The sequence below is a fragment of the Puma concolor genome, chromosome B1 (assembly GCF_028749965.1).
Source record: "Puma concolor isolate L17-30 chromosome B1, mPumCon1.1.hap2, whole genome shotgun sequence".
Lineage (NCBI taxonomy): Eukaryota > Metazoa > Chordata > Mammalia > Carnivora > Felidae > Puma > Puma concolor.
Genome location: NC_141670.1, coordinates 198,051,008 through 198,195,186, shown reverse-complemented (window position 1 = coordinate 198,195,186; position 144,179 = coordinate 198,051,008). Strand labels below are relative to the sequence as shown.

Sequence of the window (144,179 nt, the reverse complement as noted above, 5' to 3'; positions counted from 1 at the left end):
ACAAAGCTCTTTCCCAAATTTGCAGCAAAAGTGAAAGAGAGCTGAAAATATGGACTCACAGCTGCAGAGAGCAGGTGAAATGTTATTTTCTCAGATTAAAGCCACTTCAAGGGGTTTCACTCCTGGTCCCTCCCATCCTCACAGAGAGGTCTCAGGCATCTTCCCTGCCTCTCTAAAAATCACTTCTCCTCACTTTTCTTTTCCCTCTGGTTTGACTATCAGTGCGGCACAGTACGTGGACCAGATTTATTTGTGCCATTAAGTGACGCACACATGAGAAAGACTGTGACTACCTCCTAACTGGCAAAGCCAAATGGCTTTACCTGTTTGCCTTTTGAGCTAAGCTTATTTAACCTGAAAAGTTCTGCGAGTGGCCGAGTGGTCTTTCAATATAATTTCAATTCAGAGGGGCAGGATTTCATAGGGTTTTTATTTCATAGCGATTTCAAGAGTATGTCCTACTTTCACAATCAAGAAAAAAATAAGTGAAAGATATGATGTGTCTCTCAGGAGGGGCAGTGGGAGAGATGAATTGGTAGGGCAGAGCCCAGCAGATTTGTAGGGTGGTGAAAATATTCTCTACAATTCCATAATGGTAGATACGTATCATTACACACTCATGCAAACCCATAGAATGTCCACCACCAAAAATGAACCATAATGTGAATGATGGACTTTGGGTGATGATAATGAGTCAGTGTAGGGTCATCAGTTACAACAAACGTGCAATTCTGGTGGGGGGTATTGATACGTGGGGGGACGGAGGCTTGGCAGGTCCAGGGCAGAGGGAATACAGGAAATCTACCTCCCCTTCAGTTTTGCTGTGAACCTTAAACTGTCTTCATTTTTAAAAATCTAATGCCTTGATGGGGTGCTCGGGTGGTTCAGTCAGTTAAACATCTGACTTTTGATTTCAGCTCAGGTCACGATCTCACGGTTTGTTAGTTGAGCCCCACATCAGGCTCTGTCCTGATGGCATGGAGCCTGCTTGAGGCTCTCTCTCTCTTTCTCTCCCTGCCCCTACCCTGCTTGTGCGCTCTCTCTTTCTCTCACTCTCTCTTTCTCTCAATAAATAAATAAACCTAAAAAGAAAGAAAGAGAGAGAGAGAGAGAAAGAAAGAAAGAAAGAAAGAAAGAAAGAAGAAAGAAAGAAAGAAAGAAAGAAAGAAAGAAAGAAAGAAAGAAAGAAAGATTCAATGCCTTGATCAAAGTAAAATAAAATGCCCAATTGTAATCCCTCTTCCTGCACATAGCACATACATAGTTTTGCACTCACAACTGTGACCTAGCATTAACAGTGCTCTTTGTGAGATCACAGAATATTTGGGCCCCAAAATACCCAAGAAATCAAGGAGCCAAGTGACCTCAAACCACATGCTGAGGACCCTAGGAATCCCCAGAGAAGCCTCAAGGGCTCCCCTAGCATAGGAGATGTAGTGACCTGGTTCGCACAGTGCTCCTGTGTAAGCCCCAAGGGCTTGGATTTCATCTATTTGATATTTTGGATTTGCCTGCAGGATTCTATTTTAGAAAGAAATCTCGCTGCAACACACACACACACAAGTATGAACACCAGGGAATGAGCTCAGAGCTACCTCGCTTGTGCCATTGTTCAGATGGGAAAGCGGAGGCAAAGAGAACCCAAAAGCCCACCTATAGTCCCACAGAAGCAGGAAAGCAGCGTCTGGATCTGGAAATCAGAGGCCTAATCTGTTTTCCCTCTGCACCACTGCAAGGATCCCAGGCTGAGTGGCCCAGACAGATGTGGCTGTGATCCAAGGGTCACATCATTGTTGGTGCTGTTTGTTTGCACAACGTGGAACGTTGTTTGAGGCCTGAAGCTCAGAGACATCCCCTGGTGAGACTCTCTGAACTGGAGCCCAGAGGGGCACGTTTCAAGAGCCTGCGGTCTGGACGGAGAGCCCGCTGGTGAAGACAGGGAGGCTCTTCTCGGGTGGTGGGTTTTTCTGTTCCATGCCACGCCCCTTCACAGTATTGTAAACACAAGTCCGGTGTGTGTTTTTAAAACGTGAGAAGAAGCAGGATCCTGCTGGAGTGTTTTGACATAGCCTGCAGGGAGGGAGAATGGGACCAGCGGATCTTGCCTGTGCAGAATGTAATTGCTTCCCGCACCTGATGGTTAATCTCAGGCCGGCCAGGCTGTCGGACAGTCCCTCCTCCGAACAGCCCACACCGGCCACACAGAGCAGACACCGGGGACCCATGCTGGGCTTCACCACTCATGGGCTCTGGGACTTTGGTCCTCAGTTTCCTCACCTAAAAATAAAGAGTCTTGGCCTAAATCATGGTTTTCCATCTATCAGAGACTCCGGATCCGTTTTACAAAGTGGGTGTCCTGGTAAGATTTAGGCTGAAGTTTCTGCTACTAAAAGGAAGTTGGAAATCCACTGGACTAGATGTTTCTGATAACTCTTTCAGCTCCAAGATATTGCAAGTCTGGATTTTACTTCTCTTTGAGGCGCCGGAAGAAGTTTCACTTGCACTCAAGAGAGATCAAGAAAGGCAGTCTTAGTCCTTGGAAAGGTAGCGGATGATCTCGGGGTCTGGAGAGCCCAATCTTGCCACCCCCCCTCCCCTGCCCCTTTCATTCCTTCAGGGTTAGCTGCCCCTTACTTTGCCCCATGTGGCACCTCATGTCCATACCAATGACACTGCCATGACTGCATTGCTTCTGTCCCACCACCTACTGCTGCTTCTGCTTCCTACCTTCCATCCCCGCCAAGCTGCCTGAAGCCTGTAGCTGTGTCTTATTCCTGGCTGAGACCCCAGTGCCCGGCACAATGCCTAGTATACTGCAGATGCTTAATAAATGGATGTTGAATTTAGTTGCATTTGTAACAACTGAACTGACTTTCAAACTTAGCAGTCTACAGCTAATCTTTAAATGCAATTTCCAGAAAGAATATTCTGGCCTCGTGTAGAGACGGTATGTATCCAATCAGTCAGCAGATGTTGAGCATCGACCATAAGCCAAGTACTACTTTAGGACCCAGAGATACAATGGAGAATAAAGCCAACCCCATCTCTGGTGGAAAGGTACCAGAATCACATAATAGAACTAATTATACAATGAGGGCTGGGAGAACCTCTGTTCCCAGAGCATGAATCTTTCCAGTGTCATGAGTCCCATGTAAAAGCTGAGGCTTAAGGTGTGGTGGCCTTAGGGAAGAAGTCCACAGAGCTAGGTTCTTTACTGAGACAAGAGCCCTCCAGAAGGGAACACCAAGCCACCAGTGGAGATGGTAGAAGAGGGCACCATGGAGAAAAGACAACACAAGAGAGAAAGACTGTACATTCCTTCTCAAATTTCCTGTCCCGAAGACTGTAGCTGGTGGCAGAACCAGAATGGACTTTGACAGTGTTGGCCTTGATTCTGGTCACCGTTACTTGCTGTGGGATGAGAGGTCAGTTGCCCTAACCTTTCTGAGAATGGCCTGGGAGAAGGACTGTGAATTAGGGTGGTGTTATGTTGAGTTGGAAGTGACTTTGGGATTGCCAATGGAAGAGCCCAGGAGACACATGGACAACAAGGGCTAGAGCTCAGGGTGGTGGGGGGGGAGGGTGTGCTAAGGAGAGGGATTCTGGAGTTAATTTACACGTATGCGTTTCTTGCAGCCATTGGTATGCCCGGCCACACCCATGGAGAAGATATAGACAGAAGAGTGGGGGGAAGAGGTGAGGAAGGAACCACAGGTTAGAATGACCCAGAACCTAACACCTCTGACATTCATGTTTGCCCCTCTGTGCTTCTCTAGGACCTTCTCTTATAGCTCCCAACAAGCTGCCCCCCTCAGTACTGTGAACTGTCCAAGGATAAGGCCAGGGTTGAAGCCATCTTTGTATCCCCCACATCTCACCCAGTGTTTACGGAAGGAGTACGTGAACAAATGAACTCTGAGAAACAATGGAAGAATCTGTAAATGCTATCTTGGAGAAGACATGGCTCAGGGCACCCAAAGAGGGCTGACCTATGGAAACAGGGAGAACACCATTGTGTCAATGTGAGAGGAAAACTATTTCAGTTCAACACTAATGGAATGGGCCATCTGGTGCAGCAGCGAGTACACGTACACGTAGATGGGTGGCGTTCTCCCAGGACCAGGGAACTGGGTGGCAGCCTAACCACACCTTCCAGGCATGCAGCTCTGAGAGTCTGTGGTCCCAGCTCGGCACCCAGGCAAACCCATTACTTATAGCAATTGACTTCAGAAGAGAGGAACAGGGCCCATCCCTACCGAATAAAGATGAATCTCTGCAGGTGTGGGCTTCATTCTATGGAACTTCTAGAAAGCCACCTGGTCCAACGTTTCCCTCGTCATTCTGTGCCCTCAGTGTCTGGTCATTGCCTGACGTATCTACTACTCATCAGTTCCACTTCCCGCCCTAACCTCCCTTTAGTGGGAACCCTTTGAGAGTAGGGACGAGGCATCATTTGCTCATGAGGCAGCTATGTGGCAATGGTTAAGAGTACCAGGACCATGTTAGCCCGCCTTCATTCCACCGTCTGTAAACCTGAGACACTCCTAGGACTAGTGTAAGGATCAAAGGGCTAATGCACACAATGTGCTTAAAACAGTTCTAGCATGGCATAGGTTCCTAAAAGAAGTTAGCTGCTCTTACTGTATCAGTTTCTCCTGTACCTGGCAATAAAAGTTTGATGAATAAAAAATTAGTTAATCCATCAATTAGTAACTAAACGTTGATGTTGCAATCACCGACTGGTCAACAAACACTTATTAATTCCAAATAAGCACCCGATACTATTCTGGGAACTGAAAAAGGTAGAAGTGGAAAAAATACATAGTTCTTACTTCCAAGGTATTTTGCGATCAGGTGATAAAGAGAAATGTTGCTAATTTTTTTTTAATTAATCAGTTTATGACAACATCCAACACAGCTTAAGGAGTGCACTTGTGATGCGCACCAGATGTATGGAAGTGTTGTTAGCATACGCATGAAATTAATATGACACCATGTGTTGACTAACTGGAATTTAAATGAAAACTTAAAAAAGAAACTAATACAGCTTTTATGAAGTAACACCTAGACCGGGCCCTGCTAGCTTTTCCAGGTTATCTTATTTGATCAAGTTCTAAATTGTGAGAGCCCTCCAGTGAATGCTTTAGGAGAGAAAGAGGAAATCATGTGGGCTTTCTCCAGGAAAAGATTACGACTTTCTTAAAAAGTTCTGTTAGTTTTCTCACTATTGTACAAGTTTCTCTGAAATATTCAAGCCAGGTAAGATGGAGAGGTGAGGGAACAGGGAATAAGCTGTGGCAATATAAAGCACATTGGATTTATACCCTTTATCAATTTGAGTTTATTTAATCCCAACCTTAAAGCTACTAAGCAGGTGTGGGTTTTTTCCCCGGGAAAATCCTGGAGTTAATCATCTCTCTGTTCTCCAGTGTCAGGATGCATAGAAAGATGCTTCTCTGGCACAGGAAGGAGTTCTGCCCTCTGCCCTTCCAAGGGCCAAGGAGCAAAATGGACTTTGGCCAGTCACACAGAATGATCCCTTGCAGTTGGTCATGGGATTATGTGCAAGTTCACCATCAATGTCTTCCCCAAAGAAAACATAAGCACCATTGATTACCTCCTAATAACTATTTTATTATACATTTTATATTTACAAAAGGGCACTGAGAGAGGACTGTTATTATTTCTCTAATCCAAAGCAGATGGGCCTGACAGAGGTAAATGGGACTTTCTGGGTGTGGCCCTGAAAGTTTGTGTTTTCCCGGAAGGTTTTGAGCCAGGGCCAAACCAGACCCAGAAGTTCCCATCCACCCCGTCTCAACACATGACTTTCATTAACAAAATTGCATTGCTCTTTTCTGCAGAAAGTGGTACCATTACTCTAATAAAAACATGTCCATTATGGATCGATTGCCACCTACTTGGTGGTGAGGAGGACTCAGAAGCGAGAGGGCAGGGATTGGTGAGAACAAAGAAAGGCTGGTCTTGCAGAGAGAGGCCCCAACCACTGGGCCTCCTTCCCAGGCTGGGGCTGGAGAGGAAAGAGTGAATCAAACTTGTACCTTCAGCACAGATCACCCCGGGTTAATCCCTTAAAGGTGGAACTAGGCCCTTGGAAGGCTTCTGTTCCAGTCCTTACACTAGCCACGCCCACTACGTGAGCTGTGTCCATGGAGACCAACACAAGCACCACCAGCTGCCTTCTCTCCAGGCCCACTCTCTGGGCTCTTCTAGACCCTCTCACTTTGCTCCTGACTTGGCTTTCTTTCTCCATCCCAACAGCTGCCCCTGTAGTCTCCAACCTCATGCTCACTTTGTAAATTTAATTTGGATTCCACCCACTCCTGGTATGCTCAGGATACCCTGCCTGGCCAATAGTGGAGGTGTTTTGTTTTTTTTTTTTTTTTCCTCTCTACCTATGATTCTCAAGCTTCTAGCTGCAGGAGATTCAGCTGGGGAGAGCTGGAAAATAAATTCCTGAGTCCTATCTTCAGAAATCCTGATTCTATACATTGACAGTGGGCTAAGAGTCTGCATTTCATATGGTGGATGGTTCCAGTGGAGGAAGGAGCTGGGATGCTCTTTGAACAGCAGGGCCTTAAATAGTCCCCACATGCCATCACCAGTACATGACCCATTGGGGAAATATCCATTTTTTTGTATCTGCTCAATCCCCTGCAAGCACTTGCACATCCATTTGTCCATGCCACCCTCTCTGATTCTCTCTCTCATTAAAGGTACTACTATGTCCATTTGACAAAAGAGGAACGGAAGGCTCAGGGTAGTGACATGAGGCCTCAGATGCCCAGCCTGTAGACATCTCTGCTGGGCACAGCTCATGTGTGTCCAAACCTAGCATGCCCACAGAGCAGCTCCTGTTCTACCTCCAGATAGATTCTTCCCAAAGACTTCTCCATGCCATTAATGGTGACTTCACCCTTCGTGTCATTGGCCCAAATCTTTGAAGCCATCCTTAATCTACTCATGTATAATCCACATCAAGTCCTTCCAAATATATCCAGTATCAAACTTCCCCCACATCACCTGCTTTACTCTGTTCCACCATTATTTTTCTCCTCACTCCTGTCCAAGTGTCTTAGTCAGCTCTGGCTGCTATAACAGAATACCATAGGCTGGGTGGCTTAAACAACACACATTTCTTTCTCACAGCTCTGGAGGCTGGAGGTCCAAGGTCAAGGTGTTGGCCAGTTTGGTCCCTCACTTCTGGGAGCTCACTTCTGGCTTGCAGACAGCTACCTTCTCACTGTGTGCTCACTCGGCCGGAAAAGGGAGAGAGAGAAAGAGGGAAGGAGGGAGGGAGCAGTGCTCTGATCTTGCTTCCTTTTCTCATAAGGACACAAATCCATTCATGAGGGCCTCATGACCTCACCTAAACGTGGTCACCTCTCAAAGGCCCCACCTCCAAATGCCATCACATTGGGGGCTGGGGCTTCAATATATGAACTTGATGGGGGACACAATTTAGTCTATGGCCCCCACTTAGGTCCATTCTCAATGCAGTGGCCACGATGAGTCTATTGGCATGTAAGTCACATCATGTCCTGCCTCCACCCAAGCCCTCCAGTGACTCTCAGCCACTCTGGCTAAAACCAAACTCCAAACAGGGGCTACCAGGCCACGCCGGCTGCCCTCACTCCCCACTGCTCTTTTCCTCCCTCCAGTCCAGGCACATGCCCTTCCTGCCGCTGCTCCATCTCTCCCAGCATCCTCTTGCCTCAGGCCCTTTGCACGGTCTCTCCCCTCTGCCTGGAATGCTCTTCCTCTAGAGATCCCTGTGGCCACTTTGTCACCTTCCTCAGATCTTTACTCAAACGCTGTCCTCATGAGGCCTTCCTAAACTCTATTTAAACTTGCCACCCCATCACTACTCATAGCCCTTCCCCACTTTATTTTGACCTCCTAATCTTTCTCTCCATTATGATATAGTTTATCTAATTATCACCTCCCAACATGCTATATGGTCCATCTAATTGTTCCGTGAACAACTTCTCTAGACCATCAATTCCATAAGGGCAGGTGTGAGGGTGTGCACTTTGGCCATCAGCTCCCCAGCGCCGGGAACAATGTCAGTGACAGTGGGCACTTAGTAAATCTCTTTTGAATGAATAAAGAAAAGCCAAAGCCTTGAACAACACCTTCTCTCCCTCCTCCTGTCTCTCTGCCACTTGAACAAGGGTGAGGCACTGTCCCCGACCAAAAAGCGAGGCCCGGGAAGGAATCTGTTCTGAGCTTTTGACTGTGGACTCTTTGGGGACAGAAACCCTGGGCCAGGCACTTCTATATCCTCCCGGGCATCTGAGATGGTGCCCATTCCATGCCTGATAACTCCATGCTGAAGTGCTGAATATGATTTGAGGAGAGTTATTTGCATTAAAATCTAGTTTCTTGTCCTAAATGGCAACCTACTCTCTATGGGACGAATTTGGGTCCACAGACAGCAGGTGGGAGATGGCCCTATGGTGGTGTGAGAGGCTGCTCTTATCAGGGGCCCAGTGTGCTCAGAAACATAAGGAATAGTTGGCCCCAATGAACAGGCTCTGGAGCCAGACAGGAGACGAATCCTGGCTCTACCCACTTGCCCTCAAGCCTCATTCACAGTCAAATGTCTAAGCCTCAGTTTTGTCTGTAAAATGGAAATGATCCCTCCCTCATAGGTAGTTGTGAGCTTTAGGAGGCAAATTTTTGTAAAGACCGGGCACCCAATGGGCACTCAGTCAATGGTAGTTTTATTAAATTCTTGTCCCTGAAGTCAAAAATGTAATCTAATTAAAGAGCGAAGACTAGGGGCGCCTGGGTGGCTCAGTCTCTTAAGTGTCCGACTTGGACTCAAGGGCACGATCTCACAGTGTGTGAGTTCGAACCCTGTGTCACGCTCTGCGCTGACAGCTCGGAACCCGGAGCCTGCTTCGGATTCTGGGTCTCCCTCTCACTCTGCCCCTGCCCCGCTTGCTCTCTCTCTCTCTCTCTCTCTCTCAAAAATAAATAAATAAACATTTTTAAAAAAAAAATAAATAAAGAGAGAAGACAAACATGCAAGAAAAATGTGAGTCAGGGCTTGAGAAGAAACAGTATGATACCCTCTGGAAGGGCTGCAGAAGTCTGAAGAAGAGTCACAGTGGGGAAGAGCTTTTGAAGGAGGTGGGACTTTTCTGGGCCCCAGAGGAGACCCAGGAAAACCAGAGAATGGGTGGGCCACTGGCCTGGACCACAGCAGGGCAGCATATTGATCAAGAGGGCCATTTGGGCCTCGTTGTTGTTGTCGTTGTTGTTGTTGTTGTTGCTGTTGTTGTCGTTTTAATTCACACCTACTTTGGTATAGATGGAAAGGATTTGAAAAAAAAAAAAAGTCAGGACCAGGAAAACTATATTTTTTTCAAGCGGACATCAAGACCAAGAATGGAAAATAGGATCAGAGTGTTCAGGTCATGAGGCTACACCCACCTATTTGAGGTCCAGAGATTTTACCCTGCGTGTGCCGGCAACCAAAAGGGAAAGGAAACCAGAGGCAGTTCCATAAATCTTTCTGTTGGAGAGAAGGAAGAAACACATGCTGTTCTGCAGAAGGTAGATTACCTATTCCTAATATTGCATTGTAAAGAAAATGTCTCATTGGAGTTATTTCAAACAAAGTTTTATATGTTGGCCCATATTTGTTGTATATCATGAGGTCTACAAGGCTGTTACTTCGAGAGTCCCTCTAGAAAACATGGACGTATTAATCACAATCCAGCAGGACAGAGAGGACAGGATGACACGTGGGGCAGTCACCCCTGTATCCTCCCTGGTGGATCTGGCTGATGCTCAGGCTTGAGTCAGCCCACGGTGGGGCTGCCTTGACTGCCACCTCATCCGTGACACTGGCCACTGGTGCTGAGCTTTTCAGAGCTCCCCACTGCTCTCCCAAGCAAGTCCAAACTCCTCACCATGACCTGTAGAGGCCAGCATGATTTGGTTCTTGCCCACTCATCAGGCTTCTCCTCCCATCCACTCAGCACCACCACACTCAGCCACACTGGCCTTCCAGAAGGGGGCCAATCTCTGTCCACCCACCCCCCCAATCCTGTGTGCTTGCTCACTCTGTGGACAGGGCTCCTCCCTCAGCTTTTCCCATGGTGCCTGCCTCCTGATTCTTCAGGCCTCAATGTACTGTCACTTCTTTCTGTGGCGCTGCTCTGCCCAACCCTTGAAATGAGGCCTCACCCATCATTCTCTAGCAGTCTCCAGTGTCTCTCCTCCATAGTGCTCATCACAATCTGCCTTTACGCGTGTGTTGGTGTCTCCCCACTAGAATGTAAGAGGGTGGGGGTCTTGCTTGCCTTGCCTCCACCGTGTCTCGAGGGTCCAAAGCAGCATCTGACACACAGTAGGGGCCCAATATAAATATATATTCATTATATATATTATGAATATATAATATATATTATGAATATATAATAAATATATTATGAATATATATATATTATGAATATATAATAAATATATATATATTCAGCAGATATATATATATATCTGAATACACACACACACATATGTGTGTGTGTGTGTGTGTGTGTGTGTGTGTGTATGTGTGTATACATCTGCTGAATAAGGAGGGAAAATTAATGCTCTGTGGGGGAGCCTGGGGGCAGTCTTCTCTGCATTGAATCCTGGCATAAAAAACCCAACCATTCAAGAAGATATCCTTCCAAGGAAATCAAGGAACCCTAAACAACATTCATTCCAAGGACAGCCAGCCAACTCCAGCACACTGATAGCTCCCAGTCCTCTGGGCAGACAAGGTCGAATTTCTCTGAAGAACTAATTTCTTGGTAGACTCAAGTTTGTTCTTTGCTGCAGTATTTGTCAGGGCAGGCTGGGGAGCAGAACATGGAAGGATAGCGGGATTCCTTTCTTCTGTCCCTTCCAATCCAATCCCCGAAGAAAGTTCCCCCAGTGGGATGAAAACATACCTCCAATCCAAAGGCACCAAAGAGCACTACATGGTATAACAAAATAAAAAAGAGACACTGTCTGGACATAAATGGAAAAAAAATTCCTTACTTGGCCCTTTTCTGGTACCAGGGTCCACTGGCATTAATATGCAGCTAAGGGCAGGAGCTTCTCTTGAAGTGAAGCTTCCACCCTGCCCCCCGCAGAGAGAAGCTGGAACCAGAGCGAGGCCACCCACTGCTGTCGGCAGCCCAGGCTCAACTGAGGGCTTATTATCACACTCCAGCCCTCTCTGTTCCCTTTGGTTTCCTCCTCCTTTCCCACACTCTTCTATGGCTCCAAACAGGCCACCTGGTGCCCACACCCAAATTCCTACTCTCCAGTCTGTCCTTCTCTACAACCACCTGGAGCGAGGAACGCAACCTAGAAATTTCTCCAGCTGGACACCAAAGTGGTCAGAGGCTTCATTCCTGCTTAGCCACTCTCGAGCTGTAGGACCTTGAGCAAAACTCTTCCTTGCCTTGGCTGTAGTCATCTGTAAAATAAGCAAACTGTTCTCATTCCTGTACCCACCTTCATGATTTTTACCATTTCTTCATATTACCTATTCTCTTACTTAACACATGATTATCTAACGTTTGCCTTTAAACGTATTCACTTGTTAAATACTATCATGTGTATGCTATGTGTATTTTTCTAAAATATTTTCAAGATATAAAACTATTAAAAAAATGAATCAATCTATACCCTAAGTCATCTTGTATTCCATCGGTCCAACATATGCCTGCTTGTGGAAACCTTGGATTAATTAGTTGGTCTCTATGATAAGTTCCTACAGTGTGTGATGCCACAACATAGAGGAACTACTTTTAATTCCTGAGGATACAAATGTTGTGGCTGGGATTTTGGCACATCCCCGGTGATGAATCCCTTGCTTGGTGTCCGTGGAATCCCAACCCCACTGCTGATGGTAACAAGCCCCAAGAGTGAAGGTCCTGCTCTTAGTATGACTTGATTTTTCAGGCATTGAAGTTCCTGTTACATGTCATGTCTGATGCTAGATGGTTGCAGAACAGAAGCGGTCGAAGACATAGGTTTGTCCTCGTTGGGTCTAGCAGGAGACAGCCTGTCGGGGTTGGAAACTAGGAGCTCCGTTATGACGTGGTGAGAAGGCCAGGCTCAAACTCTTTGAGAGAGGAGACCAAGCAGTATTCACCAGTGAGTCCTGGCCCCTGGCACAGTGCCCAGCACATGGTGGAGACTTTCTTGGCCTCCCTGTTGAGGTTCAATAACGGAGATATTTACACAGCACTGCAGGGGAAGAGCAAAGACAGAAATTCCTCCTTCATAGTGGGCATCATGGAAGGCTCTACTAAGCAGACTTTTGAAAGATGAGGTGTTCTCTGGTGAGGAAGTCCCTCCAAGGCAGACAAAATAATCTAAGTCATAACTAGGAGATGAGAGACATGGATTGTAGAGATCTAGGAGTCATTAACAACCACAAGAGTGGTTCTGCACAGGAAAGTGGTGAGGGCCGAAGAGATCCAGGTAAGATGGCCGAATGGGAAGCATGTACGTGAGTTATGGGGACTGAAGTTCAACTCTGAGCAGGCGATGAGGCGTGTGAAGATGGAGAGAAGGCAGACTGGCTGGAGAGCTCAGGCCCCAAGGAACAATGCAACAATGAGGTCCCTGGGTTTTCTATTTGCCTTGGATATTCTGGACTGGTTAGAGAAGCCAACAATCCCAAACCCCAAGAGGCACAAACAAGAGAAAGAAGAAAGAAAGAAAGAAAGAAAGAAAGAAAGAAAGAAAGAAAGAAAGAAAGAAAGAGAGAAAGAGAGAGAGAGAGAGAGAGAGAGAGAGAAAGAAAGAAAGAAAGAAAGAAAGAAAGAAAGAAAGAAAGAAAGAAAGAAGCACATGTACACACACATACACACACACACACACACACACACACACACACAGAACTAGGTAAAGTGCAGTCTAACCAGATAGGGAACTTTCAGACACTAACTGCTCTCCTCCAGCTAAAAAGAAAAGCCCACAGCCCCACTCCTACCACAGCCAGCAGAGGCCAAGGAGGAGCTAAGACCCCTACCTTCATCAGTCTGTCACAAAACAGCCACCCCCACCACCAGGATGGTGTCAGAGAAGGCAAACTGGAGAACGGAACGGTCATCTCTGCTAGGCAGTGATGGGCTCCAGGAGGTTGAACTTCTACCCCTACCTGGAGGTAAAGGGACATGTGGTGGGGGGCTGCCAGAACACCCGGATCTCCTCCACTGCTCAGGGTAACAGGCCACTTCTCTGCAATGCCCGGGGGGTGGGGGGCGGCTGGGGAACAGCGAACCTTAAGTACCTCTCCTCTCTCAGCCAGGATGGCATCAGCAGAGGTCAAGCAGAGAGCCCGGACTCCTCCCTCCACCCAGGAGCCATCGGGCGGTGCCACCCTCTCCCACCAGAGCAGAGTCAGAGGAGGCCAATGCCGACACAAGTTTGCAATAACCTAATTCCCATGATGTCGGGGTTTCGATTAAAAAAAATTCACTCATTATTCCAAAAACCAGGAACATCTCAACTGGAATAAGAAAAGACAATCACACCAAGATGACCAAGATAAGACAAAAAAAATCTCCCCAAGATTTTAATGCAGCCATGATAAAAAAATGCCTCGGTGAGCAATCAGGGTCTTGAAACAAATGAAAATAAAAACAAAACAGAGTCTACGCAAAGAAATAAAGAAAGAGGAATGAAAATCTTAGAACTGAACAACACAATAGCAAAAATAAAAAAAAGAAGGAAGCTTCAAAATCAGTCATGACATCCAGGAGCTGGCAAACTATGGCCCAGGGGCCAAATCCAGTCTGCTGCCTCTTGCTGTTAACGGTCTTATTGGAAGACATCCGCACTTGGCTAGATTACAGACCGCCAAGACAGCTTTGTGCAACAAGGGCAGGATTGGGTAAATGCAACAAAGAGTGTATGGCCTCCAAAATCTGAAACATTTACTGCCTAGCCCTTTACAGAAAATGTTTGCTGGCCCCTGATCTAAGCCACCACCTCTGCAAAGTAGAAAAAAGAGAAAATGAGAGCCAAATAAATAAAATAGAAGGAAATAATAAATGTAATCAGTATGAAAGGGTCATGACAGAAGTTTCAAGACTGAGGAGAATGTTCTAAATCTTGACCTGGGAGATGGTTTCGTTGTTTTCCAAAACTTATCAAATGACACTCTTCAGGGGCACCTGGGTGGCTCAAGTCGGTTGAGCGTCCAACTCTTGATTTCAGCTCAGGTCATGATCTCACGGTTTGTAGGATCGAACCCTGCATTGGGCTTTTCACTCTCAGCACGGAGCTTGCTTGGGATTCTTTCTCTCACCTCTCTCTGCCCCTCCCCCTTGCTCATTCTCTCTCTCTCAAAATAAATAAACTTAAAAAAAAATTTTAAGACTCTTCAGAGCTTGTGTGCATTTTACTGCATGTAAAATATGCCTCCAAAACTTACACGGTCAGAGCACACCACTCTCTCGCTCACAGGTTCTCAGTGACTCTCCATGTCACTTAGATGAAAACTGACCTTTCAGTGCCCCCCAAATCCCTGCACGACCCCCTACACATGCTGCCCATCCTGACACCATCTTCACCCCTTCCGCTTTCACCCCTTTCCAACTACACTGGCCTCCTTGATGTTGCTGGAAGATTCTAGTGACTCTCCTACATCAGAGCCCCTGCACTGGCTGTTGCATCTCCCTGAATAGTGCAGGCTTCACTCTCGACTCTTTCCAGTTTTTGCTCAATAAGTCCTAGCCTCTGAACCTGCCCTGCCTTTTTCTTTTTCTACGGCATCACCTTTAATACACTATATAACTTATGTTTTTTTTCTTTTCTTTTCTTTTAAGCCTACAGCACCTGGTATTCCCAGGCAGTCTCCCATCAAAGTACTGGCCAGGCCTGTTAGCTTCTGAGACCAGTTATGTAATTTGCTTATTATACCTATCATCTGTCTTCTCCCACTGTGCCAACACACTAGAATGGAAGCAGAAAGGAGGTGGGTGTCTTTTTGTCTTACTCACTGATCCCTCACAACTACTTAGAACAGTGCCTGACACATAGTGGATGTTCAGGACATGGGCAATAGATACAGGTTGTGAAAGCAATTGAGGTAAAGCAAAGTATAGATAACATTTATGCAGATATGGCAGAGCAAAAAAGGCAGGTCCTTTACCCTCGACATTCTCTCCTTGTTCTCGGACCCTTCCCACCTTGACCTCACACTTACAAAGCCCACACCCTGAGAATCTATGATCTCTGACCAAAAAAAAAGCTAGTTCTATGAGCAGCAAGGGTAGCACCTTGCCAGATGATCTGTCTTCTTTGCCAGCTGGTATTCTATAGGATTTAGGCATCATCCAAAGGGGAGAGTGACTGTCTCTTCTCCAAAATGGGGAGTGGGGGAATCACGGTATATATTAACACCAGAGTGGCCTCCACTATAGCCATTCTTTGATTAATGTCACAAAACACCCACCATTCTGTCTCTATTAACTACTCTTACTAGATCGTTAATTTTCGGCACCTTTTAAAAAGCAGTCGAGAACATAAGGTATGCTTACCAACGTGGGCAATTCACTACCCCTTCTTCAATTTTGTCACAAAACGACGACCAGTCATCTCCGTTCTCGTCGTGCTGTGCCGTTAAGTGCCCTGAACCTCTCCCTGTACCTTACAGAACAGAAGGAGCCCTCTTTATCCTAGCCCAGGGAAATTGCTGTTTCTCGGTCTGGAGCGCATGTTATGGAAGGTGGGCCCAAGAGACGTTAATGAGCTCAACGGGAAAGAAAACTCAGCAGAGCTGACCAGTCAGGGTTCCGTTTACATTCTGACTGTCAACTCTAATCACGGTTTGACTGTTGGCATTAATGCCTGTCGGTTCTGCATTTCTCAAATGGGACCCACTCTGCCCATATTTTCACATGAGGGTGGCAAGAGTTGACTGTGATGGCCACCCTTTGTGTATCTGTCCAGGACGCAGGGACCTTGTGTTTCTGGAAATTTTTCTCCCCGCCCAGCTGCCCTTGGCTATTGTTTGCCCTTCTGGCCGTGGCCACTTGAATCAAAGTGGGCACCTGACCCAAGTTCCTTGTTTGTTTGGGGTTTTTTTTTCTTATGGTTATAGTTTATTTATGGTGAAAAGATACAGATTAAAATCATCCAAGGACAGAGACCCATAGGACAGAGTCCAGGAAAATTTTATGTATCGGGCTTCCTGTTGTCCTCTCCCAGTGGAACTGTGGACAGCACTGATTTCCCCAACAGCAGTCTGTGACAAAACAAATGTAGTGTTGCTAACCAGGTTAGCCACCTGAGACTTAGTGTCCAGAGTCTCCATTATGTAGACACAATTGACTGTCTACATGGCTGACCTCAGCCTCTACCTCCTCTAGAGATCCATCTGATAGCTTGTGACCCAAATCACCTGCGTTGGGGTTTCTTTAGGAACTGTTTGAGACTCATGCATGTGCAACCTGAAATTGTACAGGATGTTATGACCCATGGGACAACCCTTGACAAATGGGCAATAAGCAAATTCCCTGTTTCTGAGGATTCCGGGACAGTCCATGAGTCTTCGGATGTGGTTGCAGCTGAGGAGATACAGACTCAAGCCCCTGAAGGCAGTGTTTTCCCATCATGGGAGCAAGCAGTCTGCAGAGAGAAGAGCAAAACGGATGCACGAAGAAGCAGAAACCAGGGGAGACTGAGGACTTCCTTGTTCTTGCTCATTTTCCGGTTCTCGGTTTCAGTCTGCAGAGGTACCCGGACACCGTGAGCCATCTAGCTGTCTTTCTTACCATGACTCATTTTTATGTAAGCCAGCTCAACCCGGTTATTGCCGCAAATAAAGTTTGAGCTAAGAATTTAAAGGGTAAAATCATAGCTGAGCAAGTAAGTCTACCCTGACCCAAGCCATCACAAAGAAGACCCTGATTAACTTATCTACTAATTATTTTTCCCTGGCTGGTACAAACGTCCTCAAAACAGTATTAAAATGCCTCATAAGGAATGCTGATTGCAACGGCTTAATATCTGGCCTTCCGGCTTCCCCAGTGCCCACTCATCCTGCCCCCTCTGCTTCTTTCCCCTTGTCAAGTTATTTCCCAGATTGAGAATTCTGACCAGGTCTTCCAAGCCTTCACAACAAAGCTCAGTTCCTCTGGTGACATCCATCACCTGACAAGCATCTCACATCTCTCTTGGACCTCTTCTACCCCTTCACTTGGTCCACCCCTCCCCGTTCCCCCAGAAGTGAAGGCTTCACAATCCCCTGTGATGCTCATAACCGTGACCCTGATGCGGGAGCTCCCCAAGGCTACACTGACCAGTATGGCTGACTCCAGTCACATGTGGCTAGTAGCCTTCAAGTTAACTCAAACTAAACGAAATCGGAAGTTGTAATGTTTCATGGATGCCTGTGCTTATTTGCTACCATATTGGATGGCTCAGATACTGAGCATTTCCAACACTGCAGAAATTTTTACTGGACAACGCTTATCTCAAGTGTCCTTCGTCCTCCCATCTCTGCTCATCCAAGCCTGCTCACTTTTCAGGTCATAATCTTCAGTGCCACAACTTTCCACGTGAAAGTCGGATTGCCAATGAAGTGAAATTCAAGTCTTTCGTTTATTCATCCCTTGGTAGTTGCTACAGACTGAATGTTGGTGTCCCTCCGATATTCATGTGGCAAAATCCTAATCCCCAAGATGATGGCATCAGGAGGTGGGGTCTTTGGGAGGTGATCAAGTCATGAGGGTGGAGGCCTCGTGAATGGGATTAGTGCCTTTATAAAGAGGTTTAAGCAAGCTCCCTGCCCCTCCCACCATGTGAGGACACAGTGAGAAGACAGCCAGCTGCTAGGCAGGAAGAGGTCTCACCAGGCAGGGAATCTGCCAGTACTCTGATCTTGGACTTCCCAGACTCCAGAACTCTGAGAAATAAATGTTTGTTGTTTCAGCCCCCCAGTCTAGGGTATTCTGTTACAGCATACTAGACAGATCAAGAAAGTAGTTAAGTGGGGGAGCCTGTGTGGCTCAGTCAGTTAAGAGTTCCACTTCAGCTCAGGTCATGATCTCACAGTATATGAGTTCGAGCCCTGCATCGGGCTCTGCGCTGACAGGTCAAAGCCTGGAGCCTGCTTCGGATTCTGTGTCTCCCTCTTTCTCTGCCCCGTCCCACTCACACTCTGTCTCTCTCTCAAAAATAAAATAAACATTAAAAAAAAAAAAAAGATAAATATCAAGAATCTAAGGATCATAAAAGCTACGATCAAATTAGACCGTGGATTTTAAACAAGCTTTTTCCAAAAGGGTCCTTGCTCCTGGCAGCTAACATACGTGGAAATGCCATGGCCAACACCCACGGCAGTAATTGACAAACGGTTGCAGGACTATGTACCTGACACCCACCAGCCAACACTGGCTTCTGCTGGGAGTTGCCCCCAGGATCAGGGGGGAGATGAACAGGGAGAGGTCATGGGGTAGACTGGCTCTGCCACTCTCCACTCCTCCCAACGGCTTCTCAACGTGGGCTCAGACCACTCAGATGGGCAGTAGCAACAGGTCTTGACACCCGAGACTCAACCTGTCTCACTGCTCAGCCTTCAAAGGCATTAGCTCCTAAAGAGGCCTGCACCCCTTCAGGATGCAGTCCTCAGCACAAGGCACTGAGAGAGGAGGGGGCGGGAAGGGAGGAGAAAGGGAGGTACCACTGGGGTCCAGGCTCCCTTGCAGACCTATGCAGCCTTTCAGTATAAGCTCCCTTGATAATAAATCAATAAGTAAATAAAATAAGACACGCAAATCACACCGAAACCCTTTTAGTCTATCCTGCCACTAGGGAGGCATGAGGTGTGACGCCCAAGGACATCCCAAATTGTCACTAAGACCTAGAGGTCATGAGGGGGGAGTTCTGGCAACATAAAGAGTCTGGAGATCCACTGGATTTATCCACTTGCCCGCCAATCTGTTCATGAATGTTCTGGGTCCTTCCTTCCTTCCTTCCTTCCTCCTTTCCTTCTGTCCTTCCTTCCTTCCTTTTGTCCTTCTTCCCTTCCTCCTTTCCTTCCTTCCTTCCTTCCTTCTGTCCTTCCTTCCTCCCTCCTTTCCTTCTGTCTTTCCTTCCTTCCTTTTGTCCTTCCTTCCTTCCTTCCTTCTTCCCTTCCTTTCCTTCCTTCCTTCCGTCCTTCCTTCCTTCCTCCTTTCCTTCTGTCCTTCCTTCCTTCCTTTTGTCCTTCTTTCCTTCCTTCCTTCCTTCCTTCTTTCCTCCCTCCCTCCCTCCCTCCCTCCTTTCCTTCTGTCCTTCCCTCCTTCCTTCCTTCTTCCCTTCCTCCTTTCCTTCCTTCCTTCCTTCTTCCCTCCCTCTTCTCCTACCTTCCTTCCTTCCTTCCCAGGATATCTGTTGAACACCTACTATATGCCAGACGTCATTCTAGGTGCTAGGAACATATATATGAATAAAATAATCCATCATGAACCTTGTGTCCTAATGGAGGAGTCAGACAGTAAATAAATAAATTACATAATATTAGAAAATAAGTAAATAATACGATCTTAGAAAGTGATATGTGCTGTGAAAAAAAAACAGGGCACAGTAAGGAACAATTTGAATGGCTGTGGTGGTAAGCAGTAGTCACTGTGATTTAAATGAGGCACTCAGGATAGGCTTCATCAAGAAAGCTAGCAAAGACCCGAAAGCGCTGACAGAGCAAGTTATTAAAATACCTGGTAGGAGCAAAGTAGGCAGAGAGAACACTATGCAAAGGCCCTGAGGCACATACAGATTTGAAATAGTGTAACAGTGGTTCCCAAAGTTTGGTCTGAATTATTTTTTCCAACGAAAGTGGCCTGCCCCAGGATGTGGCTGTTCCTTCCATGTGGCACTGGGCTGTTGGGCCCGCCAGGTAGAGAATCTCTATTGTATTTTCTTCCTTATCTAATTTCATCATCAAAATAGCCTCTCCACGCAAAAGCACCCACTACTCGCAAAGCGATGCTGAGGCAGAAGGAAACCATGTTGATCCAAGGTTCAGTACCAGTGCAGCATGATCTAGAACACAACTCCTGGCCCTTTCTCGGCGTTTTCAGGACAGAAAAGGAAAAGATGTACTTGTTGAAATGGCTAAGATCATGCTTTGGTAGGAAACACTCTCATATCTCATTAGCTTTTCTTCCTCCCATAAAGTCCTCTGTGGATTCAGATGACCAGAATGGATGGCCTCCTGTGGTGGCTCAGACATTCATCCTGCCCAGTTGTCCGGAAGGTGCATCTCACAGGGTGCTTCCAGAGCGGGCACAGCTGTAGAAACGAGCGCAGGACGGTCTCACGCTGGTGAGAAGTGAGGCATCTCTTGTGGGCTTACAGCCTACCAGCAGACTGGCCCATGGGCCCAAATTCAGGTGTGGGTGACACCAGAAGTAGCTACCTGAAGTCCTTTCAGAAATGACTTTCCCAGAGTCACATGGCTATGCAGGGACAGACAGGATGGACACAAGGTCTGCCCACCTCCAAAACGCTACCACATCCCACCCAGCTACAAAGGGCTCCTTAGCAAATAAAACTCCTCTCGGGCCCCAACTGGCTGTTGTGTAAACTCGGAGTTGGAAGCTCTTCCAAGGGCACCACCCACAATCTGTTCAGAGGAAGCACAAAGGAGCTTCCTAATTAATCAGACTAATTAATCTAGTTTATTCGGTACGTTGAGTTACCTGAGAAGAACTGTCAGACCAATAATGATAAACTTGAAGTTTTATTATGGGGGTAGATGCTGTATGTTTTCCAAACATTATATGAAATTCCTCAAGTTTGAATATGTCCTGGTATAATGTCATCACTCGACACTGTAATTATTAAAATGTTGTGTGTTGCTAAATAATTGAATTTGCTTACCAACTGCATTATAATAAACTCTCATCAGGTCTTTACAAAAAAAAAAAAAAAAACAAGGAAAAAAAAGAGAAAAGCATGATCACACATCGAGTGTCAAAGGGGGGATTCTCCCAGAATGAAGACCAACGTAACTTGATCTTGTCTTCAAAGCAAAGACATCGTGTGTGATGCTCTGGGAATGCCTCTTGTCTACAGCATCGTCTGTTATTGCCAACCACCACCCACAATTCCTGGGGCCAGGATTCCTGGGAAATAGCAATTGCTTTGTTCTCTAATCTTCAGTCAAACTGAAGATCTGGCCTGTGTCTCTGACTGGACAGCTGCAAAAGGCACTATTGTTGCTCTGGTGTTTCTACAGTTGAGTGAAGCCAGAGATGGGCTGTAACCTGTGCGTGGAGGGAACCAGCTTCTGCTCACTTAGATTATCTAGAATGTGACTCTGTGGGTCCCCAGTCCTGAGAATCTTTGTGAACAAAGGCTTCCTTTGCAGACAAGACCCCAACAGAAACAAGTATCTCGCATAGGCAATCATAGTGCTTAACAAGAAGACGTGGAAGGGGATTTCATTTTAAACATATGCTCTGTAAAGTGGAAGCCAGAAGCCCAAGGGATATAAGCTTTTCAAGAATCACCCAAGTTCATGTCTTGCTGCTTAGGAAAATCCCTTTCATTTGAGCGCATGTGGGTCAAGTTACATTTCCTGCCTTACCTCAGGCTGCTTTGAGCCTGGCTATGGTGACAGGGTGGCACAGAGGAAGAGCACTGTCTTTTGGGAAACAGAGTCCTAAGCTCAAGGCCAAGTGTCCCATTCTAGCTATGTGACCAGAAGAGAGTGGCTCAGTTTACTCATATATAAAACAAGGATGAAAATATTGCTCATGCAAAGTTGAATGAAATGCAATGATACCTACAGAAATATCTACCATGGTGTCTGGCCTAAAATGACCATTCAATAGGTTGTGCCTGTCTTCTTAGTTACAGTGAGTACCACTGACCTTTGGAAAGAAGGTGGAAGAGGTGACATCAAAAGATGGCCAGCTAGTTGGTGGCCCTCAGTGGGCACATCCTTTGAGAATGCATCTGGACCAGGGTCTGGCCCTTAGTCTGGTTCAGCATGCCCAGAGGATCAATCTCTTACTGATAGAGGATATAAGAAGTCAATCCTTCCCTGGGATCCCTGCCTAAATATCAAGGGTTAGTCATCAAAATCATCACATAAAAAGCAAAATGAAAGCAAAAGTACAGAAAGGCTGAATCTACATGTCATTGAGACTAGTGTTCTCTGAGGACTAAATTTTCATTTAAATTTTGTGTTTCGATTTTCATGATAGTCTTTTTAAAAGCATATAAGTATATTCTAGATCGATCATATGTGGCTATCAAATTTTCTGTTAACCTTTTATTTAAATTCCAACTAGTTAACATACAGTCTAATATTAGTTTCAGGTACACAATACAATGTTTCAACACTTCCCTGAGTCACCTGGTGCTCATCACGACAAGACTACTAAAATTTTTTTTTAATGTTTTTATTTATTTTTGCGACAGAGCATGAGCAGGGGAGGGGCAGAGAGAGAGGGAGACACAGAATCGGAAGCAGGCTCCAGGCTCCGAGCTGTCAGCACAGAGCCCGACATGGGGCTCAAACTCATAAACTGCGAGATCATGACCCGAGCCGAAGTCAGACACTTAACTGACTGAGCCACTCAGGTGCCCCAAGAATTTTTTTTTAAACTTCTTAATGAAAAGAAACTTTTTAAAATTAATTTATTTATTTTGAGAGAGACAGAGCCAGCAGGAGCAGGGGAGGGGCAGAGAGAGAGAGAGAGGGAGAGAGAGAATCCCAAGCCGGCTCCAGGCTGCCAGCGCAGAGCCAGATGCAGGACTCGAACTCACCAATCATGAGATCATGATCTGAGAGTTGGATGTTCAACCGACTGAGCCACCCAGGCGTCCCTCAAACTGATAAGAATTTAAGAAATTTAGAAGTTCGGTTCTTCAGTCACGCCAGCCTCACTCCATGTGCTCATGACCACCACAGTGGACAGCACAGAAAGTTCTCTTAGATGATGGTGTTCTAGATCACTGTCTCATCAACAAGTATTTTCATAAGATTTAAGACTTCTTTTTTTTTTTAATTTTTTTTAACGTTTATTTATTTTTGAGACAGAGAGAGAGCATGAACAAGGGAGGGGCAGAGAGAGGGATACACAGAATCTGAAACGGGCTCCAGGCTCTGAGCTGTCAGCACAGAGCCCGACGCAGGGCTCAAACTCACAGACCGTGAGATCATGACCTGAGCCAAAGTCGGACGCTTAACCAACCAAGCCACCCAGGCGCCCCAAGATTTGAGACTTCTGAGTATGATTTGTCTTTACCACTAAATCAGAGCCACCCAATACCACTTGACAAAGGCTAAGGCTGAAAAAACAACTTAATTAATGTGATACGTGCCTGTTCCCAGCAGGCGTGACAGCCGTCCTATATTTGTACTGAAGTTGTCGTCTCACACAGAGGAGAAGGGACAGGAAAGAACAGAAGGGGTCCCTGTCATGGTCTCTGCAACCAGGGAGCTGGAGGAGCAGAGGTATAATCCGTGGCTTCTGAGGCTGTCGCAGCCTGAGAGTAAAACAGAGTCCGCAATCCGAGTGTAAAAACAGTATCGTCAGGCTCTCCGGGAGCCCCTGCCTCCTACTTCTTTCCAATCCATTCAGAAAGTCCCCACCCAGTGTCCCCTGTGTGCCCAAGGACACACACACTGTTGGCCGGAAACAAGGCCCTCTTGGCTGAGGGACAGAACCTGCCATTTCGTCTTCTCCCACTGGGCCTGGTCAGGTGACATCTCTGGGCCACTTACTGCCCCAGAAGCGGGAGACCACTGTGCTGCCCCCTCCCCAGCCCGGGGAAGTCTGGGGAAAATTTGCCACCCTCTTGGCTTTGTCTCTTTCAGTGACATTTTCAGATATTTCAGTGATGTGTGGTGAAGACTGTTGTTTTCATTGTGGCACTTTCCTCCCTTCAGACACCAGCAAGAGCCCCCAGCAGGAGGCAGAGCCAGTAGACTAGCCAAGTGCTACAAACCAGGCTTTACCCATCCCGCCCTCCACACCTCAAATCCTGGAGAAAAACGTGTGCATCTTCATTTTATTTTCCATTGAGATGCACTCCTTCAGGCTAAGTGGAAAAGACTAAAATTAAAAAAAAAAATAAACACGAATCTAAGATCCCGTATAGAGCTATATTAAATATACATGTAAGAAGAAGAAAAGAAAGTATTACCTGTGGTTACATGTGGGTAATGAGACTCGCTTGTTCAACAACTACCTGTTGAGTGTCGAGTAGGTGCCAAGGAGAGTTCGGGCACTGAGGGTAGAGCCGTGAACACCACAGACAAACCTGTCTGCCTTTATGGGAGTCAGTGGAGAGAGAGAATCCCAAGCCGGTTCTGCACTGTAAGAGCAAACCAGGTAAGATACAGTCTGTCAGACACCTTGCACCATGATGAAAAAGGGAGCAAGGAAGCAGAAATGGGGAAAAGGCAAGGCTCAGAAGGGTGGAGGTGAAGGTGGTTTGAAATGGCGTTCACTCATAGAGAACTTCACTGACAAGATAACATTTGAGCACAGACCCACAAAGGTGAGGGAGCAGCCCAAGCCCAGTGGAGAACCTGAAGCTCCTCCCTCTGTGGGGCTCAGGCCTCTCTCCTTCGAATCCTTAAGAATCACTCCTGTCTTCCAAGTACCGCCACCAACCAAGATTTCATTGAGCTCCACTTCAAGGAATTCACATTAACAAAATAGTATCTTGGATTGTTTTGTTTTGGTTTCTTAGCATTCTGAAGATAATAGTATGTTACAATACTAAATATCCTCTCTTAAATCAAACAGCCACTGCCCAGAAATTCCATCAGACTCGGTCCCCAAATAACCGCTTTATTGAGGCAACACTTACAGCACGTGGTATTCTTCCCAAGCCCACTTGGGGCTTTGGGCTTTTCAAAAACTCTGAATTTTCACACTCCCTGTCACGCACAGACATCTTTGCATATACAAACGCTTTTCAGTAGCAGTCACGGAACAGCCAGAAAAATACACTGCAGGTAGTTCACACAGAAAGGGAAATCGGTTCTAACGAAACCACAGGGAGACCTGAAGAAGAGAGAGACAGGGACGGCTTCCACCAGCCCCCTGCTTCACTACTAACTTCGAAAGGAGCCAAAGTTGAAGGAGTCAAAGAATGACCACTGATGAAAACCACAGGCAGCAAAGGGTTAACTCCAGGATAACACCTGGAAGCCACCACAAAGCCCCCCACTTGCCCAAACCCACCCCTCACTGCTGCCAGAGAAGCAATGATACTGCTTTGGCCTCTGTTCCCCCTTGTAAGTCACCCCTTGGGGCCCGTTGTCGATAATGAAATCCGAGCTGGAGGCTTGCTGCAAGGAATTCTGGGACGGGTCATTCCCAGGCTCCAGGCCCTGTGATTTAGGGAGGAGCATGAAATCTTCATGGTGGGAGATGGTGGTGCTCACATTGACAAGACACTCTTCTGCACAGTCAACTCACCGTGCTCTTCAACTGACAAATGTGACTCGTGTAATATCCCTACCCCGGCATCTCAGCCCTGGGCAAGCATGCAGATAGGCTCAGGTGAACATTTCTAGCATAGTACTAGAGCTTTATTTCCTAGGTCTCTGGAGCCTCACAGGTGACCTGAGGGAAGGTAGCAGGTAGAATTCTGGGAGAATACTCCCTGTGGCAGAACTTAGCTCCCTAGGGAGGTAAGTCGGTGGAGGGTTATTGATCCAGCAGGATGGCCCCTGAGACAAGAGAGCTGAGCAGGACTCCCTCTTGTCCCCGACTCCTTGCACCTCCGGCACCCCCACCCCCGTCCCACTTGACTTCCCACACGGAAAGCCCTGGAGTTTAATAGCCCCTCAATACACCCTGATAGGCCATCAGAAAGAGCCTCAGGGGAACACTAACACAAATTCTCTAATGTACACCTAATGAAAGCTCATTCCCTCTGTTCCTCATCAGCACCACACTTTGTCTAATTTCCATTCTCCTGGGTAGGTGTTCTCTATCAATCCGGGGGAGGATGATTCCCCTCTTTAGAACGGCCCCAAATATTACTTCTTTTAATTCCCCAAGAAAGGAAGACCAAACAAGTTGAACGTTCATGGGATTCTGTAAAGGTTTTGAGCCCGCAGTACAGCACTTAGTTGGATGGGCTCCCAGGCCCCGAGGCTGAGGGAAGCAAGGTTGTGCTGTGAGATCTCCGGGGATTAGGATGCTCCTGGGTCCTGATGGACGAGAACTGTGTAGCTCCTCCAGGGATGACAGTCACAGCGGTCAGGCTGTGACAAAATCACATGGTGTGCAAATTACATCTTACAGAGAGCAGAACTGTTTTATTTATTCCATGTAAATTGGCAGGGACCCTATCTGTAGACTGCACAGAGGAAGCCAAGCCAGACACAAAATGTCTCCGAATAAGAAACTGAAATCGCAAACACATTTACATCGCAGCGTGAGAACTCAAAGCACACCTGTGTGGATGAAGCAAAACATGTGTTCCTGGATAAAAATAAAACATCCTATCTCCTTAAGTTAGACCAGGAGAGTGTTTAGGAGGAGGTCCATAATATGGCCTTTGCTCTTAGAAATGCCTACAGTTTTTCAACTTTTCGATCACAGACCCTTTGAAAATCTGGTGAATGGCAGCCTATGCTCCATGTGCACTACCGGCCCCCTCCTTCTGCCCTCTGTGTGGACCTCTCCCCACATATGGCTCTAGAAGTAAGACTGTCAATATCAGTGTGTGCAACCCCAGGGTGATCAGCCAGAGGAGCTCAAGGCCCTAGCCCCAGGGATGGTGAAGGCTGGTCTATGTGACCCATGCTGGGGACTAACAGTCACTCTCTTACCATCCGGAAGTACTAAGCTGGGAGGGGTGAGTGTGGAGTTGTTGATGGCTTTTTTTTGTCCACCAAGGAGAGAGAACATCAAATCAGAAATGAAGTGACAGGCGAGTTTAGTTGAGAGGTGGAAAAGAGAAACAGAATAACCATATTCAGCCATTCTGGAAGCTATTAGTGCCCTGGGTATAAGCCCATGAAAAATAAGCCAATAAATTACCTTTATGCTCAAGGTTTCTGTCTTATACAACCAAGAGAGTCCAGGATAAACAGATCCTCTCCCTAAAGAAAACACACAAACCTACCCGTGCATAAAATAATTCATATAATATCAGTGGAATTTGGAAGTCCTTCCAAATTTGGAAGTCCTTCCAAAGACCCTAGGTAAAGAGCCCTGCCCAGCCCGTTTTCTAGATGGTCTCAGAATAGAGCTGATTTTACCATCAAAACCTTCTTCCTAGGCATCAAGTTTCTGTGACATGTTAAAATGTTAGACCCTGGAAAGGTAAATACCACGAGTCATTACTAGTCAGTAACAACCATTTACAAACAGTTTGAGGATAATAACTATGATTCAGAACTACCCGCATAGGCTTATTTGGCCACAGATGATGGACAAGTGACACTTGGCTCTTAGGATTTGAGTTCAAGCAAGTTATTTTCCCCATTTGAGCGGTTTCCCTATTTATATAATGAAAAGTTTGGACATGTGTCCAAAGGTCCTTTCACTAACGGATCTGTTAAATTAACCACAAGTGCTTCTTCCATCTTTGATTATAATGCCATTTAAAGCCATGTGAAAAAAAGGAAATATTTCTTCAATGAGCACAGCACTTTGACTTCCCCGTCTGTGAGTCCCAATGTTATACAGCCTAGCTCTGGGTTCTTCTCCACTGGAGTTGTTTATTGAAAGAGTATACAGAAGAGCCTAGCAGAATAATAAATGCATCCCATTAGCCTTTAATGGCTGTTCTTTTCGTTATTCCAGGTAGACTCTAAACTCAATTAAATTCTCTAGGTTCCTCAATCTCCCCAGGAGGATTCAGAAATGAATACGTTAGTAGGGGTGTGTGTGTGTGTGTGTGTGTGTGTGTGTGTGTGTGTGTGTGTGTGTATGTGTGTGTATACTTAAGAACAGAGCAAAACATTTTAAGATACAATGCCCAAGTATTCTCAGTGAAGGAATAAAATTTAGACCTTGCAACTTGAAACATGGAAGTACTTTTTTGTTAGAATCATCTCCAGAGAAAACGAGTGAATGAATAACTGTAGCTGAAATATAGTGTCTTTCTCCTCAAAAGAATATACCAGAAAACAGCCACTCTGGAAAACAGTATGGAAGTTCCTCAGAAAATTAAAAATAGAACTACCTTATGACCCAGAAATTGTGCTACTAGGTATTTATTCAAAGGATATAAAAATGCTGATTCAAAGAGGCACATGCACCCCAATGTTGATAGCAGCACTATCAACAATAGCCAAATTATGGAAAGAGCCCAAATGCCCATCGACTGATGAATGATAAAGAAGATTGAGAAGATTGGTGTGTGTGTGTGTGTGTGTGTGTGTGTGTGTGTGTGTGTGTGTGTGTGTGTAATGGAATATTACCCAGTGATCAAAAAGAATGAAATCTTGCCATATACAACAGCATAGATGGAACTAGAGTATATTCTGCTAAGTGAAATAAGTCAGTCAGAGAAAGAAAAATACCATATGATTTCACTCATATGTGGAATTTAAGAAACAAAATGGATGAACATAGGAGAAAAGAAGGAAAGATAAAATACGATAAAAACAGAGAGGGAGGCAAACCATAAGAGACTCTTCAATACAGAGAACAAACTGAGGGTTGCTGGAGGGGCGGTGGGTAGGGGGATGTGCTAAATACGTGATGGACATGTTGAGATGAGCACTGGGTGTTATATGCAAGTAGAACCACTGGGTTCTACTCCCGAAACCAAGACTACACTGTATGTTAACTAACTTGAACTTTAATTAATTAATTAATTAATTAAGAATAATAATACACTGGGATCCTAGTCTGAGCCTCATCTGTGCCCACCCTGAGGTTTATTCACAGCTGGCAATGATGGAGGCATAGTGGGGTCCCAATGGGATATATTTTAATAAGGAAGAGAGATAAGACTGTCCTGGAAGAGCAAAGCTTGCCCTCAACAGAGTGAGCTCCTGGACACAAGTGTGGTGAGAGAGCAACTTGTCTGCATCTGTGGGGTGGGTCTGGGTAGAGCTCCTGTTGTCAGGTAGACAGAGAGCCAGAAGGTCCTGTACACAGGGCTCGGGCTGGATTTGCAGTAAGGGGGTTGCCATAGAAAAGCAAATCTGAGAAGAATGGGACAGCTTCAGGGCAGGGTACCTGCGAACCTTGATGCCAAGAGCACCAAGTGGACGTGGTGTGTTTGAGGCCAGTTCCAGCAGCCTTGAGCAGGTACTAGTAGGTATCAGCAGCCCTGGGGCCAGCATCGACGAGCAATGCCCAGAAGATGGATGGCTCCAGAAATCAAGAGTGGCAGAGGAATAAAACTGAAGCCACACAACGCTGACAGGGCAAGTTCCTGGAGGACTGAAGATGTAGTCGCTTCTTGGGCTTCTCTGAAGACTTGGAGGGGTACTCAGAGGCTGGAGTTCCTTCTCACTCCACTCTCACATCCCCCCACCCCTGGCCGTAAGGCCGACTTGCTTTGTTTTTTTTTAACATTCCATGGCGTTTTCTTCAGAGAGCCACCCTATTTTCCCTCAAGACGGCATGGGCAGCAGAAGTGCCAGTAAGGTAAGCCAAATGGAGCTTTGCCCAACAGTGGTCAAAAGATAATTAGAACATGGAAAACTTGGGTTGGGTTCTACCATTTCAGGCCCTCTGCCCAAGTCGACATTATAGAGTCAATAGACCAGCTGCCAGATTTCCAACTCTCCTCTCTCTGGATTCCTTAGTTCTAAAACAATGCTATGCCATTTGCATGGATATCTTCTCGCTGAAATGCCCAGTGATTGCCAAGGTGACAACAGGAGACTGGAATATTCCAGACACAAACGGTTGTAAATGAAACTTTAAAACCTTGACCTAAAATGAGGGAAGGGTGGGCAGGCCCGTTTACTGGCGAGTGAGGACTCTGAACGTGACACTTATCACTGTTCCCTGGTCTGTTATGCAAGTATTCCATAACGTATGCAACTTGACAACAAAATATAAACAACTTGGTTAAAAAAAATAAAAAGAGGCAAAAGACCTTAGTTGACATTTCTCCAAAGATCTGCAAATGGGCAGTAAGTGCATGAAAAGATACCCCAAGTGACTCATCTTTAGGGAAACAGACATCAAAACCGGAATGAGACACACCTGGCAAGAGATGAATGGATAAACAAAATAGGATATATACATACAATTGCGTGGACACATAGTACATATACTCTGACACATACTATAACATGGATGAGCCCTGAAGACATTACCCAAAGTGAAAGAATATAGGTGCAAAAGGACAGATACTGCACGATTCCACTGACATGATGTGCCAAGAGTAGTCACGTTCATTGCAACAGACGGTGGGATGGTACAGAATGCTGGTCGCCAGAGGCGAGGAAGAAGGGACAGGAAGAACCACTGTTTAATGGGAACAGAGTTTCCCTTTGGAAAGCTGGAGAAGTTCTGGAGACTGACAGTATCGATGGTTGAACAACGACGTGAATGTACTGAACTGTGCCCTTAAAAATGATTAAAATGGGGGGGGTGGCGCCTGGGTGGCTCAGTCCGTGAAGCGCCTGACTCTTTGTTTCGGCTCAGGTCATGATCTCATGGTCATGCGACGGGTCATGCCCCACGCTGGTCTCTGCGCTGGGCACGGCGTCTGCTCGCGATGCTCTCTGTCTCTCCCTCTGCCCCTCTCCCTCGCTCATGCACGCTCTCTGTCTCTCTCAAAATAAATCAACTTTAAAAGGTTATTTAAAATGGCAAGTGTCATGTTATATATACTTAACCACATTTTTTTTTTTTTTTTTTTAAAGAACGTGTGCTTCCCATGCGTGTCTGAACAATGATCGTGTATTGAGGTGGAGAGCCTTTGGTTTGTGCTGGCCCCACACCATGTGTGAAGATAGATGCCCTGTCACAAAACATGCCTTGAATCACCTGGATGAATCAAGTTTACCTCCAAAGGCTCCCGCGGGCAAACAGGAGTAAGTGGATTCACAAGATCCTGTACAATCCAGGATACTACCATGAGGCAGAGCACAGGAAGGGACAAAGAGAGGCATGGAGCCTATTCCAAGGGCTCCCGGGTGTCCTCGGGCAGCTTCTCAGCCAGCTCAACGGCATCTGGATGACGCCAGGCTTCATTTATGCAGCACATGCGGTTTACAGAAAGGAGAAGCAGCAGCGAGAAAAACCACACCACTCCATATGCATACGAAGCCCTTGTTTAGAGAGGCTCAAAAGGGAAGTTCTTAGTCTATAATATCTCTTCCCTGAAATTCCTTCCGGGCCTCCTCCGACCTCAGCACCATATAGAGACATCAAGTGTTTATCCAAATCGCCCCCTGCTTCCTGTGGCTTCTCAGTCCCCCGGCCCTCTGACCGTCCTGGCTTCCCTCGGACACCCAGAGCTGATTTCCTAGCTTGCCTCTTGCTTGCCCAATCTCTTGTTCGTTTTCACATTTATTTTTACTTCACCTGTGCGCCCAAAAGATTGGTGAAGCACATATACATACGCAAGTTAGCAAAGTAGACATAATCAGGACTGTGGAAGGAGAACAAAAATGCTTAAACTCTAAAAAACATAGCTGCTGTAGCTTCACCTCAGAGATGCACTGTCACATTAGCTATCTCTGTCAAAATGAAAAAGCCTAGAAGTTTCTAAGTGCAACAAAGCTTTTGAGGGTAGTGAAGTTCTGCCATTTCTTACCTTATAAATAGGACCTTGAGTGACACGGTCTTGTTCCAACTTCCCCTGCTTGCCTATTGGAGGTTTACCTGAGTGACACCACAAGACTATTTGCTCTTGGGTTCTATCCTCTTTGCAGTGGCCAACTTGGGGAGGAACGGGTCTCCCAGTTACAAACTTTTCTATGACCTGCTTCCCGTCAGGTACTGTGGTGAAGCCAGTGAGGAGCCATTGTGTCCTCTTGCACCAGGAAGTCCTTCCTCCCTGTAGGCAACTCTAGTCTCCATGTCAACATATCTGACTACCTAACTCCTTGCCCATGACTCCTCCCATTACAGGGTCTAAGCAATTGAAAAATGGATGGAAGAGCCACGTGGGACAAATTGTCCAACAAGATTGACGATGGATAGGTGAGAGCAACTGGATTATGCTACATCCCTATCCCCTCCGCCTTGATTTGAAGAGAATAGTGGTCAACCTCTCACCCATCCTGGGTAAGACGAGAAAGTGAGCCTGGAAACTCATCTCCTTTGTCTACTACATGCCAGGAGATAGGCTAGAAACCTGAGATAAACCCACAGAGGAAGAGAAGAAGAGAAAAGGACAGGCAAGCAAGGAAGTATGCTCAAACAATGACCTTTCATATAGCAAACCCACCAATTACTAATTTAGGAGAGCAGCCTATTTAAAAAATAATAATAATTATATTAATTTATATAATTAATTAATATAATAATTATTATTATTATATTATGTAAATAATAAGTACATTGAGTCAAGTGCAGACTTCCGGACAGACCTGCTTGGCTATTAATTTCTGTTTCCCAATATGGCAGACATTGTTGGTTGGTGGACACAATTGTCATTTCCAACTGCTGCCTCCTTATTCAAGCTTTCTATATTGTTCTAAAAGCTAAAACTTGATCTTCCAGCCTGTCTTGTACTCAGGATGGCCTTGTGACAGTTCAGATCTGGGCAGTGGGAGGTAGGAAATAGCCCCTTGGGAAGGTGTCTGTGGTAGGCAGAATAATGGCCCCCAAAGTTGCTCATGTCCTAATCATTGGAACTTGTGAATGTTACCTTCTCTGGCAAAAGGGACTTTGCACATAGGATTAAGGTAGGGATCTTGAGATGGGGAGCTTATTCTAGATTAGCCAGGTAGGTCAAATGTCACCACAAGGGCCTCATAAATGAACAAGGGGGGAGCAGGGAAATCAGAGAAAGAGATGTGACAAGAGCAGAGTCCAAGTGATATGAGGAGAGAAAGACCCAACTGGCTATTCCTGGCTTTGAGGACAGAATGAGACCATAAGCCAAGAAATTCAGTGACTGCCTAGAGCCTCCACAGAAGAACACAGCCCTACCGGCCCCTCAACCTTAGCCCAGTGAGAATCATTAAGGACTTCTGACCTCCAGAAGTAGAAGGTAATAAATTTGTGCTGATTTTAGCCACTGTTGTTTTTTTGTTAAACATGTAATAATTTGTTACAGCAGCAATTGGAAAGTATACTGAGTCTCTTCCCAAATAAACACATGTCACCCTTTTTCTCCTTCCCTTTTCTTGCTGCATAGGATGTGGATGCGGAGTCTGAAGGGATGGCAGCCATCTTGCAATCTTGCAGCAATACCCATGAGGATGAAGGACCCATTCTCAGCATGGTGGAGCAGAAAATGTCTGGGTCCCTGATGACCTCACCAAGCCACCAGCCCTGAGCTGCCCATCGCTGAACTTCTCATCACAACACAAATAAAATGTGAGTGTGTAAGGCACTAGAGTAGGACTTTGGGCAGCAGTGTGCTGGAACTGACTGAACCAGATCCTGAGAGAGAATCGTTAAATTTTCAGAAACTTAGTGAGCCAGTTAAACTTGAACATTATTAAAAATTAAGTTATAGGGACTCCTGGGTGGCTCATTCGGTTAAGCGTCCGACTTCGGCTCAGGCCATGATCTCCTGGTTCACGGGTTCGAGCCCTGCATCGGCCTCTGTGCTGACAGCTCAGAGCCTGGAGCCTGCTTCAGATTCTGGGTTTCCCTCTCTCTGCCCCTCTCCCACTTGCACTCTCTCTCTCTCTCTCTCTCTCTCTTTCAAAAATAAACATTAAAAATAAAGACTCTCAGGGGCGCCTGGGTGGCGCAGTCGGTTGAGCGTCCGACTTCAGCCAGGTCACGATCTCGCGGTCCGTGAGTTCGAGCCCCGCGTCGGGCTCTGGGCTGATGGCTCGGAGCCTGGAGCCTGTTTCCGATTCTGTGTCTCCCTCTCTCTCTGCCCCTCCCCCGTTCATGGTCTCTCTCTATCCCAAAAATAAATAAACGTTGAAAAAAAAAATAAAGACTCTCATAAAAAATTAAGTTATATAATCTTACACTCAAATAAATTGGTCGATGGCAGTAAATACTGAAAACTCATCAATGCCCAAATATTTTACAAATTTTGCTATTATCCACGCTCATGAGGCTATGGACATGTATTGTATCTGAGTGTGGGGATGGCACGTATCTCCCGACGCCATACTATACGTGATAGTACACACTCTACCAGGTACTACATATCTTCTCAACTCCACATTGGTTGACATCATAATGGGAGCTTGAAATCAGCCATGGTGGGAATATTTCCACCATAGAAATGAGCAAAAACTACAAATCAGCATTTAATTTTCCCCAGAGTGTCACTTGTTAATCATTTACTGGCTCGCCACTGGTTTTGCGTTCCACAGCCAAACACATTTCTAATGGATGCATCCCTAATGGTTTTTCATGCTACTTGTAATAAGATAAGGACCTCAACTTGTCAACTCGAATTACACTTGTAGGAAACTGGGTTCTCCTGGTCTCTCTCTTAAATGACCATTTAGGTACCAGACACTGTGCTAGGCAGATTCTTTTTTATTCTACCTCACATAATCCTTCCTAGATCCCTGAAAGGTAAATATTCTACACCTATTTCACACACATGAGAAAACCAAAGCTCAGTGGGAAGCAGGGTTTGCCAATGATGTCCAGCCAGTTAGGGGCCAAGATAGGATGTGAACACCCTTTCATCTGACCCAGAAATCTATACTCATTCTCCAGCAACACAATATGTTTTGAACATAGCACGCACTGAATAAATACTTGTTGAGTTATTGAAACAGATATTAACTACTCCTTCCAAATAGTTAGGGACCCAAGATGCTGAGCTCATGTGCGAGGCGGCTTTCACACCATATGTGCAAGAGACATTGGCACTAAGCTACTTTTCCTGAACATCAAAGAGAGCCCTGAAACTCTTATGGTTAGAAGATTGAGTTTCATGAAAGTATTAAATTTATGTTTTTTCGAACAGCATCACTGGGGGAGGGACCGTGGTTACAACTCTCTCATCTTGAAATAGACACAGAGCAATTTCCTCCATTGCTGGTTGTCAGCCTGGCTCCCAATCATTGCCCCCAGAGCTGGCAGAATTTCAATGACTCTAAAATTAATCTGTGGGGCAGAGAGTTTGTCCAGTGCCTTGAAATTCTGGGAGCTTTGCTGTGGTCAAAAAGTCAGTGCCTAAAATGGCAAGTCAGGAGGTCAAAGGTGAAATCCCAGTTCTTGGCCCAACTGGGGACCTTGGAGAATCCTGAGGATACATTTCTCCTTTGGTTTTATGATGGGAAGCTGTACAAATTATTCTGAACTAGAGTGATAGGCAACTAACACAGAATTTCTAGGTACATACATGGGATATTTAATTAATTTGTTCAACATTTGTTTGAATTCCTAAGGAAGATAGGCATGTGAACAGATAAACAGTGTGATGTATATAGTGAAGAAGACATGTACAGGCTGCTAGGATTGCACAGAACCTGGGGTGACCAAGCCTATGAGATGCGGAGGAGGAGGCCAGGCAAGGCTTTCTGAGATGATGAAGACTGAGGTTAGATTTAAGGAAAAAATGGAGCTGGAGAAATGAAACAGGAATGTAAGGGATCACAGGTAAAGAGAGTAATGCCTCTACTAAGGAATTAAGATGGTTAAACTACAAGCAGTTCAGTGTTATAAAGCATAGAGTGTAACATGCAGAGTGGCATTAAAAATAGCTAAAGGGGTAAGGACCAGGATGCCCTTAGATATGCCCAACAGAGTAGGGAACAAGGATATTCCAGGAAAGCACTTGAAGTGTACTCCATACGGAATGGGAAGCCACCAGAAGTTTCAACCAAGGGATGATGTAGCCATATTTGTTATCAGAAACCATCCTGAAGGCCCCCAAGTCCATTAAAAGGTAACTGCAAAAGAATAGGTAGGAGATGAGGGCCAAGGATGGGGCTGTAGTGAGAGGTGAAAAGGGCAGCATATAGATACATATAGAAACATTCATTGACAGAGTCACAGGATATAGAGATTGAGTCTAGGATAAGCCCTGAGTTTGCTTGGGCACCTAGCTGGGTGTGATACCAGTAACTAAGCACAGGCATGGGAGCGGATCTGGAGAAGAGAAGAGTTGTAGAATGTGTGCATCATCCAAGTGGAGACATCCAGTAACCAATGGACATATGAGTTTCGGAGACCATGCTTCATTCATTTTTTAATCCAACCTAGAGCGAATCCTAGCACATGTAAAGATCTTGACAAGCGTTTGTAAATTGGAAGGATGGAAGCCTGAATGAGGCTTAGGAGAATGGTTCAAGATAGTAACGGAGGTTTGGTGGGGGGAGGTTAGCAACTACTGAAAGTGATTCAAACTCAGAATAAATGAAATGGCAGAGAGGGTCTCTAAAGTGAGAAGATAAGAGAGCCAAGAATGAGATCCTTGGGAGCACCAACATGCAGGAATGGATGAGACATACCAGTACAAGGGGATGGAGACCAAGGCACAGAGAACTTGGAGGGGGACTAAGACAGGGACATCATGGAAGCCAAGGAAATCAGGTGGAGAAGCAGGATCCTAAAGATACACCCAGAGAAAAGTCCACAGGGACCATCCAGGGGCCTCTGCAAGAACAATTCCAGTGGAATGCAGGAGATAGAAGTCAGAATACCCTGGGTGTTCTTGGGTGAGGAGAGAGATAATAGGTGGGATAATCGGCGGACTCAAGGTCAAGGGGGGATATTTTAGGAAAAAAAAACAACTTACACATGGTTGGAAGTGTTAATGGGTTGAAAATATGGGAGAGGCTCCTGGGTGTCTCAGTCGGTTAAGAGTCTGACTTCAGCTCAGGTCATGATCCTGCTGCTCCTGGGTTCGAGCCCTGCACCAGGCTCTGTGCTGACAGCTCAGAGCCTGGAGCCTGCTTCTAATTCTGTGTCTCCCTCTCTTTCTGCCCCTGCCCCGCTCATGCTCAAAAATAAATAAACATTAGAAAAAAAAAAAAAAAAAGATGGGAGAGAGATGGGGTCATCCACCCTCTAAGATGCCATAGAAGGTGCCCAGGCAGGAGACTGGCAACCCAAGTGGACAGAAGAGGTGCTGTGGCTTCATCTGAGACTGTGAGAAGGTAAGGCGAGGCATAGAGATTCCTTTGCAAGAGCAGAGGACAGAAACTGCTCCATTTGCTAGAGCTTAAAAGTTGGGGAATCCCTCCATGTCCAAAAAGGGGGAAAGGGCTATATAATTATATCTACATAAAATAAAACAAAATATCTTATGCTCACATATAGTCATGAAATGATGTGGCCATATTTAAAAAGGAGTTGTAAAACGATGCTGAACAAAAAAGATGAACAATTCCTAATTCAAGAGTCACAATTATTTTTATAAGAAACTTCAGAAATATGTCTAAGTTATTAACATCAACTGTGATCATGTTAAGGTATGGAGGTTTTGTGGGTGCCTCTTAGTACCGTGTCTTTGATTTTCTACAAGTTCATTGAATGCATTCTGAAAAAATTTTTAAATAATACAGTAGGACTTACAACAGGTAAGCTTTTCCATAGACGATAATTCTCATCCTTCTACATAAATGTATCCAAGAATCAGAGCTCCAGATACCTCTGACCTCTGCTAGAAATCTTTCTCCCATTCTTCAAGTTACACCTGATGGGACCATCCCATCTGCCTCATAATTTAGTTCTCAACTTTTCCTTCACTGCCCTTCCCCTGGAGAATCCAAAGACTGCCCCTGCCATGAACACAGGCTTTTCGTTGCTGTGTCCAAAGAACTGCATCCAGACCACAGGAAAGCTTCTGTCCTCACCATGGGACAGATGTGCCAGCCATTCCTGAAGTCAGCCTGTGTTCCATTGGATACTTTGCCAAAGGTCTCACCTAATTCTGCAAACGTAATTGAGACAGGCACCTTACGGGGAGAACCCAGGTACCAGAGTGAGGCAGAACTGGGTTAGAATCTCCATGCCCTCTTCTTACTAGGACAAGCTACTTACAAAAATGGACCTTCAGTCTCTACATCTGTAAAATGGGGGTAATGAAACCTACCTCAGTGACTTTGGAGAATTGTTAAAAAGCATCACATACGTGTGTATACTTATTATATCTATATATGACAATATCTGTATCTAAATGTCTATATTTACATTTTACTGACCTAGAATTTCACAGCCTGGGGCTTGCCATTCCATGTGGTCATTTACAAACCATCTGAGACTTTGAGCATGTTACTTAACTACCAGTGACTGAGGACGAGACAGGATAATGGGGGGCGTCTCTATGGATGCTGGTGAGGATAGATGTAGTAAAGACCAAATCGATCAGTCTCTTTCAAAAGGTTCCAGAACTTGTCCATGACCCTGGTGAAAGACAGGACACACGACTCAAGTGTAAAAGGAGCTTGAGACAAAAGTTTAATTTGTTGGGGCGCCTGGGTGACTCAGTCAGTTAAGCACCTGACTTTGGCTCGGTCATGATCTCGCGGCTGGTGAGTTTGAGCCCCACATCAGGCTCTGTGCTGACAGCTCAGAGCCTGGAGCCTGCTTCGGATTCTGTGTTTCCCCCTCTTTCTCTGCCCCTCCCCCACTCATGTTCTGTCTTTCTCAAAAATACACATTAAAAAAAACAAAGTTAAGTTCATTGTAATAGAAAAATAAAGGTGTATTTCTAATACTCCTGAGTTTGCACATGGAACATTGCATGGTAACTTGGGTGGGAAGATAGAAGTGGACTTAGCTGCTTAGTAGTGTGGAGGAAGGTGGCAAGACAAGCAAGCCTATGTTTCCTTCCCGATCTAATATTCTCATTTTACAAAGCACTCAGTGGGAGCCCAGACAGATGAAGCAAATTGTTCTTAATCGCAGAGCAAACTAGAATTGAGGTCTTCCAAATCTCAGGCTCACGTTGCCTGCTGAAATAGTTTGTTATGGTTTTACCAAAAGCAACAGAATGGGAACGGGATGCCCTAGGTTGGGCAGAACCAAAGCCCCGAAGCTGAGCCATTTGCCCAAATTGCAGTTGCCTGAAGGAAGAGTCATTAGGAGAAAAGCAAAGCCGACAGTCTCTACAGTTCATCTGACTCCTCAGTTACATCTGAGGACACATAACCAGTGCATCCAAACTGACTGACCCAATAGACTATCATCTATAGAGTATATACTCATGTCACAATTTGCTCAGCAGCATTCATTCCTAAGGCAGGGGCTTGCCAGTGAGAATGTCTGCCAATGTGACAGAATCTCTGCACCTTCAACCCAAGTGACCTTGGATTATTTTCTACCTAAATTACTGTGTGGCTTAAGATTACTTTGGCCAAAAGTACATGCCTTGAACTAGCTTAGGTAAGCATGTGAGCTTCTTATATTTTTTTTAATGTTTATTTATTTAAGAAAGAGAGAGAGAGCTCAAGCAGGGGAGGGGCGGAGATAGAGAGAGAGAGAGAGAGAGAGAGAGAGAGAGAGAATCCCAAGCAGGCTCCACGCTGTCAGCAAAGAGCCCGATATGTGGGGCTCAAACTCACAAACTGTGAGATCACGGCCTGAGCCGAAATCAGGAGTCGGATGCTTAACTGACTGAGCCAATACAGGCCCCCCAGCATGTGAGTTTCTTATAAGAGTGTTTCTGGCTCTCGCTCAAGAGCAGACACGTCTTTGGGCTCCAGGATGCATTGGAACTAGGGGTTTGAATGCCATCAAAAACTCTGTCTCCATCTCGCATTTCTAAGGCACTGATCCTTTCCTCAATTCAGTAATCCTGGAAAAGGAACTCACTGGTCTGTTTGGATCAAGAACTCACCCTGAGCTGAGCAGCTTGGTTAGAGAGGGTGAGTCACAATTAAGTGCCTTCTGCCGTCGTTTAAGGATGAGCTGGGAACAGACAGGCACCAAGTGTTCATTTTAGTATTTATTAAGTGTAGGGCTCTGTACTAGGCCTGGAAGAGAAGAGCAGCAAGGGAAGCAAAACGCTGGCGAGGAAACAGATTCCTGTCTCCAGGAGACTCCCACTTTGGAAGGGAGAGTGACCTAATAGGGCCGAAGCAGTGCCACCACCATGGGCAAATCTCTTCTTGCACAGGGCTTGGATTGCATTCTGAAGTTAGTAAGCAAAGCACAAAAGGTCTGTGGTCAAATATGACTGCCCTAAGTGCCTGAATCGCACCCAACACAACAAGATTCTCGAAGCAGGAGACCCCCAGAACAAAACTGACTCAGCACAGATCCATACCTCCCACCTCTCGCTCCAGGGTACGTGCTCCCTGAAGGGACCGGCGGGCAAAATCACCCACCATTGCCCACCCTATTGAGAGTAGTTCTCTTCTTTTCATGCCATTTTACTGAGTGCGTGGAGTTAAAGCTTCAGAAATTCAACACATTTACGACGTGACTCGTTAACTTGCCAAAGTCACACCACATTGAACTTGAGAACCAGAATCTGAGCCCAGGGTTGCCTGACTTCTCAGTCCATGATCACTACCCTATCCGCCATCTCCCGGAGTTGCCTTTTCCCCATTTTCTAAGCCGTTTAAAGCTGGAGGACCCAACTTGTCCCTCCTGGGAAATCCCTGGCCCTCAGCCCAGAAGCAGCACAGAACTCTGCTCAGGTGAGTCCTTGTGAGCAGCGTCGGGCGGGTGCTGGACTGAGCAGAATCGGAGGGTCATCTGGACAAGCACAGGGGACAGTGATTCCAGGGCAACGGGCACAGGGACATTCGTTTTCCTTGGTTGTATATGCTATAAAGAGCTGCTGGAGGAGATGTTTATAAACGGGGAAGGGAGCTTGCTGTTTTTAACCGGTTATAACATGTTGGTTCAGTGACCTGATGGTGCACTTCCATGAACTGTTACTTTACACTTGACTCTTTCTTGGATGGTGGGCAGATAAAGAGGCTGCCGGGTTGACACAGGGGAGGCTGGCCATGCCCAGAGCTTCCATTAAGCCATGAAGCATGGACTCTTCAGGCTCTGGTACAGCTTAGAATCCACCCAGGATCGACATTTTGCTCTTTCTACACGGCCATCGAAAACCTTCCACCACCTACCCCTGCCGAGGGCCCCGTGCGTGTCTCAGGTGGGAGGGGCTCTCAGCTCCTATGCCAGTCCCTCTTTCCAGAGCTTTCCTAGCTCCCTGGAACTGTACCTATGTTGGCAGATTCTTTTGGATGTCTACTCAGATAGCCATACTTCCCTTTCCAAAAAGGTACCCCCCATACCAGGAGCTAAAACTTGGTAGAGTTACACTGATGATTCCTAACCCTAGATGTTCATTTTGGAATGCGTGTGCCACACACACACACACACACACACGCTCACCTGAGTGTACAAAAGGACATGAACAAAGCCCAATTAAATCAATCTCTAAGGGCATAACCTAGACACCTGAACATATTTTAAAGACTTCCCAATTCACTCTCCACCAGAATTCAGAGTCACCAGCCCTAACCATTCCCCCTACCACTGGTCTGGGATGAGCATTTGATAAAATCCTGGCCAACAAAAGGAATGAGAAGTCTTCTGGGAGGTGGGGCTTTGGGGAAATTTTTCTTCTTTCTTTAAAGGAGACATGAAAACAAGATGGATCCCCTTTCCTCTTTCTGACCCCTGGGTTTTGCAGTATAAAGACATAAAAGCCTGGAGTTGTTGCAGCCATTTTGGGACCATGAGGTAGCCAGCCTAACCGCCAACAGGCTAAGAATGGCAAAGACAAGAAGAAAAGCATCTGAGAACTTGGTGGCATCTTTGAGCAGCTTTGTTCAACAATCCTGGAATCAGCTTACCCTGAGAATACGTGTGGTAAGAGGCGATTAATATTCTTAATTGTCTAAGACACTTGAAGTTAAACGTTCCGTTACTTGCAGCCAAAAAATCTCCACAGATATACCCACTATTGAGCTTCCCCTGCCTACTGCCTGAGCCATTTCTAACAGGCGCAGAAGGACATCAGCAGCTGGGCCCCCCCAGACAGTAAGCCTAGTGAGACCCAGTCTTGCTGCCCAAAAGACTAATAACTAACGTGAGCCCCGGGGCGTGTCATTAAATAACTAGTTACCTTGAGAGCTGTTCCAATAATAACCCTGACATTTATTATGCACTTACTTCATGCCAGAAACTGTGCAAAGTGCCTGAAGTATGTCATTTCATTCCATCCTTAAAATTACCCAGTGAGATAAGTATTATCTATGTGTTACACATTAGGCAACTGAGACCCAGAGAAGCTGAGGAATTTGACCAAGTTTGCATAGCTAGAGAGTGGCAGGGGGCAGAATGCCCGCCCCGATCTGTCAGACTCTCGAGACTTTCCTTCTTTCCAGGAGACCATGTTGTTTCATTTCCCTATGACTTATGATGCCCTGTGTGTTCACACATTCGCTGAAGTGCTTAACGACGCGAATAAAAGGCATTCATCATTGTAATCCCTAATGGAGATAACAGAAATATTAGCAAAGGCTGAAGTGAAAACAGTTCAAGTGAGGCCTCATTTTTTACAAGGCCAAGGAATGATTTACTTTATCACAGCAAAGAATTTTATTTGACAAATGCATACTTTATCATCTCTGGTCTGCTGAAAATGTAAGTTTACATTTTTCCTAGCCATAAAATTAAAATAATTTTGGCTCCAAAAACTTAAGAGAAACCCCATTCCAGGTTCAAGCATGTCCCTGGAAATGGAAAGGCTAAATGTGGAGCGTGAATGAACTCCATTGCCGTTGGGCGGGACAGACTGGAGTCACTAAGAGCCGGGTTCAAATCCTGGTCCTGCCTCTTATTGACAGCGTGATATTGGACAAGGACCCATCGCTCCATTGAGTCTCTGCTTCCTGGTAAGATGACAGTCACAACTGCCACTGCGGGCCTGGGACGAGGATTAAACCAGATGGCCTATGTAATACTGCCTGGCAAAGCAGATGCGATAGAAAGGCCGCCTGTTATGAAATACACGTACAAAGTGCCGAGCGCGGTACCTGGTGCAGAGTAGCTACTCAGTAAACCTCTGATGTCTTCCCTCTACCTTCCCTCATCTTCCACTGTCTTCAGGAGTGAGCCTCCAAAGATGAGCCAGGCTAGGTCCCCCCTGTTCTCAGTTGGGGAAGGAGGTGTGGGATGGGGTGCACATCTTGGTTCACTCAGCTTCGATGGCATCTTCCTCCACCCTGACCCAAACACGCGGCAGCTAGCCAATCCGTTAGTGGGCCACCTGCCAGTTTGGAAGACAAATCTGGGAAAGTGTCAGAGGATAAGAACAAGCGACAGAGCAAGGGGTGGGGTGCCGTGAGAGGAAATGGTTAAGCTGGTTCAACGGCCAAGAGTCTTTGGGAAGCCAGGAGGAGACAATCCACACCGCCCGCCCCTATCCCCAAATTAGAAACAAATGAGGAGATTTCAAGGGAATCTAATCTGCTGGTGGGAGAAGCCAAAGAGGGGCCTCAGCAGATTGCCTATCTGTAACAAGGGGGGCCCTCACAGGATTGGTGAGCCAAAACTGGACTCCCAAGTTGCACCAAGAAAAGCACACAGAAAAGACCAACAGTTCACATGCTTGTTTGGAATTGTTGTAAGTTTTTGAAGTCCTGCCTCCCATGATTAGGGTCTCACGTCAGCCCCAAGAAGCTCCTAGGACAGTCACCATGATTATCATTCTATTTTACAGATTTGCAGGTTGAGGCTTCAAAACTGGCAGTATGTTGTGGATCACATAAGGGAGCAGTAGATACACTGAGAGATGAGTTTGTCCAGTGCTTTCCTTTTTTTTTTTTTTTTTTTTTTTAATATTTATTTTTGAGAGAGAGAGAGAATTAGTGGGGCAGGGGCAGAGAGGGAACACAGAATCCGAAGCAGGCTCCAGGCTCCGAGCTGTCAGCACAGAGCCCAACGCAGGGCTCGAACCCACGAACCATGAGACCAGGACCTGAGCCGAAGTCAGACACTCAGCCGACTCTGCCACCCAGGCGCCCCTGTCTGATGATTTCCAAACAGAATCCAGGGCCCTGCAGCTGAGGTCAAGCCCCAGAATCGGTATTTTGTGAAGCCGCTCAGGTAATTCTGACAATCAGCCAGGTTTGGGAACCACGGACGGCATGTACCAAACTCGCTGTGGATGAAGAAAACGGAGCCTGACAGGGGTGGAGGAATTTGCCCAAGGTCACACAGCTGGCGAGTGGCTCAGACAAGGAGAGCTCAAGGTCGGAAGAGGAGTGAACAGGAGAGACTTGGCCCTGGGACGGCTCGGTGCTCCTACTTTGCTCAGAGCTGGCCGGGCGCTTGGGCCCGTGGTCCCTGCTGGGGCCGCGGTCCCATGAAAAGCTGCAGGATTCCCTTCCATGTACAAGACAGGGGCACGAGGGCTTAGTAAGTTCTGCCGGGTGGCAGGGGGTTGCGGCCAGGGAGGACTAAGACTTCAGAGGAAGGCAGAGAGAAACAAGGAAACAAAGGCTCCTTCTATGGAAGGCTGGCTATTTTTGTTTTAATAAAGCCACTTGCGTGCCGTGATTTTATACAACTCGAGTTAGGATAAACGATTCGGAATGAAAGCTTTCTAAGGATATTTAAGGATACTGGGTATACAAGGAACAATCTGACATACTAAAACACCTAGGACCGAAATAGAGGCAGCAGGGAAGCGTTCCTGTAGACGTGAGTCCTCGCTGTCGCACACAGACCATATCTGCCTTTGCTCACGGTTGTTGATGAAAGTCCGTCCACACCCGTGCTGTGGAGGGCACTAGGCAGGTCAGTGAACCCGCTACATTTACACGAGGAACTCATCGTACTCTGACGTTGCCAAGGTCACGGGGAAGTGGACAGTGTCACCTGCCATTAGCAGAAAAAGTGGTACAATATTTCCTAAACACGGTTTGGCAAAATTTATGAGAATATAAAATTGTTTTCAAAATACCCTTTGAGCCAGAATCCTACTTCTGGAAATTTAGTCCGTGGATAATAACATAAAGGCAAATACAGAAAGTTATACATAGGATGCTCAACAAAGCATAGTTTCCAGTAACAGTGAAAACTTGGGAAAACAACGAATGTCCATAGATAGAGGAATGATTACATAAGTTATTGGATTATCCACTCAAAGACCAGGAAGCCATTAAAACTGATGTGTGTTTATGTTATGGATGTTTACCTATGATCGCACTTAATGAAAAACATACATCGCAAAGTGAGTTATTTAATGTAATGCAACTCATTATTAGTATAGCCTCTGGACTTGTGGACTGAGGCACAGAGAGATCTAGAACGTGGCTTTTCATCAAAATGTCAACGATAATGAGCAGGGCAGGGGTGACTGTAACCTCTTTATTTTCCTCTGTATTAAGTATTTTACAGTATGTTAAAATAATTCTTAAAATTCTATCTTATATGAGTGGACTTGTGCTGTGAGGCAGGGATCCAGGTTTATACTTATTCCTTACTACTGGCTAGTTTTCCTAATATTACTTGTTGAGTGATACACCCTTTCCCCACTGATTTGAAAAGTCATCTAATGCTTATTGCTGAGAAATAGGAAGGTTATTCATATTGTTTAAAAATTACCATTGGTATACAATATTATAGTAGTTTCAGGTGTACGAGATAGCAATTCGATATTTTTATACACAATCAAATGACCACCATGACAGGTCTAGTTACCATCGGTCACCATACAAAATTATTACACTATTGACTGTATTTCCTATGCTGTACGTTCCATCCCCCCGACTTATTTATTTTATAACTGCAAGTCTGTACCTACCAATCCCCTTCACCTATTTATCCCATCCTGTCACCCCCTTCCCCTCTGGTGACCACTAGCTTATTCTCTGCACCTAAGAGTCCGTTTCTATTTTGTTTTTTTCACTTGTTTTTTTAGATCCCACACAAAAGTGAAATCATATGGTATTTGTCTTTCTCTGTCTGACTTATTTCATTTAGCATAGGACCCCGTAGGTCTGTCACAAATGACAAGACCTCATCCTTTTTTACAGCTAATGTTCCACTGTATGTACATATATACATAGCACATTTTTATCCATTCATCCATCGACTGGACATTGGCTGGTTTCCAGATCTTGGGTGTTGTAAATTATGATGCAGTGAACATAGGGTCACATATACCTTTTCAAATTAGTGTTTTTGTTTTCTTCAGAAAAATACCCAGAAGTGGAATTATTGGATTACATTCTAGTTCTATTTTTAATTTTTTGAGGAACCTCCATACTATTTTCCACAGTGGCTGCATCCATTTACATTCCCACCAACAGTGTATGAGTATTTTAGAATATCTATATAATCAGAAAAATGACAGAGGTCTTTTCATTTGGAGACTAAACTTAGTCTTAGGCAATAAGAAACTCCAACCTGACTTAATGGAGATTGCAAATATTCATTATTTTTAATATATCTATACATGCAATCCACTTAAATGTTCAGTCATGAAAGAAGTTTGTTCATACATTTGAAATTGCTTAGTAAGCACGTACTGTGACTCAGCCACAGGGATGCTAATAAGTAAGGAGTATCACACAATACCTAAGAAGTCAGGCTTCTGGGGTATCTGGCTGGCTCAGCTGGAGGAGCACGTGACTCTTGATCTTGGGGTTGTGTGTTCGAGGCCCACATTAGGTGGAAAGAATAAATTAATTAAAAAAGAAAAAAGAAGTCAGGCTTCTGAGCCCAGCAGACCTGGGTTTGGATCCCTGTTCCATCATTCCCCAACTGTACAACCTCCTCCAACAAGTTATTAAACTGCCCTAAGCCTCAGTTTCTCCATCTGTCAGAGAGAATACAAATACCCACAGTATTGGTCGCCCAGCACTGTGAAGCAAATTGTCCCAAGAGTTAGTGGCCTAAAACAACATTAATGACTTATTATCTCTCCTAGTTTCTGTGGACTTTGGAGACACCTCAGCTGGGTGCTTCTAGCACAGGGTCTCTGGTGAGGCTACAGCCAAATGAAAAGCCAGAGGATTCACTTCCAAGCTGGCAAGGGGCGGTTAACTGTGGGTGGGAGGTCTTCTCGCAGTGGCCTTCCCCACACTGCTGCTTGAGCGTCCTCATGGCATGGTGTCTGTCTTCCCTCAGAAGGAACAACTCGAGGGACCACGGTAGAGGCTGTACTGCCTCTTGAACTCCATCACGTCTGCAGTATTCTACGGGTCACATGGGTTAGCCCCGATTCGGCACAGGAGGGGAGAACACAGGATGTGAATACCAGGAGGCGATGGTCATGGGGCCATCTGAAAGGCTGGTTACCACACAGGGCACTGAGAAGATGTCTACAAAGAGCTGAGTATACCTGCTCTGCATCCATAATGAGCCATGGTGACGACAAAGAGCAAACAGAACCGTGCTTCACAAATGGGCCCCAGGAAACTGGGCCTGGAGACGTCAAGTGGTGCCACTCATCACACAGCCCATTGGTTGTTGAGCCAGCAGAAGCTGCGGGTTTTCTAACTTGCCTCTTCGGGGTCTCTCTTTCCACTGAGAAAGTCCCAGTGGAGACCCAGAGGAGAGGGACCACTTGCTAGAATGAAGCAGTCACCAGAGTTGAAGACGAACGGATGTCACAGAAGCAAGCATGGGGAGGCAGTCAGAGGTTCTGAATGTCAGGCTGAGGAGGTCATTGTCCTCTCATGGAAGAGGCCATGGGGAGCCACTGAGGAGTTTGGAACAAGAGTAACTTAATTTAGACCCATGGGTCAAGTTCATTCTCACAGCTGTGTGCAGCACATTGTGGAGGTCTCTGCAGGAAGCAGGCTGTTGGAGCAATCCGGGCATCAGGGGATGAGATACGGTAGCTAGGAGTCCTAGCCACGTGTCACCTGTGGATTCAGGTTAGTTAAGGACTGAGGTGGCCAGGTCACCAGGATTAGGTGACAGTGGCTCACTGAGCTGGCCTGTGCACAGTACCGGTGACATCTGCCCCTCCAGCCCAACTTCCAGCCCTGAGCCTCACTTCAATCTACAGTGTGGGAGGCCCAGGCGCATTCAATACAACTTGGAAACAGCACTTTAAAACAAATAGTCTGCCTTTCCTCTCAGTTCCAGCTCTCTGGGGTGGAAAACTGATGCGATGAAGGACCAGACAGAATGGAATGTATGCGGTTCTGAGCTCGGCCCAAAGGCCCCACTCTACAGAAAGGTTCACTTCCCCGGGCTGATGGTGTTGGGAGGGAGGGTGCCCCAGGCCAGGCTGTCAGTTCAAGCCTCACCTCCCCTATCAGATCTGTCCTGACCGCTCCCTCACGCCGTCCAGACAGAACTTACTTATCCTCAGCGCCCCTCACACTGTTTAGCAGCACGGCTTCTCTCCTGATACCCAGGATGCCATGACGCCCTGGTAACTTGAGGGCAGAGAACGCATCCCTGGGCATCGCATGTCCGTAGGGCCCAGTATGAACACCAGGGTTTTGCTAAGTAGAAGTTTGACAAATAATTCTCCCTCCTAATTCCATCAGTTTTACATCCAGACGCTAAGGTTTACAGTCACAAGGGTGGCCATCTGGCCACCAAAGGACTGAATGCACCACACCCATGAGCTGCCAATCATATCACAAGTATAGTAGATTTATCACCCATTTTCCAGGACAGTAAAATGCCTTGTTCTAACAAAAGATTTCTTTCTTAAAGAAAGACGGAAGCAAAGTGACTTGAGAAAGGAACATTTTGTTTGTCCAATCGGCCCAACAATTCTATGATGGGTTAGAAGTGGCCCTGTCTATACCTAGGTTTTATTGGGCAGATAGAACTTAAAAATTGGATTGGAATGGCTTTAGACAGAGCATCCCAGCTTAATACCCACTCCCTATTGTCATACATTCTTAATCATTCTTTATTCATTTATTTACCTACCTAGTCCCTGATGGCCCACGAATTTGCAGCCCTGCAATGTGGCACACTCCCCAGAGCAATGTCTTCTTTGGGAAGCAGCTGTCTGCAAGGTTCTTTCTTGACCTGCACTGAAATCTTTCTATAGCTTCTGCCTACCCATCCTACTTCTGAGGTCCTATAGGTTCTACAGTAGAAGATTCATCTTTTTCTAAACTACAGTGTTTCACCTACTTAGAGAGTATGATCAGAGTCTCTCTGAGGCCTCCCCTTTTCCATATTAAGCATACTGTCTTCCTTCAACTGTTTCATAGGACACTGGATCCCCTCACCATTATCAGAACATGCCCTGTCATCCTCTTAAAGAGGGGTACTGGGAAGGGGGAAAATGCTGCAGGCATGGTCTAATTCCTTACAGTGCAAAGTGTAATCCAAAAGCCTGCAGCATGAAGTACCATTTAGGAGCTTGTTGTAAATGCAGAACCTTCAACCACCCTACCTGGGGTCTCCTGGATCAAGATCCTCTGGATGATCTGTATGCACAAACCACCTTGAGAACAAACTCTCTTGGCATTAATGTAGCCTAAGACCATATTAGCTTTTGAAGGTGATTATGTCCCACCGTTGACTCTGATTCCTGTTATCTGAAATCCTTATTTTGCCACACACACTGCTAAGCCACATCTTCCTATATTGGCTTCATTGAAGCATTCAACAGGGTCATTACACTTTGAAGAGTCGTACATGTGCCTGGACTAAGGTCTTGAGGACAAAACACAGATCATGTTCACCCCTGTCTTTGGTTCCAAGCAAAGGCCCCGGTACATAACAGTTGCTTATGTAAGAATTAAGAAAAGAATAAATCAACTGCTGAAATGAGAAAGGAAATTGAGTCACGCTGTTAAAACAATTTGTGGCATGACTGGATCCGGGGCTCCGCTTCCGGGACTGGGACCCTCCTGCTCGTCACCTCTGCTCCCTTGACATCAGCTCTGTACCTGGGCAGCCCCCCGCTCTGTGTTCTCAAGACAGCTGCCATGGCTGCTCGGGGCCATAGCCTTGCTCATTCAAGTCCAGTGGGCAAAGAGTCATCTGGAAACCTCAGGGGATGGAAACTTTTTTCTTTTCTTTTCTCTTTCCGAAACCTCAGCAAATGTCCCCTCCAGTTTCATTAACTTTCATGGAGTTATCCACTCATATCTGAGCCAATCCCCGAGGCCAGGAAAAATTAATATCCTAATGGGTTCAAGCCAGTGAGGATCCACTCCTAGGGCTTTGAGTGACTGGAAATGGAGGAGGGTTCCACCAGGCAACCAGGGAATACTGTGGGAGGTGTGGTGGCGTGGCTGCTGGGGAGGCAGTGAACAGATGTCTACCACAATGCTCGGTAGGTCTGCATTTCCGTGGCCTTTGAGTCTTGCAACGGTCTTCCAGGATGGCCAACATTACAGCAATCACTAGCCTGGGCGATGGCCAGAAAACTTTTCTATTTTTAAATTTGACACACAAATTATTATGCTCCATCACATTGTTTCAGCGATCGACTTTAAAGGGCCCTGGCTTACCTCCTCCTGGAATAATAAAGTAGTCGCAGGAGTTCTTTGGGCCACTCCAAAAACCACTCCAGAGCGGTTTGCCACACATAATAGAGGGTGCACTTGAAAGGCAGCATCCAATGACCAGTTCTGGCTGAAAACTTTTGTGTTTTTTGAAAGTTCAATAAGCAACAGAAGTGACCACAATGCGTTTGAAACTTTATAGCATGTGTCTTCAGGAGACAAAGTGCCTAAAACTAGATGGAAAGACTTGTAATTTTTTAAATTAAAAACTGTAGACAGGAGAGGTAACAGTCAAAGTAAAATAAGCATGAATCCTACTTTTTTCTTTCAAAAATAAAACCCGAGGTATGGGGAAAATTGTAATATGGAATTCAGAAATCTGCTTTGGCCATATGTTACACTGCATGTTCGCTGTGCGTGCTCTCCTTGGGCCAAAAGGCTCTCAATGATGGGTCAAGCTTAGGTGGGGAAGACAAAACCGATGGGACCAAAGGCGCAGGGTGGGGGTGGGGGGCACACTTTCTGTCCTCAAGTCAGGGATCAGAGGGCAAACTTAACCGCCACCAGCCTCTTTAGACACTAGTGGTCTAGGTGGTCGGTGTGCAAAGGTGGAGGGACCAGCGGTGGACATCACTACTTCTCAAGACACTCAGGCCGGGTCAACTCCCCACAAGGAGGTCAGCTTTGTGATCTGCACGAATGGAAGGCAGCCAAAATCAGTACCCAGCCTTGTCCATCCCGTCTCAGAAATGGTTTGTGCGGATCCTGGCTCTACCATGTACTCAAGGAGGGAATTGGTTATAACCACTCCCTCTCAGCTTTGGGGCCCTCGTGTGTAAAATGAGGGCAATGATACTCATGTTGCAGACTGACGTGAGAAAAAAATTAAAAAAAAAAAAAAATAGCTCATGTGACAAGTGCCTGAAAATGTCCAGGACAAAGCGAACCCTACAAAGACCATTCTCCCTCCTGCCCCGGCTCAGTCCCCTTCAGTGCTCTAACTTTATAAACATACAACTAAAGTGCTTTGGTGTGATCACAGACCTTTCGTAACTTCTCTCTGCCTTTGCTAGAATGCGTGCAGCACTCAGCTTGTACAATCATATATATTTTTCAAGGCATACCTTTTAGTGCTGCAGTAATTGGATTAGGGGGAAAAAAAACTGTGAAAAATCTTCCAGTTTTCACACGGACGTAAAAACAACACGAAATGATGGCAGGAGCATGGCTTCATCTCCTGCTGAACGTACCGTCTTGGGCAAGTTTAGTTTAATAGTAGATTTAATCACAGCTTTTACAACAGCAGCAACAACAAACATTTCTCCTATTAGATTGTAAGATCCTTGAGAGTTGAGCTCTCTTTTATTCAAACTTCTATTCTCCTGAGGAACACAGGGAGAATACAGTCTCCGTCGAAGCCTGGCCAAAATGGTAGGAGAGGCTGAAGGGAAGGATAAAATGAAATACCTTGAAGGGCTTATTGCCTTGCAAGGCTGAAAAGGCTGCTTAATTGCTAGAAAATAAAAAACAAAGAAACCACCGTTGAGAAAGCGTGGACTTGTTGCCTGAGGACTACAGAAGTCACGATTTTTTTAAATTTCTTCAACTTCAAATCACTCTTGAGAAAGGGTCACCCTGGCCTCGAGACAGAAGGTTTCCTATCGGGTCTAGCTTTGATTCCATGACCTCTGGGAAAGCTCCTTCTTCTCTCCAAACTTCAGTTTCCTCAACCACACAGGATACGAAAGAACAAGTTTTCTAAAATCCCTTACAGCTGTAAAATTAGGTGTCCAAGACTTCTGCGCGTACTTGTGGCAGTAAGTCTCCCCTGAGAGAGGCACCGCACCCCCCCCCCCCCCGCTAGACACTCCCGGGACAGACCTGGACTGTCCTTCCACAGGCTCATGGCTTCGTAAGCAATAAAACACAAGGATGCAAGTGACTGTGATTCAAGGTGGGAAGGGGGAACGGCCATCCAAGAGGCGCTCATGCGGAATGTGGGCCGTGCAGACGAGGGCCAGCTTTGTGGCGGGGCGGCATCCGTGCCTGTCTCCGGGTGGCGAATACGAAGCACGCACTACGCCAGACAGCGTGCCTCAGTACGAAAAACACCACACAACCGGGCCTGAGAGAAACAGAGCCAGGCCCTCACAGTGCCTGAGGCCGGCTGGCAGGAGGCAGACATCTGGAGCGGGAGGGAGGCCAGGCAGAGGGACCTGGACCTCAAGACGGGAGGGCAGAGCCTCCAGAAGCACACAGGAGCAAGCCCGCACTCGGCCTGTGCGCAGGCGGGCAAGGCACGGGCCAGCGGCGGGAGGAAAGGCAGACGGGTGGAGGGTGGAGCCCCTGACGTTGCCAGGCTGCAGGGTCTGGACCCGAATCCGTCCAACAGAACAACCTAACAATTCGAAGTGACCGAACGCTTAGGAAACGCGACGTGATCGCTCATCCAGTACCCGAACACACCGTTTACTGTCACTACAAGGCAAACGGCAGAAGGAAAACACCCCCACGAAAAGTAACTGGAATGAGTTTATTTGCAGAAGAACGTCTGAACATCAGGGACAGTCCGACCCACAATGATCCAACAGCAGTCGTGACACGTCCTGGGAGGGCTCTTGCACGGTCGCCGGACCACGTCCGCGTGCAGCACCAGCTGGACAGTTCTCCAAATTCACAAAGCCATCTAACCTGAGTAGTACACAATATAGCATGAGCATGATACAGTAATAAAAATACAATATCAAATACTCACTACTCTGTGAACTATAGCTACTATAGAAACCATTTAGGCCTTTTTTTAAAAAATGAAAAAAAATAGATCTATTAGAGCTTTATTTCAAGCATTTTCAGGTGGATACAACTTTAGATATTTTCACTCACAAGAGATAGCAAAAGAATGCCTTCTGAAGTATCTGTAGATAAAATACGTTACTTGTTTAAATGTTTGCAGTCTGACGCGTACTTTGCCAGGTAGGAGTTCAGAGAAGAGAATGAAACCGTGCCGTGGCCAAATCCTGGCTGCTGACCAAGACTCGTGGAGTTTTCAGATTTGTCTAAAAAAGTTTACATCAGGTGAGAGAGAAGGGAGAACGTAAAGAGGACCAACGTTATTCTTTTCCAGTGAAGCCGTCTAAGTCCAGAGAAGGGCCATTTCGGATTCCAAGTGTGCCGTCCAGAAGTGGAATTCCATCCGGGCCAGGGAGCGGCCTGCGGGCGACTGAGGGAGCTGAGAGGAAAGCGTTAACTGAACAACAGAGATGGCCACGGAGAACACAAGCTTCCAGAGGCGCCGGGCCCACACAGAGGCGAGGGGCAGCCAGGACTACAGGGACAAAAGCAAGCTGTGCTCACTGAACTGCACACATAGAGCTCCTAGGAGGGTTAACAGTTCTTGACATGGGCTCCTGGTTGTAGTTTACAATATCTGCCTTCACCACTCTCTGTCATAAAAGAAAACAGAGTCATTATCAGGACATCAGACCATTTAGAAAGAGCTCCTTAAAGTATATTTTTATTTTCTGAACTCTGGTGAACTCCTGATGACAGACATCATAAATGAAGCCGGAGCGGATATTAGAAGAATCAATCAGAGAACAAACTCATGTAGAGCTCAGACGGTGGGGAGAGAGGGATGTGGGTTTTTGTTTTTTGTTTTTTGTTTTTTAAGGATGGAATATTAATTCCCTTGCCGAGTCTTCCCCGGTTTCATGACGCTAACTTGAGGTCACCAAAAGTCTAATAAAAAATTGACAAATCAACATGCCTTATAATTTAAGGCAAAAGAATTAAAATTAATCATTCAGAATATTTTAATTCATAGGTAAGACCTCATAATTTCGAAGTAAAAAAGTCATTATTTATTAATATTTAAACAGACCATTATTTCCAGCCGTAACTTTTTTAGAATGTTTGCAGCAATTTGTGAGTTAGTAAGAAAATGTGTAAATGTTAAATAGGAGTCACATATAAAGGAGAAATGTTTTGAGCAGCCCAATTTTTAAAACTTTCCTCCCAAATCCCTAACTTACTTCCAAAGAGCTCACTATTGGGTTATGAATAATGTTTCTAACAAAATACAGGAAGAAAAATTTAGAAGATTACCTCAGATTCGTGTTTTTAAAATAATTTCAACCAAAAGACACTTTTAACTCTTCTTTCCGTCCCTCTAACCCACACTTCAAGGAATATCTTCAATGATGAATTTAGCAATTATGCCCTAAGTAATAATTTAAACAGCTCCTTTACTGTTCTCAACTCTATTACTAAGTCTGCACACACGAGCAGACAAAGAAAGGTAATTCAAGGCAAATTTTTAAAATACTCTTTTGATTACCACGCTACTTCAGGAAAAATGGGAAGGAGTGAATAATGAAATAACTGTCTCAATTCTCCACTTCACTGCACATGCAATAAACACAACTATAAAGACAAATATGTTTGAAAGTAACCGAAATGTTATTTTAATTTGTTCCAATTCCTTGTTTAATTTGTCGGTCTCCTGGCAAAGAATCAATTTTCCAAAGTTCTAAAACAGGACTCACACAATATTAATTCCCGATAATGTACAATAATCATTTGAACTTCAGAATAAAGAACAAGATAGCAACCACTAGTTCTCCCGCCCTCCTCCCCCAAGTTGCAATCATTTGCCCATTAATACCTGCACTACTGTACTGAACAGATTCTACTCTGAGCAGAGTTGGTACGTTGATTATCTTCTTCCGGGTACTTCACTATTTCTGCCCTGACAATATGCTGCCAATTCCGTACGATACAAACAAGATGGAAGGAAGGAAGGAAGGAAGGAAGGAAGGAAGGAAGGAAGGAAGGAAGGAAGGAAGAAAAAAATGGAAAGTATGTTCAATGACGATAATAGAAGGGGGCATCAAAGAAGAAAAAGAAATACACACATAACTTTCAACACGTCACAAAAGAAACAGCAGAATATATGCATATAAAAGGAAAGAAAATGAACAAAGACCCAGGAAACGTAATTCTTTGCAACTCTATTTAGTTATTGAAATAGACATGGCTACTGACCCTCCCAGACGGGCTGTGAGTTCTATTTTTGGTGTCACAGTTACACATAATATACGTGGTGCCCAGAATTTCAGAGGACAACAAGGAATTACAGGGCTTTTCTATGCTTAAGCGCAGTGAAAGTACTTAATTCCATCTCCTTCGACATTACTGAAGACCCCTCTTTGTGCCAGTCATCCTGTACTGGGAATGCGTGGGGGAGGTCACAGGCTCTGTTCACAAGGAGCTCTGGACTTAATGGGCAGAGAAACACGTACACAGCTAATTGCCATACAAGATAAGTGCTCTACTAGTGGACTTATACTACGCTGTGGGAACACAGGGGAAGGAGTAATTAATTTTCTCTGAAGGTGGGGAGAGGATGCATAAATCCGAGGAAGCCATGGGTCATGATCTTTACATTTAATAATGTCTATTCCTTGTCAAAGATTTAATTTTGAGGCTCATTCCCTCATCCCACACAACCCTTACCTTCACGCTTCCAAATTCCATATAGAAGTAAACAAGCTGCAAAGCATACTTTTCTATCATTTAAAAAAAAAACTCCTGACAAACAATATTTAAGCCCAAGAGCTGTTGTTTCAAATATCTAAGTGTTTGGTTGAATGAAAAAGCACAACTAGTTTGCTCGGTTTGGATCGCTATGACCCTGAAGATAAGAAGAGAACGTATCACAAGCAGGTATGATAAACATCCCCTCGAGTGTGGTAGACTTGAAATTATCCTCTCTTGTTTTATGATTTCAAATACCTGATTTCAGAAGAACTCTCTTCATAGTCGTATCTATTAACACATATTGAAAAGCACATTACTCTGGGCAGCTGTTTGCGACGACATTTCTAGAGACTGTGGACAAACAACTGAAAGCAAACAAAGAGGGTGCTCTGGTGTGTTAGCCTTGGATGGGCTCCGCTCCAGTTCTCTAGCAAGCAGCATTAACTTCTGGACAAGACTCGTGATTTACTAGGCATTTGGCCCGATGCTATCAACGGAAGCATTACCAACTGCCACATGAGGTATTAACGTTGAACACCATTATCTGACCTCCTCAAACCTAACCGTTTCAGGCCAAACTATGGGTTACAACAAAGAAAAGGGATTTTCATAATCAGTAAGCAACTCATTAATCCTCCGCAATGTTGTTTAAAACCTATCCTATAAACACAACCAGGTTACTGACCTGTGGTCAAGACATTTTGGTTGAAGTATTGACTAACATAAATGAATTGGATTTTCACCATTAATTTTCATCAAATTAACGGAGAACTAACAAGGCGATATCTTTCTCGGAGGCATTGGCTGTCCGACATAAAGCTTTATACGAAGTTTTTGAACTGGAAGTTAGACCAAGGCTCTGCAGATTCAAAACTTTGCTTTCTATGAGGCGAAAAACATAACTTCCATGCAGTAAACTTCATGGTAGGTGATTTCATAGTAGTCAGCTTGTTTACAAGCCACTCAGTGATGTCTTCAGAGAAAATGTTACCTACAAAACATCAACTTCTACTTGTGGAGCCACAAAGTACACTCTGCTATTATTCTCTGCTATTAATCAATGGAGTCAAAATAAAGAAGTGGCCCTAAGGGGAAAGAACACCAGCTTAACCCTTATTTGTCGAAGTGTATTTATGAGTGGATACTGAAAACGAACTTGTAGCTATGTAGAGGGCAAGCAAGAAAGCAACCCAGGAGCTGGGGCCATACGGTGTAAGGAGTAGATAGACTCGTGGGAAGACACTAAAGACAAATTTGGCCAATTCTGTAATTGTGTCCTAATCCAGACAGCAGCAACACATTTACTATGGTAAAACTCGTAGTCTGTCATGTTCAGGATGTGGAGTAAACATCCCCTGAAGGCTAAAACACCTGTCACTATCACTCATTCAAAGCCAATCACTATTCTAGATATCGAAGACATTCAGATAAATAATATATAATCTCTGGTTTTGAGATGCCTAAGAGTCTAGCATGGAACACAGGTACGTAAAATATTAAAGAACATCATGATGGATAAACGCTCAAAGTGGAACAAAATTGTAGAGTACCATTTAAAGCATGGATGTTGCGTTTTTTTAAAGCAAGTATTTTGCACACCGCAGGAATTCAAGGGAAACTACTTTTCTTTTTCTTCCGTACAATGTGCCATCAGATGCTGCCAGTAGCTTTCATTACTTTGGGTGAAAGTTACTTTACCGCTTTGGTGCTCGCAACCTCCTGGTCTATAAAACACGAGGTTTATCTACTTGGTCTCTAAAGTCCCACCTTTAGATCCGGACACCATACGAGAAAGTAACTTTAAAAGGTGAGGAGAGAACGAAAAACATGGGATATGATATGGAGATCCATGAAGCAATGTTCAGTATCCAAGAATCAGAGTAGTATGTACAAAGTGAGTAAATACGTTTCACAAGGAAGACAAGGATGTTCAGGGTAAGAAAAGAATCCCCGTGCAGTTTTTGTGAACAGGCTGAAAAAATTTATAAAGATTAACGTGTAGGTTAAGAAGAATCTATGTTCCTCATGGCTCCTTAAGGAAGATCAGTTTTCAGATACAGCTGAAGAGAGGGACCCTAGGACCAGAGGTCAAACAGTGCTTGAGTCGTACAGTCATGTGCTGACTTTAGTTAAGTCTTGAGCATGCCTACCACATACCAGGTCCTATACTAGGTAAGTTCATATATAGTATGAAAATACTCAGAGGGGACATAAGGAATACATATATTTTTAGCAAGTTTAGTATCTCAGACATGAGAGAAATTTTTGTTTTAAAGAAACTAGTGCTTACCAAGTTCGAACCAAACAGAAATACAACAGTTTATTAACTGGCAAGTGAAAAATGTCAAGGCTTAAAAATGTATTAAGAACTCGTAACACCAAGTATATATGGCAAGGCCTCCTTGCAATTCAGACTGAAAGAAGGAAGACACAGGACGATGTATTTTCTTCTTAGATGATCTGATGGATTACTGAAAAGCTAAATGCTGTACGTTTTAGAGAACAGCAATTGGAAATTCGTTCTTTCCCCTAAAGGTCTGACTACTTTGTAAACAAACAAACCAAAAACTTACGCAACATGGGAAATGAGGACATCTGTTAACAACTAGTCCTAACTTTTATAGGATGCTACAGGAGAAGAGTTGAGGGGAGGGGTGGGGCAGGGCGGAGAACAGATAAAGGATACAAATGCAGCTATTGCTTAAATCAGGGATCGTGGAAAAGGCATCCAGAGTGCACATTAAGTGTCTAAATAGCTGTCTGTCCCCGCTGATTCTGGGAGCTCCTTGAGGACAAGGACTTTAATGCATTTCTCTCTGTATCCCCAGACGCTGCTGTGGTCCCTGGCATGAAGGAGGCCATCAAACAGTGTCTGCTGTATTAATGAACTGTGTGCCCTTTCTTTCCTCCCTTTTCCCTTTTCCCTTCCTTGCAAAGCTTGCAAAACATGCTGGTAACTTGTTTTCTAGAACTTCCTGAGAGGAACAATGCAGGTTAGAACTAAAATAGCAGAATCTCTTTACATAATCACTGAATGGAACTAAGACTCTAATCTGATTATAAATACCTATGTCACAAACTCAATTACTAAAGTATCAATTCCCATGTGTCTGGTGAGTCTACCATCCAGCTCCTCCTCCATAAAATAATACAAAACACTATCAAATGTTATACTAAATTCCCCCAGGTATCCTTCAAATGGCATAAAAAAACAGAAAACAAGTGTCCATGGGCTCTCCCACCCTGCCTTGCCTCCATGCCCCACCCCCCCCTCTCTCCTTCTCTCTCACTCACCAGTTAGAATGGCCATCATCAAGAAGAAAGAGATAAATGTTGGTGAGGATGTGGAGAAGTAGGAACCCTTCTGCACTACTGGTGGGAACGTACATTGGTACAGCCACTATGAAAGACAGTATGGCAGTTCCCCCCAAAATTAAAAACAGAACCACCATATATATGAGTTAGTAATCCCACTTCGGGGTATTTAGCCAAAGAAAAACACTAATTTGAAAAGGTATATGCATCCCCATGTTCATTGCAACATTATTTACAATAGCCCAAGATACTCAAACAACCCAAGTGTCCATCAACAGATGAATGGATAAAAAAAAAATGTAGTGAAAATATATATAATGGAGTGTTATTAAGCCATGAAAAAGGAAGACATTCTGTCATTTGCAACAACATGGATATCCTTTTGAACTCATTAGGCTAAATGAGAGATGTCAGCCAGACGAGCACTGTGTGGTATCACTTATGTGTGAAATTTTAAAAAGTCAACGTGTGAAAACAGAGAATAAAATGGCAGTTGCCAGGGGATAGGAGATGGGGAGGACCAAAGAGATGTCGTTTAAGGGTACAAACTTTCAACAAGTAGTAAATAGACTCTAGAGATGAAACGCATAGTACCTTGAGGATAGACAACAATATTGTATTATAATCATGAGACTTGTTAAGACACTAGAACTTAATTATTCCAACTACTAAAAAGAAAGGATAATGATGTAATGTGACAGAGGTGCTAATTATCACTACAACTGCAACCATATTACAATATGTAAATGTATCAAATTAATGTGTCATACACCTTAAGTTTATCCAATGTTATATACCAAATAAATTTCAATTAAAAAAAAAAAAAAAAGAAAGAAAGAAAGAACGAACTCTGGGCTCACCACAGCTGGCTGGCTTGCAAGTAAGGTTCTTAGAAATCTCTTTTTAAAAAATAAACTTTCAAAAATGTTTCCACTGAGAAACATTCATTGTGCAATCAGTAATTTAATTGGCAAAGACACCAAATTCGTCAGGTTCAGGAAAGAAAAATGAGGCTTCCCTACACAAAGGATTCTGACAAACACAACAAAGGAGGGCTCTAGTAACTTGAATTCCTTCTCAAAGAAATGAATTCAAAGTAAACGCCACCAACAAACTGAAGATTGAATTAAATGTCACATAATAAACAAGATGACAGGGTGCACTAAACAAACAAGGTTTACAAGGTGTACAGGAAGTATAGAGAGCCATGTAATTTACACATCTGGATACCTCCACAGTTAAAATATGCCTAGATTGCTTCAGATTCTGTGTCCCCCTCTTGTGCTCTGTCTCTCTCAAAAATAAACAATAAAATTTTTTTTTAAAAAAAGGGGGTGCCTGGGTGGCTCAGTCAGTTAAGCAGCCAACTTCAGATCAGGTCATGATCTCACGGTTCATGGGTTCGAGCCCCACGTCGGGCTCTGTGCTGGCAGCTCGGAGCCTGGAGCCTGCTTCGGATTTTGAGTCTCCCTCTCTCGCTGCCCCTCCCCAACTTGGGTGGGCTCTCTCTCTCTCGCTCGCTCTCTCTCTCTCTCAAAAATAAATAAACATTAAATTTTTTTTTAAAAAATATGCCTAGATGTTAAATCCATCTCTAACGTCAAAATAGTAGCTATCTGGCTCTGGTGACTGAGAGGGAGCTAAGAACCTTAAAGCCTCCCTAAAATTTTGCCGTCAAAAGTATCCCAAGTTAGTCCATATCTCTGGAGTTTTTCTTGAAACTGACCACTGTTGTGAAGATGAGGCAGTACAGAGAACTTTCTCCCGGAGTGGCTGCCTGCGATGTATCAGCACACCTTCCACTCTAGGGAGGGCCCACCAGTCACCAGGGCTCTCCTTTGTCCATCCCCTTAGGAGGGAAATTGCAAAGTAATCTTGGACTTGTCTCTTTCATCCAGTCGATCCACAAGCCCTGTTGATTCTGCTCTCTTACATCCATTATTTCCCTTCCTCTCTGAGTCTGGTCCTTATCACATGAAGGCAGTATAGTCTCCTTGCTTCAATCTCTTTCCCTACCAACCACACACACTCTCACACACACACACACTCACACACACGTGTGTGCACACAGCCATTCGATTACTCCTACCTAAAAACTGCTTTCATTTTATGTCCCAGCTTTAAAAAATGATTTCCTACTATCTACATGTTACATAAAATGTATCCACTTGGCATTCATAAATCTCCATAATCGTTTTTCAAATCCCTTTCACTCTACAATGCAATGGTCATTTATTTTAACCAAACTGCCCTTCTGCTTCTAAAATATAACTTAAGCTTTTCAGCTTGTCCATACGAGCTTTTCTTTCCGTCATTTTCTTCCTCCTACTTCAACCTGCCCAGCAAATCTTCCAATAGAGCAGCGTCATTCTCAAATGACCCTGAGTTCAAATCCTGCCTCCACCACTGCGTAATCATAGGTCAGTGAAATCAAGTTACTCAATCTCAACAGTTTCCATACCCTGCCCATAAAATGATGAAATACTGCCTGCCCCAGGGAGTTAAGAAGATGGTTGAATGAGGTAACACAATGCCTAGTACATGATCATAATTTTCTTCACTTAAGGCAGAAACTAAATTCCTTTAAATCTTCTTTAGACCCACCACTATACCACATCTATATGATCAATATGATAATCACTCATGGACTCTCTAATTAACCAGAGACAAACATCATTTAGAAAGAGAAGCTAGGGGCACCTGGGTGGCTCAGTCAGTAAAGCATCTGACTCTTGATCTCGGCTCAGGTTATGATCTTATGGTCCGTGAGATCAAGCCCTACATCAGGCTCCTCGCTGACAGGGCAGAACCTGTTTGGGATTCTCTCTCTCCCTCCCTCTCTGCCCCTCCCCCACTTGTGCATGTATGCACACGTGTTCGCTTGTGTGCTCTCTCTCTCAAAATAAATAAATAAACTTAAAAAACAGAACAAAAAAAAAGGAGCTAAAAAGGAGAGGAAATCATTCGAGCTCTGGAGTCTGCCAAGTTCTGTTCAATCAAGCAAGTCATGGTCATTGCTCTTTCTTGTAGCCATCCTCCTGGGCCAAAGCCAAGCACAGTTGACCTTGGGTTTGAAATGCACCAGTCCACTTATACTGGATTTTTTTTTTTTTTTTATAAATACAGTAATATAAATGTATTTCCTCTTATGATTTTCTTAACAAACATTTTCTTTTCTCTAGCTTTCTTTATTGAAGAATATAGTATATAATACATATAACATACGAAAATCAACTGGTTATGTTATCAGTAAGGCTTCCAATCAACACTAGGCTATTAGTAGTTAAGTTTTGGGAACACCAAAAGTTACACGTGGATTTTCGACTCTCCAGAGGGTGATGTCAGTGCCCCTAGCTCCCGTGTTGTTCAAGAGTCAACTGTAGCTATTTTTATATGTCTGAGAGCAATTTACATGGCATAAAATATCTTAACACTGTGCCTTACCATAATAAGTCTTAAAAGCTAAGAAATAAAAGATTTCCACAGTTTCAATATTATAATCAAGTCCTAGAAACAGCCACATCAGCGTAACAATTTTCAATTGATATTTGCTGTTTTAAAACACACACACACACACACACACACACACGCACACACACAGAGTCACCATAAAAATAAGAAACAGAACACTGAAAGAATTAAAGAAAAATATAAAAAGGGAAAAGGACAATTATACCCTTTTAGCTGTATGGGTTGGGGACAGAGCGGAGGGGATTGAGGAAAAATGTAATTTATTTGTTGCCTTCTCAGCAAACCAAAAGCTTAATGTTATACGATAGGCTCTTTCTCTGATTTCTCATTCTATCAAACATGTGAATTGCATAATATTATGGTGGTATTTTAAATGCTTGATTGTTGGTATTCGCATTTGTTTCTTAGTCTAAGAATTTCTAGAAATAGTGAAAGAATTCAGAAATTCTCAATAATTAATACCATCATTAAACTGTGTATTAAATTAATGATAAAATAACATCAAGAATTAATATCTTTACGGGGGGGATGTTTTAGAGAAGAATGGAGAACAGAGACATAAAGAAAACATAATGTTTTACCAAAGCAAACATGGAGTAAATGCTGAGACTGAACTTTGATAAATCTCTGGCATTTTATATGAAACACAAAAAATATTATAGTGCAGTAATCCTGGAAGAACTTAAATAAGGAAGTATAAAACAACATGATCAACATCTTAACCCATTATTTAATCACTGATGAAATTTGTATTATATTAATCTCAACTTTAGGACAAAATGGAGTTTGAAGGGCATCATAATTTGGCAAAATTATTCACATCTTCCACCTTCCACAATAAACACTGATTCACAATTTATTCCTAAGGCTGTTAGGGATATGTACATAGAATGCATAATTGTGAAGGGAGTCAGTGATGAAAATTAATGCCTTTTAGGAAATAAATTGTTTTTTAAAAATATAAAGTTCAAATATAATCACCTGCGACTGTTCTATTTCTGCTTTGTTTAACTTGATTCCAAGGATTTCAGCAGCAACTTTCTGAAAACACAGGAAGACCTACATAACAAAAATAGGTTTAAATGATTTAAAACAGACATGCTTAAGTTCCTTCAAATAAATTGAATTTTCTAAAAAATGATAAACAGCAAGAATTGCAAAAATATGATGTACCAGGTTATTCCAAAAATAGCTTTGTCAAATACACTAACATTTTAAGAGTAATAATTTTTTTTAATATTGAATCATAATTTGAAAATCATACAATTCACTAAATTGATCTAAACATAAAGTGGTGCCTGGGTGGCTCAGTCAGTTAAGCATCCGACTTCAGCTCAGGTCATAATCTCGCGGTTCGTGAGTTCAAGCCCCGTGTTGGGCTCTGTGCTGATGACTCAAAGCCTGGAGCCTGTTTCAGATTCTGTGTTTTCCTCTCTCTCTGACCCTCCCCCGTTCATGCTCTGTCTCTCTGTCTCAAAAATAAATAAACGTTAAAAAAAAAAAAGATTTTAAACATAAAGACATTTATCCCTAAAAATTTTAATATTTAAGATTTTAACATGAAACAATTAATTATAGATACCACATTAAAAACAAAACAAACAAACAAAAACTACTAGTATAACAAACTCCTAGAAGTCCTGGAGAAGATGAAAATAAATTAGCCTATACTTCAGTACCCAGGTTTTTCACTGCCAATTCTGTATCCGTTTTTGGTCTAGGTTTAGCCTATCTCAAAAGGTCTTACTTTCCAACCCTTTAATAATCTTTGTGGCTCTCATGGATTTCAATAAATCCTCCGTATATCTTGAGCAAAACAACTTAGTAATGTCTACTGTATTTTATCAGTGCAGAGTAAAAGAACAGTAAACTGTTATCACTAAACAGAAATCAACAATACTTTTCTATAAATAGCCTTTCATACATATGTGACTTATAATGGGCCCACTATGATTCCTAGGGCTCCAATCGCACACTGACTATGATGTATAACTTGTCTTGCTTCATAAGTGTCTTATCATATTCTTACTCCTACTTATCTCATGATTGCTTACTGAATACTTATTGCAACAAATTTAATTTTGATTTCTAATAAAAAAAAAAGATATACATATACCCAACAGGCATATGTTGTTTACATCCTAAAAAGCATTATGCATGATAGTCTGATGGTCAACAGTCAAGGAAAACAAGGAAGCTGGTGTGTTGGAATGGAGACAAAGAGAGGGTTTGTGGAAGAAAATGAGCAAAGAGATGAAGGCAATACAAATCACAAGATCTGGCAGGCTATGGAGGACTTTGGCTTTTACTCTGAGTTAAATGGAAGCCATGGGAAGATGGCCTGATGTGACTTCTATTTTAATGCGGTCAATCTGATGGTTGTATTGAGTATTCTCACTGTAGAAGATCAAGGGTACAAAAAGAGAAGCCAGCAAGGACACTGATGTAAGAGATGATGGCAGCTTGAAACGAAGTGGCAGCAAGGAGAGGGTAAAAAATAGTCACCAAATCCTGCACATATCACGAAAGTAGAGCCAACAGGACTTGGCAATAGACAGATGTGGGGTGTGGGATGTAAAAGAAAGACAGGAGTTGAGACTGATTCTAAAATTTTCTCGGCCTTAGCAACAGTAGAAGATCTGCCGTTTATTGAACTGGGGAAGACAATGAGGGATTTTAGGAGGGACTATCAAGAGTTCAGTTCTGAACCTGAATTAAGTTAGGGCTGCTTATTAGACATCTAAGTGGAGGTGCTGAGCAGACAATTGGATATATGAGTCTTGAGTTTAGGGAAGAGGTCTGGTCAAAGCCCTGAGCCTAAATGAGATGACCAAGGGAGTAAGTTTAGAAAAAGATACCCAAGGACTGAGCCCTAGGGCACTCCAATATTCAGAAGTTGGAGAGAAAAGGAATCAGCAAAATGAAATGAAAGAGAGTAGCTAGCAAGGGAAGAGGAGAACCAGGAAGGGCAGTATCCTGGAAGGTAATGAGGAAAGTATTTCAAAGAAGAGAGAGTGATCAGCTATTTTACGTGCCACAACTAAGTCCAGTAAGATGAGGACTAAGAACTGACCACCGCATTAAGCAAAAAGGAGGTCACTGGTGACTTTAATAACAGTAGTGTGCATCAAATACTGGGGGCAAAAGTCCAACCGCAACTGTTCAAGAGAAACTGCAAAGAAAGAACTGGGAGCTACTCTTTCAAAACATCCCACTGAAACCAGGGGAAAGAAAGAAAGCTAGAGCTCGAGAAGGATGTGGGCTCCACAGTTCCTTGTCTTTAAGATAAGAGAAGTCATAATATTTGATATGCAGATAGAATAATCCAATAGACAGAAAACAAGCAATGATGTAGGAAGAAGAGAGAACTGCTGAGCCATGTTCTTCACTAGGCAAGGAGAAATGGGATTAACACACACTGAGCCTGGGAGCACAGAAGGTCTCCCACAGTAATCGTAGAGAAGACAGGAAATATGGGAACAGAGGCAGCAAACACGGCAAGTAGGGGTAAATGTGGCAAGAGTATGCAGCTGTCTTCTGTTGGCTTCAAATTCCTTATAAACTAGGAAAAAAGGCCATCAGCAGAGAGAATGGACGAGGAAATGCTGAAGATCTGAGGAGAGAAGAGAAGTGATAAAAAGTCAACAGCTCATCCTCGGTGAGCAGCAGAGACATGGCCTAGGGACACGTGGCATAATTACCGGGCAGCATTAAGGGCCTACCTCAGGTTGAGGAGTATGAATTTTGAGTGAAACAGCTAGCATGCCTCTGTTCAAATACTTGGGTACGGCCACAAAACAGTGGGGGCTGGCTTTAAACCAGAGTGAAGACTTAGCCAAGTGAGTCTGATACTCTCAAAGTGGGGAAATGGAATTAAGGGCATATGCACAACATAATTTTGATTGCACCTGAGATTTAAGTTAGGAAAAGAGGAAAGTGAGAACATGACAGGAGGTGAGGAACATTAAAAATATGTTCAGATCAGGGTCTATAGGTCCTGCCCAGACTGCAGATTGACTGGATTAGGGCAGTCACGGGTATGAGCTGGAAAGATGGGAGGGTGGTCAGCGATTAGGACGTCTGACACTGAGACAGAGATAACAAAAGAGCTGCAGTGATTTGTAATGACAGAGCATGGGAGCCAGTGGCTGAGGTGGAGTGGAGGACAAAGAACATGAAATCACCGAGGATTATGACCAAGGTAGTATTAGAGAAAAGTACAGTAAATTAGGAGTGCAACTCCTCAGGCGACGAGGGGAATAACCTCTAGATGGAGAGGACTACAAGTGTCAAAGTGATTCCATAAGAACAAATGACTTCAAAGTTGCATTTAAAAAGAAAATAACGAGGATTTTTAGTGGTGGCTCAACGTAAGTACACAAAAAGTACTGAGTGGTTAAACACAAACTAAAATACTGGAAGTTAAAATAATTCTAAAATGACAAAAGACTCCAAGGAAGATAAATGAGAGTAGAAGCCCAGCCCATGGATAGACTTACCAAGGAGTGCTGATTTTTGTATATTTTTAAGTGGCATGTGTATGTGCTGATGTTTGCATTATCTTGGGGAAAAGGTTTTTCGGATAATAATCAGAAAATAAATAGATAATGAAATCTTTAAAAGTTTAACCTTGATCAATCAAAGAAATTAAAATAGGAAAATACTTTTTTTTTTTTTTTTGCCTACCAAATTGACAAAGATTTAAAAGTAAATACATAAATCCTGGATGCTAAAAAATAGTGCCATGATATGGCACTCATACAAATGTTGGTGGTAGTATGGATTATTAAATCTATTTAGTAATATTAAGTGACATGGCAAAACTTTCTGCATATAAATTTTTAAATAAAAGTAAAATGCAAAATTATTTCTACATTATGATCTTAATTTTTTAAATAAACATTTAGTGCAGTTCAAAACGCTGGAGTGTCACTGCTTGGGTTTACAAATCCTATCCCCACCACTCATTAGCTGTGCACCCTGGACCCCATTACATCATCTCTCCAGGACTCATCCTTAGCACAGAGCTAGCGAGAGAATGAGAGAACCACAGTGCAGTCACGAAGCAAGCATTCAGTGAGTTCAATTCACTAGCAGCAACAGCAGTAATGTTGAGTATTTGTGCGCATCAGAAAAAGAAAACTATAAGGAATCATATGAGGTTGTGAGTGGTCACCTCTGGATGCTGACATAATGTATGATTTATACGTTCTTTTTCTTTTCTTATGTTCTTTTTAACTCTCATATTTTTAAATTCCCTAAAATATCCATAAAATTACGTTAAATGAATTGCAAATGTAATACAGACCAATTAAACATTATATCTATTTTATATCTTCAACAGGAATCAATTTGTTCCAAAAGTTATGTCTGGGAAGTATACTTCCTATGAATATTAGTAATAAACAAAAGATCACTTATAATATGCAGTATTCATTATTTTACTTACAGAGTCTCCTGTCTTTGCTGAGACAAAGTGGCTACTAAAACCATTTTCCTGGCAAAACCGTAAATGTTTATCAGGTTTTACTGTTCGCATATGCTCCAAATCAACTAGAAAAGTGAACAAAAACAAACAGAACAAAACTCAGTATCAGAGTCAATCAATACATTGTTAACAAGTTTAACTGTGACTTACTTTCCAATATTATATCCCAGCTTAGACACTATCTGTGTAACCTTGAGCAATTTCTTTAACCTCTTTATGCTTGAGTCTATAAATCTAAAAACGGAGAATAACAAATAGACCTCCCTCATATAGAGTTATTTGAGAATGACTCCATGAACATTGCACAATGACCAGTACATGAAAAGTGCTCGAAAAATGGAAAGTACTCATTCCTATTATCTACAGCCTCAGGCACAGTGATGAGACACGAAAAAGATCTCATCTTGGCATCACATGTTTAAACACAATGATTACAGTGGACTGTTGAACATCATGGGTTTGAACTTACACGTGGACTTCTACTGTATAGTACTCTAAATGTATTTTCTCTTCCTTATGACTTGCTTGATAGCATTCTTTTCTCTACCTTACTTTACTGAAAGAATATATAATACATATAGCAAATAAAAAATGTGTTCATTGACAGTTTATGTTATCAGTAAGCCTTCCGGTCAAGAGCAGGCTGTTAGTGGTTATGTTTTGGGGAAGCCAAAAGTTATACATAGATTTTTGACTATGCGAGGGATGGGCACACCTAACCCCCATGTTGTTCAAAGGTCACTGTAATTGAAAGCAAGATGCACTTCCCCAACCATATTTAGTTTGAAACAACTTAATTACCTTAATAATTACAATAGTTCTATAATCCCTAGAAACTTTAATGTTAACACAAATACAAATTAATTTTGTGCCAAAAGATAACAATATTTTGTTGCATGTTTACTTTATTTATAGCCACAGTTTGATTTCACAAAGATACAGCTCAGTTGCTTTCCAAATCTAAAGTGTACATTTTGAAAGTAATGGGCAAGCGAATATTTCCTTGAAAGTTGTAGGTACTTTAAAGCAAAGCACGGTACCAAAGCCAATACTGGCTTTATCCAGCACAGTCTATTTTTTCAAATGTGATCCTTTATTGAACAGTTTCTCCTTTTACAACACTACAGACCCTATAAGGGTGTTGACTCAATGCCGTCAAATTATAAGGCAAATATATTCACAGGATTTAAGGACAACTAGGCTCTTTGAGTCAATATAGGAAAAAAAAACTTAAACTGATTTCCTGAGGAAGGGACCCAACTGACTTGTAAAAACTTGTAAATTTGCAAATCTACTAAGCCTACATAATAGTGGCAATTGATTATCAACTAAAAAATGCTCTCATACTACATAAAAGGCTTTATTTAATATTATATCGAAGGTCTTTAGTTTGTAGGCTCAACAGATCTTTCTCTAGGAGATTTCTGATCTAGTGGGGGATTTCTGAGTCCCATTTACACTGCTTAGCTTGGATAATGTGGAGCTTTTTTCCTTTCTGGCCACAAGTGCTGTTCCTTAAACATCACTGAGACCTTATTTACAAGAACAAGCCAAAAAATGTCCAGATACCACAGGCATCAATTTGTAGAAGACTAAAATACTGAGCTATTAGCACTGACATTTATACATCTAGTTTATCATAATATTGAGGCTAAAATGCTTTCCTAATGCAACATGAGTAAGAACAAATCATGTCACTAAGAAAATTACCCAATGAAATCACTGTCCAATTAAAAAGAAACAAACATGAAGTTTGTCACTTAATGTGTGTGTGCATTTGTCTTTTCAAATGGAATAGTCTATCAGTGTTCTGTTTTTTCTTTCTCTTTCTTCCTCCCTACCACCTGCCCCCCAACTCCCTAACTACCACTTACATTTATCTATAGCATTGGGGAATTAACCACCCAAGTACAGGTTTTTTTCCTAATAAAGATACTAAAGAAACTAGTACTATCACTGGTCAACTGAAAACAGCAGCAACATTTATCCAACAAACATTTATTGAGCACCTATTATATACCAAGCACTGTGGGAGGCAGTGAGAACCCAAAGATAAAAAACCTATAAGCCATGGGGCGCCTGGGTGACTCAGTCAGTTAACTGTCTAACTTCGGCTCAGATCATGATCTCACGGCTCACAAGTTCGAGTCCCACATCGGGCTCTGTGCTGACAGCTCAGAGCCTGGAGCCTGCTTCGGATGCGTGTCTCCCTCTCTCTCTGCCCCTTCCCCACTCACTCACTCACTCACTCACTCTCTCTCTCTCTCTCTCTCTCTCAAAAATAAACATTAAAAATAAAAAAGAAAGAAAAGACAAAAAGAAAAATATACAATCCAGGTCCTAAAAAAGCCACCACCCTACTTTAAGAACATAAAAGACCATCAGAAACGTTATTTTAAATAACTGAGAGTCTGACAAAGGAGACAGCAGATCAAGAAAAGGCCCTCACAGAACTTCACCACAAAGTTTCCCTCTGTTCTGTTAGAATTTAGTGGGCAACCCTGAAGAGGACACAGTTACTAGAATACTTAATTCTAAATAACCCAGAAATGTACACCCTGAAGATAAAGTTATGGTGAGACAATGCTAAAATCTTTCCTTTCTTCACTTTTAAGAGCATCCTTAAGATTATTATCCAGTAGTCATCTATCATACATGCGATAATACTCTCACTGCTACCGTTTAATTTCTTTTATGTCCTTCAGTGAGCTACATCATCTTTCCAGTTCTCATATTTTATTTTTGAAAATGGAATAAAAATTTCCTAATAACAGTAATACATACTCATTTCCCAAACATTCTGGCGTATATCCTTCCAATATCTAAGCAACTGAAGGACAAAGGCATTAACATCATACATACTTGCAATTCCTTTCACCTCAATCACACTACAACTCTGCTTAAACATGGACTTAACAATCCTTTTTTTTTTTTTTTAATTTTTTAAATGTTTACTTTTGAAGGAGAGAAAGACAGAGTGTGAGCAGAGGAGGGGCAGAGAGAGAGGGAGACACAGAATCCGAAGCAGGCTCCAGACTCCAAGCTGTGAGCACAGAGCCCGACACAGGGCTTGAACCCACAAACCGTGAGATCAGGACCTGAGCCGAAGTTGGATGCTCAACCAAATGAGCCACCCAGGCTCCCCTGGGCTTAACAATTTCTAAGGACAGCCACTTTATTGATCATTCATTCATTTGGTTATATAGGAGTGCTTATTATGGCCAGGCACTGTCCTGGGTGCTGGGGACCCAAGGAGCTTACATTATAGTAAAGGCAAGAGACTGACAAATAAAATAACATAGTATGGCAACTGCTAATAGATCTTAGGGAGAAAAATAAAGGGCACAGGAGGGGAAGTACTATTTTAAACAGGTAAGCCAAAGACCTTCAGAAGGCTAAGGGGCAAGGAAATCTGGGAAAAGCCTTCCAAGCAGAAGAAACTGTAAGGGCAACGTCATTAAAGGAAGATTATGCATAGCAGTTAAAGAAAAGCCAGGAGGCCAGAGTGGCTGAAATGAGTTAACAAGAAAGGGAAACAGTAGGGAATGAGGTTTAAAAAGCTAGGAACCAGATCACAAAGGGTGTGCAGGTCACATTTTATAAGGTTAATATGGGCTGCTGCAGAGAATAAACTACAGAGTCACATGTAAAGCAGAGAAGCCACTGAGGAAGCTACTGTAAAAATCTAAGAAAACAAACAAACAAACAAAACCATCAGGAAAGAAAGCAGAGCCAAGAGAGACTGGGTTGCAGAGATTGTACGTATTTTTCAAGTCCCTGGATCACACCACACCTGAACACAGCATAGTTATTGGGTTTTTCAGTTATGTAAGGCAATAAAATTCCCTCTAATCTTGTCCAAATATATATATATATATATATATATATATATATATATATATATATATATATATATATGAAAGAGAAGATGGTACTTTGGACGATACTCTAGTTGGTAGCAGTAGAGATGATAAAAAGTAGGGCAGATTCTCAATATATTTTTGGAATAAAAAGTAAATACAAAATACTAATGGATTTGATGTGGGATGTGAGAGATTCTGAGAAATCACTTGCAGATAGTAACCTGGATTTAAAATGAGACACAGTATATTACAGGTCTTATTCCAGCCACATTCAGCTACATGGGTGGGGGTGCATTCAAGCAGAGAAATTACTTACTAATTAAACAGAGAAACTGTACCACGTACAATCACTGCAAAGAAGGCCAGGTAAATTGAGGACAGTAAACGTAAGAAGTGATTATTTTGATGAAGCATAAAATCCAAGTTGGGTAAAGAGAGGTTCAGGAAATTGAAAACTGTTAAGATGTAATTGATAACTGATGTTAAGGTTTTGTGTGGGTCGAAAATTTACTGGAGTTGAGTTACTAAAGAAGCTGAGTTGGAAAGACAGGAGATAATGGACAGATTGGGATATACGAAATTAATATCAATACTATGGGAAAAGCTCAGAAACTGTTAATGACTAGGTCTTCAGAATAACTCTGTTGGTGTCAATCGGGGGCAAGATGACTGGAGGTAAAGGATTCATGGAACATGAGAGACCAAGGACAGTCCATATGGATACTGAAACTACCAAGAATGGTGACAGTAACAGCAACGGTGTGACTGTAATCCATCCAGGAGAAATTTCTCTGAGAAATTCAAGGAATGATTCAGGCAGGGGTTGGCTGATAAGGCCAACAAATACAAGTACCAAGAGGTATAATCACATGGCTTGATATTCAAATCTAAGGGTTTTAGGGAAGACAAAGGAGAATGGTCTGAAAAGAGGCATATGAACAAGGCCACCTATCCCACCTCCAGTCCTTACTGATAAGGTAGATAATGGGTCTTTAGGTATTGGGTTCTGAATCATTAGTGAACTGAGCTAACAACTCAAGACCCAATCTTGAATCTAAAGTTGTCACTTCATCCTTCATTTGGCCCTAATTCCAATGGAATACTAACTCCATAAGTTGATGTGATAGTTCAAAATTTATCCACGTGGGTAACTTTCAGGATAAAGTGGCCTGTATATGAGGATACAGAGACCGATTTTATGAGTAACAAGAAGTAAATGATGTCTAATAAACAATTATTCTAATAAGTCACATCACATCAAATATCATCATAAAGAGTTATTACAAAAAATTATTCATACACCAGTAGATGATCTTTGTTACTATTTTATTGATCTGGAGTGATATATTACATATAAGAACTACTCTCATACAAGAAATAACTTTTCTGAAATTCTCAATTGTTTGCACTAAGGCAAATATAGGGGAGAAAAAAAAAACTATGGTTCTTCAAAAATTCACTGATTTACCTCAAGAAGTAAGACATGGTAAGTAAAGAATGCAGTCTCCAAAGCCAGACTGCCTAGGTTTGATTTCCTATTCTATTACCACTTGTGGAATTTTGAACAAATCAATCCCTTTATCTCAGTTTTCTCACCTATAAGAGGAGGCAATAACAATACCTACCTCATAATGTTACTGTGATAGATAAAATAAGGAAATACGTATAAAGCACATGCAGCACTGATTGGTACATGGTAAGGCGCATACTATGTGACTGGCACATACTCAGTAAGTATTAGTGTATTATGGTCTGTCTATCCATTCATTTATTCGTGAATTATTTACTCAGCACCTTGTAAGTGCTATAACTGCTAGGAAGGCTAAGAGAAACACATGTAGACAGATATTATACAATGGAATTCTGAGACCAAGAGAACAATAGTGGTCTGTATAAGACAAGGTACAGCAAGAGAAAAGAGAAATGAAATTTCTAGAATTGCTCAGAGGGCTAGGAAAGATGTCACAGAGAAGATGATGCTTCAGTTGCCTCCTAACCTATGAGGGGAAAAAACAATCACACAACCCTGGGGATAGAGAGGATGAACATTCCTTAACAACATCAGCAAAAAAAAAAAAAAAAAAAAAAAAAAAAAAAATGTGCATGAGCATCTGGAAGAACCTGGCTTCCAAAAACTGGTGAAATCAGCAGGGCTGGGACATGAGGGTCCTGTATGGGGTGCTAAGGAGTTCATACACATATAGGTTCCATCTACACAGCCACATTTTCACCCATCTTACCTTATGTATTCCAGTCCACCTGAGCAAAACTATAGGCACAAAAAGGAAATCCCTCTGGGTGACATATATTAGCAAACCCTCATCTTTCCCCTGTTGGGTTCAAAGCACTTCCATTCACTATACAGTGACGACTCCTTGCTTCCAAATTCAGAGACCATTCAAAAGAAAATTACAAATGATAAAAAAGGGTGCACTCCTACAGATTTGATGAATATGGCATTTTTTTTCTGTTTAGCCAGCTTGTATATGGAAATAGTTACCATTATCTGTAACTTTCAAAATAGAAGATGGCAAGTGTTACACATGTGCAGCTGATGATTCTTCCTCCCCAAAGTTGTAACAATCCTACATTAATCAACCTACAGATGACTCACTAGGGGAGGAGGAGCAGATGGGGAGTGACAGGAGCCAAAAGAGTAATGATGACAGTTTCATACGATGGCTATAGGAGACCTCTTTCATCTGAGACATAAAGGATGAGAACAAGCCAATCAGGCTAAGAGGAGGCTGGAGGAGAGAAATGTTGCAGTCACTGGAACTAGGACAAAACCAAAAAGGGGAAAATGACTGTGTACAACTGAGGAAAACCAAGAAACATAATGATCAAGAGTGGGGACATGTGGCATGTGTAACAGGAGGATAGGAGCCAAATTCAGCAACATGAAGCCCTTGCAGGGTCATAGCCCATGACACGATGTGATCTTGTGTTTTGAAAAAACTACTTGGATAGAAAAGATGAGGAGAAAGGATGGGAGGGCAAAAACAGAGAGAAACCATTCTACGAGACTCCAGAAACAATCTAAACTCCGTTTCAAAATCTGCAAAACACTCGGACCTGGTAACACTCCTGGCAAATAGGTAAAGCACTCATCTAACTCACACATAAAAGAACCAAGGCTCACGGTGACTTAACCACAGACCCAATGCTAGTTGTCAGTAGCACCAGAATTAGAACCAAGCCATTCAATGTCTTGCAAAGAAGAATGAACATCAGCCTTGGGGATGATGTTTCCTTATTTTATCTAACATCAACCTAACAGAGATTTAGTTAAAAGAATATAGATATACAAACTTTAAATTCTCATCATTATAAAAAAGTAAACTATTAAATACCTGGTTACTACTTATTAGTACTTTAAAACTATTCATTACTAACAGTAAATCATAAAATTGAGCCCATCAACATTATAAACTAAGATACTCTTTGCCTTAGCACTTGATTATATAAAGTCTTTTACAAAGTACTTGCAGCTGTACAAATTGTGAAATTACATAATGTTTAAAAATGATCCATCATGATTAGCCCAAATATGACAAGTAAAATACCTTTAATAATGTACTAAATTTTATTTACATGTGCTTAAAATATGTATATATTTTGACTTCTAAAACACACACACTAATATTAATTAGCCAAGTATATGAGAACTTCTCTTTGTAAGTCCTATTTGTTTACTGGCATTCAGGCATCCTTATTCAGGACCTCCACTACACCTACCAATAGGATTACTGATACAATGAACAGAGCAGTCTTCAAAGTTACAGTACCAAATGTAATAAATAGCTTAAAAACTAGGTATATTAAAAAAAACATATCAAATGTATAATAATCAGAGCTACTGATAAGAGACTAAGTGATGAAAAATTTTAAGATTTTTAAAATCTAAAAAACGTAATAGTATTTTTTTTATTTTGGTCTGAAACTTTACAATATTCCTATTTTCCTAATATTCATTTTTGAACATGATATAAAAACATATTCTATAATGAATATGACTTTTTCATCCAAGCCAGAATGTATTACTACAGGTTTTTACACAAAGGGAAAGCGCTCTACGATGCTAATTATTATTGTCTAGATAGATGCTAAATATTAATGTCTATTCCCTATCAGTGGAAAGAAAGCATTAAAAGGATAAACTGGTTTTGCCCCTCAGTTCATATATGATGGCAGAAACAGAATATTCTCCGTGAAATGACTGTAAAATATGTTGCTGTCTAACTTAAAGAAGTAAAAGCAAAATAGAAACACAGCACTTGTACAGATTTTCACAGTAATTTTTAGGGTATCAAGGAAACATCTAGAGTGTTGATCTGGTTATACTCAATTCAAACAAACTACTTGTCACATTAACTACCTCCAGGAAGTTACTCCAAACACAAAATAAACTGTTTATGCCCCTACTCAGATAGATAACATGACAGATTGTTATTAGTTGAAGACAGATGAAATACATTAATTTGATTGTGAGCATGTGTTTAATTTTACCCTGCCATGTACACTCTCTAATGCTGTCTTTCTCTGATGACACAGTAAATCATACTGTATTAGAAGAATTGCTAATGCCACAAAATAAAAAATTACCAGAACTTGACTTTGTAGATTCTTAAACCAACCAACCTTCTTAAAAACACATAACTGCCTGGAAATCACTGTGTTCCACAGATAAAGAAAAAAGGTGTCATCAAAGAAACTACTTTAGTTTCTAGTATAAATTTAAAGACCTCAACGCAGTTTACCATTTTTCCTGTACACTAGATGCTTTATATGTGTGTATATATGTGTGTGTGTGTGTATACTAGTTTTTATATTTATTTATCAAATGTCTCTTCCTTTCTTTTCCATTTTCTACTGTGTTTTAAGTGTTTAACCTTATCAATGTGTATAAGCACTTTCTTTGATAAGGACATTTGCCAAATTTGTTCCAAACATTCCCCTCAGGTTAGGATTTTCCTTTCAATTGTTTCATGATGCTTTAGAAACACAGAAATTCGGATTTCATGAAATCAAACACACTGAGATGGCAAACTCATTACTTAAGACCTGCTAATTTGGTTCTTTTGTTATGTGCAGCTAAAAACAAAAGCAGATGAATGAGCACAGGAAAGCACAGAACACAAGAGCCACTGACAAAGTAGGTGTTGAATAAAGACAAAAACATTTTTAAGCTCTTAAAAGAAATACAAAGTATCAACTGTGTCTAAAATAATACGCAGTGGACCCTCTAAGGACTGAGTTTGAGCTGCATGCATCCACTTGCATGTTGGCCTTTCTTTTTTCTTTTTTGAGTTCCAGTCCCACTTCCTTTTTATTTAAATAACCAAAGCCACTGCCTTGGCACAGCAGAGGGAGGCTGGGCTGGAGTAAGAGGTGGCAGTAAGTAGTATGACCTATGGGGGGCGGGGGGGGGGGGGGGGGGGGAATGGGGGAGGGGTGGTGGAAGGGAAGCACTGCCTGAGTCACACTGCGCTCCCCACACGGGTGCCCCACACCCCTCCGTCAGGTTCGGCAGTCCCGGCTGTGGTATTAGGGGCACCAGAGAGGAGACATCAGGTAATGATGTCTCACCAAGTCCCAGAGACCTTGGGGATGGGGGCTAAGTCAGCTCTGGCCAGTGGCAGAGCCAGGGCATCCCAGTCAGGGGTCACGGGGCCAGGGCTGCAGTGGCAGCTAAGGTTTGTCCCGCAATGTTGAAGACACCAGAAGCTAAGCCTTGCCAGGCGTCTGAGCGCTGGCACCTGTTCGGCAGTACAAGGAGCGGACCTGCCTGCACATCACACTTCCCAGGACAGTGATGCCGGTGAAGAACATCAGATGACAAAACCACAAACAACAGCAAGGAAAAGATTAGGACGAAGGATAATAGATGCCTCCAGAGCTAGAAAGAGGATTGATAAAGACACTTCGTGGGCCTCTGGGGTGCTTGGCAATACAGTGCTCTGTCTCCCAACCCGGGAATGGCTCTTCTCTCATCTGTACGTAGATTTTACATATTCTTATGTACGTAGATCTCACTATATAAAACTTCCTATTAAAATGATAATCATGACAGTCTTTTCCTCAAACCTATTTTTTCATACGATCATAAAGAAGGTTCATTGCTGCAAAAACACTGACAGTTTTCATAGTTTTTCCCAAGGACCTTTATCAATCCTTTATCAAAGCCTATTCTTTTGACCTCCTACTATATGCGCCATGAGTCCTGTGAATTTTCTCTTCAATTATTTACCACCTGACTCTGCCAGAGCCTCATTTGTTACCTACTTTGCTTCTAATAATCCTGCAACACGTTCACAGATTCTCTATATTGTTACAGAATTTGCCTAATCCCTTTGCATTGCATTTGTATTGTAGTCACATACGTATCACAAAGCAACGTATAAGAATTCTGAAGTGATAATGAACATGAACTCCGTGGAGTCACGAGACCAACACCAACAGCAGCCAGAATCAACAGGACAGGAGGGAGTATGTGAGAACTCATATTATTTCCTCAACTTATTTAGCTTCATTAGATCACCTAAATTCTTTCTGGCGATAGATAATGGATAACTACTTCTCCTCTAACTTCATGCTAAAATGAAATAATAGGTCGAAATGAGAACACGGCACCACAGAGTAAGTAAATCTTTCTACATCTGTGGCTGTCTACAACTTACTGTTGCTTTCTAGAACATGTGTGCATAAATCATGAAGATTAGCATTAGCCCACATGCCAAAAGCCTAAGGGAACTGGGAAATTAATTCACGTTTTAAACATTCTCCATAGGAATTCTCACTAGGGAATCGCATACCTGCACAGAACTATATAGGTTTGTTTGCAAAATTCTGCATGATATATATGTAATAGATAGGTATAATAGACACAATAAGGTCCAAGTTCACTTATGCCTTTCATACACAGACTTGCATGGGACAAAAAAAAAAGTGTACCTGTCTTGCCTAGATACCAGCATACCCTGGGATCTTGCAAAGAACAGAAGCCACAGTGAGAATTGCCTCAACTGGCAATGACACTATGGTTATCCAATTCTTCTTTATATTTTCCAATTCCCCACCACAGACTAGATCTACTGAGAGAGGCGCAATGAAAGAACATCATTTCAAATAACAACAAAAAGGAAACAGTAAAAGAACAGAGAGCAGTAGGAGCAGCTAACATACACACAGCAGCGCAGTTTTCCACGTGCTTTACTCCTACATCGTATCCATTCATCCTCACAGCTACCGTCATTGACAGATGAAACAACTGAGGCATGGAAAGGGTTTAGGACTTCTGGAAGGACACACATCTAGCGAGGAGGGGAGCCAGAATTCCACCCCAAGGCAATCCAGCTCCAGAGTCTGCGTTCTCAACTCCCGTACAACTTGCCCTTCACACATGTAGTGTTCCGAGACGGTCTGTTTCTCATACCGCGTCATTTCAGGCATGGTATCCCAAGTCGAACAGTCCACTTGTTTTCACCGCCACAGAGGACACCTCTGGACAGACACAACACAACTTAGAGATCTTTCCACCCGCTGATGGACACGCAAGCTTCTCCCAGTTGTTGGCTATTACCAACAACGAAGCACTGTGATCATTCACAGTACACGTCACCTGACACACATGGGAAGCAGTCTAAGATACACGGCAGAGTAAAACTGTTGAATCATAGTCTACGAATGTTCACTGCTTCTTGGCCTTTTGGCTAAGACCAAGCATCGTCTATGAATGTTCTTCACAGATTAACACCAAGTCATTTTCAAAGCGATTGTACCAATTTATAATCCACCCAGTAATGAGTATGAATTCTTAGAGATTCATATTATGTCTCCATCACTGTTATTCTGAGGCTTCTTGATCTGTATCTCATTTCTTACCTGTGGTCCTATTTTGCATTTCCTTCTTAGTGATGAGACTGCACTTATTTTCACCTCTTTGGGTCATTTGTCTTTCTTATTCTGTGAAATCCCTAGTTCTGTTTCATTTCCATTTATCTAGTGAGTTGTCTTTTCCTCATATATTTGTAAAGTATACTAACCTTTTGTCATTTACTTTTATTATAAATACTTTCTCCCAGTTTGTGGCTCATCTTTTGAATTCTCTAATGTGTCACCTGAGAGAGGCAAACGTGTTTATCTTATGTGGTTGATATATTCAATATTTAACTGCATCTTGGTTAAGAAACCCTTCTATGTACCAAGGTAAGAGAGAAATTCCTTTATTTTTTTCTTCTAAAAAGTTGTGCCAGGGAACCTGGGTGGCTCAGTCAGTTCGACTCAGGTCATGATCTCACAGTTCATGGGTTCGAGCCCCGCGTCAGGTTCTGTGCTGACAGCTCAGAGCCTGGAGCCTGCTGCGGATTCTGTGTCTACCTCTCTCTCTCTGCCCCTCCCCCATTGCACTCTGTCTCTCTCTGTCTCTCAAAAATGAATAAACATTAACAGAAGACCATGGGGGAGGGAAAGGGGGGAAAAACTTACAGAGAGGTAAGGAGGCAAACCATACGAGACTCTCAATAACTGAGAATCTCTTAATAACTGAGAATAAACTGAGGGTTCATGGGGGGTGGGAGGTCAGGGAAAGTGGGTGATGGGCACTGAGGAGGGTGCCTGTTGGGATAAGCACTGGGTGTTGCATGGAAACCAATCTGACAATAAATTTCATATTAAAAAAAGAAGAAAAAAATTTAATAATAAATAAATAAACAGTTGTGCCATTAACATTTCATTCCAAGTGAACAGTTTTTTTGTGTATGGGAATAACATAGCAATCCATTTTCTTTTTCAAGTAAACAACGGTCCTAGGACTACTTATTAAACACTCTACTCTTTCTCCAAGGTCTCCAAGACCATTTTCAAAATAACATCAAAGTTCCATTTACGTGAGCTTCGTTGCCAGTACCTCTATTGTGTTTCCTGGAATGAACTCCACATTGTCGTTATTAAAAGCTACTTATAAAAAGTCTTGATCACTGGCAGGGCAAAGGTTCCTCACCTAATTCTGAAGCATAGTGACTATTCTTGGTCCTTTACTCTTCCACATACATTTTAGATTTGGCTTACTTAAACACCACACACACAAATACCATCTGACTTTTACTGAAATGATGCTGGATCAATAAATCAATTTGAGAAGAACTGACAATTTTATAATACTGAGCCTTTGTATCCTTGAATTTTTCTTATTTGGGTCTTCTTTATGCTTATACACTATTCTCAACACAGGGATTTTCTTTCTTTCTTTTTTTTTTTAAGTTTATTTACATTTATTTTAAGAGAAAGAGCAAGCAAGGGAGAGGCAGAGAGAGAGAGGGAGACAGAATCCCAAGCAGGCTCCACACTGTCAGAGTGACCCTCAACACAGGGATTTTCAACACAGTTAATCACATCTCAGAATTTGGTCATTTTGTTTCATTTTTAACCTGTACATCTTATATCTTTTTCTTACTGTTTTACAATAGCCAGGACACCTTAAGAATGATGTTGAATACGAGAGTCATGGGAGTAGACATTCTTGCCTTGTACTTGATCTCAGGAGGAAAGTATTCACCCTGTGACTACTAAGTATGATATTGACTGCAGCTTTTTCAGAAGTTCCATTTACCAGGTTGAAGAAGTTCCTTCTCATTCCTAGTTTGCTCAGAGTTAAAACGGATATTGAATTTTATCAAATGCTTTTTAGATATCTATTGAAATCATCAAACGGCTTTAACCTCCTTTAGCCTATTAATAGAGCAAATTATATTAATTGATTTTGAATACTGAATTAGCCTTGAATTTCCAGGATAAACCAAACCCCCACTTGGACATGACGTAGTATCTTTTTTATTCTGTATATTGCTAAATTCACTGTTAGTATCTTGTTAAAGATTTTTTGTGTGTGCATCTGTGTTCATGAGGAATATTGGTCCGTAGTTTTCTTATAGTGTCTTTACCTGATTTCAGTACCAGATTAATGCTGCTGTTGTGAACAGAGAAGTGTTATATCCTCTTTGGTTTTCTGGAACACTTTATATACAACAGGTATTATTTCTTCCATACGTGTTGGTAGAATTCACAGGTAAAACCATCTGGGCATGTAGTTTTCTTTGTGAGAACATTTTAAGCTATGAATTCGATTTCTGCAGTATTCAGTTTACCTGTTTCTTCTCAAATGAACTCTGGTAGTTTGTATCTTTATAGGAATTTATTTAATCTAAGTAGCCAAATTTATGGAAGTAAAATTTTTCTTAATATTCTCTTATTCTCCTTATAATACCTGCAGGATGTGTAGTAAATTCTTCACTTTTGTTTCTGATATTGTCATTTGTGTCTTCTTTTTTTCATGCTCAGTTTGGTTAGAGGTTTATCGATTTTACTGCTCTGATTTCAAAGGACCAGTTTTTGGTTTCATAGATTTCTCTACTGCTTTGGATTTCTACTTTTGCCTTCACTTTTCCCTCTCTTCTGCTTGCTTTAGGCTTAATTTGCCCTTCATTTTCTAGTTTCTAAGGAGGAAGCTTAGATCACTGATTTTTTGAAATTTTTTTTTTCTTTTCAAATATAAGCATTTAACAATGCTAACAATTTCTCTCTAAACGCTAACACTTTGCTGCATCCCATAAATTTTGATATGCGGTATTTTCATTTTTGGGAAATTCAAAATATTTAATTTTTTGTGACTTCTTCTTTGGCCCACTGGTTACTTAGTGAGTTAATTTCTAAATATTTGGGGATATTACAAATATCTGTTACTGATTTCTAGTTTCATTCCATTATTGACAGTAAACACATTCAATTCTTTTAAATTTTTAAGACTTTTTTTATAGGCCAAAATATAATGTCTTGTTCCGTGTGCGCTTGAAAGCAACATTTACTCTGCCACTGTCAGATGGAATGTTCCATAAATGTCAATCACGCCAATCAGCTGGTCAATGTTGTTCATGTCACTATGTCCTGACTGATTAATGGTGTATATGCCCTGTCAGTATTGAGAGGAGTGAGAAGTCTTGCCAGTAGTAAGAAATCTCAGCTGCAATGGTTCATTTGCCTATTTTTCTTCACTATCAGTTTTTGCTTTAAGTATTTTGAAGTTGTGTTTGTGGGTTTATACACATTAAGGATTATGATTACTTTTTTGTGAAGTAACCCTCTGAATATTATGTAATATCTTTTTTTAATCCCTGAACTAAATTCCTTGTTATTAATTTTCTACTCCAACTTTCTTCTGATTAGCAGAATATATCTTTTTCATTCCTTTTATTTTTAACCTGTCTATATCTTCATATTTAAAGTGGGTTTCTTACAGATAGCATATAAGTGGTCCTTGTGTCTATCCATTTTGAATAACTTTATATTTTAATTTATGTATTTAGACAAGGTTTTGGCAAACTGTTCTCTGTTCAGTGTCAGACAGTAAATATATTAGAGTTTGTGGGTCATATGTTCTTCACAGCAACTACTCAGCTCTGCCTTTGTGGCGAAAATAACAGCCACAAACACAGTAAAATATGAGTGTGGCTCTCTTCCAATAAAACTATTAATGGTCGATTTTCATATAATTTTCGGAATATCATTCTTTTGATGTTTTTCCAACCATTTAAAAATATAAAAAACATTCTTAGCTAGTGGCCATACAAAAAGAGGATATGGGCCATAGTTGGCTGACCCCTGCTCTACACTACTGGTCAAATCACTCTTCTGTAGCTCTCAGGAGAAAATCTAAACTTAAAACATTATCTCTGTTTCTCAACTCTCCTTGCCTTACACCCTAACTTCCAGCTGGGACAAATGTAAATTTCCCTTATATTTCAGACTGTTTCCTAGCTTCTGAAGTCCTGGACTGGTCTTTCTTGGCCTTCTCTGTATGGTACATTCCTTAAGGGATGAGACATATCCCTTAAGATTCTGTTTACGTATTTACTTCTGCTGTAAAGTGCCCCTGTGTGCCAAGCACATCACTCTAGGACAACACTATCATATGGCTCCTCCACCATTGTGCTTGGTACAGCAAAGGCATGAATGAATGGATACTTTTAAATGTAAGCAGAAATTGAATGTGTGCAAATACTTACAATAATAACAGTCAAATTCTAACACACAATTGTTTTTAATGGTCATCAGCATGTGTTTTAACCAAACTGATTTTAGAAAAAAAAATTTAATTCTCATAAAAGCTGAAAGCATTTTCTTAATTATAAAATGTCCCTTTGACTTTGATATTAAACTACAACAAACTCTCAGAAGGTGGTGCTAGCCCAAATGTCAATAAGCAAGAATACAGATAATTCCTAACAGAAAACTTCCTTTGAAAGAGGAAAATTTCACTCCCGAACCTAAGATTAAATGTAAAATTTAATCAATTCGTATAAATTCTTAAATACAGAATAGTGATCAGTCATTTTTAATGCTTAAAAAAAAGAGATCCCGAAGAAACAAGGAGCTTAACTGCAAACCTAGAAAACGCTAATCTCCACTGACAAAAAATTCAGTCCAGTCTCAATATATTGGTGGATCAAGGTGTAACTCTATGGCTATATGTAGCAGTGGTGAGGAAGAAGACGGAATAAAAAATGAAACAAAATTATACAATCATTTTGGTGTTCAATTTTAAATCAAAAAATACGTTTTTAAACTGAAACTAAAACGGGCAAATTCAGTTGATAAGTTTTAACAACACTCACTTGTTTTTTGTTTTCAGACACCTGCCATTTTGGGTTTTTTTTTTTGTTACGACTGAACAGACCACTCTGTACTTTTTGGCTAGTCCCAAATTACAGAAAAATTCTAAAGTAGGATTTAATAAACACTCCTGAAGATTCTTAAAACTCTACATTCAGGTATTCATTTTCAAAAAATTTATCATTTTTGTGTAGAAAATCTGTGTCTCCTAATAAAAATGTAAACCCATATGTGAGAAGTCAATGCTTGTATTGGAAGATTCAGTGAAAACCTTCTGGCTGAGGAGGAAAACAAACCACCTAGGCAAAATCTCAAATCTAAGACTATCTGACCTAAAACCATCAGTCTTTCTTTTATTGGGGTATGTAACTAAATGATACATCCTAACATTAAAATACATTCAAACAGGAGTGCCTGGGTGGCTCAGGTCATGACCTCACAGGTCGTGAGTTTGAGCCCTGCATCAGGCTCTGTGCTGAGAGCTCGGAGCCTGGAGCCTACTTCGTATTCTGTGTCTCCCTCTCTCATTCTATTCCACCTCCACTCACTCTCTTTCTCTCTCCCTCTCAAAAATACATAAACATTAAAAAAATTAAAATAATATGGTGTACCTGGGTGGCTCAGTCAGTTAAGTGTCTGACTTAGGCTCAGGTTATGCATGATCTCACGGTTCATGAGTTCGAGCCCCGCATCAGGCTCTGTGCTGACAGCTCAGAGCCTGGAGCCTGCTTCGGATTCTGTGTCTTCCTCTCTCTCTGTTCCTCCCCTGTGCTCTCTCTCTCTCTCTCTCTAAAAAAATAAATAAAGATTTTTTTAAAAATTAAAATAATATGGGGCGCCTGGGTGGCGCAGTCGGTTAAGCGTCCGACTTCGGCCAGGTCACGATCTCGTGGTCCGGGAGTTCGAGCCCCGCGTCGGGCTCTGGGCTGACGGCTCAGAGCCTGGAGCCTGTTTCCGATTCTGTGTCTCCCTCTCTCTCTGCCCCTCCCCCGTTCATGCTCTGTCTCTCTCTGTCCCAAAAATAAATAAATGTTGACAAAAAAAATTTAAAAAAAAAAAATTAAAATAATAAAAATAAATAAAAGACATTCAAATACATACAAATACAGCACAGGGTACTTCTTATTCAAAATTAAACCCTAGAGGGGTGCCTAGCTGGTTCAGTCAGTGGAGCATTCAACTCTTGATCTTGGGGTTGTAAATTTGAGCCCCATGTTGGGTGTAGAGATTATTTAAAAAAAATTTTTTTAATCTTAAAAAAAAACATAAATCTCAGAAATATCTCTCATGGGTGCAATATGTTCTATGAAGCTGAAACAATAAACACATGTGTTTACACCCAAAAGAGGCAAAAGAAAGCTGTCAGCCTGTATGAATTATACTGTAAGTTAGAGATTACAGAAAATCCAACTGAAAACTACAGTGTATCTTTAAATAGGTAACTTTACTTATGTTAATGAATCATCTGATTCTGAGACTATCAAAAAACAGACTTCTTTTAAAAGAAAAACTTTTTTTTTAATTTTTTTTTTTTAACGTTTATTTATTTTTGAGACAGAGAGAGACAGTGCATGAATAGGGGAGGGGAAGAGAGAGAGGGAGACACAGAATCCAAAAAAGGCTCCAGGCTCTGAGCTGTCAGCACAGAGCCCGACACGGGGTTCGAACTCACAGACCGCGAGATCATGACCTGAGCCGAAGTCGGACACTCAACCGACTGAGCCACCCAGGAGCCCCTTAAAAGAAAAACTTTTAATAAGAAAAGCTGACAGCCTTCCTTCTAATTACATATCAGTAATGCAACCAATATTTATGGATAAAATTCTGAGATTTCTTAATGAATATTGTAATCATGGGAGAGCAATGAAAAGGAAACTACTGAACTCTGATTCCCCTTTTTCAGAATACTCACTATTTCAAAAATAAATGAAGATTACACCTTGAGAATTTAGAATGAATAAGCATTAAAGCTTTTTAGGTGAGAGAACCTAATAAGAATTTTCCATTCCTCTTTCCATTCCTCTTATCACTTTCTCAGTTTACTGGGATCTATTATTCATTTAAGTTGGACTCTTGATTCACTGTCTCTCTTATAATAGTGAACATTATAAAAGTCATGTTTCTTGAATTCAGAAATAATCACAAAGAAATAATCATAAATAGAAAAATAAGTAACCTACAAGGCATCCAATCAGTAAAAATTTTAGGTAGCTCTTCAAAACACAGCTTTAAAAAACAGGTCTGCATTCAAGAAAAATACATAGGTTTAAAACCTCAGTGAAAAAATACATATACAGAAAGAGATTGAAAGAATACATGCACATATTAATAAGCGGTCGGTTCTGTTAGGTAGAATTATGAGTGATATTTTTTTTGTCTTCATAGGTTTCTGCATTTTCCACATTTTCTAAATCGAGTATGTAATGATAATTTTTTTTAATTTTTATTTTTTTTTTAGCATTTATTCATTTTTTGAGAGGCAGAGAGAGACAGTATGAGCAGGGAAAGGACAGAGAGAGAGGCAGACACAGAATCCAAAGCAGGTTCCAGGCTCTAAGCTGTCAGCACAGAGCCTGACGCGGGGCTCGAACTCGTGAACAGTGAGATCATGACCTAAGCTGAAGTCAGACGCTTAACCAACTGAGCCACCCAGGAATGATCATTCTTTACTTTAAAATCCTACAAAATATCTGTTACATAGTAATTGTAGAATAACTCTAGAATAACACTATAACAATACCTTAGAATACATTACACAGTGACATATATTAAATACTCCACTATGCTAAAACTTCAATATGAGACATAAATGTACGGAAAAATGAGTTTTTAAATAAGTATATCAATGGCATCTTTGGCATCAATGGCACTATAAGAAGTTATGAAGCTACTCCACTAATATTTAATAATATATTTTATTAAAATTTAATAATATTTTCAGATCTCCCCGTTTGGAATTAATTCATTCAATAATTATTTACTACATTGTCTTTTAAATGTGTCTTGGAAAAAAATAAAGCATTACAATAAGATCTCACGTGGGGCAAAAGTGGCATCAATTAATTTGAGTGGTCAGAAACAATTCTATTGCCAACAAAAAGTCAACCTCAAAAGTCAAAACATTCAACCTCTGATACTAAATAATCATGCTAAAAAAAAAAGATATGCAAGCCAATCCCAATGAAGAATCAATCACATGTCACTGAAAGCTGTTCAAACTTCAAAGTTGCCAAAAAGAAAACTTCATGCTGATCATCACATCACATTACATTATATGGCTATAGCATAATGCAAAGCTATGTCTGAATGTCAGTTGTCAAACATCTTTCATTATGCCTCTGCCACACAGAGCTGATTTAAAGTGACACTTGTGTCTCACTCTAGACCCTTTAAATGTGAGGACTTCTTTGGGTTTTTTGTACCTTCCCCAGCTCAATGTTTTTGTTACATGAGTCTTTTTGGTAAAAAAGACTTCAACTATCTTTAAAATATGCCTGTTGGGGGCGCCTGGGTGGCGCAGTCGGTTAAGCGTCCGACTTCAGCCAGGTCACGATCTCGCGGTCCGTGAGTTCGAGCCCCGCGTTGGGCTCTGGGCTGATGGCTCAGAGCCTGGAGCCTGTTTCCGATTCTGTGTCTCCCTCTCTCTCTGCCCCTCGCCCGTTCATGCTCTGTCTCTCTCTGTCCCAAAAATAAATAAACGTTGAAAAAAAAAAAATTTAAAAAAAAAATATGCCTGTTGGGGCGCCTGGGTGGCTCAGTTGGTTGAGTGTCTGACTTCGGCTCAGGTCATGATCTCACAGTTCGTGAGTTCGAACCCCGCGTCGAGCTCTGTGCTGACAGCTTGGAGCCTGAAGCCTGCTTCAGATTCTGTGTTTCCCTCTCTCTCTGCCCTTCCCGTGCTCATGCTCTCTCTCTCTCTCTCTCTCTCTCTCCATCAAAAATAAACACTAAACATTTTTTTTAAATAAAAAAAAAATAAAATAAAATATGCCTGTTAAATGTTTTTAAAACCAGCCCTTAAGCACAATAAGGATTTTTTAATCCAAACTGTTATTTAAGGCTCAAAGTACCATTGATATGCCAGATGAAATATTAAAAATGAGAATACACAGCAGTATTTTTAAAAAATAAGGAAAAGGTGCCAAGAGTAGAAGAGAAAAAAAATTCCTGGAAGATAAAATGAGCTGGTAGAAACAACTCTCTAAGTACGGGATCTAATATAAAAGGTTTCTATATGAATCCTAGAACGGGTAAAGTGTATCAATCAGGGTTGGATCAAAGAGGCAGAACCGGTCTGGTGATAAAGAAGAAGTGTTTGTTGTAGGAGTTAGACCTTGGGTGCAGAAGCTTTTGGAGCAGTAGGTGCAGGATGCTGCCTCTGCATCTAATCTTGAGCCTGAAGTCACTACAGGTCAGCCAGACCAGCAGTCAGCAAGGGAACTGGATAAGAAGAGGAGCAAAGACAAATTGGAACCTGTGAGGATGAGCTAGAACTGATAAACACAAGAACAAACTGGAACCAGAGTGCCTGGGTGGCTCAGTGGGTTAGGCGTTCGACTTCAGCTCAGGCATGATCTCACAGTTCATGAGTTTGAGCCCCACAATGGGCTCTGTGCTGACACCTCAGAGCCTGGAGGCTGCTTTGGACTCTGTGTCTCCCTCTCTGTACCCCTCTCCTGCTTGAGCTCTGTCTCAATCTCTCTCTCTCAAAAACGAATAAACATTAAAAAAAGAAAAAAAGAGAAAGAGAGAAAGAAAGAAAGAAAAAGAGAGAGAGAAAGAGAGAGAGAGAAAGAGAGAGAGAGAGAAAGAAAGAAAACCATGTGCAATCCTATACCTACAACGTGAGCCAACAAATCAGGGACACTACACTGTAAGAGAGCTGACACAGTGCCTGGTACTCAGCACCGACCCTACGAGAGACAAAAAGCATGCAGCATGCCTGTCACTTCCTGTGCAAAATGTAACCAGTACTATCCAAAACAAAACACGGAAGGAAATTTGGGGGAACATTTTCAGGTCAGCCAAGGTGACCACCAGAGAGAGAAAACAGATCAGTAACTCCACATGACCTCAAATTTTACAAAGATATAAAGAGTGAAAGACAGCTATACAGATTGGGAAATCAGTGGTAAATCGGTGCAAAGAAATTCCTCAACTTCAAAATGGACGGGGGGTGTCTCAGCTACTGCTTGCCTGTATATCTAAATTAAATTAAGCCTGACCTTTCAACATCCTACCAATACGCTATGTTCAGGGTGAAATATACTGCAAGCCCTGAGATCTGTCCTCACATTCATAACAACTGCTAAGAAAATCCAAATTGGCTTTCATCATACATTTTAAAACCCAGATCAGCTACTAATACCATTCAATTCTATCTACACATTTAAATAGGAAGAAGCAAGCATCTATAGATCGTAAGGAATCAAAAACATGAATGTGAGGCCACAGAGCTATTGGCTCTCAAGAAAGAGTCAATAAAAAAAAATGAAGAACAATGCAAAAAATAAAACATGCAAGCATCCTGTCCTTCTCATCTCCAGTCTCTTCCTGTTTGCCTTCTGGGGGCTGCTGCTACTAATTCTGCTTCTTTCATTTCTGCATCATGGTAGAGACGATGGCTGCAGCGGGGTGTGGAGGTCAGTGAGGAAGACCGGGCTCATCTGGGATAGTAACATCCTGTATTTGATAAGGATTTAGGTTTTACAGGTGTGTGAACTGTCAAAAGCAACAAATGGTACTTGAAATTTTTTTCATTTCACTGTCATTAAATCTCACCACCAAAAAAAAAAAAAAAAAAAAAAAAAAAGGAACTCTAAGTAATGATATATACAATGAAATGTTTAGGTTTAAAGAGCACCGTCTGCAACTTATTTTGCAATGCATCAAAATGTAGCTAAACTGCTAGACTGATAGAGGGATGGACAGATGGACAGATATGTGGTAAAGCAAAACCAGCAAGACAGTCATTGTAAACTCTACATCAGGGGTCAGTAAACTATAGCCGGTGGGCCGCATGTGGTCTGCCACCTGTTTATGTTATGGCCCATGAGCTAATAACATGGTTGTACATTTTTTAAAGGTTGAAAATAAATGAATAACTCATGACATGAATGTGAAGTATGAAATACAAATTTCAGCATCTATAAGGTTTGATTGGAACACAACCACACACATTCATTTACATATCGTCCGTGGCTGGTTTTGCCCTACAATGGGCCAGTTGAACACTTGTAACAAACACTGCATGGCTTGCAAAGGCTAAAATATCTACTATCTGGATCTTTTCCTTTTTTTTAATTTTTTAATGTTTATTTATTTTTGAGAAAGAGAGAAAGGGACAGAGCTCAACCAGGGGAGGGGCAGAGAGAGAGGGAGACACAGAATCAGAAGCAGGTTCCAGACCCTGAGCTGTCAGCATAGAGCCTGATGCAGGGCCCAAACCCACAAACTGTGAGATCATGACCTGAGCTGAATTCGGAGGCTTAACCAAACTGAGTCACCCAGGTGCCCCTATCTGGATCTTTTAAAAAAAAAAAGTTTGGGGCACCTGGGTGGCTCAGGTGGTTAAGTGTCCGACTTCAGCTCAGGTCATGATCTCACAGTTCATGAGTTCAAGCCCCATGTGGGCTCTGTGCTGACAGCTCAGAGCCTGGAGCCTGCTTTGACTTCTGAGTCTCCCTCTCTCTCTACCCCTCCCCCACTCACATTCTGTCTCTCTCTCTCTCTCTCTCCCCCCCAAATTTTTTTTTTTTAATTTTACTAACCCTTGCTCTAGACAGTAAGTATACAAGTGTTTACTGAAAACTTCTCTCAACTTCTCTGTGTTTAAAAATTTTTATAACAGAATGCTAAAAAAATAAAATAATAAAATCAGTCTTTTAACTGACTCTAAACTAATTCTACATTAGCCCACCAGGAGGGGAAGGGAGATTCCATCCTTTCTAAGTGCTGCAGTCAGCTTTTCTAAAACCTGCCCAGAAGAAAAACTCATGTGCTTGGAGATGCAAACGGAGAGAAAACTAGTACCAAGACTCTAGTGTGAAGCCGAGAATCCTGAAGAGATGCCTTGTCCGTTAAAAGTGGGGAGAAACATTCTACCCACCAGCCAATGAAAATGTCAAGGCAGCCTGACATCATATGAAGTCTTAGGTCAAAGAAAGAAAAGTTAAGAGACACCCAGAAGAAATCAAAACCTCAGGGCTTCTTCCATTCTCCCCATCAGTTAAAGGCTGGTCGTTTCCAGGAGCTGCCATTAACAACGTATCATAAACTAGGTGGCTTATATTAACACAACAGAAATTCATTCTCTCGCAATTCTGGAAGCTAGAGGTCAGAAATCAAAGTATTGGCAGGGCTGTGCTCCTTCTGAAGGCTACAGGGAACAACGGTGCCTTGCCTCTTCCTAGCTTCTTGAAGTTTCCAGCAAACCTTGGCATTCCCTGGCTTGCGGCTGCATCGCTGCAAACTCTGAGTCCACCTCCACATGGCTTTCTTCCTCATTTGTCTGTCTCTGTCCAAACTTCTCTCTCCTTAGAAGGATACGTCATTGGATTTAAAGTTAACTCTAATCAAAGTGTGACTCACCTTAACTTGATTACATCTGCAAAGATCCCATTTCTACATAAGGTCACAGTCACAGGTACTGGAGGTTGGGATTTCAATATACCTTTTTGGAAGGAAACAGTTTAACCCACAACAAAGACTATGCTTCCTATTTGACTGAGAAACTGGAAACAGCCGAGACCTTCCACACACAAACATGGTATAAGAAATTGCCTATACTCCTGTTACTATGAATTGATAAATGGTCCATGCTCATACCTCAAGCCAAACATTTGCACCCTAAATCCTACCCCTTTTCAACCATCTAATGACATCACTCCAGCAATTCTAACCTCGCTCCCCTACATCATCAGTTCCACCTTATTACTTCATTTCTATCAGCATACAAACGTATTTCTCCCATCTGAAAAAACAAAAGCAAAAATAATTTTAAAACTCTTCAGCATCCCCTACTTCTATTTCTCTGCTTTCTTAAAACTCCTCAGAAGAATAATCTAAACTTGTTGATTCCAATATGGCTTTTGTACAACACTATAATGATGGACAAATGTCACTGCATATTTTTCCAAACCCAGAGAAGGCATAATACCAAGGATGAATCACAGAGGGAACGACGGACTTTAAGTGATTATGATGTTTCAGTGTAGATTTATCAACTGTAACAAATGTACCACTCTGGAGTGTGAAAAATGGGAGAAGCTAGCCGTGTACCTTCCCTTCAATTTTCCTGTGAATCTTACTTACACTGCTCTAAAAAAATCAGTCTTAATGATATTAAAAAAAAAAAAAAAAAAAAAGAGTATCAGTAAGCAGGCAACTGATTCCGGAATTAAATAAGCTTCCGTGGATATTACTAAAACTAAAGACTGGGTGCCTGGGTGGCTCAGTTGGTTAAGTGCCCGACTTATAATTTCGGCTCAGGTCATGATTTCACAGTTCATGGGATCAAGTTCCTGTGTCGGGCTCTGCGCTAACAGCATGGGGCCTGCTTAAGATTCTCTCTCTCTCTCTCTCTCTCTCTCTCTCTCTCTGTCTGCCCATCCTTCACTGCACTCTCTCTCAAAATAAATAAACTTAAAAACAATATGAAAAGCACTCAAGATCCTACATTAAAGCTGTTGGTGTGGAGGTTGCAGGGGGTGTATACACAGGCAACTGAGCAGGAGGAATTCTTAGAGAAAGCCAAATTTGATCCACATATATTTTTTTCAAGATCTTGAATTTGGCATTATAGGAGGATCAATAGAAACTTCTTTTTCTTAAGGATTTATTTAAGTTTATTAACTTTTGAGAGAGACAGAGAGAGAAAGAGAAAGTGAGCAGGGGAGGGGCAGAGAGAGAGGGGGACAGAGGATCCAAAGCGGGCTCCAGGCTGACAGTAGAGAGCCCAATGCAGGGCTCAAACTCACACACCGTGAAACCATAACCTGAGCCAAAGTCAGACACTTAACTGACTGAGCCGTCCAGGTGCCCCAAATCAATAGAAATTTCTAACCTCTAGCAAAGTTCCTGGCTTTAATATATCCTGGAAGTTTTCTGGGTTTTGATTTTTTAATTTACCACATGTATACGAAGTTCTGTGGCGAGAAAAACGTAACAGTACAATAGTCATACTCTGGAGCTGAATCAATTCTAAACAATACATACATGACTATCCTCATAATGTTATCACTTTGAGATACTACTTTCCCCTTCCATTCCCACTCAACACCTACTTGTATTACAGTAGCGAAATAAATAAAAGAGAAAAGAATTTGGGGCACCTGAGTGACTCAGTCGATTAAGGGTCTGAGTTTGATTCAGGTAATGATCTCATGGTTTGTGAGTTTGAGCCCCGCATCGGGTCTGTAATGACAGCTTGGAGCCTGGAGCCTGCTTCAGATTCCGTGTCTCCTCCCTCTCCCCGTCCCTCCTTCTCTCCCTCTCTCTCTCTCTCTGTCTCTCACACACAAAAATAAGCAAACACTAAAATATTTTTTTTAATAAAGAAGAAATTAAAACTTAGGCTAAAGGCAAGATTTGATTTCAAATGTCACACTGATAACTTTGGCTTAAGTTTCATGACTATCATATTACTATCAAACCTATTTTCTCTAGAGATTTAAACTTGAGATAATGTTCAAATTGAAGAGGACACAAATTTGCCCTGATTGCTGTTTCAACCTGGAGCCCCTCTCTTTGACATTCCCATCTTTTGAAAAAATTCCTGGGAGACTCCGCAAAGATTCAGTGCAAAGGCCTTAATGGGGAAGAGAGGACAGAGCAGAATTCATCCTCTTCTTCACCTCAGGTCACCATCTGGTCTCACCTAATCTCACAGGAATCCTGTGCAATTTAAGAAGCAACCTTGGGGAAGACTCTCTGAGGAGGAGAACCTGAAGTGAGGCCTCAATACAATGAGAACCATGAGGAAAAAAACATAAGTGATGCCATAAAACCCCAAATGATATGTCATCCACATCTATGCCTTTTTTATTCCATAGTCTTCACATAGTACTGATCCTTTACCTTGATCTCCATGTAATATCCCACCTTCCCCTGACTGTCCATACTTCCAACCTTATGATTCCAACTTTCCTTGTAATTTTATGACCATATCTTGAAAACTATCAGGTCTTTAAGGATAGGGACCACACCTTAATCTTCTTGTATTCCCAGTATTTAGTATGATTCCTAGGCATAACAGGCCCTTAACAGATATTTGCTAAGTAAGCATATTACCATATTGCACTGTTGAGATGATACTCGTGTTATTCAATAGTATTAGTCAAAATATTTGGCTGACCTTTAAAGTACTTAACTATTAGTCTTAGTAACCTTTACTCTAAAGAGTATCACTAACAAGAATATTTTTACCCTATGGGTAACAACATGTACTTCAGAGGTTTTGATTTTCAAGGCCACTTTCTTTAAAAAAAAAACATCAGTTTGTGTGGTTTTTTTAATCATCATCAACACTGTCTTTCTCTTTACTTTCCATGAAATCAAGTATGTACGGTGTAAGAAAATGGCTCAGCCTCATGACCCAAATGAGTGAAATTCCCTATAGATTGGTATTCTGAAATGAACTGATTTTTTTTTTTTTTAAGTGGGGAGAGTGCAAGTGGAAGAGGGGCAGAGAGACGGGGACAGGATCTAAAGTGGGTTCTGTGCTCACAGGCTGACAGCAGGGAGTCCAAAGTGGAGCTCGAACTCATGAACCGCGAGATCATGACCTGAGCTGAAGCTGGATGCTTAACCAACTGAGCCACCCAGGTGCCCCTGAACTGATCTAGTTTTGAGTTTCTCTAATTATTTTTAATCTTGAAACTCTCTTCATAAAAAAACCTAATATAAAACACTGGTAAGTATAATCTATGTTTTATTTGATATACAAATCTGAAAATACAAAACATTTTGAAGATATAAAATATTTGATGACTTTCTTAAAGTACTACTACTTCCAGTTACGATAGAATACTTGGGACGAGATTTTCTCCTACCATAAACCACTAGAAAATTGGACAAAATACATTCAGCAGACACTGAACATCAGGCCGGATGACCCCTGAGAGATGAGATACAAATAAAGTGTGTTTACAGTCACTTTGACTTTCTGGACCATACAAAGGAAAGGGAGAACTGAAGTAAGCAGCATCAGCTCACTGACGAGTGAAAACTGGGAACACAGTTCAAATCAGCAGAAGCACCTGGGACTCTGCAACAGACTACCGAAAAGGACAATTCTACAAGGAGAAAAAGTCCAGAAATCTTTAGGAGAGTCTCTTTGAGCCTGTTCTGGACTAAGGTACATGTGTATAGGGCAAAATTCCATAAGGCTGGGCAAAGAAGAACCAGAAAGATTGCCAGAATGCACAGATCTAGATCTAGCAGATATTCAACTTCCAACCAACTACAGAGGATGGAACTCACTGAATACCCAGGGCATTAAGTAGAGAACACAACAGGGTAGCACCTTAGGAATGGAACTAAGTTAGCCCTAGAGTACAGGGACTCTAACAAAGCTTAAAAACTCAAGCTACAAAAAATTTAAGTGCCTACCAAAGCACAAAAGAAGGTAATAAAATACAGCACTCAAAATTGTCCAAGCCCAATAAGTATTTATATAAAGAAACAAGAAAATCTGAGCAATACTAGGATAAAAGCCAGAGAAACAGATTCAGAAATGATAAAAATCATGGGGTTAATTAACAAGCACTAATGAAAAATTCACTAGAGAAGTTGAAGTCATAAAATAGCAGATTCAACAGAATAGCAGATTCCAGCAGGCAGGAAAAATGAGTAACCTAAAGACAGGTCCATTGAGGCTATTCATAATCAAACTGGAATACAGAAACACAAAAACTAAAACAAACAAAAAAAAGAGATGATTGTCTCAACAGATACAGAAAAAGCATTTCATAAAATCCAACACTCTTTCATGATAAAAACACAACAGGGATATCTGCTCTCATCATTTCTGTTCAATGGAAATTCTAGCTGGGGCAATTAGACAAGAAAAGGAATTAAAAGGCATCCACGTTGGAAAGAAAAAAAAGTAAAACTATCTCCACTTAGAGATGACATGATCTTATGTGTTGAAAATCTTAAAGAATCCACACACACATAAAACTATTAGAAATAATAAACTAGCACAGCAAGGCTGTAGAATATAATATTCAAAAATCATCGCATTTCTATACACTGGCAATAAACAACCCAAAAATGAAATTAAGAAAACATTTCTACTTATAATAGTACAATAGCATTAAAAAGGATAAGATACTTAGGAATAAATTTAACAAAAGAAGTATAATTTTTACTCTCTGAAAACTATAAAACATTGTTGAAAGAAATTAAAGAAAAACTAAATAAATGAAAAACTTCCAATTTCATGGACTGGAAGACTTACTATGGTTAAAATGGCATTACTCCCCAAACTGACCTACAGATTCAACACAATATGTACCTAATTTCCAGCTGACTTCTTTGTAGCAAATGACAAGTAAATCCTAAAATTCATATGGAAATGCAAGGAACTCAGAATGGTCAAAACAATCTTGAAAAAGAAAAAAAAAAATAGGAGGAATCACACTTCCTAATTTCAAACAAAGCTGCAGTAATAACTCAATGTGGTACTGGCACAAGGACAGACATACGGATCAATGAAATATAAATAAGAGTCCAGAAATAAACTCATACATCTTCAGTCAATTGACCATAACAAGTGCCAAGACCATTCAATGGGGAAAGAGTATTTCCAACAAACTATGCTGGGACATACACATATGCAAAAAAGAATAGACCTGGACTCCTATTCACAGAATACAAAAAAACTTATTCAAAATGGATGAAACACCTAACCTACAGAGTTAAAACTATAAAACTCTTAAAAGAAAGCATAGATATAAATCTTCATGACCCTGGATAGGGCAACAATTGCTTAGATATAACACCTAAAGTGTAAGCAACCAAAGGGGGGGAAAAAAGATAAAACAGATTTCATCAAAGTTTAAAACTTCTGTGTATCAAATGGCATTAACAAGAAAATAAAAGGTAATCTGCAGAATCAAAGAAGATATTTACAAATCATGTATCTGATAAGGGTATAATATCATATAAAGGACACTAACAACTCAATAATAAAAAGTCAACCGCAGCAACTTCTTGCTAGACATGTCCCCAGAGGCAAGGGAAAATAAAAGCAGAAGTGAACTATCAGGACCCCATCAAGATAAAAAGCTTCTGCACAGCAAAGGAAACAACCGGCAAAACTAAAAGGCAAACAGATGGAATGGGAGAAGATATTTGCAAATGAAACATCAGAGAAAGGGATAGCATCCAAAATCTATAAAGAACTTAAACACAATACGCAAAAAACAAACAACCCAGTAAAGAAATAGGCAGAAGGCATGAATAGACACTTTTCCAAAGAAGACATCCAGATGGCTAACAGACACATAAAAAGATGCTCAACATCACTCATCATCAGGGAAATACAAATCAAAACCACGATGAGATACCACCTCACACCTGCCAGAATGGCTAACATTAACAATTCAGGAAACAACAGATGTTGGCGAGAATGCAGAGATAGGGGAACCCTTTTGCACTATTGGTGGGAATGCAAACTGGTAGAGCCATTCTGGAAAACAGTATGGAGATTCCTCAAAAGATTAAAACCAGGGCTACCCTATGACCCAACAACTGCACTACTAGGTATTTATCCAAAGGATACAAAAATGCTGATTCAAGGGGAACATGCAACCCCAGTGTTTACAGCAGCACTACCAACAATAGCCAAATTATGGAAGGAGCCCAAACATCCACTGACTGATGAATAAAGAAGGTGATATAATATTTGTGTGTATGTAAATATTTATCTATTTATGTGTATATATGTATGTGAATATATAATATGTGTATATATGTGTGTGAATATATATTTATGTGTATATATGTATGTGAATATATTATATATAATTATAATATATAACATACACGCATAAATACATAAATATACATACACATAAATATATACATACAAATTTATATATACACATAAATACATAAATATATACATACACACACATAAATAAATAAATAAACAAACAAACAAACAAACAAATGGAATACTACTTGGTGATCAAAAAGAATGAAATCTTGCCATATGCAGCAATGTGGCTGGAACTAGAGTGCATTATGCTAAGTGAAATAAGTCAGAGAAAAACAAATATATGGTTTCACCCATATGTGGAATTTAAGAAACAAAACAGATGAACATAGGGGAAGGGAAAGAAAAATTAGATAAAACAGAGAGGGAGGCAAACCATAAGAGACTCTTAAATATAGAGAACAAACCGGGGGTTGCTGAAGGGGATGCAGGTGGGGGGATGGGCTAAATGGGTGATGGGCATTAAGGAGGGCACTTGTTGAGTTGAGCACCTGGTGTTATATGGAAGTGATGACTCACTGGGTCCTACTCCTGAAGCCAAGACTACACTGTATGTTAACTCACTTAAATTTAAAGAAATAATTTTTTTAAAGTTAGCCCAATTTAAAAAATGGGCAAATGATCTGAATATGTACCTCTCCAAAGAAGATCTGCAAATAGACATTAAGTACATTGAAAGATACCTAACATCATTAATCGTTAGGGAAATGCAAATCAAAACCACAATGAAATATCATTTCAGAAAACACACTAGGATGGCTATTAAAAAATGAGCATAATAACAAGTGCTGGTAATGATGTAGAGAAACTGCAGCCCTCACACATGGCTGGTAGAAGTGTAAAATGGGGCGGCTGCTGTAAAAAGTAGCTTGGCAATTCCTCAAACACTTCCTCAAATATGGCCCAACAATTCCATTCCTAAGGATCTTCCCAAGAGAAATGAAAAACAGGTCTACACAAAAACTTGTGCACAAATGTTCATAACAGCATTATTTATAATAGCCAAAACTTAGAAACAAGCCAGTGTCCATCACCTGATAAATGCATAAACAAAATGTGGTAAAGTGTCTCCATAGAAAGCAATATTCTTCAACCATAAAAAGAAATGAAGTAGTGATACGCATTATAACAGAGTACCATGAAAACGTCATCATTAAGTGAAAAACCCAGAAACAAAGGCCACATATTTCAGATTCATTTATAAGAAATACCCAGAATAAGCAAACCCACAGAGATGGAAAGTTGATTAGTACTTGCCAGGGGCTAGGAATGGAAGGGGGAAGAAGGGAAAAGGGCAAAGAGTTTCTTTTTTGGGGTAACAGAAATGTTCTGAAATTCAATAGTGACAACGGTTGCATAACCTAGTAGATATTCTAAAAACTATATGCTTTAAAATGGCAAATCTTATGGTATATGAATTATATCTCAGAACAACAACAAAAAAAAAGATCCTAAAACTACAGCATCTTAAAACAATAAAAGGGAAAAAAACTATAAAAGCATAAGATACTATATGGTCTCTTGGACTAATAAGAGGTGTTTTGATTCCTATTTTAACAATCTGAACTAATACATGGACAACAAAACTTTAAATCGTGCATACAAGACTCCCAGAGCCTCTTTTAATCCTCAAATTTTTTCCAATACAACATGCGATGAATAATGCCATCAAACACAGTTATGTATGCACAATTCCCAAAGCACTTACTGAATCTCCACTCATTTCTCTCTCTCTTTAGAAAACCAATCAGAATACAAGGTAATACTTTATATAGACATATAGTACATTATATAGTTATCATATATTACATACATAGATCTGCCTTATTATTACTAAATTATTTGTAATACAGAGCACAACTGATTACATCAAGTGTGCCATGACTGCCTTTATTGCACCAGAAAATGTTTTCTGTGATGATTTACTTGAAAAAACAACTACTGTTCCTTCAACAAATATCGTTGGGAAAACTGGACAGCTATGTGCAAAAGAATGAAACTGAACCACTTTCTTCACCACACACACACACACACACACACACACACACACACACCCTCAAAATGGATTAAGGACCTAAATGTGAGACCTGAAACCATAAAATTCCTAAAAGAGACCACAGGCAGGTATTTCTCTGACATCGGCCATAATAACATCTTTCCAGATATGTCTCCTGAGGCAAGGGAAACAAAAGCAAATAAACTATTGGGACTACATCAAAATAAAAAGCTAACTAAAACCAAAAGATGACATACCGAATAGGAGAGGATATTTACAAATGACATATCCGATAGAGGATTAGCATTCAAAATATACAAAGAACTTAAACAACTAGGGGTGTCTCACTTGCTTAAGCATCTGACTCGATTTCAGCTCAGGTCATGATCTTATGGTTCGTGGGATTGAGCCCTACATTGGGCTCTACGCTAGCAGCAGGGAGGCTGCTTGGGATTCTCTCTCCCTCTTTGTCCCTCCGCCACTCACCACTGTCTCTTTCTCAAAATAAATAAACTTTAAAAAAAAAAAAAAAAAAAGAACTTTTACAACTCAACAGCCAAAACCCAAATATCCAATTAAACAATGGGCAGAGGACATGAACAGACATTCCTCCAAAGAAGATATCCAGATGACTAACAGATATATGAAAAGATGCTCAACATCACTTGTGATCAGGGAAATGCAAATCAAAACCACATGAGATATCACACATAGCTAAAATATAAAACACAGGAAACAATTGTTGGTGAGGATGTGGAGAAAAAGGAACCCCTGTGCACTGCTGGTGGGAATGCAAACTGGTGTAGCCACTGTGAAAGACAGTATGGAGGTTCCTTGAAAAATTAAAAATAGAACTACCCTATGATCCAATAGTCATACTACTGGATATTTACCCAAAGAATATAAAAACACTAATTTGAAGAGATATATGTACCTCTATGTTTACTGCAGCATTATTTATAATAACCAAATTACGGAAGCAGCCTAAATGCCCACTGATAGATGAATATGGATAAAGAACATGTGGTGTGTGTGTGTGTGTGTGTGTGTGTGTGTATACACACATACATAAATAATTCAGCCATTAAGAAGAATGAAATCTTCCCATTTGCAACAACATGGGTGGGTCTATACAGATGGCTTAATGAAATAAGCCAAAGAAAGAAAATTCCGTGATTTTACTCATATGTGGAACTTAAGAAACAAAACAAACAAACAAACAAACAAACAAGAGACAAGCCAAAAAAATAGACTCCTCACTATAGAGAACAAACAGAGGGTTACTAGAGGAGAGGTAGATGGGGGAGGGGGTGGTGAAATAGGTAAAGGGGATTAAGCGTACACGTACCCTGATGGGGACTGAGTAATATATGGGCACTAATGGATGAACTGCTATACTGTACCCCTGACAGTTATACAACACTACACATTACACTGGAAGAGAGGAGAGGAGAGGGGAGGGGAGGGATCAACATCAGAATCTTTGATCATATAGAAACTGATAGATTATAATACGAAGTACTTCTTAAAAACACAGTTACAAATTTTAGTAAGTACCCAGTAGCTTCTTGTATAGTTCATTTGTACCTCATCATCTGCCAAAAATTATTTAAAATTTATAGTTCCATATTACACATTTATTAAATTTGAGAAATCCATAGAAAAGCATTAGTTCAAAAAGAGGTAAAATAACCAAGCTTCTGTAATTAAACCTACATACTCATTAAAAAAAAAAAAGTACATTTGAATGTTAAATATGTTTCTAAAAGTCATATGTAATACTGTATTTCTGTAAATCAATTCACTATCACCCTTCCTTTGGCTTCCATTATATTTTTAGAAGTACTGGAACAGAAAAAAAGAGGGAGGGCACCATTTACTTTTAGAAGTATTCTTCCTTAATTTGCAAAGTATGTGCATTTGATTCTAATACCAAAAAAAAGTTATTTAAATAATCTGATTCATCACCACAATAAACCACATTTTTATATACTAAATATTCAAAGGTAATTTGTAAATTTAATTCCCACTAATTTTCATGTTTCTAAAAGAGCTCTAATTTTGGTTTTCTCATTAGTAAGTAAAATAACAAAATTTAAAAAGTTCTAGATTCTTCTAGTTTCAACTTCTATAATTCTTTGAGATTTACTTCCAACATATTAAGCATAATGGTTCTGTTTGGGGCTTAACTGTGTCACCCCCATCCCCATGAATTCATATGTTCAAGTTCTAATTCTCTTGTTCCTCAGAATGTGACTCTGTTCGGAGATAGAGCCTGTAAAGTAAGAAGGTAAAATCAAGGTCCTACGGATGGACCCTACTCCACTCTGACTGGTATCCTTACAGGAGACTAAGAAACAGACGTGCACAGAGGCAAGAACGTGTGAAGATGAAGGGAGATGACTGCCAGCCAGCTGCAAGCCAAGGAGACAGGTCTCAAAAGGAAACCTTGATTCTGGACTTGTAGTCTCCAGAACTGTGAAGAAGTAAGTTTCTGTTGCTTAAACCACCCAGTCCGATGTACTTCATTATGGCAACCCTGCCAAATTAACCCAGGCTCTAATATTTTTCAGTTATTTAGATATTCTTAGCATGGAAACAAAAACAAAATAAAGAAATAGAACTCCTATTTCAAGAAACTAAAATGAGTTCTTTGGAGATATAAGCGTGTAAAAGGGCTCTGGACATCCTTCCCAAGAAGCTGAATTGTTTTGGGTGCAGCAGGGCTTTAGAAATAGTAAATTCCACATCCCTAAAGCAAAAGTCAACTTTCTACCAGCTTTTCGTGTTATGGTATACGTATACATATGTTTCTTTAGTGTTTTTTTTTTTATTTAATTGCAAAAGAGCCAACATTAAGTTCCATATGGATAGATATCCTTGAATTGGCTCAAAACAGCTGTAACAAAATGGAAAGGAGTGAAGGTCTTCAAGAGGAAAACAGCTGAGTTCAACTCTCAGCTCCACCTCCTACTAGCTATCTAACAACAACCAATCTACCGTCTCTGAGATTGCTTCCTCAGTCATAAAGGGATATCACTTCGCATGAATGCCTGGCACATAACAAATGTTCTATAAAAGGGAACACCATACCATCACTATATTTAAACAACTCAGCATTAGTCCAAAAGGAACAGTAAGCTACCCACCTAAGCACTGTGTGTGTGTGTGTGTGTGTGTGTGTGTGTGTATGGCAGCAAAATGCCAAAACCTATAATGTAATTTTTACTATAATTTAAATAATAAAGCCCAAATAAAATCAAATTGACACATAGCTTACACTGCTTTGAAAAATAGTAAATACCTGGCATAGACTCTATTAAATGAATCAAATAATTAAGGATTCAAGACTCTGTCAAATTCTCCCTAACTACACTTTATCTTAAAATGTTAACATTTTGCCTGAATTTCAGTCCTTCCATTTATATATCCAAACCCTACTACTTTTGCAAAGACTCAGTGTGAGTTACACATTCCTCTTAATCCTTAGGTGGCAATTTTTCCCTCCCACTGATACGACAGTACCAAATTATATGTTGTCTTTCCTTTGTACTTTTTATGTTAATCTCACTTCCACAACAAGACCTGAAATTTCCTGAAAGTAGGATCCATGATATATTTGCCTAGAAAGCAGCCATGTGCTCACAGAAAGAACTTACTACTTTATGGACTGTTATAATGAAGTTTGCTGCTGCCTTTCTATGTTGCTTAACTTAAAGGTATTTCAAATTAGGGAGAAAGCAAAACATATGTAGAAGCACACACAGACTTGAAAGCATCCTAAAGAATCACCTAATTTAGCCTAATTACCTAATTACTTCTTTAAAAGTAATTATCAGATCAAATACAGACCACATTTTTTTCATTTTTTTATTTTTTTCATTGTCAGCAATATATCTCTTTTACAGTCTACAGCAGTTAATCTCTACCCTTCCCTGAATGATAATGAGAATATATTTTCACAGTAGCAACTGGTGACATTTCAATAAATCAATGTGCTGCAGTGATACCTAAATAAAAGCTTATTTCACTATAATGATGCTTCCAGGCTTCCCTCAAGTCAGGTGGTTACTTGCAGTTAATGATCTGTGACATACCACACAAGTAGTCCTAAAAAGACTTATTATCCACTGCGTGTGCAACAATATTTGCTTTATGGATGGCTAAATGAATGAAGACATTCAATGTAACTGTAAAAGTAAAATCAAAAGAAAACGTACAAGTAACATGTTTTCTTTAAGTAAAAGGGCTGTGACCGTTTTCCATTAATACTTAACCTTTTGCTGGAGCAGTGCAACCACATATAATGCTCAAATCCATAAAGCCCAAGAGCTGTTCTGGGTTAATGCTAATTAACTGCCCCCAATCAAAAGAGCAGTAACTTTCCAAAAATGTGAGATCATCAGCCTCTATTGTTGACACCAAAGTCATAACACAAAGCTTAATGAACAATAAAAGAGACAAATATGCTTTATATATAAGAATCTTTTAATCGAATTTCTATAAACCTGTACAATCCAAACATGTCAAGAAAAGAATTATTATGCTGCACACAAATTTGCTAATCTCAAACAATACTCCATCCTTCATGGCTGCCAGACTTTGCAAGCATTCACATGTTTACCATTTATAATTTTATTTCATTCACTAGACTCGGCTTTTGTCCACCATATGTCCACTGTGGATTAACTATTCCCTTAGGTACAATTAAGGCCTTTCCATTTGTTGTAAGAAGAGCTAAGTATGAAGGACACGGCCAGAAATAACATTTATACCTCCACCAAAAACAGAAGCACATTGAAACTCAAACGATGGTTTATGCAGCATCTTTTTTTTTATTAGACATATGTCTACATAGCAAAATAAACTTGAGATAAAATTCATGGCAACTATACACCAGCTTTCACCATTGAGATTAGATATCAAAATCGTATCACCTCCACCGAGTTTAAATAATTTTTCAGAAAAATGTATTTCTAAAATAGAAGCTAAATGAAGACTGGCTTCCAAATATTAATTATAACTGAAATTTTAATCACTATGTATTTCAGAGACATTTCACATGATTTTTAATGGTCTTGACTTTCAAATCCTTAAAGTAAAAAATTATATGTACTTAGCAATACTTCCTCCCATTATCCATAATTAGAAGACAGAATTTGAGGACACAGTGGGAGACACAATAATGACAACTAACACACATAGCACCTGTTACATACAGGCATTGGTTCTGGGAGCTTTATATAAATAAGTCTTGCAACAACCTCCCTGTAAATTATTCCCACTTAACAGATGAGAAAATCGAGCTACAAAGAAGTGATTACCTTACCATGGTCAACAATTAATAAGTGAGCCCATATCTGAACTTAAGTGGTCTTACTTAGAAGTCTGTGCCCTTAACCACTGTATGGACAATATTAACGTGCCAGAATGCACTATAAAGTAAATATCTATAAGGGAAAATACAATTTCTCACCTTTTTTAAACGAAAATTTTGTGTGAAAATTAAGAGATTAATTAAAGTTAGGAGTTTGGTTTTCAAAAGAACTACATGTGTAACGTAGCAGGTGTCTTGCCTGGTCTGATGTGATAGTGACTCATAAGCATGGAATGAGTCTGTCATTACTAAACTCCTCTTCTGATTCAAAAACCTGGGCTCAGCATTACACAAAAGCTAGAAGAACAGTATTATTTTCACTTTATCATCTCAAAAAGTCCATAGTTCCGTTTTTCACTGAGGTAGAGAATGAATACTTTTCAAGTCATTCATAACAAGTATCTAATGAGCACTTCGGGTGTTCGGGGACTAAGCTAGATAGATGCTAGAGAGACAGCCGTGAACAAAGCAGTCTCTGCCTTCATGGAGCTTCAATTACAGAACACCTGGATAACTGCAAAGGGGTGGGGGGGAAATGTGTATTCGAAAAAAAGGTGACTTTTTCAGAAGAATCTCAGAGTTTAAAAAGCAAGAAATAGCTAATAATTATTAAAATCAAGCAAGAAACTACCTAGCATTCTGTCCTACTTCTATTCTATTTGTTCGTGTCTCTCAACCCTCTAAGATGAGTTTAAGATTTGGGAAAGTCCTCACAAACCCCTCATGTTCTACTTTTTCACTAAATCAGAATCAGTGCAATAGACTGAAGATTCAGGAGTGGAGCTGACTCATTCAAAATTATATCTAAAAATAGAATCAGTGCTAAAACAACAAAAGAAGACGTAAGACGCGCTTAATCATCAAGTGTTTGCACACATACCTCCATGTCTGTCTCTCTCCTCCCATAAACACAAAACATGCTGTCATCTCTCCCATCCTTTAAAAACAACACCAAAGAGTTCGGACCCACATTCCCTCCAGCTGCTCCCCCATGTGTCAATTCCCTCGTAGACTGGCATTACATATACATGTTGCTTCTATTCATCGTCTACAATTCATTGTCTTCCTTTCTCTCCCCAACTCACTATACTTCAGCTCTCACCCCCACCACTCCGATGAATCCATTTGCCAAGGTGATCACCAATCACCTCAGCGTGCTTAATCTAATAACCATTCTTAGAGCTCACCTGTTGATCACTCCCTTCTTAAAACACCTTCACATGTGGCTTCCAGGATACTTCACTCTCAGACTTTCCTCGTACCTCCACTAGCCACATGCCAATTCCTTTGCTGATCTCTCTTTATTTCCCCAAGCTTTAAAACATGGCTGTAACCCAAGGATTAATCTCTGTAATTCTTCCCTTTTTATACTCACTCCTATGTAAAGTTCATCCAGTCTCAAGGACTTAAATATCATCAATATGCTGTTGACTCCCAGACTTTTATCTCTAGACCTTCTCTTGCCTCTGAACTCCGGACTCATATATCCAACTACCTATTAAGTAGCTCCACAGAGATGCTTAATAGAAGTACCTCACACTTAACATGTCCAAAAGGAAACTTGAGATCCTCACCCAAATCTGTTCTTCCTGCACTCAATTTCTGACGTCAGTAACCTGAACTTCAGCATTCCAAACGCCTAGGCCAAAACTCTTGGCATTATCTTGCCTCCTCTCCTCTACTCCACAGCCAACCTATGAGAAAATCCATCACCTGTCCCTTCAAAATACATCCAGAAACCAACTCATTTTCTCCACCACTTGCACTGCTGTAACCCTAGTCTATGCCACCATTACTTCTCACCTGAAATATGTCCAGTCTCCTATCTGTTTACTTTGTTTCCATTCTTACCCACTGTAGTAAATTCTCAAAACAAGAACTGCAGTGATCCTTTCAAGTTAAATCACTTCACTCTGCTGAAACCCCTCAGTGGGTTTCCATCTCACACACAGTAAAAGTTGAAGCCCTGACAATGGCCTACAAAGCTGTTCCTGATTTGTCCTCTTCCTAGATCCTTCCCTCTTTATATCTAGTTTCATGTCCTACACTATTCTTTTGCTGACTATTCCCTACTAATTGCTACCTACCTACACACACACACACACACACACACACCCCTCTTTATAGCTCCTAGGGAGAAAAAACAAAATCAAAAACAAAATACTACCTCAGGGCTCTGTTCCTACTCTTCCTCCTACTTGGAAAAATCTTTTTTTTTTTTTTTAAGCTTATTTTTTTTTTTTTTCTTGAGAGAGAGAGAGAATGAGAGAGAGAGAGAGAGAGAGAGAGAGAGAGAGAACGTGAGCAGGGGAGGAGCAGAGAAAGAGGGAGACACAGAATCTGAAGCAAGCTCCAGGCTCCAAGTTTTCAGCACAGAGCCTGACGCAGGGCTTGAACTCAAGAGCCATGAGATCATTACCTGAGCCAAAGTCGGACACCCAACCGAATGAGCCACCCAGGAGCCGTGGAAACTCTTCATGCAAGTATCTACATGGCACTGTCTCTTCCTTTATCTCTTTGTTCAAATGTCATCTTCTCAAACTTTCCTTGCTACCATATTTAAAATTTTAACACCCTCTTCCAAGTCTTCCTTTTTCTCCCTTTCCTGCTTTGTCTATGCAAAACTTACCATCATTTAACATATTATATATTTTCTGATTTACTTACTTACTATCTTCTTCTACTGGAACCAGGCTAGATGAGGGCAAAAAAGTTTGTCTCTTCATTTCTGTATCCCTAACACCTAGACAGGTATGGGCTCAATCACTAACTTTTAAATGAAATGAATGAAAGAAGACATAAGAAAGCAAAAAAAAGGAAATACATGCTGAATTGCTCTATTTATACTGCAAAACTACACATTCATGTGAAATTTGAGAAAATGTCATAGAATATAAAAAATAATTACATCTAACTTCAAGAACAATTTTAAATTAAGAAGAAATGCTATTTTTAGAGCCCCCAAAACACTCCAAAGTTGACCATAGTTCCAGGATGTGCTTGGCAACTAGTAAGAAGTCAATAAATCTTAGCTAGATTTATTATTGTTATTATTAGGTATGGGCACTTATCCATGTATCAAGAAAATAGATGCTTAATAATCTAACAAGTGAATAAAATGACCTAAGAAACCATCTCTGCAAAGATAAGAAGACAGTGTTTACAACACACATAAAGTTAAAATTAAATTCTCTTAAAATTATATGGCAGGGGGGCACCTGGGTGGCTCAGTCGGTTCAGTGTCCAACTTCAGCTCAGGTCATGATCTCGCAGTCCGTGAGTTCGAGCCCCGCGTCGGGCTCTGGGCTGATGTCTCTGAGCCTGGAGCCTGCTTCAGATTCTGTGTCTCCCTCTCTCTCTGACCCTCCCCCGTTCATGCTCTGTCTCTCTCTGTCTCAAAAATAAATAAACGTTTAAAAAAAAAATTATATGGCAGGGATGCCCGGGTGGCTCAGTCGATTAAGCATCCTACTCTTCATTTCGGATCAAGTCATGATCTCATGGTTCATGAGTTCAAGCCCCACATTGGGCTCTGCACTAACAAGTGGGAGGGCCTGCTTGGGATTCTCTCTCTCTCCCTCTCTCTCTTTCTCTATGCCTCGCTTCTGCTCGCTTGTATGTGAGTGTTCTCTCTCAAAATAAATAAACATTAAACAAATTATAAAAAAATATATATGGCAGTAAATATGTTCAATTAAGCAGACTTATTACTGGACATGTTTGGGTCATTGTATTTTAGGAATGGAAGGTGCTTATGATTACCGAGTATAATCCTTCATTTTATACGTGAGGATGATCCTAAGTGATTAGGTAAACTGCCCAAGGTGACATAACCAGATACAATGACAGCCCTAGCACAGAAGCTAAAGTTTTCTGATCCTCCCTATAAATGTTCCTTTAATCTGTATTGGATTTGTTCCTCAATCACTGCAAATAAATTTAAATTAGTAAAGGGACTTAAATTACATTAATGAAAATTTTAAATCTTTTCACAAAATCTGTTTTTATACCAATAAAAGTTTAATTTATACATTTTACAATGCTATATATTTTTTAACTTTTAATAGATTAAAATTAAGTTTAATATTTTATGTCTTCTAATTTTTAAAATCAGAGATTCATCATAAAAGAAATAAAAAGTAAAGTGGATGATCCTTTCTTTAGCATTTAATAAACTCTATCATGACAAGAAGATGGACAGAAATCACATAAACCGATTGTTATAACATATACAATGCTTACATAATTGCCCCAAACAAAGCAAAACCACAGAAATCTTAATACTTCTCAAGCTAAGGAAATTACAATACTGTCAAATGATTTGAAGTAGACTATCTAAAAAAAAGTTACTCTGAAATGACATAGTAACATCACTGCAACAATTGTCAGGTGAAAATGATTTTTGATTAGTATTATGAAAAAGCACTCAACTGACACTTTGTTCCCCAATAATTACCAGTCCTAATACCAGTCTGAATGCAAGCTTATGCATTTGAGGAAACAACTCCACCAATTAAACTGGAAATACTATCAAAATGTTCTGAAAGTTCAGAAGTGTGAAGTATCATGTAAAAGAATAGTTTTAAGAGCATGTATTAGGGGCGCCTGGGTGTCTCAGTTGGTTAAGCATCCAACTCTTGATTTCAGCTTAGGTCATCATCTCACAGTTTGTTAGATCAAGCCCTGTGTCAGGCAACAGGCTGTCAACACAGGGATTCTCTCTCTCCCTCTCTCTGCCCCTTCCCTGCTCACTCTCAGTACACAAAATACTGATGCTGTCACTATCAGAATCAGATGCTATCAGCACCTACTAGCAAATAACCATAGCTCTAGTTAAACAAATGTACATATAAAGAGAGGGGAAAAAAAAAAAAGAAGAAGCAATAGAAACAAAAATATAAAGTCCATCTGAAAAAGACACTTGGATCTGATACTTTGGGATTACTATTCCCAGAACAAAAAAGTATTAAAACAAATGGGCAAAGAGGTGGAATGTTTTAATTCACAATGTATAAACAGAATGAATTTTTCAAATCTTCAAGAGTTTTGATTCATGCTTTATAAATTACAAATTCTCTTAAGCAAACTGATAATAATGACTCACTCGTTCACTTTGTTATAATACTGTAGATGGTAAATTTTACAGAAGTTGATACGAACTCTTCAACTTAGGAATCAGAGTAAATGTCACCTACCTCACAGTTTCCTATTTCTACTCTCCAGATAAAATAAGGATTTTTGAAGACTCAAAAAGTCACAGTATAGGCAAGCACTTTCATGTAAATTCCCATGAAACTTTTCAAGCCGGATGCATAACCATTTCTTCACACTCCTCTATCACTAAAAGTAATCTTTAAAAAAATTGTCATAATTTTATTGAGGGTATCAGTTAAATTTTCCAACCTGAAATGTACTTGTTTTACTAATACATTTCCATTGAGTTCAGGGAACACAACTACAGAGTACATTAAAATGTGACCTTTGAACCTCGCAGTGTAACACATCACTTCCTGGGCAGAGATAGTACTCCAAGAACAATCAATCACTGTTAAGAAGAATATACACTCAACATTGTTAATTAGTGTTGATGCACTCTTCTCGATGCCCTCATCTGTCATGAAGATTGTTTAAAAATCTGAGTTATTAGTCTTTATTTGGGAAAGGATCTGGTTAATATCTTTAAGAGCAGAAATCATTCATCTATCCACTCTATCTTGGAGCGTGATAATTCCTACCCCCAATACAAGTTACTGATAACCACCACCCCTCCACTGACTAAGAAACTATAAATCAGGAAGAGGGCAGCTTCTATGCAACCCCTGTTAATTTCTGTTTACAATCTATCCAACCGAGAATGTTAGCTAGTCAGGGGAGAAACTAGCTGATGGATCAGATAGTAGGAAAACATAACAGCTTAAAGATAGAAAATAACAAAATGACAAATTAAAATGCCATGTGCTTATAACAACATGGATTGAATTTAAAATTAATTCAAAAAAAATGAATATTCCTGAATGTTCATTTAATTTCAATGTGAACCTTCCCTGAAACACTGAAAGAAACATGAAAACTGTTACTTCAATGCAGATGGTTTTTGAAATTAAACAAAAAAATTAAAAATAAATAAAAAGTCAAAAGTGTAGGTTTTCTATCATTACATAAAGGTCACTTTAGGAAAAAGCAAAATTCTTAATTCTTTTGTATTTATTTAACCTAAAATCATGATATAAAATCTATGACATTTTATCTTGAACATAATCCAGCATAATATAACTTCAGAATATTTCCTAAGAAACTCTCTGACATTATTCACCAAAGTGGAATTCAGTAGGCCAGCCGGGCCTGAAGGCCATCTAATAGATTCCCTGTATCTACGTATGTGTTTTTCCTCATTAAGAAAACCATTTGCCCTTAATAACACATCCCAGGCCATAAACACTTCTAATTCCAACAGAGGCTTCATGAAAAGGCTTTTATTCATTCATTCAGTATTCATTCATTCAGGCACTATTCTAAGCGATGAGGTCCCTATGCTTCATTGAGCTTAGATTTTAGCAGGGAAAGACAGACAGGAAACAAACAAGAAACATCAGGTGGCACTGAGGTGACACAGAGAAGTGAGACAGAATGTCCTGAGAAAAAGGGACTACATGGCTCGTTTACACTGAGTGGTCAAGAAAAGCAACTCTGAGGAGATGACACCTAAGATGTGATCCAAATGATAAAATGGAGCCAATCAAGTAAAGACCAGAAGAGAAAAGTATTTCAAGCAGAAGAAACCCTATGATACAAATTAACTTGGAATGTTAAAGTAGAGGAAAAAATACAAGTGTGTCTTAGCACAGAGTGGGCAAGGGAACACACAGACGAAGTCTAAGAGGCAGGTAGGAGCCAGATCACCTAGTGTCTGGTAAACCTGGATGAAGAGTTTAGGTTTCATTTTAGGTGTGATGAGAAAGCACTAGAAGAGGCATACCATGATTTGCCATTAGAGAACTGGATAGTACGAGAGCAAAGCTAGAAGCAGGAGGGACAGTTAGGAAGCTACTGCAGTATTTGTGTGAGAGGTGATGGTGCAGTGTTAGGCCATGGCCAGGTGCACCTGTAATAAGCCCATAAAGCAGACATGAATGGAAAACCCCCAGGTTCTGCAGTGTATAGGCTCTGGTCAAGTGGGAGACCAAGACTTTCAAAACCAGGAAACCAGGTATCAGACCTGGTAAAGATGGCTCTGTGAATTGCAGAAATTGCCTTTAGATGGTAATACAATTGTTTCCAGGTGCCTATCAGTCATCTCCCCCCACATCGGGCTACAGACACGATCAAACTTCAACAGAGAACTTCTGTAAAATACACAGAATAAACAGTTGACTTACCCTCTTTCCCATTTTGGAAAAGACCTAGCAGGAATTTATATTTACCTTGCTAGGAAAAAGTAGGGCCTTCCATGAAGATTTGGACATAATTGTATTTATTAATCCCAACAACCAAACAGAGCAAAAGAAAGGCAGTCAAGTTTTTAGAAAACTTGAAGTCAGCTTAAAAAAAAAAAAAGAAAGAAAAAAGAAAAAAAAAAAAAAAACAACCTCAAAAAACTAAGAGTAAGGTTAACAGGCCCTTTCACTACTTAAAAGCACTCTAGCTGAAACTTTGTGCAAATTAACAATGACTAACTGAATACACATAAATGGCACTCAAGAGTGTTTGCTGAACCGAAATCGCCCTACCCATCTTATGGTACAAGAAGTATCAATCTAAAAAAAAAAAAAAAAAAAGGAGGGGGGGCGCCTGGGTGGCTCAATCGGTTAAGCATCAGACTCTTAATTTTGGCTCAGGTCATGATCTCACGGTTCGTGAGTTCAAGTTCCACGTCGGGCTCTGCACTTTCAGTGCAGAGTGCTGGGGATTCTCTCTCTGCCCCCACCCCATTTGCCTCTCTTTCTTAAAATACATAAACTTAAAAAAAAATTTTTTTAAGAAATAAATGAGGCATAAGATAGTGACAAAGGAATTCTCTAGGAACCATTTCCTCCAGGCCACTTTTGTAAGATGTCTGTTTCAGCTGTACTAATTTGTAATTTGTGATCACTCAAATTGAAGCTATAGTCAGTGTTTTTTAAAGGCTATTATGATTAATAATAATGATGATAATAGTTACTGAGCATTTACAGTATACAGACCTCATGCTAAGCACTTGCCATGTAAATCTCACTTAATCTTTAACCTTATCAGACAGAAACTACTATCTTTACCTGCAGATGAGGAAACTGAGGTATAAAGATATAAAGTAACCTATCTGATGTCACACTGCTGTTAAGTGAAAAAACCTGGCCTTGTAAAAGCAGTCTCTAAATTCAAAGTCCTATGATCTTAACCATGACTCAATACTTCATTTAAAGTCTTCTATACTACAAAAAAAAATCACTAACTAGTGTCTTACAGCCTTTCAGAATATGGAAAAATAAACTTGTTTTAAGTATTATACACTGAAATAGTTTAGTCATTACTAATTCTATTTCATTAAAGCAAATCTCTTCCTCTACTGGCTACTTCATTAACCTACTCTAGTTACTCTTTATATTTAAACATAATAAAACACAATTTTTAGTAAAAATAAACCTGTAATTCATCCTTACCTAAGAGTATCCTCAATCTTCAGTCCAAATTTCTGTTTACTATATTTTCATAAAAACACAAACAATTTTAGGGGCGCCTGGGTGGCTCAGTCGGTTAATCGTCCGACTTCAGCTCAGGTCATGATCTCAGGGTCCATGAGTTTGAGCCTCACATCGAGCCCTGCGCTGACAGCTCAGAGCCTGGAGCCTGCTTCAGATTCTGTGTTTCTGTCTGTCTGTCTGTCTCTCTCAAAAATAAACAAACATTAAAAGAAAGGAAGGAAGGAAGGAAGGAAGGAAGGAAGGAAGGAAGGAAGGAAGGATGGGTCTCCTAAAATGAAAAGCTGCACTCAGAAATAGAAGGTAAGGTCACCAAAACTTATGATTTCTAAAGGGGAATTTCAATGAATTGAAAAGCATCAGATTCACTCAATTAGAATTATTTACGGAACAGAAAAGTAAAATTCACCTAAAACTTAAAAAAAAACTGTACCCAAGGCATCCATTTCATGATATGTAATACTATTTTTCTAGACACTATTATAAAATTTGTATTTTTAACTCTTCAGAGAAATGATATCCACACCTGTTTTGTAATGGTTTTAAAGTAAGGCTTGGATTTATTAAATGTTCATCTAAGTGTGCAAAACCACATAATGAAGAAATCTTGGTTTAGTCCTTCAGGAAGTACTATTTCCTAAATAATTACAGACCAAAAAAACGCACTATACTTTTAAAGACCTTTGGAGAAGATAATTCTCTTGGTAGTATACTTGGGTATTGGTTTAACAACGCTTGTAGTCAGGAAACTCTTCCTGACCTAAATCCTCCATGGTATAATTTAAATTCATTTTCTCTTTTTGTGACCTCAAATAGTTGTAGAAGATTAGGTCATATTATAATATTTTATATATTTAAAAACCCTTATTAAGGTCTCCTTTTCCAGGTAACTGCACTGCAGGACTATGAACCAACAGTCCTGTACAAAATTCAGCCTTATAATTTTATATGCTGTATATAATAGCCCAGCTGACAGATCTCAAAAATTATCCACCCTTTTCACCACGCACGACTCCTCCCCCAATACACTCTTTCTCAAAAAACAAAACAACACAAGAAATTATCTGTACTTTAGAACTAATCTCAAAATTTAGAGAGACGTTTGCGAGAAACAGGAGCAAGGAACCACACACCCAAAACTCCACCCGACGCTGCTCTCTTCCCTACAACGGGCGATCATTTAATGAAATCTCTCTCTCAAAATCTCTGGGGCAGAGCTGAAGCTGCAGTGCAATATCATAAAATCTGCAGCTGTGTTGCTGTTCTTAATAGTCCGTGCTGCTTCCTTAGACCACAGGAAGCCAAAACACACACTGTCAGAACAGAACTTACCTTAACGGGAATCGGCCAAAGCAGCAGGGCAGTGAGATCAAGCATCAGAACTGTCACTGAAAAGATCGTATACATCCATGCAAACTTTCTCTTCAAGCAATTTACTTACTCCAGGAAAGCTGTATCTTTTATGTTTCTACACATCAAAATTTGTTTAGACTAAATAAATTTGTAAAGACTAAAGGATAGGCAGATAACGATACAGAAAGAAGCATTAATGACTTACTTTTATTGCCCACCAAGGCAACCAGCGGCTGAGTCTCTGACTCCTCGCTCACTTTCTTCACCACAGAATACCAATCTTCTAAATTCTCAAAGCTTTGATAATTTGTAATATCATATACCAACAGGATTCCCTGTCACAAAAGAGTTACAGAACTTTTTGTAAGATACCTGGCATAGATGTGGTGAGCTACCACAAATACGAAAAAATCCTATCATGGGTGAAAAGGCTGCAAAGGTCTACAATCCTGCCTGTTACTTTCATGAGGTCAAACATGTAAACCTTCCAGTAAATAACCATCTGCTGCTGCTCTTTCTAAATATTTTCAAAAATGAGATTCCATGACATCCCTTGATAGTCAATTTTAGTGTTTAACACAATTTTCTTTAAATGAAGTAAGTCGATTTCCTCTTTTGGTCCTCTGTGCATTTGGAGAACAACACTGGGGTATCCTCCTTGTAATAACCCTTCATGTACTTGAAGATAGTTAAGTGACTCCTTTACCATCTCCTTTCCAGAATAAACAAACTCAATTCCTTAAACTTGCCTCAAAGGACCTATTTTCTATCCCTTTAATCATAGTTGTTGGGTTCTTCCCAGGACACACTACATACAGTTTTTTGACATCCTCTTTAAAATGAGCAATGTAAAACTGGACATGATACTGTAATAAGAGCCTGAACAAAGCCAAATATAACAAAGGGATTGCTTCCTGCCTCTTATATATCATATTCCTTTTAATATATCCCATTATTTTGTGTGGGAAGGAGAAGTATGTACACACACAAAAATAACAGTGCCACATTCTTGATTCTCATCCAGTTCGTGGTCAAACACTTAATACAAAGCTCTGCATATAGTCTAAGTCTGGACCCTAATAGCATTTACGTCTCCTCCTTCTTAGGATATAATCACAAACGTTTACTACATTTTTGTACCTACTATCCATCTAGATGTATATTTAGATCTTTTCATCAGTCCTTACAATAATCATCTAATGCTGCTAACCCTCATTCTCATTTTACTAATAAGGAGAGGCTACAATAACGAAGGTCAACCATACTTAGGTCACATACCACTACCACTAGGGTAGGTGAGGAAGCCAGATCTGAATCAAGGGCTGTGTGAATATAAAGTCTACTCATGCATTCTATAAGCATTTGTCTGCCAACTATATGCCAAGCATTGTGCTGGGTCCTAAGGATATAAATTCCAAACCTCAAGAAACTCAGTCTTGCAGCCAGGCACATAAACAGACAAGTATAGAACACAAAAGTAATGACCAGTGATATGCTGGTAAATATTAATAAACTGGCTAGCGCCGTGGTGGGGGTCGGGAAGGGTAGAGTGTTATTTGTCTCATTTTCCTATTTCTGTGGTATAAATACTCCCCTGTGGTCATTTTCAAGCTATCAATGTCGCTTCACTCAACAAAGCTGGGTAGGACATCGCCAGATTGCATCTGAACCATACAGGTACATTAGACATCAATAATTTCAAGAACATACTTAAGAAAATATCTGGTAAAATGATTAGTAAGTGATGAATTTTGAGCATATATCTTCGTTTTTAATATAATTGATGAGTTTATGTATTTTTAATCATGAATGTATTTAACGACTGGCTCACAAAAATTCCCGAAAATTTAACAACTGCCTTTCTCAGGCCAAAGAATAGCATACTACTATTATAACCTTCTAGGACCATGTTCTTTTATTAAATTACACTGGCCCCTAAGTCACTTAGCTCCTCTGGGTCTCAGGTTGTTTGCCTCTAAAATTAGATCACTGAAAGTAAATGGTCTCTAACATCCCTTCCAGTTTAAATATTCTATAATTTTTATGCAAAATCACTTGTCTGATTCATTTTGGTAGCTTAGACACTTCTTTCTGTCTTCCTAAATGCTTTGAAATAATGCCCAGCAATAGAATTATTTGAAATAATCAGCACAAGCCCACTTTTCTTATTAAGAATAACGCCCCAGAACTGGCCTCTGAAGAAAACTAATCTTCAGTACTCATTTTGGCAGCACGTATAGAGAGGAAGAGAGGAAGAGAGGAAGAGAGGAAGAGAGGAAGAAAGGAAGCTAATCTTCAAACGACTGACTCCACCTTCAGTTGACTCGAATGACACCACATATTGTGTTGAAGGAGCTCTGCCCTGAAAGTCAGATCGCCGCTGGACTGCAGTCTTGGCCTGGCCCTACCATCCACTGATCTTGAGCAATGCTTCTGTAATCTACCTTGATGATAGCTGCCATGTCTAAGCGATTATGGGAAGTAACAAAAAGATTTATTTAAAAACTAACATACTACATAACTACTGGGAATTTTTATTATTCTGTGTGAGTAAGAATCACATTTTCAAGGCAACTCTGTGATAGTTTTTATAACTCATAGATTGAGCTGCTGACCCACGATGACTCTTAAACCTTAAGATGTTTGGAATCCTTCTAAATCAATATGTGAAAATCTTCATCTCAACATGGGCCAGTACGTGCATATGATGCAAATAAAACATGGCCACAATCCCTTAATGATCAGTACTAGACCAGAGCTTAGAATAAAAACTAAACACTAAGCTTAGAATAGGTATCTATTATATACCAGAAGTCAGTGAACTATGGTCCCCAAGCCAAACTCAGTTCAAAGCCCATATATGTGAATAAGCTTTTATTGAAATATAGTCATACTTACCTGGTTAAGTATTATCAAGGGCTGCTTCTGTACAACTGGAGAGTTGAGTGGCTGCAACAGAGCCAGTACGGCCTGTGACACCTAAAATATTTCCTGTCTGGCTCTCTAAGGAAAAGCTGGCCAATTCCAGAGCTAAACCAGTGTGTGTCAGTATTTTTCAGAGATCAATAAGTATGAATCTTCCAGAAGTCATGAGAAAGGCAAAAGGTTAAATGCCTTTCATTAATCTAGCTATCCACAAACCAAACGTCATATACCCCATTCTCAATACCACTTAATGTAAAAACTATGATTCCATCTTTGCTCCTAATATGGCAATTTTTCATCAGTTCTAACCTATACCAATGTGGTCAAAATCCAAAAAGGGAAATGGGAAAACCAAAAAGACATCAAAACACAAAAAAGTTCTAGAACTGTCAGCTTCAATTCTGACACGTAAAGACCCAAGAAGTCATCATGTCTGTCTTTACAGTAAGAAAAAATCTAAACAAACAAAATCAATGATTCTTCTGGACAAAACAGAGAGCTGAGTTTGCAGGGTAAATCGCCACCCTGAAATCTGGGGAGACAGGTGAATCCAAAGAGTCACAGCCCAAATATGCTAACCTGGCACAGAAGCCACCATAGCCAGGAAACGGTGGGAACATTTAAATAGTAATTTTGATAAACTGGTGGAGGCTGCCTGTGTTCCACTGTGAGAATGAACAACTACCAGGCGACACAGTCTGTGGGGGTACCCCCACACTTTCATGGATTTTACCTCCAGAAACCCTACCACATCCTCTCGGTAGAATCAAGAAAGATCCCCACATGGCTCTGACATGGGGAGGGAGAAATTACCACTGTAAATATGCCCAGAGTATTAGCCATAAAAAAGGCATACTGTCCAGGAATAAAGCTTAATGAGTGTCTTATATCACATGGGGGTAGGACAAGTTCCCATCTCTAGCTCCTTCTAGCCATCCTGTGTCTCCTAAGTGGGAAGAGCTAATAAATACCTGTGAAGGTCACAGCCCAGGGACACAGGCCCACCATAAGGCTATGACTTAGTCATAAGAGCACAGAATGAGAGAATTCCCTCCCCCTCCCTACACTTCACCACGACACCAACTGGGCTCCAGCATAATAGTAGTATACTACATTTGAAAGAGCTGCAAAACATAAACTTCAACTGAGGAAGAGTGCTTTGAGATGTCTAAAAAGACAGGGGAGAAAAAAAACAAGGACACTAGAGGAATTTGACGTCTCTGGAACCTAGAGCCTCAGCAAACATTAACCACAGACCAACTCCTGGCCAATTAACATAAAGCTCCACACTAAAGGCTTATTTACCTGAGTTCTTATCTAGCCTTCAACAGAAAACTAGAAGGCACATTAAAAGGCACTTTGAAGAGAAAAAGTAAGCCTTAGAATATGAGTAAGACTCAAATATGATACAGATTTTGGAATGATCAGATGATGACTTTAATAAAACAACAATGATAGGGGCGCCTGGGTGGCGCAGTCGGTTAAGCGTCCGACTTCAGCCAGGTCACGATCTCGCGGTCCGTGAGTTCGAGCCCCGCATCGGGCTCTGGGCTGATGGCTCAGAGCCTGGAGCCTGTTTCCAATTCTGTGTCTCCCTCTCTCTCTGCCCCTCCCCCGTTCATGCTCTGTCTCTCTCTCTGTCCCAAAAATAAATAAAAAAACATTGAAAAAAAAATTTTTAAAAAAAATAAAATAAAATAAAACAACAATGATAAATATTTTAAAGGTTCTAGTACAAAAGGTAGACAACACGCAAGAACAGGTAGATAAGGTACACAAAGAGATGGAAACACTAAAGGATAACAAAAAGAAAATGCTAGCTATCAAAAACACTGTAACAGAAATGAAGAATGCCACTGATGGATCTCATCAGTAGACTAGACATAGCCTAGGAAAGAATCCATGAGCCTGAAGATAAGCTAATAGAAATTTCCAAAACTGAAATGCAAAGAGAAAAAAGAATGAATAAAACAGAACATTAAAAAACAATGTGACAATTCTGATTTGTGTATCATACATATAACTGAAACACCAGAAAAGAGAACAGAGCTTAAGAAATATTTGAAGTAATAATGGCCAAGAAATTGCCAAAATCAATTAAAGACACCACACCATTGATGTAGAAATCTCAGAAAACACCAAGTAGGATAAATACCCAAAAAATCTACATGTAGGCACAGCATACATCCAAACTGTGTAAAACAAAACACAAAGAGAAAATCTTGAAAGAAGTCTAGGGGTTGGGAAGGGGTGGTGAAAGGGAATATGTTATCTACTGAGGAACAAGGATAAGAACTACAGTGAATTTCTTATCAGAAACCATATAAGAAAAGAATGGGGTGAAATATTTAAAGTGTTGAAAGAAAGGAAAAGACCAATCTAGAATTCTATATGTAAAATTATCCTTTATAAGTGGGGGAGAAATAGACTTTCTCAGATAAACAAAACCGAGAGAAGTCAGAGCTAACAGGACTGCCCCAGAGAAAATGTTAAAAAAGGCCCCTGAGGGGGTGCCTGGGTGGCTCAGTCGGTTGAGCATCTGACTTGGGCTCAGGTCATGATCTCATGGTTCATGAGTTCAAGCCCCGCATCGGGCTGTGTACTGACAGCTCGGAGCCTGGAGCCTGCTTCAGATTCTGTGTCTCCCTCTCTCTCTGCCCCTTCCCTGCTCATGCTCTGTCTCTATCTCTCAAAAATAAATAAATATTAAAAAAAAATTGTTTTAAACAAAAAAAAAGAGGCCCTTGAGGGAGAAAGAAATGATATGATATGGGTCAGAAACTCATTTCTACATTAAGAAAAGGAGAATTTCAGAAAAGGAATAAGTAAAGATAAAACAAAAGCATTTATTTTCTTATTTTTAACTAATCTAAAATACAACAGTTTAAAGTAACAATACTAACGATGTATTGAGTGATTATAACATGGGTGAGTGAAATGAATGACAGCAATGTCACAGGGACAAGAGGGATGAATGGAGAATATGCGTTCATGAAGTATCTGAACTACATGCAAAACAATACAGTGTCCGATGAAGGTGGACTTAAACTAGTTAAAAATGTATACTGGAAATGCTAGAGCAATTGCTAAAAAAAATTGTTCAAGTATAACTAATAGGCTAAGAGAGAAGGTAAAATGCTCAAATAAAACAGTAAGAGAAAGAGAAAAGGAAAAAGAAACAAAAGACAAACATAAATAAAAAACAAATATGATAGAAATGAACCAAAATGCATCCATTATCACCTTAAATGTGAATGATCCAAATATATCAATTAAAGGACAGATCATCAGAATAGATGAAAAACCAAGACTCAACTATACGATGACTACAGGAAATTCTCTTTATATATAAAGACACAAATTAAAAGTAAAGGAATAGAGAAATACCATGCTAACACTAATGAAAACAAAACTGGCGTACTCGTATTCATTTCAGACAAAGCAGACTTCAGAATAAGCAAAGGTATTAGGTACAGAAATTGGCACAATGATAAAGGAGTTAATTCTCCAAGAAGACATAACAACCCTTTATGTATACCCACCTAACAACAGACTATCAAAATATGTAATGGCAAACTGATAGAACTGTAAATCTGCAGATCCACTAGCACTGTTGGAGACTTCAATGCCCCTTTTTCATTGACTTTTACATTAAGGAGAAAATCAATTAACTCACAATTAACTCACCCGAAATATGCACCAAGACAGATGACATTCTGGGCCACAGAACATACATTAACAAATTTATAAGACTGGAAATCATACCAAGCCTGGGAGTCAGGCTGCTTGTATGAGTGTTGGTAGTTTGTGTCTTTCAAAGGACTGGTCTATTTCATCTACATGAGCAAATTTTTGGTCATAGGGTTATTTATGTTACTCCCTTATTATTCTTTTAATGCCTATGGGATTAGTAGCGATGGCCCCTCATTAATTTGTGTTTCCTCTCTCTCTCTCTCTTTTTTTTTTTTTTTTTTGGTTAACCTGGCTAGAGGTTTCTCAGCTTTTGGTTTTATTGATTTTCTCCATTATTTTCTTTTTTTTAAAATTTCACTGAGCTCTCCTCTAGTTTTTATTATTTTTCGGTTCTGCTTTCATTAAGCTTAAATTGCTTTTCTTTCTCAGTTTCTCCAAGTAGAAGCTTAGATTACTGATGATTCTTCTCTTCTAATATATATATTCACTGCTATTCATTTTCCTCTAAGCACTGTTTTTGCTATCTCCCACAATTTTTATTAATTTAAGATATTTTAAAGCTTCTCTGGAGACTTCTGTGTTATTGAAAAATATGTTTTTAAATCATCATAGATTTTGAGTTTTTCCAGCTATCTTTCAATTACTGATTTCCAGTTTAATTGCTTTGTAGTCTACCCCAGAGCCAGACCTCTAAGTACTCACCTCTTCAGGAGCCTAGAACACAAGCACCCCCAATGCCTAAGTATCTCCCCACATCCATCAATCCAGACCTCTTCTGACTGCTTCCAGAAAACTATCAGAATCCTCTCAGCCACAAGAAGGTGTAACTCCCTCAGAAATGCAACACATCTTGGCAACAGGGGAAACCCATGAAGAATCTACCAGGAACTGCTGGAAGTCATTTTCTTGGCAAGCCGGCGGCCATCGAAATCCATCATCATGTCTCTTGTCCCTGATGGGCTTTTATCACCCTCCTATCTACCATTCATCTTTTTCCATCTTTTCCCCACACTGCCCCATGCTTGCTCTTCCCATCTTACCCTCCAACTGCTCCTCTTCATTTTTGATAGGACTTTTGGAAATCAGATTTCAAGTTTAATACATTCTTCTATAGTTTCAAATTCTTCAACAAAAATTCCCTATATTTTCTATGCCTTCACTTCACTTTTTCCACCTACAATTCCCCAGAAGATACTATCACCCTTCTCTTCATAAACCTCAACACTTTTGGTAAACATTACATAAAGTCTCTTCACACAGCACTCTGTTTTCATCTCTCTACTGATCATCATATCTGATGAACATGACGAGTCATTAACCAGGCAGAAACCATTCTCCAAGGAACACTGAAGTCTTCAAGGAAACGTGAGCACTGGTGGCAACATTTAAGTCCTGTAGGTGACTCCATAGATTTAGTTCTAAAATTCAACCCACACAGTACGTACACCATTTAACCTTCCCAAAAGTGAAAGGGTCCCAAATCCCACAAAGCAGGTATTTTTTTCTCCCTGATTTGTATGACAAATAATCTACAGTAGCCTTTTATACGCAGAAATGGGTTAGATCATACAGATTATACCACAGTCCTAACAACACATACTTTGCTGTGTAAGAAGGAACACTAATCCAAGAAAGGTGTATAATCAGTTCTAAGCTGGCAAATAGCCAACTAAAAATGCATAGTAAAAGACAGCAGAGGGTCTCAGAGAGTCCAGCTTTGAGATGCGCTTTCTCCCCAGCTGCCATCCAGGCAACCAAATCCTTTTGTAGCTGGTTAACAGGCAAGCTCATCTGTGGGGGGCACTGGCACACAATAGTAGTTATGTTCTGCCTTACAAGTGACTACACTTCATTGAGTTTATGCTCAGTAGGGCAGTGTTTGCAAACCACTTAGATTCCAGGACGGAAAGAGCTACAAAAATGAAACACCCAGTCCTTCTCTGAGGTTTGTTATTAGCCTCTGTTAGCCACAGGTTACAGGGCACTAAACACTATGTACTGTGTGTTTGCTCGTAACCACTATGAAAAATAGCCTATAACATCTTTCTGAAGACTCCTAGAAAATTTTAAGTTAATTTAAAATCTGGGAATTTAACTGGGAAATACTTCAATTCTTAGAACTAGTTCTTGTCAAAATACCTCATTAATTCTTTCTTGGGTGTCAATCCAATTTTGTTTCAACCAACACTGTTCAACAGACGATTGCTGAAGTTTAATGCTACTAGGGGAAAAATGTGAACAGGGTGAAATAATCAGTTCCATTTGAATCTAAGTTCATTCCCAGCCTACAAGTAAACCTCTTTCTGATGTTAAGAAATGTTTTCAGAAAAATCGATTCAAGGGGCGCCTGGGCGGCTTAGTCGGTTGAGCGTCCAACTTCAGCTCAGGTCATGGTCTCATGGTTAGTGAGTTCGAGCCCTGAGTCGGCTCTGTGCTGACAGCTCAGAGCCTGGAGCTTATAGGATTCGGTGTCTCCCTCTCTGTCTGCCCCTCCCCCGCTCATACTCGGTGTCTCTCTCTCTCTCTCTCTCTCTCTCAAAAAATAAATAAACATTGAGGCGCCTGGGTGGCTCAGTCGGTTAAGCGTCTGACGTCAGCTCAAGTCATGATCTCTCGGACCCTGAGTTCGAGCCCCGCGTCAGGCTCTGTGCTGACAGCTCAGAGCCTGGAGCCCATTTCATATTCTGTGTCTCCCTCTCTCTCTGCCCCTCCCCTGTTCATGCTCTGTCTCTCTCTGTCTCAAAAATAAATAAATGTTAAATAAATAAATAAATAAACATTAAAAGAAATTAAAAAAAAAAAAGAAAAATAGATTCATGAGCTTAATAGCCCAGGTATGTATAAGATGAGGCTTTCCATACACCATACAGAAGTTAGAGAACCTAAAAGAAAATCCTAAATACACAGTAAACTGATGTCCTTCCTCAAAACAGCCAGTCAAAACATCATTTCTGAAAGATTTCTATCCTGTAGCATGTATACCAAAATACAAAGTATTCATAACCAACATAAGCATCTACAAGAACTCTGGAAAAAGTACAGATCCATTCTGAACAATAATTATATGACTACACGATATAAAGTGATTGAGTATATTAAAATACTATTTAGAATGCTTCTGAAAGGAATATTTTTAAAAAGTAACATTCCTCCAATTTATGGTAGTGAATTGTAGTCTGAGCTTCTCTGGCCTAGATAAAATATTTACATATATTGGGGCACCTAGGTGGCCCAGTCAGTTGAGCATCCAACTTCGGCTCAGGTCATGATCTTGCGGTCTGTGAGTTCGAACCCCGTGTCGGGCTCTGTGCTGACAGCTCAGAGCCTGGGGCCTGCTTCGGATTCTGTGTCTCCCTCCCTCTCTGTCCCTCCCCCACTCATGCTCTGTCTCTCTCTCTCTCTCTGTCAAAAATAAACATTTAAAAAAATTTTTTAATTTACATATATTTTACAAAAGAAACTACTAGTAAATGTTGTTTATGTATTACATATATGTATACATGTATGTATAAATTATGTATGCATAATTTAGTTTAGAATCTCTGGAAAGCAGGGAAAATTTACTATGTTATCATTAATTTACGATAATTCATTTTATCACCTCAGAATTCCCCATTTCCTGGCACAATTTCATGGAAATGTTCATGAACTTCTCAGAAATACTGTACTACATTGTTGTTTAATGAAACAAGACATACGCTTATAACATTCACAGAAATTGTAAAATATAAATAATATAAGGCACCATCCAAAGGGAAAAAACCTCCCATGTACCCTCAAAACAGAAATCTTATTTGACAAGTTCTAAGAAGGAATATAAATATAACAAGCTCTTTCTCACAAGATATGAGGTATAAGAAGAGAATGAAGACATCCTACTGAAGTCAGGTCCTCTCAGAAAAGATGAAAATTTTTTAATTTCTACAAATTTAACCAATAATATCTGATTTTTAAGCAGTTACATAATAGCATAAAATATGCACTGTAAAAAAAAAATGATTTAAAAGAATGGCCACAAACATTGTGAAGGCACTAAATGCCACTGATTACATACTTTTAAAATGGTTAACTTTATATCCTGTCAATTTCACATCATTAGTTTTATATATAATTTTATATTAATAAACTGAATTAATTTACATAAATCAAATAAAAAATTTGTAATGATCTGAAGGTAAATTTAAGAGAATCCAAATCATGAGCACTATATTCTCTCAATTTTTAAGTCAAAAAAAATTCATTAATTGAATTTCATATTATTATTTGCCCTGAGAGTCATAAAATTTCCTGTTCTCTAGATAAATCTAAATAATAAAAAGTTACTTTATTTGACATTCAGAGTCAAATATTATGAGAAGCTTGACACACCTAATATTTATTTTTTTTTAAGTCCAATATGCACCCTTGAAGGTATACTTTAATGGACAAAGAGGAAAGAGACTACTATTTTCGAAACCAATTTTACCAAAAAGGGGAGTAAAATAACAACTATGGCTTCCCACACATCTCTGTCCACAAATTTTTCTTTAGCTTAATACCTACTTTAAATATAATCAGTTTAAAACAGAAAAAATTAAACAACAAAAAGCCAGACACAAAAATCTTGAGACTTATCTTTTAAAAGAAAAATGAATACGCATAAAATATTAAGTCATACGTTACAAGTGAAAAATGCTAAATAAGCAACAAGAGTTTCAGGAGACAAAGAACAATGCAGAAGAAAAGGCATAGAAAAAATAGTTCTAAGATCCAAATCTATATATTAATAGTGCAAAAACCAATACTCTAGGGCCTTCACAAATGATTCAGAACTATATGAGCTTCATGTACTTTTCACTGAATATTTTAGAAAATAATTCAGAATCTATTTTCCATCCAAAATTAAGGCAATGGCATATGCCAAGCATCAGCGTACAGAACAGTGCTTAACAGTCTGACTTTGTCTCCTGTCTTTGTCACTTCCTATAAACATAGTTCCACATAACCAAGGTAAAATCCTCCCACTTAAAACATTAAACTCCAATAGAGAACCAAATAAGGGTTATGGCTATTACCCCCTCTAATGCTTCATGATGGTGTAAAAGACACACACTAGAGTGGAAGAAAAAGCAAAACTAAATAGCATGTCAATAATTAACTCCTTAAAGTATATCACTACCATGCACGTTTTCTATTTGTATAATAATTTAGCAACTTATAAATTATGTCCATATAAGCTCATGTTGCCAAAAAAAAATGTGTTATATAATTATTTGAGTGATTTTTCTCCTACTATATAGATTTTCTTCTGAAAAGATATCATATATTAAGATATTGTATGTGCTTCATATATATAATTTTTCATACTTAGTTTGCTCATATAATAGATTCATATATGTATTAAATCTGAAGAATTATAAATATTTAGTAAACCATTTTATAGCACAAAAATATGTAAATATGCTTTTTGTCCTTACAACTTAAAATGAAATTAAATTTTTCCCTTCTATATTTTTCATTCAGTTTGAATATTCTGAAAGCAGTCACTATAACCAAATCAGCTAATAAATATATCACTTATCATGCATTTATTTAACTGCTGACATAATACCTAACAATATAAGTAAGCATACAAAAGGTATTACAGTCACACCAGTTCCCTGACCCAAATCATTCCAAATATAATTTGGGGACGATGAAACCAAAGGATTAGCACAAAGATAAAATCAGTATCTCCACATATCAGATAAAAATCAAGTTATAGTGTGTGTGTGTGTGTGTGTGTGTGTGTGTGTGTGTGTGTCTGTGTGTGCGTGTGTGTGTGCACGTGCGTGTACCCAGCTATATGTGCTTGGGAGAGGATATTTTAATACTGGAATAATCACAGAATGTCATACCTGTGCTCCATAGATATATTTATCCAACATCTTGCCTCCTATTGTCTGTCCTCCTATATCCCAAACTTGAAGAGTAACATTCAAGTTTCCTTGAATATAAAAATAAGAATGCAGAAAAGATAAGTAACAAAATAAGTGAATACAGTTTCAGAGAACACTAAGTCACAATGATAAACTATGAATCTATTTTGCCTTTTATTCTGCATGTTCCTATGGTCAGATATTTGGAACTGTGAAATAACGTTGCCAAAAGATATTATAGTGGGGGAATTTAGGTTTATACTTTTACCCCATTTCTATAGAACCGTATTTATAATCACCTTCAAAACAAAAGAAAGATTTGATTTCATAAATCTCTTAAAACTTAAAAAAACAGTAATTTCCTTAAACAGAGAATAGAACAATAAAGCACTTATATGTGGGGTAAAAAAAATATACTTAAAAAATAAAAATAGAGCCGTATATACTAACCTACCCTATAGCACATAATGAATTTTGCTGTAATCTAAACTCCATAGCTTCTAATACTCATAGATTAATAATAGAGTACAAAAATGGACCCAGAGTTTCAACTCAAATTAATGGACCTTTAAAATTTGAATGTCACCTATTATATGCAATAGTAAACACATTTTTTTTAAAACTACATGTTTTCAAATTTAAGCTATAAAATATAAACACATATGATAGCTATCTTCATAACAGACAGGATAGATACCCAGTATTTCACTAAATATTATGATACATTTATAACTGTTCAAAGAATTTCCGGTGAAACAAACTATTACATGTGCTTCGAAGCCTTCATAAAATGGTGTAAATCTTCCCCACACAAGCATAATGAAAGCATTTTAAAATACTAAAAAGCAATCTTTAAATTTCTTTTTTCTATTTTGCAAAATATTCGGCTGATCCAAAAATTTATGAGATAAGCTATTCTCTTATCAATGCAGAACCCCAGAAGTTAAAGACCATGTCCAACATGCTTTTAACATTTCAAACTGTTTCTCCTAAGAAAACCATACAGTTTTCTCCAAAGTTAGACAAAGTCTCAATTAGTACCTTCAAAATGAACTCCCATACTACAAATGTATCTTTCTGAATGATTTGCAAATAAGGAAAACTCAAAATAAAAACTTAAAGACAGCAAAAAATGGTCTTGCTTCAAAAGCAACAAAAAAGATTACAAAGACATGAATTTTTATACCAATGCAAAACACTCAACTTGGAGAATGTCAGTTTCACCATTCCACTGAAAAGCAAGTATAACACTGGATTAACCAGCCAAGTTTTACCCTTGACTCTAAGTTTTGTTGGGTTTGTAATACAGTCTTTCCATTATTTTGAGGTGGGTCTGTTGCATCTGCCAATGGGCAAAGGATTTACATGGGGAACTTCCATGAGCATTAATGAGAGCTCCTGGAGTTTATCACTCGTCATCATTCCCACATACACCGTCAAGGCTCACAGAGTAATGACAAAAATGTTCTTAAAGCTCTATGAATGTGAAAACCAAAATGTCAGAAACTAAGACTGTATCCAATAACTGGGATAAACCCACTTACTTAAAAATCTAAATTTTTCAAGATTCAAAGCTGAACTCATTCTCCTCTGGTGTGGCCTCAAATTAAGCAGGTGAGAAAGGGCCAGAAGTCACTAGATCTATGTCAGACAGCTTCAGAAGCCCCTAGATAAACAGGCAGTACTCTATCCAGTTTACTTGCACACTCTTGCAGTCATTTATTTACTTCAAACCAACAGTGCTTAACAAAATTAACTTTCTTACAGGATTTTAGGCAACACTTAATAAAAGGCATTTAATCCCATTTTCTTCAAGGTCAATAACTCCTATCACTTAACTTTGTATCAAGAAATAGAAAGCTTTTCTTTCTTTAAATTCTAATAGCGAGATCCTATCTGAATTAGTTATTGTGAACACCTTAACTACAACTTTAGGAACATGAGTTTCATTACACGTTTCCAAATTCTGACGACATCATTTCAAGACTCTACATTGTTTATTCAATTGTCTCCCATCCAAAAAGCTTTGATTTATATTCATGTGTTGCAGGTATTTTTTAAATCCATACCTTTCCAAATAAACAGTGTTGGTTGTTGTTGGCTTATTTCTTTACTATTTCTTATTTCCTTAATATACATATTCTAGTGCCTCAGAAATAAAAATAGTTAGGCATTACTGATAACCCACAATGCTAGCCAAAGCTGGGGGGGGGGGGGGAACACTTTTGCTGTCAGTGTAGCTTCAACAAATGATACTAATTTCATACTCATTTCATGTATCTAGAAACATATTTTTAACTTCCACATTTGAATTTTAGGCTTATTAACAAATAAAAATAAAAATAAATGAGAGTCCTCTATTTGGGAAACAAAATCACATATGGATGAAATTCAAGTTAATATTCATTTTAGTTTTCCCAAACATAAACATATAAAGCTTCCAAGTATATTTTCAAAGTGACATACCTAATAACCTATGTATGAGTATTCAAGTAATCAATACTACAAAATTTTTAAAAACCAAAAATCCATCTGACATAAATTTCCAACTAACAACATTAAGGAAATTGTCAGCAATCTAATCTTGAATGTAAAATGCTACAAAATTCCTGCTCCTCAGTAAGAAATGACATGTAACCAGGGAAAAAAATAAAATAAATGAGGTGACAAAATACAGGTAAGTTGCTTTTGGTATGAATCAAAGCCACCAAGAGGATTCAACAGTGACCTTGTGAAAGTACACTTGGAGCCTTGGTTAACCTTACTTAAAGTGCTGCATAGTCAAGATGGAACTAAAAACACAAGTCTGCCCACTTCTTGTACTAAAGACTTAGAAATCCTTTTCACAGTAGAACGCTGTTTACTGGACTGTACCCACAAGCTTCCTGAAAGTATTTTGACTAAGGCTCTTAAGAAGCTCTATCAGCAGAATCTCTGACTAACAGATACACTATTTTAAGCAGTAAAATCTGCACAGTGGTTGCATCCAGACTATACAGCATACCGGAACATGGAATATACTAAAATGGATGAATATTTACAAAGTAATGACCTTGAAAACTTGCATGAAGAGAATGTCAATAGATGGACAGGAGGTATTACACCTCTAACAATCTGAATGGACAGAAGACTTACCAGAATACTTAACAAACATTAGATTTGCCTAGTACACTCTATAAATTCAATAATGCTGTCTATAATGTTTTAGCTAACGATACAAATATTAATCATTCTACATTTGACACAGTTAAAATTAAGGTTGAAGTTATAAAGGATATACTATGAACCTTGTAATTTACTTATCTCATTTGTTAATATACTATTAATTGTATAAAATCAAGTTATATTAAAATAATTTTTCCTGCTGAAATTTCTAACATATTTTGAGTCTATTAAGCAGCATAAAACCAACTGCCTTAAAAAAAATTTTTTTTTTTTCTGGAACTCTACCCATCAAAATAAAAACTTAATCAGGAATATTAAAATACACATTCATGGGACTATCAATTTCCTAACATCATTTTTAATAGAAGTACTCTCTAACTCTAAAATATTATACTATAAATGTTGATTTCAAAAAATACCAAGTATTTTTACAAAATCATCAAAACTTTAAAATGGGTCACACTGTGCAACAAATCCGAAATCATCACATACATATTATATATATATATATATATGTGTATATATATATATATATATATATATATACACATATATATATATAAGATGTCCAAAACCAGTCTTAAAACATCTTAATATCTGTGTGGTGCTTATTCCTTTATTTAAGCCTTTGAACTAAAAAAGTCAGAAAAACTAATATTAATGGTACAGAAAGCTGATGCTTTTGCCGATTAGCATCAAAAACAGTCAATAATTATATGCATATTAAAGTTCTCTGTACAATTGGCATCCCTGAAAACACTGTTGCAAAAAATAAGCTTCCAGCATGTATATTACATGATTTGAGCATGTATTCTGCTAGTGACTGCTGTAAAAATTCTGAATGTAGCGTTGACCTATCCACACTAGTGAGAATAATAAAATGAGATTTTCAGTTTTGAATAGATTAAAAGTGAATACAATCGAAACAAAAGATGCATATGTTTCTCATTAAGCCTCTTGCTGAACAATAACTTAGAATGGAAAGTTGGAAATCTTTTGTCGCACTGTATCTTTTAATGCATTCTTCATTGGTAGCTGCATTCAGTCACAAAATATAATAGAGCATATTACCAGTGAGATACGCAGAATACCTTCAATTACCAAGAGTTTTCATTAGCTGCTCTAAAACTTTCACGGAGAGATGTCTGATAGATGGGACGCTTGAGAGGTTAACATATTTCAATAATATTGGAATTTATTAAACCCCTGCCCACTGTATCACTCACGTTCCAGTATATGAATCTGACGCTATACTTGCAACCGTTTTTACTCAAATGTGTTTCCTCAGAGAGGAGAGGGATGGACTGGTTCAGAAAGTCAATCAAGATAAACTGGTTTTAATAAAATACTTTAAACATATAATTTAACCATTACAAATGAATGGACAGAGCATTTTAAAGCCCCAATTGTTCAGAAACTAACTTAAAACAGAAACCACTCTCTTTTTGTTATTATTTCCCTGTATTTCCCACAAAATGTGCTGCAACTGGCATCTAAATAGTTTCTTTGCATGGTGAACTGAAACATCTTGAATGCTCAAACTGTATTTTTATGAGTGCCTAGGGACCCTAAATTTTAGTGGTCTATTAAATGCCAGCAATTTCATGCTGCCTTGCATAAAACAGCATTCACATATTAGAGCACAGAAGTTCCATAGCTACATTATACTTCTGTTCCAACTTTCTCTCGAACAAAAAACTGAAGCAGAGGCTAATCAAAATAATATTTAAAAAAAATAATCCTTTCCAGTCTTTTCACATTTAGTTTATACAATATCTGTTTATAATTGTACAGCATTTGATTTTTTTAACTTTTTAGAATTTTATAAACAACTATTATGTATCCTCAAAAAAATGTGTAGAGTGGTCAAAAATAGCAGGAGAGTAGGGGAGTATATAAACTTTTCTCTCACGGCCATAGACAATTCGTCTTCATGGTAGATGCTGATGAAAGTTAACCTCTGAAGATAGATTTGCTAATTATATATATTTTCACACAGAAGCGACCCCCAAATTTATTCTGCATGTCTCCCTATGTCTCTTATTGTAAGATATATACAATTTACTATGTTAAGATTTTTTAGTCTCTTACCTGGCAGTGTTATCCTTCTCAAAAAGAAATCCAGTCCTATAGTTTGTTTGTACTGTTTCCCAAAAGTTTCTTGAGCAAAACACGTAGCTAAGGAGGTCTAAAAAATTGATGCATAGAAAACCAAAATTAATGTCTTTGTTTTAGAAATGTAAACATAAAATCACTACTAAACCTTATTAAGTAATCTTAGTATTTACACTCCCATTAATCCAACAAGCAACTTTAAGCAGTTCTAATCAGTTGCAAGGGGAGGAGGGACTTAACACTCCACCAGGTAAATTCACTTGCAACTACTATCAGTGGGGACAACAGGCTAATGGGTTGGATCTCTTTAAATCCCCAGATAGTCAAGCTCCTTCTTGCTGGAAATCAGAATTTGAGATATATCAACAAGAAAACTAAAACAACACGACTAAAGATATGTATATCTATAGATATCAGTTGAATACAAATTTCAGAGAATTCTAAGTTTCATTTCTGAGGTTAAATATTCTGAGTATTTGTGCCCTCAGCCAATAACAAGCAGTACTAATTAAAAAGGGGGAAAGACTGTTAATATAATTTTTTTTTCCCCACAAAAAAGGGTCTTTAAATGTCTAATTTTCTCTACATTAAAGATGTTAAATGAAAATGATCCTATAGAATGACTGTGATAATATTTATCTTTAAAATTAAAAAGCATTTTTGAGACTAATATTATAGGCAAAAATAAGTATTTTCAATCCAACAACCATAAAGATTAAAAGTCACAAGATTATTATAACCAGAACAGATATATATATATATATATATATATATATATATATATATACACATTTTTTTTTAAATAAAAACTCAAAGTTGTACTCAAAACTCTAGAGTACCATTTCATACCAAAGTAGAATCATCACTCTGGTAACAAGTGAAATAACTCAATAACTTAAAGGCTTCTTAAACATTAAATGCACTATTTATTTGTACACTTCACCAAAAAGGAGAAAGGCAGCTTCACGAAGCTTTTATGTTCTTTAAGCAAGACTCCCAAAGTTAAGTGAAAATTACCCTTTTTTACTCTGAAAGTTAAAATTAGATGTCAACTCCCAAAATAACGAAAACTAAAATAAAATTTCAAAGATAACTTAGTATAATTAATTATGACATAAGTGCAGTAATGCAAAAGAAAACTTGGCCATATTTCAATTCCTTCAAACAAAAAGACCTAAAATTCCTTTTGACACAAGAACCAGACTTTTCACACAAATAACAATTTGCACACCCTCACTCCAATTCTTTTATTATTTAAACACTCAGAACTTGTAATAAATTTCTAAGATATTTGGTCAAATATTTATTGAGCACCATAGGAAAGAGGTTCTGCCAGGCACTGAGAAATAAACTCACTACACCCAAATGAAAATTTATTTGGCTTCCCTGAACAATAGTATAAAAACTAAGAGATTAGAATGAAAAACGTAAGCATTCCTTTTTAAAGCTTTTTGTTTTTCATTTAGCTTTTTTATGCCACCGAGCTTGTTTAACTTAGAGTGCAAAATCTGTTAAGAGGCTCATAGTTCTAGAGAAAAATACCACTATTTAGTACAGATGTTTCAAAGTATTTAACACAGGGATGGTTGATATACTTTTATAAGACAAAGAGAAATTCAAGGCACATATAGCATTAGCATCGTGCCATTTAAGGTAATTTTTCCCATTCATTTAGGGTGTTCAAAGTTCAGTATTTTTACATTGATGAGTATTTAGAAAAATTCGAAGGTTCTTTTCTTGGAAACAGGACTGCAAGATTCTGAAAGCCCTACCCTCACACTTTTGAGGCAAACGTAAAGCTAGGATTTTTATTGGAATAAAGTATAATCTGTCAAAAGCATAGGTCACTGGGAACACAGAATATTAACATATGTTCTTATACCATCTCTAGACAAACAGAATCCGCTGAATCAGTAGTAGGCACTTCCTCAATCCTCTGGACTTTCTGCCTCTTTCATACTCAAATAAGTTCTCACAAGTCATTATATAAATATCATTCTTAAACAATCATCTACCACATCTGAAACATTTTTATCTGATTCTTTATATTGGTTTTTTTGGGGTGAACTTCTGCTTATAATTTTTACCAATATTACATTTACTAATACCAAAAAAAAGGGACCAAAAAAGAACATTTTGCCTCAAAAAAATCTTAAGAAATGTGTAATAAAATCAAAAGTATGAATCAAAACAGAAAGAAATAGAAACACATGTTATTAGGAGGAGGAGCTTATATTTCTCCTGGAGAAACTGTTAGTGATTATCTCAATATTCCACTGCCTCCGTCCATGTGTATCTAAATGCCAGGAGTTAAAACTAACAAGAAAAAATAATGCTAGAAAAAACAGTCAGGCGTTGAATCAGGACACAAGTAAGAATGAAAGGGAGGCCGAATTCATAAAAGGATAGTAAAGGAAACAGAATGGGGATGTTGATAGCAGCCAGTAACTTGAGGGCTGGACAGGGTATGGAGGAGAAAAAAGCTTGGTATACCAACAGAAAAAACGTTCAGTTCCTGATGTTTGTGTCTGAGGATCTCTGGCAGAAAATGCCTTTACAGCTTCCAAATAGATTAGTCGAGATGACAGACTCAATCAGAACACCATAAAGAGTTACCACTGTTACCCTCTGAAGCAGAATGATAGTCCTAATTCAACAGTATGGAAGGGAGAGAAATTATGCCCTGTCCTACACTAGACGGAATTTTATAAAGAGATGAAAAACTGCAATTATTCACATTAAATTAGCAATTAGAAAAAAAAAAAACAAAACATATGGCAGGCTAAATAAAAAGCCCAGATACAACATGATGAACAAACTTCAACTGAGTCACACATGTATGAAGACTGATATATACTAGGAGGGAAAAAAAAAAATGAGCAAAAGTTTAAAGACTTATGATAGAATGCAGGATAAAGGGCAATTTTTGTCTCTTTAAACAAGTGTATTGGGGCTATAGACTGTCATTACAACTTGAAACAGGAAATAAATTCAGTTATGAGCTGACTGTAAAAGATTTAGGAGATGAAAGCTTAGAAGGTATTCAGAAGGAAATTGAATAAAACCATACAAATACACAACTTAAATTTTTTTTTTATTAAATAAGAGTGTTAGAAACAATTACGATTTATTTAAAACAGTCGAACTATTCAAAAAGTTGCTTCCCCAAAACCTTCAAAGGTCATTAGAGGGTACGAGGACGCTTTTCCTCAGCAATAAAAATCAGTAACAAAATCTCCACCCGGGAAGGCAGAAGGAAATCAACGGAATGCTGCACATTTTGCATGTGGATGCCACCTCTCCCAGGTGCCCCAGGGAACTCGAATCCCACAAAGCCAGGGGCAGCTCTGCAGGGCCAACTGCCAGGGAAGATGCAACGAGCAGGCGTCGCCACAGAAGCCAGGGTCCGAGCTACACCAGTCACACGGATCGGTGAAGCCGGACGCTGGTGGACAATAACCACCTGCGTTTCTGCAGACTCTGGCTGGGAACAGGGAGAGGGGAGGAGCGGAGACAGGCTGCAGCAAGCTTCCAGAAACTGTGGGCGCCTTTGACAGAAGCGACAGGTGTGAAGGCACCGCGGGCAGCAGCTCTTCGCTTTATTTGGGGGAGAGTCACTGACCCTTCGGGATCCCGTGGACGCTCCCCAAAGAGCAAGCACCGAGAGAGGATTTTATACCATTTGCGGAGCTCCACGACCCAGAGTTAAAAGCCTCAGCCTAACAAGCCAGGAGACTGGCTGTCGGATGTTCTCACGCACTCGGGCTCAACCAACCGTCCCCAAAGGCTAGACCCTAAGCAAGGATCCCCTCTGGCAGGAGAGCGGCCGTACCCCTCGGCACCCGGCCCTCACTAGGAGCGCCCAGGTACTTGTTGAATGAATGCTTGTGCGGACAGGTGCTGCATGAGCAGCAGCGACGACGAGGTATGACGCCATCAAACAGCAACTGGCGTTTATTGGGTGCACGCCGCGTTCTGAAAGCTTTACGTGGCTTTTCACATCTCATGTGCATTTGCACACTGCACCCTTTGAGGCGACCCCTCTCCATACCCACCTGACCGATGAAGCCCAAACAGGTTAAGAATTTGCCCTCCGCTGCCCCGACCAGTTAGCTATGGAGCCCCGAGGCGCACCCAGGGAATCTGACTCCAGAGCCAAGTTCCTGGCAGCCGCCAACGCAGTGCTGGTATCCGAAACCGTAAAGCGGCCGGGGGCGCGGAGACTGGGGGGGCGGGGGTGGGGGGCGCGGAGGCAAAGTGCGACCTGGACTAAAGGAAGAACAAGTAAGAGGCCCTGGCAGATGTCTGCCAGTCGTCGGAGGCGAGAAGCTGGAAAGCTTCCCAGGAGGGCGATGCTGGCCCGACTCTTGAAGAAGTAGGAGTTCGAGATCCAGGCAGAGAGAGCCGGGGAGTGACTTTTTTTTTTCTTTTTTTTCTTTCTTTCTTTTTTTTTCTTTTCTTTTTTTTTAATTTAATGGGAGCTGGACAGCTCCGTCAGCCCCCGCGCCTACTTCGTGTCTGGCCCCAGGCCACACGACCAGGTGGGCCCCCGCCCTTGGGGTAATGAGGCGACGCAGAGCGGCGGGGAGAAGGCTGGGGGGGGGGGGGAGGGGTGCCGGGGCCGCGCCGGGGTTCCTGCAGGCCGGGGACGGCGGGCCCGCTGGAGGACTGACCTTCCCGGAGGTGCCGTCCCCCAGCACGACGATTTTCAGTTGCCGGTCCTGGCTCTCCTCCTCAGAGTCCGACATGGTGTCCCGGGAACCAGGCTCGCCCCCCCACCCCCACCCCGAGGTAGAGGGAGGAAGGGTGTGGGGGGTCTCCGGGGGTGGGGGAGAGGAGGAAGGGCGACCGTGGGGGCAGGACCCCCCCGCCCCGGTGTCTCAGCGGCCGCTGGACGTATCTGGGGTGAATCACTCGCCGGGCGCCATCTTGCCTACCTCCCCTCCCCCCTGAGCGCGGCCCCGCCCCCCCACGCGCTACGTCGGTCGCGCTCCCCCTCCTCTGGGCCAACCCGCGCCGACCGCGAGCCTCCCTGGCGAGCCGACCCATCCGCCGGCCTGGGATGGGGGAGGCATTCGAACCGAGCAGGGAGAGATGGGCGCTCCTCTCGCAGGGGCAGCTGTGAAGCATAAAACTAAAATATAGCGTTCCAACCAGGTAGAAAAGTGGAAGCTGAGGAGCTCTCAGACGTCGTATCATATTCCCGTGTTTCCATCACCTCCTCAGAAGATCCCTGAAGCAAATGGTTTAGCCCGAGGGGGAGTGGGGGCGCGTAGACGCCTGGGCTGCGCGCCACGGTTGCCATGGAAGGCGGTGGGGCGGGGCCTGTCTCCAGGCGCCCGGGAAGCCGGTTGCGAGGGGCAGCGCACTGGGGCGGGGCCTCTGAAAGTGGTGTGGGCGCCGGGGGTGGAGACCCCAGAGGAGCGTGGACGCCGCGGACGTTGCTCGGGGTCGCGCTGCCTTCGGGGACACAGCGATAGTGGCTTGCCGTTTAACGGAGCTCTAGCGCTTATTCTGACCTCTCGAACCATGGATTTTCTCGACCGAACAGAATCCGATGTTTCATTAGCAAGTACCCTGGAACAGCAGTTCTCAAAGTGTGGTACGAGAAACCCTTGGGGGGTTCCCAATAAAGTCAAAACTATCTTCATGACAATACAAACACCTTTTTGCCTTTTTTGCGTTCCTTCTCTCACGAGTGTACGTTTTCCAGGGGATGCATGATGTGTATGATATCATTGCTCGGACAGTTAAGGAAGCGTGTGCTTGTTACGAAGTTTCAAACATTTCTTGGTATTAATTGCAAAGCAGTCATGATAACTATAACTTACATAAACAAAAGCTCTTTGGGGTCTACAATAATTTGTTAAGAGTGTAGACAGGCAACGAGTCCCAAAAGTACAAGAACTGCTGTCCTGGATGATCTCAGTCCATTAGGGTAGGTAAAAAGACAGAACTGAAAATTTCAAGATAGTAGGATAAATTCTACAATAATAATGCCAACTTACTCCTATGCTTGTCTCGTTGTTAACCACTTTACAGGGATTATCACGGTTGATTCCTCGCGGGAACCCCATAAAGTAGGTAGAATTATCTCATTTTACAGATGAGTGAGCTTAAGGGACAGAAAGCCTAGCTCAGAGGCAGTGGTCCTGGAAAGAATGTAGGAAGTAGAATAGGAAACCAGTACAGTTTTAAGAAGTGCCCAGCCCTAGGGGGAGCATTGGAGTTCTAATCGTAGACCCACACTTACTAAATGTGTGACCTTGAACCACAGTTTCCTTATCTACAAAACAGAGGCACTACCTCCATCATAAGGTTGAAAATTAAATGAAGTAATCAATGTAAAGTAACAGCGCAATGCCTGGCATATACTAGTAAGCACGCAATATTAACTGATGTAATTACCATCTTCATCATCATCATTAGCAATGGTCCATATTGGAGCATCATTGCTTCCTAGCCATGTGACCTTAGACAGGTTTCTTATGTAGAGTCTAGTCTCTTCATCTGTAGATATGGTTAGTCCATGATACCCAGTTAGTAGTAGTTCCCAGTACCTTCCCTACTCCCAACCACCACCACTAACAACAACTTCCTACATTACTAGGTGTGTTAATGAGAATCAGAAAAAGTACCTCAAAGGGATCTGCAAAGTTATTTGTAAATGTTCGTTTGAGGAATCTGTTTCTAATGAGGACAGATTTAACCCCTTCTTGTCAATGAAGGGAGTTAATGTTACAGAAATTTGCTTTTCTACTCATCCTTAATGGAAATGATTATGTGACCCAGTTCTGACCAATGAGACAGAAAAGGATATGCTTTGGGAAACATCTGGAGAAGATTTTCCTCCCTGATGAAGAAGAAGAAGAGGAAGAAGAAGTAGAAGACAACGACAACATGTGGGGAAAAAACATCTCCCCCTCCTTACCCTTGCTGTTAGTATTTGGGTGAGGACATAATGTTTGGAACTGCCTCAACTTGCTTCAGCCCATCTTCCAAGCTTCTTTCATGGGGCACTTTGGCAATGAATTCCATTATTTGCATATAGAAACATCCCAACTGGCACAACTACGTTGGCCAAAAGCTCGATTTAGTTAAGATCATAAGATCAATTATCGTGTGTGGCTTCATGTGAGAGGAAATTTAGAAGAAAACTTTGCATTTTCCTATCATCAATTTTCGAGACAACTGCCCTGATGGAGAGACCTCACTTATTTGCATATGGATTCATCCCTGGGCAGTGTTGCTACATGAAACAAGCCAATTGCATTATTTTAGTGACCATATTTTATACATCAGTGGCAAGATTCCAGGTTGAAAATTAGATTTGAAGACTTGGAGCCATATTTGTAAATTAAAGAGAAAAAAAAAATTCCTCTTTCAGGCTAGCTAGCACTGAAAACTTCCAGTATGGTGTTACCAGTCTACAGAGACATAGAGCTGATCCATGAGAAAAAAAAAAAAAAAAATGTTTCTGTGGCGCCTCTGTAAAACAGCCACAACAGGGCCATAAACTAGGGGAATCTTTTTCAGTGGTCATGAAACCAACAATTTAACAAAATGCTTAAAGAAGAATTCTAGAAATTTCGGGAGATTAGGGTTCTTTAGATATGAAGAAGTAAAAGTACTTACACAAGACAAACTTGACTGCTCTCTGCTACCACCTTCCCAACTAATTTTAAAATACCCTCTGTAGCATCCCTCCCTAACAGATGATAAACCTTGTTGGAATACATCCAGATACAAGGAGTTTATTCCCTCATGAAGCAACTCAAACTGTGGACTGATAGGTCTAGTTATTAGAATATTCTTTCTGAGATGAACTGAAGCCCTTCACTATAAATCCCAACTAGTGGTATTGGCTATCTTTTGGAGTAAAACAGATCTCCCCTATTCTAAAAGAAGATCTTCAAATTTACTCATTATGATTACTTACCTGACATATACTAAGTGAATGACTACTATGTGCCAGACATTCTCATCGCACTATTTTAAGCAATGAGAGCACCCAAAATATATAAGGGCTCTGCTCCCATGGTCCCTGCAACTTGGTGGAGAGGTATAGTAGACTGAATGGTGACAGTCCTACAGCTATCAGGTCCCAATCCCTGGAACCTATAAATATTACCTTGTTCAGAAAAAGTATCTTTCAGATGTGATTAAATTAAGGATCTTGAGATGAAGAGATAATCCTGGATTATTGGGTTGGGTCTTAATTGCAATCATACATACCTTATAAAAGAGAGACAGAAAGAAATTTGACCCAAACAAAAAAGAGAAGGCAACGTGACCGCAGAGACAGTAACTAGGATGATAGAGCCCCAAGCCAAGGAATGCCAGCCACCGCCAGAAACTGGCAGGGGCAAGGAAGGAATTCTCCCTGTAGAGCCTCTGGAGAGAGTGCAGCCCTGTCCACACTTTGACGCCAGTCTAGTGAATGCGGATTTAGCATTTATGGACTCCAAAGCTATGAGAGAATAAGTGTTGTGTTAAGCCACCAGGTTTATGGTAATTTGTCACAATGGCCACAGGAAACTAATCCAAGGAGGAACACAGATATTTCATACATCAACAGGAAAATCTTAGATTCAGGTAAAATAGGTAATAAAACATTCAATGGATAGAATTAAGAGTCAAAACATCGGAACGTTCTATGTATCACCAATTAAGATGAAAAAATAGTAAGTGAATCAACAAGTAAACTAATTTCAAAACCCCCATGTCTGCTATCATTTTAAATCCAAGAGCCATCCATTAGTTTTCTGTCATCTTTTTAAATATTGCATAATTTTGAAGATGCAGGCCTTAGGATTAAAGCCTAAGTGAGGATAGATTTGGAAACAAAGGTAAAATATTGTTGAGGAAGGCAGAATAATGGCCATGCTTTCCGCTTGGGCGCTGTGGCTGTATTTCTGCTGAAAACGTAAGAAAAATATAGAAATGATCTATAGGCTTTATCAGTCCGTTAAATTCCTAGAGGAAATAAATAAATAAATAAATAAATAAATAAATAAATAATAAGCAAGTCTCTCTTCCTGAAATTCTCTTCTCCCCTTGCTTATACACACCTGTACATGTGTGTTGCAGGTACATGTAACCACCACAGAGATCAAGATACAGTACAATTCAGAATCCCAGCAGGCTCCCTTGTGCTGTCTCTCCATCACTACCTCCTCTGCCACTTTGACTTCTAGCACCATAAATTAATTTTACCTGGTTTTGAACTTTATATAAATAGACTCCATATAGTATGTACTCTTTTGGTATCTGACTCTATTCACTAAATATAGTCTGTGAGAGTCATCCATGGTGTTATGTGCGGCAATAGCTTGTACTTTTTCATTTCTGCATACCATTCCGTTGTGCGAATTAACCACAATTTAGTTATCCACTCCACCATCAATGGACAAATAGATTGTTTCAAGTTTGGGGATATTATGAATAACGCTTCATGTCTCCCTCAAAGAAAACCACAGACCACAAAATAGCACTCTCCTTTCCCACATGCACACAAGTGCTCACACACACACACACACACACACACACACACACACACACCAATCGTCCATCTACGTTTTATAGCCTTGAGATAGTTGAAGCATTTAATAATCATGGAGCTGGTTTTTGAGAATACCTTTGTAACATCTAGATGCGTTGATTTGTTTTTGGAGTGGCTCATCTGTCATATCTAGTGGTCTCCACTGAAACTTCAGTTTTCACACAGGGGTTTCTAACAAGCCAGTTCCACACAAATAAACAGATTGAGCTCATTTTCAACCAAAACCTCCCTGACTGTCTTAAATGGCAGATAATGTTAAACTTCATCCAAAAGAATGAACAATGAGGAAAATTAAGGGAAGAGGCAAGAGATGAAAGGATCACCAGACAACACAATTTTTCCAAAAGACACTATTTACCATTGCAACTATATCATGCAATACCTAGGAATGTATCTCAAATATGTATAGGAAAAAAAATTATGAAACATTGAAAGACAGTAAATAAACAATAAATGGTGATATATCTCATGTCCATGTATAGAAACATAATACTGGAAATACATCAGTTCTATCATATGACCTATAGTGTAAATGCAACTAATACAATTTGTCATGGAATTTGGAATGGTACATATGGAAGGCAAAGATCCAAGAACACGGAAGATATTCCTGGAAAAGAAGAGTAAAGAATTTGCTTTACAGACGTCAAGAC

The 144,179-nt window shown here is 40.7% G+C and overlaps 1 protein-coding gene across 7 annotated transcripts; it reads right to left on the bottom strand.

Moving 5' to 3' along the window:
- Positions 1–24,177: 24,177 nt before the first annotated feature.
- On the bottom strand, positions 24,178–138,922 carry RAB28 (RAB28, member RAS oncogene family). Of its 7 annotated transcripts, none has more exons than XM_025921606.2 (8): positions 138,638–138,921; positions 133,941–134,037; positions 128,664–128,752; positions 116,375–116,504; positions 68,199–68,302; positions 63,731–63,808; positions 55,089–55,183; positions 52,945–53,868 (listed from the first exon to the last, which is right to left on the bottom strand). In XM_025921606.2, the coding sequence occupies exons 1-7, from the start codon at positions 138,710–138,712 to the stop codon at positions 55,094–55,096; spliced, it is 663 nt and encodes a 220-aa protein (XP_025777391.1). In that variant the 5' UTR covers positions 138,713–138,921; the 3' UTR covers positions 52,945–53,868; positions 55,089–55,093. The 7 variants fall into 7 exon arrangements, with proteins under 7 accessions (XP_086561560.1, XP_086561563.1, XP_086561559.1 ...); XM_086705436.1 differs by having other exon boundaries at positions 52,945–53,654; XM_086705434.1 differs by lacking the exons at positions 52,945–53,868; positions 55,089–55,183 and adding an exon at positions 24,178–24,342 and having other exon boundaries at positions 138,638–138,922.
- Positions 138,923–144,179: the final 5,257 nt, after the last annotated feature.

Bases quoted from the DNA above. Each gene is read 5' to 3' on its own strand.
- RAB28 (XM_086705433.1), bottom strand. From the start codon at position 138,712: ATGTCGGACTCTGAGGAGGAGAGCCAGGACCGGCAACTGAAAATCGTC. The intron at 68,303-116,374 runs GTAAGTCATTAA...TCACTTTTCTAG, and splicing joins TGCCTTGGTGGGCAATAAAA to TTGATTTGGAGCATATGCGA. The intron at 53,117-63,730 runs GTGATTATATTT...TGTACTACTCAG, and splicing joins CAGAAATAGAACAGTCGCAG to GTTAGATGGCTTTGTGAATT.